The following is a 144,179-nucleotide window of genomic DNA, read 5'->3' as shown; positions in this document are numbered from 1 at the left end:
GCCACTTTACAACCACAGTTTCCCTTCAAAATATATTGTCTGCTTCTCTCTCAAATCCCCCCTGAATTGCGGTGAAAATCGCTATTTAATAGACAATTACGTTAAGAAGACTGTAAATCAGCTTCAGCGGGATAAAGAGGACATTAGGCTTTATTTACAGAAATCTCTACTTCGTGGTGGTAATAAGGAGCACACGTGAGGGAGCAAGGTCCGTCAGAGCAGGTCGAAGAGCTACACTCTCTCTACTAGAATCCATCATGACAAGAGCTGTAGATTTGTATAGAGTATATTTCCATAGAGCATATTTCTATGTTGTCAGTGACAAATGTAGGTTTCGCCTGTCATAATGATGGCTATGGAGCCATACTTGAGCTTGCCAACACTGCATTGGTCTAGGATGAAATAACTGTAAAAAAATGGGTGCATGATCCAAAATGGTATTGTGAGGAATAGGTAGGAACAACTCTGGACCTTGGCCTAAAAAGGTGATGATTGTTGAGGAATGGGATTGTGGTAGTATTGGAAGAGACGTAGACTATCATGGCTTACATGGTTTATGAGGTCTCCACTCATTCTGAATTACAAGGACTCTTCTTTCTCCTCCACTTCAGCTCTTCTTGTGGGAGCACTACTAGTTGACCACGGCAGAGAGAAGGGATATGGCATTGATCTTTAATAAGAACTCTGCTCTCTTTCACTCCCTCCTCCCTTCTTCTGTCCTTTTTATCTCTAATCCCTATATCTTCCACTCATCACCGTTTTCTTTCCTTTACATCCGGGTTCTGGTTCTGTTTTTCCACGTCTGTATTCCTATTCGTCCCCCTCTGCTGCATCCTCCACTTCTCCTTTCACATATTGACCTCTATCACTCTTGCCCTAATCTCTCCTCTTTCCCCCACTATCTGTTTGTCCTCGATCCACAATTGTTTTTTTATTTACCTCTTTCTATGCTCTCTTCGTCACTTCTCCTCCCTCTCTCTCGGTTCTTCTTCCCCTTGTTTTTTCTTACCTCTCCCACATTTCTCTTTCTATTTCCCCATTACCAAACCTTTTCTATTCCCTATTTTTCCCTCCACTCCTTCATTTCAATCCCCACCTCGAGTCCTCATCCTCTCATCCTTTTTGTTTCCCCGTCTATTTCTACTTCCTTCTCTCTATGCCCCTGGTATCCCTCACACCCTCACTCTATCCATCTCTCCACTTCATTCTCTATTTCTACTTCCTTCTCTCTATGCCCCTGGCATCCCTCACACCCTCACTCTATCCATCTCTCCACTTCATTCTCTATTTCTACTTCCTTCTCTCTATGCCCCTGGCATCCCTCACTCCCTCACTCTATCCATCTCTCCACTTCATTCTCTATTTCTACTTCCTTCTCTCTATGCCCCTGGCATCCCTCACTCCCTCACTCTATCCATCTCTCCTGTTCGTTCTCTATTTCTACTTCCTTATCTCTATGCCCCTGGTATCCCTCACTCTATCCATCTCTCCACTTCATTCTCTATTTCTACGTCCTTCTCTCTATGCCCCTGGTATCCCTCACTCCATCACTCTATCCATCTCTCCACTTCATTCTCCATTTCTACTTCCTTCTCTCTATGCCCCTGGTATCCCTCACTCCTTCACTCTATCCATCTCTCCTGTTCGTTCTCTATTTCTACTTCCTTCTCTCCATGCCCCTGGCATCCCTCAGTCCCTCACTCTATCCATCTCTCCTGTTTGTTCTCTATTTCTACTTCCTTCTCTCCATGCCCCTGGTATCCCTCACTCCCTCACTCTATCTATCTCTCCACTTGGTTCTCTATTTCTACTTCTTTCTCTCTATGCCCCTGGCATCCCTCACTCCATCACTCTATCCATCTCTCCTGTTCGTTCTCTATTTCTACTTCCTTCTCTCTATGCCCCTAGCATCCCTCACTCCCTCACTCTATCCATCTCTCCACTTCATTCTCTATTTCTACTTCCTTCTCTCCATGCCCCTGGTATCCCTCACTCCTCTATCCATCTCTCCACTTCATTCTCTATTTCTACTTCCTTCTCTCCATGCCCCTGGTATCCCTCACTCCCTCACTCTATCCATCTCTCCACTTCGTTCTCCATTTCTACTTCCTTCTCTCCATGCCCCTGGTATCCCTCACTCCCTCACTCTATCCATCTCTCCACTTCGTTCTCTATTTCTACTTCCTTCTCTCTATGCCCCTGGCATCCCTCACTCCCTCACTCTATCCATCTCTCCACTTCGTTCTCCATTTCTACTTCCTTCTCTCTATGCCCCTGGCATCCCTCACTCCTTCACTCTATCCATCTCTCCTGTTCGTTCTCTATTTCTACTTCCTTCTCTCTATAACCCTGGCATCCCTCACTCCCTCACTCTATCCATCTCTCCTGTTCGTTCTCTATTTCTACGTCCTTCTCTCTATGCCCCTGGCATCCCTCACTCCCTCACTCTATCCATCTCTCCTGTTCGTTCTCTATTTCTACTTCCTTCTCTCTATGACCCTGGCATCCCTCACTCCCTCTCTCCTCGTCTATTTACCACGTCTTTTTCCATTCTCTCCCTCTCCTTCTTTAGCTCTCCTGTTCTCTCCTTGCCTTCCCTCACTCCCTCTCTCCTCGTCTATTTACCACGTCTTTTTCCATTCTCTCCCTCTCCTTCTTTAGCTCTCCTGTTCTCTCCTTGCATCCCTCACTCCCTCTCTCCTCGTCTATTTACCACGTCTTTTTCCATTCTCTCCCTCTCCTTCTTTAGCTCTCCTGTTCTCTCCTTGCATCCCTCACTCCCTCTCTCCTCGTCTATTTACCACGTCTTTTTCCATTCTCTCCCTCTACTTCTTTAGCTCTCCTGTTCTCTCCTTGCATCCCTCACTCCCTCTCTCCTCATGTTTATTTACCCCCATTTTCCCATCTTTTTATTTCTCCTTTCTTTCACTCATTCTACCCTCGTATCCCTCCCTCCCTCTCTCTATTTGCCGTCTTTTCTCCATCTCTCTATCTCCCTCTGCTATTATTCGCCTGTTCTCTCCTTCATCTCCTGAAGAAAGCACACAGCACTGCAGCACTACTGCAGATCTCAGCACAAATGAGATTCTATTTTCTGCCTCTGCTTCCTGTTCCTCCTTTCGCCCCGTCGCCATGGTTACCATCTCGTGTCCACAGAGGTCTAGCTTCCTCCCATCTCAGTCACAGCGCCAGAGCTAGGCCGGGGTTATCGCTCTCTCCCTCTCTCTGTCTCTCCTGCTCCATTTGTGTCTTTCCGCTGCTATTCCTCCATCTCTCTCTGTTTTCATCTCTCTATCGCTCCTTCTTCGTTCACCATCTACTGTATGTGGAGTGTTTGCAAATATTGCATCCCTTTTGCCACTTCTTCTTCTTGATGGCTCTGCATTGTCTCTCGGAAGGGCTGTGTTATTGCCGACCCCTTCAGAGATAAGTTCTCTCCAGAATTCTCTGGAGGAGTCAAGGAAGCCTTTGGCACAGCCTATTCCGCTATTGATGTGCTATAAAGGACAGTTGTTTATCATTGGATGCTAAAGAGGGAGCCAATGGGGACTGCATGCGGCTATGACACATTGTAATCGACAGTATTCAATCCCAAGAACAGGTGGCGAAGTGACAGAGAGTTAGTCAGGCAGTTCAGCAATGATGTCATTGCTTTAAAAGTAGTGAGGGAAAGATAGCTATTACTGAGGATGAGACAGAAGTTGAGGCTGTGTGTAAAAAACCATCTATAGTAGCCTAACTTACGCCAAACAAGATCCAAAATGCTAAAGTATTGGAGAATTTTTACCCAAAGACTCCTAACATCTAAAGATATAATGAAATAATCAGTATACTATAGACTATAGTCAGAATTTTGACCTAAGTACCACATCCATTATATTTTTTAAAAACAGTCAGAAATGGTTTAACATTCCAGGTTGAGACCTTGTTTGGGGTTCAATTTAATGGATCCATTTCAGTTTGAGAGACCCATGCAGACACCACCTAACCACGCTAAAATACAGCTCAATGTTTACTAATAAATTCAGGTTAGTATACAGCCGTAAACACTATAACTGAGATCTGAACAATAAGTGCAATTAGTCTCATTCTCCAACTCCTCTTTAACTTCTTCAATATAGGTGGCGCTCTTTTCATTTTTGGATAAAAAAACGTTCCCGTTTTAAACAAGATATTTTGTCACAAAAAGATGCTCGACTATGCATATAATTGACAGCTTTGGAAAGAAAACACTCAAATCTGCAAAGATATTATCTGTGAGTGCCACAGAACTGATGCTACAGGCGAAACCAAGATGAAATTTACAAACAGGAAATGCCCCAGATTTTGAATGCGCTTTGTTCCAATGTCTCCTTATATGGCTGTGCATGCGCAAGGAATGAGCCTACACTTTCTGTCGTTTCCACAAGGTGTCTGCAGCATTGTGACGTATTTGTAGGCATATCATTGGAAGATTGACCATAAGAGACTACATTTACCAGGTGTTCCGCTTGGTGTCCTTCGTTGCAATTATTGCGTAATCTCCAGCTGCGTGTATTTTACCATTTGCTTCAGAGGAGAAACCAAACTGCCACGAATGACTTATCATCGAATAGATATGTGAAAAACACCTTGAGGATTGATTCTAAACAACGTTTGCCATGTTTCTGTCGATATTATGGAGTTCATTTGGAAAAAAGTTTGGCGTTGTAATGACTGAATTTTCGGGGTTTTTCTTAGCCAAACGTGATGAACAAAACGGAGCGATTTCTCCTACACAAATAATATTTTTGGAAAAACTGAACATTTGCTATCTAACTGAGAGTCTCCTCATTGAAAACATCCGAAGTTCTTCAAAGGTAAATGATTTTATTTGAATGCTTTTCTTGTTTTTGTGAAAATGTTGCCTGCTGAATGCTAGGCTTAATGCTATGCTAGCTATCAATACTCTTACACAAATGCTTGTGTAGTAATGGTTGAAAAGCATATTTTGAAAATCTGAGCTGACAGTGTTGTTAACAAAAGGCTAAGCTTGTGAGCCAATATATTTATTTCATTTCATTTGCGATTTTCATGAATAGTTAACGTTGCGTTAACGTTGTTTAGAATCAATCCTCAAGGTGTTTTTCACATATCTATTCGATAATATATCAGTCGTGACAGTTGGTTTCTCATCAGAAGCGAACGGAAAAATACTGCAGCTGGAGATCACGCAATAATTGCAACGGATGTAATGGTACCGTCAATGGATTAATAGATTACAGTACCAGTAATGGTACTGTCAATGGATTAATAGATTACATTACCAGTAATGGTACCGTCAATGGATTAATAGATTACATTACCAGTAATGGTACCGTCAATGGATTAATAGATTACATTACCAGTAATGGTACCGTCAATGGATTAATAGATTACAGTACCAGTAATGGTACTGTCAATGGATTAATAGATTACATTACCAGTAATGGTACTGTCAATGGATTAATAGATTACATTACCAGTAATGGTACCGTCAATGGATTAATAGATTACATTACCAGTAATGGTACCGTCAATGGATTAATAGATTACATTACCAGTAATGGTACCGTCAATGGATTAATAGATTACAGTACCAGTAATGGTACCGTCAATGGATTAATAGATTACATTACCAGTAATGGTACCGTCAATGGATTAATAGATTACATTAGCAGTAATGGTACCGTCAATGGATTAATAGATTACAGTACCAGTAATGGTACCGTCAATGGATTAATAGATTACATTACCAGTAATGGTACTGTCAATGGATTAATAGATTACATTACCAGTAATGGTACCGTCAATGGATTAATAGATTACATTACCAGTAATGGTACCGTCAATGGATTAATAGATTACATTACCAGTAATGGTACCGTCAATGGATTTAGATTACAGTACCAGTAATGGTACCGTCAATGGATTACAGTACCAGTAATGGTACCGTCAATAGAAAAGTCCTCAACTGGCAGCTGAGGACTGTCAATAGAATACAGTTGAGGACAGTCTGTTTCTCAAACTAGACACTCTAATGTACTTGTCCTCTTGCTCAGTTGTACACCCGGGCCTCCCACTCCTCTTTCTGTTCTGGTTAGAACCAGTTTGCGCTGTTCTGTGAAGCGAGTAGTACACAACGTTGTACGAGATCTTCAGTTTCTTGGCAATTTCTCACATGGAATAACCTTCATTTCTCAGAACAAGAATTGACTAACGAGATTCAGAAGGAAAGTCTTTGTTTCTGGCCATTTAGAGCCTGTAATCAAACCCACAAATGCTGATGCTCCAGATACTCAACTAGTCTAATGAAGGACAGTTTTATTGCTTCTTTAATCAGATCAACAGTTTTCAGCTGTGCTAACATAATTGCAAAAGGGTTTTCTAATGATAAATTAGCCTTTTAAAATGATAAACTTGGATTAGCTAACTCAACGTGCCATTGGAACACAGGAGTCATGGTTGCTGATAATGAGCATCTGTACGCCTATGTAGATATTCCATAAAAAAAATCTGCCGTTTCCACCTACAATAGTCATTTACAACATTAACAATGTCTACACTGTATTTCTGATCAATTTTGTTATTTTAATGGACAACATTTTAAATGTTCTTTCAAAAACAAGGACATATCTAAGTGACCCCAAACTTTTGAACGGTAGTGTACGTCGATTGATTAATCTTACGCTACACAAAGATATATAACGTAGGCCTACATGTTATAACGTAGGCCTACATGTTATAACGTAGGCCTACATGTTATAACGTAGGCCTACATGTTTCTAAAGTAGTCTGATCAGTTAGTTAGATTTTTGCACCTGTTACTGGAATGGTTATTCCAGTTTAAATGGTAGTCACCTCATCTTACGTCCGTCGTCGGAGTGATACCAAAGCGCAGCGTGGAAAGTGTACATTTTAATTTTTTTAGATGAACACCAAAAAACACCAAAATACAAAGTAACGTAAAGTTCTGCAGGCTCCACAGCAACTATGCAAAAACAAGATCCCACAAACTCAGATGTAAAACAGGCTGCTATGATAGACAGCTGCCTCTGATTGGGAACCATACCCGGCCAACAAAGAAATAGAAAACCTGAATTACACCCTGACCTAACCAAATAGAGAAATAAACAACTCTCTAAGGTCAGGGCGTGACACCTCACAATGTTTCAAAACATGAGAGTCATTCTGAATGCAGGTTGAGGGTGAATAAATTCCAACTGTTGGATATTCTCACTCTGGCTGGATTCCAATTGGAATTAGACATCACTTTACAACCATCATAATGTGACTTGCTAGTAGGGTTGCAAAATTCAGAAAACTTTTTCAAAATTCCCAGGTTTTCCAGAAATCTCGGTTGGAAGATTCTTGGAAATGGGAGGGAATAAGCAGGACATCTGGAATCCTTCAACAAGGATTTCTAGAAAATCTGGGAATTTGGGGAATGTTATCAGAATTGTGCAAACCCTTCAGGACTGATGTGGCCTGCAAACCACGAGTTTCAGGCCACTGTATTAGGGTAAAACCTTAAAATAAGGCTTATGAAATACTTATTGAATTGTGTAATATAATTTTAATGATACCATATTTGCTTAGGATCTCACTTATGATATCCCAACTAGAAAGATAGGGTCGTGAAAAGAAAATCTTGTGAAATGGGGAGGTACTTCCAAAAATGATCCAAAAAGAAGCACTTATTTTCATTTTCGGTTGCAAACATTTTACTACAGTGGGCTCTACTGAACATGGCCCAGGGCCCTGGGACAGCCATTCATCCAATGACAGTGTCTTTCTACTGTGACGGACATATTGTTCTGAGTACTCTGTTGACAGTTAAACAAGAACATGTGGTAGCTATCTAACTTGTTAATTGTTTGAAAACAAATGAGTGAATGTTCTAGAAAGCTTAACAGCTACCTAGCATTACCTAGTTCTAATCAAATTCAAATAAAATAAAATGTTATTTGTCACCTGCTTTGTAATCAACAGGTGTAGACTAACAGTGAAATGCTTACTTACGGGGGGCCCTTCCCAACAATGCAGAGAGAAAGAAAATAGAGAAATAATACAAATATAATACCTAATAAAAGTAACAATAAATAAACCATGAGTAACGATAACGTATAGCTATATACACGGGGTACCAGTACTGAGTCGATGTACAGGGGTACGAGATAATTGAGGTAGAAATGTAAATAGAACTAAGAATAAAGCGACATGTCTGGTTGCAGACTCTTTAGCCGTGTTCACATTGGCACTTGACTGCTGAGGCCAAAAAGGACTCGTCATCTTATCCTTTGAGGCTTTAAAAGTGTTCTTACACTATGATTTTGAACATTCAAAGCAACTGGGAAACGTCCAGGGCATTATTGTTGTCACCTTAGCTTCCTACATGAATTCTGAGTGATAAGAAGCATGAGCACCACCACCAATCAGCTTACGCCACTGCACACAACCATTGTTAGTATGACAACTAGCGTAGCCATTTCAGCAAATGACTGCTACCTGAACACACACCAATCTGATTTAGTCACTTGTAACTTGCTGTTTGAACAGTGAGCATTCCAAAACGGATTTGAAAAACAAAACTGATTTGACCATTAAGGCCTGCAGTGTGAACAAGGCTGTATAATCAGGTTCCAATTATCCTGAACAAAAATATCAACCCAACATGCAACAGTTTCAAAGATTTACTGAGTTAAATTTCAAATGCGGAAATCAGGCAATTGACATAATTTCATTAGGCCCTAATCTATGGATTTCACGTGACTGGGCAGGGGCACAGCCATGGGTGGTCCTGGGAGGGCACAGGCCCACCCACTGGGGAGAATCAACATTATTTTTTCCCCACAAAATACTTTATTACAGGCATAAATAGTCCTTAGTTTCATCAGCTGTCCTGGTGCTGGTCTCAGACGATCCCGCAGGTGAAGAAGCCGGATGTGGAGGTCCTGGGCTGGTGTGGTTACATGTGGTCTGCGGTTGTGAGGCCGGTTGGACGTACTGCCAAATTCTCTAAAACAACATAGGAGGTGGCTTATGGCAGAGAAATTAACATTCAATTCTCTAGCTACAGCGCTGGTGGACATTCCTGCAATCAGCATGCCAATTGCACTCTCCCTCAAAACTTGAGACATCTGTGGCATTGTGTTGTCTGAATTGTTTGTGTGTCCTTTAATTGTCCCCAGCACAAGGTGCACCTGTGTAATAATCATGCTGTTTAATCAGCTTCTTGATATGCCACACATGTCAGGTGGATGGATTATCTTGGCAAAGGAGAAACGCTTGCTAACAGGGATGTAAACATATTAGTGCACAACATTTGAGATAAATATTGTATTTGCGTGTATGGAACATTTCTGGGATCTTTTATTTCAGCTCATGAAACATGGGACCAACACTTTACATGTTGCGTTTATAGTTTTGTTCAGTGTACAGTAGCTGGGAGTGTTGCATTCAACTCCATAAGTGGCTATTGTAGGTGTGAGGATTTGGGGGGGTGGATGGCTTTGTATGTGTGGCCAAATCAAATCGCATTAGTCTCATAGACTTATTTAACTTGGGTCAAATGTTTCAAATATTAAGAATGACACAAATATTATTTTTCACAAAGTCTGCTGCCTCAATTTGTAGAGATGGTAATTTGCATATACTCCAGAATGTCATGAAGAGTGATCAGATGAATTTAAATTAATTGCAAAAAATGAACTGAATCCCCAAAAAATTTCCAATGCATTTCAGCCATGCCACAAAAGGACCAGCTGACATGTCAGTGATTCTCTCGTGAACACAGGTGTGAGTGTTGACAAGAACAAGGCTGGAGTTCACTCTGTCATGCTGATTGAGTTCGAATAACAGACTGGAAGCTTCAAAAGGAGGATGGTGCTTGGAATCATTGTTCTTCCTCTGTCAAACATGGTTACCTGCAAGGAAACACGTGCCATCATTGCTTTGCACAAAAAAGGGCTTCACAGGAAAGGATATTGCTGCAAGTAAGATTGCATCCTGTCACGTTCTGACCATCGTTCTTGTGTGTTTTCCTTGTTTTAGTGTTGGTCAGGACGTGAGCTGGGTGGGCATTCTATGTTGTGTGTTTGGTTTGTCTATTTTTGATATGAATCTCAATCAGAGGCAGGTGTTAGTCATTGTCTCTGATTGGGAACCATATTTAGGTAGCCTGTTTTGTGTTGGATTGTGTGGGTGATTGTTCCTGTCTTTGTGGCACCAGATAGGACTGTTTCGGTTTTTCACGTTTCTTGTTTTGTAGATTGTTGTATTTTCATCTTTATTAAAGATGTACAAAACTAACCACGCTGCATTTTGGTCCGCCTCTCTTTCACCAGAAGAAAACCGTTACACATCCTGAGATCATTCATGTGTGGGATTGCTTCTCAGCCAAGGGAGTGGTCTCACTCACAATTTTGCCTAAGAACACAGCCATGAATAAAGAATGATACCAACACATCCCGAGAGCAACTTCTCCCAACCATCCAGGAACAGTTTGGTGACAAACAATGTATTTTCCAGCATGATGGAGCATCTTGCCATAAGGCAAACATGATAACTAAGTGGCTCAGGGAACAAAACATCAATATTTTGGGTCCATGGCCAGGAAACTCCCCAGACCTTAATCCCATTGAGAACTTGTGGTCAATCCTCAAGAGGCGGGTGGACAAACAAAAACCCACAAATTCTGACAAACCCCAAGCATTGATTTTGCAAGAATGGGCTGCCATCAGACAGGATGTGGCCCAGAAGTTAATTGACAACATGCTAGGGCGGATTGCAGAGGTCCTGAAAAAGAACAGTCAACACTGCAAATATTGACTCTTTGCATCAACTTCATGTAATTGTCAATAAAAGCCTTTGACACTTATGAAATGGTTGTAATTATACTTCAGTATTCCATAGTAACATCTGACAAAAATATCTAAAGACACTGAAGCAGCAAACTTTGTGAAAATCAATATTTGTGTCATTCTCAAAACTTTTAGCCACGATTGTAATGCTGCCACCCCTGTGCTTCACGGTTTGGATGATGTTCTTTGGCTAGCAAGCCCCCCTCTTTTTCCTCCAAACATAATGATGGTCATTATGGCCAAACAGTTCTATTTTCGTTTCATCAGACCAGAGGACATTTCTCCAAAAAGTACGATCTTTGTCCCCATGTGCAGTTGCAAATCGTAGTCTGGCTTTTTATGGAGGTTTTATAGCAGTGGCTTCTTCCTTGCTGAGCGGCCTTTCAGGTTATGTCGATATAGGACTCATTTTACTGTGGGTATAGATACATTGTACCTGTTTCCTCCAGAATCTTCACAAGGTCCTTTGCTGTTGTTCTGGGATTGATTTGCACTTTTCGAACCAAAGTACGTTCATCTCTAAGAGACAGAACGCGTCTCCTTACTGAGCGATATGACGGCTGCATGGTCCCATGGTGTTAATACTTGCGTACTATTGTTTGTACAGATGAATGTGGTACCTTCATGCGTTTGGAAATTGCTCCCAAGGACGAACAAGACTTGTGACTCGACAATTGTTTTTCTGAGGTCTTGGCTGATTTCTTTTGATTTTCCCATGAAGCCAAGAAAAGAGACACTGAGTTTGAAGGTAGGCCTTGAAATACAACAACATTTACAAGTCCAATTGACTAAAATTATGTCAATTAGCCTATCAGAAGCTTCTAAAGCAATGACATATTTTCTGGAATTTTCCAAGCTGTTTAAAGGGACAGTCAATTGTAAACAATTGTTGGAAAAATGACTTGTGTCATGCACAAAGTAGATGTCCTAACTGACTTTCCAAAACATTAGGTTGTCAAGACATTTTTGGAGTGGTTGAAAACAGGTTTTAATGACTCCAACCTAAGTGTATCCAATCTTCTGACTTCAACTGTACATATGAAATGTGTACAACTGCATGTAAACATTATTAAAGTGACCAGTGTTCTATTTTTAAAGTGACCAGTGATTCCATGTCTATGTACATAGGGCAGCAGCCTCTAAGGTGCAGGGTTGAGTAACCAGAATTGCCAGCTAGTGACAGTGACTAAGTTCAGGGCAGGGTACTGGGTGGAGGCCATGGCTATTTGACAGTCTGATGGGCTTGAGATAGAAGCTGCTTTTCAGTCTCTCGGTGCCAGCTTTGATGCATCTGTACTGACCTCGCCTTCTGGATGATTCCAGTGTTTAATTGCTATATTGTAATTACTTCGCCACCATGGCCTATTTATTTCCTTAACTCCCTTATCTTACCTCATTTGCACTCACTGTTATATACTTCTTGTCTTGTTTTGTTCTACTGTATTATTGACTATGTTTTGTTTATTCCATGTTTAACTCTGTGTTGTTGTATGTATCGAATTGCTATGCTTTATCTTGGCCAGGTCGCAGTTGCAAATGAGAACTTGTTCTCTACTGGCCTACCTGGGTAAATAACGGTGAAATAAAATGAAACATTTTAAAAATGATAGCACGTTGAGCAGGCTGTGGCTCAGGTGGTTGGTGTCCTTGATGATCCTGTTGGCCTTCCTGTCACATTGTGTGCTGTGTGTGTGTGTGTCTCTGTGTGCATGCGTGTGTTTTGGGAAAACAGCTACCAATGCACCTGATGAAGTTAACGCTGCGAAGGCTCTAGGAAGCCAGGCCCATGTAAGAGGAAGCCATTGTGGTCAGTTCAAATGAAATTCCTAAAAATAAAGAGCGAGATGTTTTATAAGGTCGTCCAGAATTTCAAGAATCAACAGTAAGGACAAACAGAACAGACTCTTGTGCAACTCCAAAACAAGGAATCATGGCGGCTATCCCACGAAGCTTTGGGGAAAGGTTTATGGGGCATGTGTAGGGCGTATTTTCTCTGCTGCAGGGAGGTTTGGACTGCGTGTTCCTATTTGCATAAGGTGTGTGCCTCCATTCCTCTCCCTCCTTCTCCCTCTACTTTTCTCTTTTACTCTCTTCCTCCTTCTCGCTCGTTCTCATCTCTCCATCTAAATCTTTCTCTCTCTCTCTCTCTTTCTCCTTCTCTCATCTCGCTCTCTCTCCGTCTCACACCCCCTCTCTCTCTGTTCACTGTCCAGGGCCGGGTGGGAAAGTCTCCTTTAACTCAGCCACAGAAACCCACTCTGAGTAAATATTGAACTCTGAACCCTGTGACATTAGCGAAGTGCTGAATGAGACTGTGACGACCATAGACCCATGGAAAAGGAATGGTTTGCCAAAGCCTTCAGAAGAATCCGAAAAAAAGACAAACGTATCTTGCGCTTCATTTTCTGTTATATTTGAAGAACGTCTTTGTCGGTGATACATCGAGATAGTATCGTAGTACAGCAAACAACTCACAATAGCTGACATGCAGATATTCAGCCAGAGCAACTCTCTCTCTACAAGGCTTCTATGACACCTCCAGCAATAATTCCCTTTCAAACGTCTAAATGAAAGCATCACCCAGCCCCACCCATCTCCTACTCCTCTCCCTGACAGATGGTGTGTATGGTCAGTGTCTGTGTGAGTGTGTGTGGAGCAGCACACTTGTGTTTCACTGGGGCTGAGCAAGGCCTTTTGTCTGGGAAGGGTGGATGGTGTGTGTGCATGTCTCTCTCTAAATTCAATTAAATTTAAGGGCTTTATTGGTATGGGAAACATATGTTAACATTGCCAAAGCAAGTGAACTAGATTAAAAAAAAGTGAAATTAAACAATAAAATAAAAACAGTAAACATTACACTCACAAAAGTTCCAAAATAATAAAGACATTACAAGTGTCATATTATGTGCAAAAGTTAAAGTACAAAGGTGAAACTAAATAAACATAAATATGGCGTCGGAAGAAATGGCAGCCATTTAATGGGCAACTAACCAATTGTGCTATGATGTGTTTTTTTTCCGTGTTACTTGTAATTTATTTTGTACGTAATGTTTCTGCCACCATATCTTATGGCAAAAAAGAGCTTCTGGATATCAGGACAGCGATCACTCACCTCGGATTAGACAAAGAGCTTCTGGATATCAGGACAGCGATCACTCACCTTGGATTAGACAAAGAGCTTCTGGATATCAGGACAGCGATCACTCACCTCAGATTAGACAAAGAGTTTCTGGATATCAGGACAGCGATCACTGACCTTGGGTTAGACAAAGAGCTTCTGGATATCAGGACAGCGATCACTGATCTTGGATTAGACAAAGAGCTTCTGGATATCAGGACAGCGATCACTGATCTTGGATTAGACAAAGAGCTTCTGGATATCAGGACAGCGATCACTGACCTTGGATTAGACAACGAGCTTCTGGATATCAGGACAGCGATCACTGATCTTGGATTAGACAAAGAGCTTCTGGATATCAGGACAGCGATCACTCACCTTGGATTAGACAAAGAGCTTCTGGATATCAGGACAGCGATCACTCACCTTGGATTAGACAAAGAGCTTCTGGATATCAGGACAGCGATCACTGATCTTGGATTAGACAAAGAGCTTCTGGATATCAGGACAGCGATCACTCACCTTGGATTAAACTAAGAGCTTCTGGATATCAGGACAGCGATCACTCACCTTGGAATAGACCCCCAAAAAATTCAACAAGCAGGACGCACAGGATGTACTTCAGATACCCAACAAGGCCTGAAATCCCAGTCATTGGCAAGAAAAGCAGACACAGATATAGAGGGCACACAGCAGGGTGCCTCGTAAGGATCCTCCAATGGCAAGGGTGAAATCAGCCCTCACCATCAATATTACTTACCATTTACAATCATTGGACAATAAATTAGACGAGGTATGATCACGAATATCCTACCAAAGGGACATCAAAAACTTCAACATGTTTCACCGATTCGTGGCTGAATGACGACATGGAAAACATTCAGCTAGTGGGATATACTAGACAGACCAGCATGAGGGGGGGCTGTCTGTGTATATTTGTAAATAACACCTGGTGAACTAAATCTAAGGAAGACTAGATTTTGCTCACCAGCGGTAGAATATCTAATGATATGCTGTAGACAACACTATTTGCCAAGAGAGTTTATTTTTTTTCGTGGCTGTATATTTACCACCACAGACGGACGCTGGCACTAAGACCACACTGAGTCAGCTGTATGAAATAAGCAAACAGGAAACTGCTCACCCAGAGGCGGCACTCCTAATGGCCAGGGACTTTAATGCAGAGAAACTGAAATCAGTTTTATCTCATTTCTATCAGCATGTTAAATGCGCAACCAGAGGGAAAACAATTATAGATCACCTTTACTCCACACACAGAGACGCGTACAAAGCTCTCCCTCGCCCTCCATCAGACCATAATTCTATCTTCCTGATTCCTGCTTACAACAAAAATTAAAGCTGGAAGCACCAGTGACTTGGTCTATAAAAAAGTGGTCAGATACCACAGCATACCACCCTGCATCCCACTGCTGGCTTGCTTCTGAAGCTAAACAGGGTTGGTCCTGGTTAGACCCTGGATGGGAGACCAGATGCTGCTGGAAGTGGTGTTGGAGGGCCAGTAGGAGGCACTCTTTCCTCTGGTCAAAAAAAATAAATCCCCAGCTTACAATTGGCTCATTCATCCCTCTCGTCTCCCCTGTACCTATTCCCCATGTTGTTGCTGTAAATGAGAATGTGTTCTTACCTGGTTAACCTCTTAAGTCGACCCTCTACTTTTTTGAACATTCTGTTAAAAATCGCGCAACATTTCAGCGCCCTGCTACTCATGCCAGGAATATAGTATATGCATTTGCTTAGTCTGTGTGGATAGAAAACACTCAGACGTTTAAAAAACTGGTTAAATCACTGCTGTGGCTTTACCAGAACGGCATTTACATCGAAAAGCACAGGAAAAACTGATCACTGAAAATGGGAAAATATATCCATGCGCTACTTGAACCCATTGATAAAGGTGAACCACAATTAATTGACTGAGGTTGCAGTACCTACAGCTTCCACACGGTGTCTAGAGTCTTGTCATTTCCCTTCGAGTTTTTTCTTGGTCAGACACATGCAGGGCACCGTATCTCCTCTCGTCTAGGACCGGATATTTTCGTTGAGTTTCTAGCCGGACATTTTTCCAGACGGACAGCTAATGATCTTTACATCGCCTCCTGATGAATTTTATCGCTTATTAACGTTTACTAATACCTAAAGTTGCATTACAAACGTATTTCGAAGTGTTTTGTGAAAGTTTATCGTCGACTTTTTGAATTTTAAAAAATGACGTTACGTTTTGAAACTATGTTTTTTTCGTTTATCACACAGTCTACATATAACGATATCTAGGCTTTATATGGACCGATTTAATCGAAATAAAGACCCAAATAGTGTTTATGGGACATCTAGGAGTGCCAACAAAGAAGATGGTGAAAGGTAATGAATGTTTTCTATTTTATTGTGCGGTTTGTGTAACGCCGAAATGCTAATTATTTTGTTTACGTCCCCTGTGGGTCTTTTGGGGTGTTGCATGCTATCAGATAATAGCTTCTCATGCTTTCGCCGAAAAGCATTTAAAAAATCTGACTTGTTGCCTGGATTCACATCGAGTGTAGCTTTAATTCGATACCCTGCATGTGTATTTTAATGAACTTTTGAGTTTTAACTAATACTATTAGCATTTAGCGTAGTGCATTTGCATTTCCAGAGCTCTAGTTGGGTCGCAAGCGTCCCGAGTAGAAGCAACAGGTTAAATAAATAAAAGGAGGAAAAGCGTGCCCAAATTAAACTGCCTTCTACTCTGGCCCAGGAGATAGGATATGCATACAATTTGTCGATTTGGATAGAAAACACTTTTAATTTTCTAAAACTGTTAAAATATTGTCTGTGAGTATAACATAACTGATTTGGCAGGTGAAAACCTGAGAAAAATCCATTCAGGTAGTAGGATTTTTTGTTGTTGTTGTAGTTTTCTATTCAATGCCATGACAGTATTCATTGACTTAGGACTCAAATTGTAGTTCCTATGCCTTCCACTAGATGTCAACAGAATTTAGAAATTGCTTCAGGCTTGTATTCTGAGAAATGAGGGAGTAAGAGCAGTCTGAATGAGCTTTTTCATGCGGACGACCGAGAGAGTGCTTTCTTGTTTACCTTTCATATTGACAACGTTATTGTCCGATTGAAATATTATCGATTATTTAGGCTAAAAACAACCTAAGGATTGAATATAAACATCGTTTGACATGTTTCTATGAACTTTACGGATACAATTAGGATTTTTTTGGACTGCGTTTGAGCCTGTGGATTACTGAAGAAAACGTGCGAACAAAACAGAGGTTTTCGGATATAAAGAGAGACTTTATAGAACAAAAGGAACATTTATGGAATAAATGAATGTCTTCTGAGTGCAACCATATGAAGATCATCAAAGGTAAGTGATTAATTTTATCTCTATTTCTGACTTGTGTAACTCTTCTACTTGGCTGGTTACTGTTGTAATGATTTGTCTGCTGGGCGATGTTCTCAAATAATCGTAAGGTGTGCTTTCGCCGTAAAGCATTTTTGAAATCTGACACCTTGGTTGGATTCACAAGAAGTTAATATTTAAACCTATGTAAAATAGTTTTTTCAGAATTTTTATAATGACTATTTCTCTCTTTGAATTTGGTGCTCTGCAATCTCACTGGATGTTGGCCAGGTGGGCAGCTTGGAAAATACCAGAAAATGATGTCGTGGCTTTCGAAGCTTCTGATAGGCTAATTGACATAACTTGAGTCAAATGAAGGTGTGGATGTATTTCAAGGCCAACCTTCGAACTCAGTGCCTCTTTGCTTGACATCAAAGGAAAATCAAAATAAATCAGCCAAGAACCTTTGTAGACCTCCACAAGTCTGGTTGATCTGGTTCAATTTCCAAACTCCTGAAGGTACCATGTTCATCTGTACAAACAATGGTATGCAAGTATAAACACCATGCATACCACTCAGGAAGGAGACGTGTTCTATCTCCTAGAGAGGAATATACCTTGGTGCGAAAAGTGAAAATCAATCCCAGAACAACAGCAAAGAACCTTGTGAAGATGCTGGAGGAAACAGGTACAAAAATATCTATATCCAGAGTAAAACAGTAAAACCGCCATAAAACCGCCAGACAACGGTTTGCAACTGCACATGGGGACAAAGAGTGTACTTTTTGGAGAAATGTCCTCTGGTCTGATGAAACAAAAATAGAACTGTTTGGCCATAATGACCATTGTTATATTTGGAGGAAAAGGGGGGAGGCCTGCAAGTTGAAGAACACCATCCCAACCGTGAAGCACAGGGGTGGCAGCGTCATGTTGTGGGGGCGCTTCGCTGTAGGCGGGACTGGTGCACTTCACAAAATAGATGGCATCATGAGGTAGGGAAATTATGTAGATATATTGAAGCAACATTAAGATATCAGTCAGGAAGTTCAAACTTGGTCACAAATGGGTCTTCCAAATGGACAATTACCCCAAGAATACTTCCAGAGTTGTGGCAAAATGGCTTAAGGACAACAAAGTCAAGGTATTGGAGTGGCCATCACAAAGCCCTGACCTCAGTCCCTTAGAAAATTTGTGGGCAGAACTGAAAAAGTGTGCGCGAGCAAGGAGGCCTACAAACCTGATTCAGTTACACCAGCTCTGTCAGGAGTAATGGGCCAAAATTCACCCAACTTATTGCGGGAAGCTTGTGGAAGACTCCCCAAAACGCTTGACCCAAGTTAAACAATGTAAAGGCAATGTTACCAAATACTAATTGAGTGTATGTAAACTTCTGCCCCACTGGGAAATTCACTCTACTATTATTTTGACATTTTACATTCTTAAAATAAAGTGGTGACCCTTAACTGACCTAAGACAGGGAATTTTTACTCGGATTAAATGTCAGGAATTGTGAAAAAATGAATGATTTTTGGCTAAGGTTTATGTAAACTTCCAACTTCAACTGTATATGTTGACGAGGATGGGTCTTAAGCTGCATCCCTGTCTCATCCCACAGCCCTGTGTAAAGAAATGTGTCTTTTTTTCCCCAATTTTAACTGCACATTTGTTGTTTGTGTACATGGATTTTTTTAATGTTGTATGTTTTTCCCCAACACCACTTTCCATCAATTGGTATAGCAGACCCTCATGCCAAATGGAGTTTTTTTAAATCAACAAAGCATGAGAAGACTTTGCCTTTGTTTTGGTGTTTGTCAATTAGGGTGTGCAGTGTGAATGTGGTCTGTCATACAATAATTTGATAAAAAGCCAATTTAACATTTTGCTCGGTACATAGTTTTCACTGAGGAAATGTACGAGTCTGCTGTTAATGATAATGCAGAGGATTTTCCCAAGGTTGCTGTTGACGTATATCCAACGGTAGTTATTGGGGTAAAATTTGTCTCCACTTTTGTGGATTGGGTGAGCAGTCCTTGGTTCCGAATATTGGGAAAGATGCCAGAGCCAAGGATGATGTTAAAGAGTTTAAGTATAGCCAATTGGAATTTGTGGTCTGTATATTTTATCATTTCATTGAGGATACCATCAACATCACAGGTCTTTTGGGGTTGGAGGGTTTGTATTTTGTCCTGTAGGGTCAGTCTGTTATATCTGGAGTATTTATCCTGTCTTATCCAGTGTCCTGTGTGAATTTAAGTATGCTCTCTTGAATTCTCTCTTTCTCTCTTTCTCTCTCTCGGAGGACCTGAGCCCTAGGTCAATGCCTCGGGAATACCTGGCATGATGACTCCTTGCTTTCCCCAGTCCACCTGGCAGTGCTGCTGCTCCAGTTTCAACTGTTCTGCCTACAGCTATGGAACCCTGCCCTGTTCACAGGACGTGCTACCTGTCCCAGACATGCTGTTTTCATCTCTCTAAAGACAGCAGGAGCGGTAGAGATACTCTCAATGGTCAACTATGAAAAGCCAACTGACATTTACTTCTGAGGTGCTGATTTGTTGCACCCTCGACAACTACTGTGATTATTGTTATTTGACCATGCTGGTCATTTAGGAACATTTGAACATCTTGGCCATGTTCTGTTATAATCTCCACCCGGCCACCCCACATAGCCTGGTTCCTCTCTAGGTTTCTTCCTAGGTTTTGGCCTTTCTAGGGAGTTTTTCCTAGCCACCGTGCTTCTACACCTGCATTGCTTGCTGTTTGGGGTTTTAGGCTGGGTTTCTGTACAGTACTTTGATATATCAGCTGATGTAAGAAGGGCTATATAAATACATTTGAATTGTTTCAATATAATTGGAGAATCCAGTGGGTTCTGGTTGTCTTTAATAGGTGATTCTCAGATTTGTATTTGATCATGTTTATGTTTTTGCTGTGTATTCTTTGTTATATGGCCCAACAGGTTGGAGAAGTGGTTAACCCATAAATCTCTATTTTGTATAGATCACACTTCATGTCGCTCTCTCTCTCCCTCTCGCTGTATGTGGGGGTGGGTTATGGGGACCCTGGGCCAGGAGGCAATAAGGAAGAGGTATGGTCCTTTAAATCAGGGCTGTGCTGCCCTTCTTCCACCTCAGGGAGGGCTCCACCAGTAAACAACCTTCTCTTGGAGCCATTACTCCCAGAAAGCACTGCAGCAGGCACCATAATCACCACCACCTCCCACCCCACTCTACCTTTCATTGGCCCACAGAGGGAGGGGGGGGGGGGTGCGTGCAGTCCGATAAAAAAGGTTTGCAAGTAATCAAATAATATGTAACAGTTTTTGGCCAGTGTCGATAAGTCAATTTCCATGCAAACATTCCCAAACACTCTGTGAATTGAACACAGCCCTGGATCTCTGGAGGTTTTCCATTGAGTCTATATAAGATTGGGCCCGACACTGGGTCCAGGAGTTAAAGGTTAATAAGGCCTCCTCCCTAACCTCCCACCACGCCCGCCCACCCGCTTCCCTCAGCTGGCCGGAGGTCCAGGGCTGATGGTGGGTAGGTGTCAGGTGTGTCTCCCCCCTGGTCTGTGTTTGCACAGCTGGGTCTCAACAGGCCATCTGGTGCTTGGTGAAGGGGAGAGATGAGAGGAGGGAGGCAGACAGGAGACTGGACAGGGGGGCTACAAAAGTTGGCGGTGCTGCCGGAGAGAGAGCCCCTGTGTGGACATAAAAAGCCACTCTTGGGTAAAGGGGTAGGAGGGAGGAGAGGAAAGATGGTTTTGTCTGTCTTTGGCCCATAGGGGGAGCTCAGGATGTGTTTGTGTGTTTATGTTATGCAACCTGGACTCTAGTCTAGTAAATCTGTCTCCCTCCATTAGTATATGTTACGTTTCATATGTTATATATTAATTTGTGATTGTCTATCATCCATGTTACAAATGACAATTTATGATATGCTACTAATTTGCAATACATATGATTGTTTTGACTGATGTTAGCTAGTAAATTAATGCTAACATTAGCTATCGATTTGAGTAATCCACTAGTTCAACATGCAAAGAAAGGAATCTGTCACGATGGTCGTATGGAGTAGACCAAAGCGCAGCGTGGTTAGAGTACGTTCTTCTTATTTTAATGAAGAACACGAAGAACACTTAAAAAAAAAAAAAAAAACGAATAAGACGGCTATATAATCAATGTGCTAAGTGCAACATAACATAGACAATAAACTACGAAATACCCAAAGAAGATGGCTGCCTAAATATGGTTCCCAATCAGAGACAACGATAAACACCTGCCTCTAATTGAGAACCAATCTAGGCAAACATAGACCAACATAAACACCTAGATGAAAACAACCCATAAATCTACAAAAAACCCTAGACAGTACAAACACCCTAGAATAAGACAGAAACACACATATCACCCATGTCACACCCTAACCTAACCAAAATAATAAAGAAAACAAAGAATACTAAGGTCAGGGCGTGACAGTATCTGAAAATCTACCCTTAAACTTTCTTTCAACTAGATGGGACGCATGCGTGTCGGGTCGACTTAAGAGGTTAAACTTTCTTTCAACTAGATGGGACTCATGCGTGTCGGGTCGACTTAAGAGGTTAAACTTTCTTTCAACTAGATGGGACTCATGCGTGTCGGGTCGACTTAAGAGGTTAAACTTTCTTTCAACTAGATGGGACTCATGCGTGTCGGGTCGACTTAAGAGGTTAAACTTTCTTTCAACTAGATGGGATGCATTAAACTTTCTTTCAACTAGATGGGACTCATGTGAGGTTAAACTTTCTTTCAACTAGATGGGACTCGACTTAAGAGGTTAAACTTTCTTTCAACTAGATGGGACTCATGCGTGTCGGGTCGACTTAAGAGGTTAAACTTCCTTTCATATATACAAGCTACAGTATCTGAAAACCCTTAAACTTTCTTTCAACAAGTCAAAATACATATTACATATTTATATTTACTTCTCAGATACCCTAAAATGTAATCAAACTATAATATTTCTTACTGAAAGAAGTATGTTCAATAGGAAACCGATTTTAGCAGGTGCGTCCTGTCTTCATGGCACACAAAAACGAATTTCCAAGACTGTGTCCCTGTACTTAAACTGATATTTCTTATTTGTTTTTGAAGGTACAAGCCTGAAACCTTGAACATAGACTGCTGGCACCCTGTGGAAGCCATGGGATCCAGGGATTAAATTTTCAAACAGCGCCCCTCTGTCTCTGTATGTTCAGGCCATCTATCTGATGCTGGACAAAAATATGACATTTTTGCCGCCTGTAGCATTGAATGCAAGGGAAGCCAGCAAGCATTTGGCCTCCCTTGATAAGAAAAAGTATAAAACATTTGCCAATCAGCGTTGAGCTAAACTGAGCTAGCTCTGTGAATGGTCCTGGCGCACCAAATGTGTCAATGGAAGCCAGCTTGGATTTGGCATCACTCCTATCAAATTCCATTGAGAGCAAAGGTCATTGACAGAAACAAATTGAATTGTTGCATCTCGTTATGTTGTCCTCCGGTGACTAGCTAGCCAGCTAAAATTGTCCCTTTCCTAAATTAGCAATTGATAGAAGTAGGGATTTGGACATGTGGTTTTACTTACTTCTCTGTACTGGCCAATGATTATAACGGTGATTCTGATCCAACCATAATTTCATACATTGTTGTTCCCCTGGCCTGAGAGGATGTAAGTTCAATATGTAGCTAGATGTAGAAGGCTAATGTTAACTAGCTGGCTCACAGTTGCCCATTAATAAAGCAAATTAGGCTAGCGAGCAAGCATTTTTCTACTTGCATGAATGCACACACACATGAACACACACACACAGAGAAATCAGAACCATAGACAGCCAAATTATATTTAGCTTACTTTGATTGGACAACATTTTTTGGTATCTTTTAGTTGTGTTAGGCTAAGCAGAGGTGATTTAATGATGTTGAAATGTTGATGTTGAAATGGTGCTGGAATAGTGGAGGCAGCTCCTGTTTTCTGTGTGAAAAGATTTGATGTAATTGGTCAAAAGACCAAGATCAGAATTGTGCTGCCTGTCTAAATGCAGCCATAAAGGTACACACACGCTATCATCACGCGCACACGTACACACACACGCACGCAGGCTGTGTTCACACAGACAGCTCAATTCTGATATTTTGTCTTTGACTGATCAGATCAGCTCTGAAAATGATTGGATGTGAAAACATCTGATGTTATTGGTCAAAAGACCAATTAGTGGAAAAAGTATCAGAATTGCGATGCCTGTGTAAACGCAGCCTTAGAGGCGCGAGCACACAATCATGCACACATACACCCACGCACACTGGTGAGTAGCCTAATTCCAGCAGCCAGCATCCAGACACAGGTATACACCTCCAGTAGCCCCATCCATCCCCAGCCCAGCTCCCTCTAGCCAGGGACCTGTGTCTGACTCCATCTGGCTGGATGGAAAAACAGGGCTGAAATAGGGGAGGATAGTAGAGGAGGAGGAGTCTGGAGAGAGACAGAAGGGTGGATGGGAGATGAGAGAGGGTGCGTAGGGGTGGGGGAGAGAGACGGGGATGGAGAGGGGGAGAAGGGTGGATGGGAGATGAGAGAGGGTGCGTAGGGGTGGGGGAGAGAGACGGGGATGGAGAGGGGAGAAGGGTGGATGGGAGATGAGAGAGGGTGCGTAGGGGTGGGGGAGAGAGACGGGGATGGAGAGGGGGAGAAGGAGTAGATACAAGAGAGGGGTAAAAAAGGGGAGAGAAACAAAACGAGGGTGAGATAGAGAAAGCAGGAGAGATACAGAGGGGATGATGAGTAGAGGAGAGATGGAAGGAGACAGGGGAAGGTCATAGGAGTATAAAGAGGGACAGAAGAGGACGATGGAGGGAGAAGAGTTTTGTATTGGCCTGCAGCATATTCTGAAGCTCTGAAGGCAAAAGCAAAACCACACTGAAAGCATCACATTGCGTCAGCAAAACTTCTCAACCACTTCAGAGACATGCGTTTCTCCACAGGATCTAGACTTGTAACATACTATGTGTGTTCTAGGCACACTACTTTCCTACTCAACCTGGAGCACATGAATGCAGCATGTACCACAGGACTGCGCACATGCCTGAGAAGTACATATACGGACACTTATGGTCATTCATAAATAAATGATGTTCATACTACTGATTCTCAGTGTACAACTTCTTAAGGGCTTGCTGTAGTGCTCTCACTCATGCATCAAGGGTCATATGTTGACCTTGTAAGAAAGTTGTGCCGCAGAAAACAGCAACCAATCACTTACTTGTCAAAGCATTTAATTCATAAACAAGTTCGCAATAGTTACGTGACTGAATCACACAATATATACATGACTAACTATTGGTAGGTGCATTATAGTCTCGCTTGACACTAACAGTATTTATATACATACTCTACCAGTCAAAAGTTTGGACAGACCTACTCTTTCAAGGGTTTTTCTATATTTTTACTATTTTCTACATTGTAGAATAATAGTGAAGACATAAAAAACGATGAAATAACAGATATGGAATCGTGTGTCAAAAATAAAATGCTTAAATGTAATAACCAAAAAAGTGTTAAACAAATCCAAATATAATTTATATTTGAGATTCTTCAAAGTAGCCAAAGGGTGACTACTTTGAAGAATCTCAAGTATAAAATATATTTGGATTTATTTAACACTTTTTGGATACTACATTTATTAGTATTTTATTTTTTTGACACAAGATTCCATGTGTTATTTCATAGTTTTGATGTCTTCACTATTATTCTGGTGCATTATGGTGCATTATGGGTAGGTCATGTCGAGGTCAGTGCTCAAAATTCAATACCCAGTTGGAACAGGTATGAATGCCTGGCTGTGCCTCCACATCGAGTGAGATGGAAAGACCTCTTCATAACCATAAACCAACCAGACCCTACCCTGAATCCCACATCGAGTGAGATGGAAAGACCTCTTCATAACCATAAACCAACCAGACCCTACCCTGAATCCCACATCGAGTGAGATGGAAAGACCTCTTCATAACCATAAACCAACCAGACCCTACCCTGAATCCCACATCGAGTGAGATGGAAAGACCTCTTCATAACCATAAACCAACCAGACCCTACCCTGAATCCCGCACTGCGCTATCATCATGCCTATTCTTAGGTTTTAGGATGTCCTTATCTAGAGCAATGCACATGGGCTCGTAACTCCGTAGTATTAATGGGATACAGTGCATCACTAATTGTACACATCCACTGACATATCACTGTGACGGAGGTGAAGGAATTAATGGGTTCCCCCCAGCGACAGATACGTAAGGCATACATACACATGGAGAGACATACAGGCACGATTGGGAAGAAACACTTGTACACATGCATGCACTTATGCTATGCACATGTAAATACACTCTTCTATGTAACCCCCAGCTCCTCACTAAAACAATATGGCCTAGAGCCTTCATTTGTATGGATTAACATGCGATGCTGTATCGGGTAATAATTATTTAAAAATATATATATATATATATATATATATATTAACATGTTTATTTATTATTCCAAATTCAATATTTAAAAATGTATTTAATTTATTTAAAAAAATATATTTTCTATTTTTAGGGGGATATTTCTTTCCTTGTTTACATTTTTTTTTAATCCAAACATATGACTTATTCATGAGCCTTTTGCAAGATTCAGATTTTGAGCAAAGCAAGGAGATCTGGGCTTCACCTTCCATCACACAGACAGGGCCGGAATGCAGGAACGAGACAGGTGTCTCATACTTCAACATTGCGTGTGTTTTGAATCGGTACATGAATAAAAAGGAGAATGTCTTCCATATGAGACTGCTGACAGTTAACCCTTTAACAAATCAAAAACATACATTGGCAATGAAGTAAAAAAATAAAAAGAGGAAAAGAGTGATAGATGGAGGGCAGGGCAGGGCAAAGAGAATGGGTATAAACAGTTTGAGACCCCCTCCATGGCATCCCCAAAACATGGACACAGGGTAATGGAGCGATTGATGGCTACAAAAGAGAAGGAGAAGAGGGGACATGTTTTATGTTTTCTCTCCCATTGACCCAGGACACAGAAGAGTGGGGGCTCTATCTAATGGACAGTGTACCTGTCTGAGTGGTCACTGACTGTGAAAGTATGCCTTGAAATAAAATCCAAACAATCCAGAATTCAAAATGGCTGCCTTCTAAACTAGAGTTCTAACTCAAATTAAGTTAAACTCAGAAGCGCATTTCACCCGTATGTGTTCCACAACTTTCAGTGACATCTGATTAGTTTTGTCTTCTTAAAGTGTTCATATTTCTAGCATGAAGCTGCTTTCAATTGTCGTAAGCTCTGATGTCATTTTATTCTGATGACTTTCCAAGGTCATGGCACATGTCACTTTTTTGACAATCGCAGTGAACCTAAAATGGCTGCTAGCTAAGGACTTCCCAGTGCCTTTGGTGCTGGATCCAAACTGCCAAGGATATGGCTGTTAATACTGCACCCTGGGTTGCAGTCTTGGGCCTTTCCTCATATGGGCAGTTTTGTGTAGTCAGAATGACTGCAAACACAAAGAGGGCTGAGCAGAGGCCTTAACAGCACAGATGATGTACACACTGGATAAGGTCACAGTGGAAATATAAAGGGGAACACTGGGGTTGAAATGGTCCCTTTCCCCCATTCCCTGTTCCCAGAAGTGCTCAAATGACCCCGGATAGAGCTTTGGAACATCAAAGAAAATCAAGGTTAACTGTTAATATTGTCACACACACAGTACGACTGCTCTTTCATCTTCATTGAAACCAAATCTGTTATGACTGGTTGCACTGGTGGAGGGTGCTAGACTCAGATATATGGAAATTGCAATGTTCCCCTTGCGTCAGTACACTCTTCCTGATTTGGATGGGCCTTCAGAACCAAAGCTGTCTGTGTAGCTCTGTTGTAACCTGCATCCAAGTTTGACACTAAGCAAGAGATGATACAACATATTTCCGTCACAAGGTAAATCAATGGCCTTAGACATGTTCACTAGTTTAAAACCACTTGAGGTACACATCAAACGACTCCTCAGTCTTCACAGAGCCATATGGAACAACAACTTCCAAGCGGTGATTCATTTCACTCATGACACCTGCTTACAAGCGTTTCAGTTCCCTGGAAGTTACAGTGGGGAGCAGCAATGAGTGGGAGTCATACAGATGATAGCACTTTCCCATTAATAAAACAGGATAAGAGGGAGATTGGAAGGATCTTGGTTAGGAGAACAAAGAGGAATGAATTACTGGATGGGAAGCGATGGAGGGAATACGATGTCCAGGTAGTGATAGATAGACGGATGGATACGGAAAAGGGATTCCATGGCTCCTCAGAGAAGAGATGTCAAGGAACATGAGATGAGGGACGTAATCCAACAATCACAGCGAAACGGGTAGAGGGAAAGAGATGAGGAGAGGCAAGTAGAGAGGGTGAGGAGGGATGGAGAGAGGGTGAGGAGGGATGGAGAGAGGGTGAGGCGGGATGGTAGAGGGAAAGAGATGAGGAGAGGCAAGTAGAGAGGGTGAGGAGGGATGGAGAGAGGGTGAGGAGGGATGGAGAGAGGGTGAGGCGGGATGGAGAGAGGGTGAGGAGGGATGGTAGAGAGGGTGAGGCGGGATGGTAGAGAGGGTGAGGAGGGATGGAGAGAGGGTGAGGAGGGATGGTAGAGAGGGTGAGGCGGGATGGTAGAGGGAAAGAGATGAGGAGAGGCAAGGGATGAGAGAGGGTGAGGAGGGATGGAGGGATGAGGGTGAGGAGGGATGGAGAGAGGGTGAGGAGGGATGGAGAGAGGGTGAGGAGGGATGGAGAGAGGGTGAGGAGGGATGGAGAGGGAAAGAGAGGCGGGATGGAGAGAGGGTGAGGCGGGATGGAGAGAGGGTGAGGAGGGATGGTAGAGGGAAAGAGATGAGGAGAGGCAAGTAGAGAGGGTGAGGAGGGATGGAGAGAGGGTGAGGAGGGATGGTAGAGGGAAAGAGATGAGGAGAGGCAAGTAGAGAGGGTGAGGCGGGATGGAGAGAGGGTGAGGAGGGATGGAGAGAGGGAAAGAGATGAGGAGAGGCAGGTAGAGAGGGTGAGGTGGGATGGAGAGAGGGTGAGGAGGGATGGAGAGAGGGTGAGGAGGGATAGAGAGAGGGTGAGGAGGGATGGAGAGAGGGTGAGGAGGGATGGTAGAGGGAAAGAGATGAGGAGAGGCAAGTAGAGAGGGTGAGGAGGGATGGAGAGAGGGTGAGGAGGGATGGAGAGAGGGTGAGGAGGGATGGAGAGAGGGTGAGGCGGGATGGAGAGAGGGTGAGGCGGGATGGAGAGAGGGTGAGGCGGGATGGAGAGAGGAAGCGAGGGATGGTAGAGGGAAAGAGATGAGGAGAGGCAAGTAGAGAGAGTGAGGAGAGAGAGAAAGTGAGGCGGGATGGAGAGAAAGTGAGGTGGGATGGAGAGAGGAGGGTGAGGCGGGATGGGATGGGATGGTAGAGGGAAAGAGATGAGGAGAGGCAAGTAGAGGGAAAGAGATGAGGAGAGGCACGTAGAGAGGGTGAGGCAGGATGGTAGAGGGAAAGAGATGAGGAGAGGCAAGTAGAGAGGGTGAAGCAGGATGGTAGAGGGAAAGAGATGAGGAGAGGCAAGTAGAGAGGGTGAGGCAGGATGGGAGAGGGAAAGAGATGAGGAGAGGCAAGTAGAGAGAGTGAGGCGGGATGGAGAGAGGGTGAGGCGGGATGGAGAGAGGAAGCGAGGGATGGTAGAGGGAAAGAGATGAGGAGAGGCAAGTAGAGAGGGTGAGGCGGGATGGAGAGAGGGTGAGGTGGGATGGAGAGAGGAAGCGAGGGATGGTAGAGGGAAAGAGATGAGGAGAGGCAAGTAGAGAGGGTGAGGCGGGATGGAGAGAGGGTGAGGCGGGATGGAGAGAGGAAGCGAGGGATGGTAGAGGGAAAGAGATGAGGAGAGGCAAGGGATGGAGAGAGGGTGAGGCGGGATGGAAAGAGGATGCGAGGGATGGAGAGAGGGTGAGGCGGGATGGAGAGAGGGGATGGAGAGGGATGGTAGAGGGAAAGAGATGAGGAGAGGCAAGTAGAGAGGGTGAGGCGGGATGGAGAGAGGGTGAGGAGGGATGGAGAGAGGAATCGAGGGATGGTAGAGGGAACGAGATGAGGAGAGGCAAGTAGAGAGGGTGAGGAGGGATGGAGAGAGGAAGCGAGGGATGGTAGAGGGAAAGAGATGAGGAGAGGCAAGTAGAGAGGGTGAGGCGGGATGGAGAGAGGGTGAGGCGGGATGGAGAGAGGAAGCGAGGGATGGTAGAGGGAAAGAGATGAGGAGAGGCAAGTAGAGGGGTGAATGGAGAGATGAGGAGGAGGCAGGTAGAGAGGGATGAGGCAGGATGGTAGAGGGAAAGAGATGAGGAGAGGCAAGATGGAGAGGGTGAGGCAGGATGGTAGAGGGAAAGAGATGAGGAGAGGCAAGTAGAGAGGGTGAGGCAGGATGGAGAGAGGGTGAGGCGGGATGGAGAGAGGGTGAGGCGGGATGGTAGAGGGAAAGAGATGAGGAGAGGCAAGTAGAGAGGGTGAGGAGGGATGGAGAGAGGAAGCGAGGGATGGTAGAGGGAAAGAGATGAGGAGAGGCAAGTAGAGAGGGTGAGGCGGGATGGAGAGAGGGTGAGGCGGGATGGAGAGAGGAAGCGAGGGATGGTAGAGGGAAAGAGATGAGGAGAGGTAAGTAGAGGGAAAGAGATGAGGAGAGGCACGTAGAGAGGGTGAGGCAGGATGGTAGAGGGAAAGAGATGAGGAGAGGCAAGTAGAGAGGGTGAGGCAGGATGGTAGAGGGAAAGAGATGAGGAGAGGCAAGTAGAGAGGGTGAGGCAGGATGGAGAGAGGGTGAGGCGGGATGGAGAGAGGGTGAGGCGGGATGGTAGAGGGAAAGAGATGAGGAGAGGCAAGTAGAGAGGGTGAGGAGGGATGGAGAGAGGGTGAGGAGGGATGGAGAGAGGGTGAGGCGGGATGGAGAGAGGGTGAGGAGGGATGGAGAGAGGGTGAGGAGGGATGGAGAGAGGAATCGAGGGATGGAGAGAGGGTGAGGGGATGAGGAGGGATGGTAGAGAGGGTGAGGCGGGATGGTAGAGGGAAAGAGATGAGGAGAGGCAAGTAGAGAGGGTGAGGCGGGATGGAAAGAGGAAGCGAGGGATGGAGAGAGGGTGAGGCGGGATGGAGAGAGGAAGCGAGGGATGGTAGAGGGAAAGAGATGAGGAGAGGCAAGTACAGAGAGTGAGGCGGGATGGAGAGAGGGTGAGGCGGGATGGAGAGAGGAAGCGAGGGATGGAGGAGAGGAGAAGTTTAAAAATGGGAAAGGGCTATGGTAACAAGGAGATAATGGACAGTAAAAGAGAGACAGAAAGAAAACATGAGCATAGGGAGGAAGGTGTGTAACAGTGTTGCCTGTCCTTTCATTGATATTCCGATATTGCATTGAGTTGACTTTCCTTATCTTCATGAAGGGTACCACATGCAGCCCTGGCATGGGCAAGTTGGACTTGTGCTTAGCCAAACTGCCAGTGGCTGACTGGTGATAGTAGTGATGGTGGTGCCAGGGGGATGAGGGGTGGGCATCAGATTGCGAGGAATCAGGTGTCAGTGTGGGTTCCCAGCTGTGCTGAGCCCTGGGTCCAGTGAAGAGCTGCATTGGTTGGGAAGTGGGACTCATACAATGCCCCAGTACCTGGGAAGACAACAACATGAAAAGAGCTGCCAGTCTTCCAGGCTCCGAGGGTACTGGGGAATTGTGCAATGTGATTCGCTCTCCAGTACTGATTTCAGAGCACAACGACTATGCAAATGAACTCAGATACACACAAACACATACACATGTGAGGCTACACACACTCACACAGGTGCACATGCATTTGCACTTGCACGCCGTGCACACACATACACGCAATCATACACGTAAATACGAACACACACACAAGACCCGAACTGCACTACTTTTTAATAATTTTTTACTGATTTCAATAGACCGTAGCCCATCACCTTGCCCAATCAAAAGGGAAAGAGAAAGAAACCCAACCTACTCAACCTACTCTTCAGTGTCTGTCTATACATTTTAAATATCAGATTTGTTAGATAGAGCTCCCCACTAGCCCCTGCATCCACCACCACCCCCATTCCTTTCAGCACCCCCTCCCTTTCCTCTCTCGCTCTACCTTCTCTGCATTTCTCTCTCGCCCTCTCTCTCTTTCCTGCATTTGCATAATTTCCTCTGCCGTATTCTGATGTATGCTTGTGAATAATAAAGCTCATGGGCGCGCCGTGCGAGCCTGCCACTGTTCATTACTGCCGTGCCGCCCAAACCCAGGCTCCGCAGGGCTCTCATTAGACATTCCACGCAGAAGAAAGGCCTCTCCCTCTCTCTTGCTCTGTCTCTATCATTCTCTCTCTCCGTTAGTCCCTTACTCTGTTTCTCTCGCTTTATCTCTCCCCTCTGTCTCTCTCTTACTCACTGTTTCTCACACTCCCTCACTCTCTATTCCTCTCACTCTCTCTCCCTAACATTCTGTTTCTCTCACTCCATCTCTCCTTTCTCTCTTTGCTGTCCCTCTCTTACGTTCTGTTTCTCTCTCTCACTCTGTCTCTCTCCCTAACATTCCGATTCTCTTACTTTCTCACTGTCTCTCCTTTCCCACTTTCCTTCTCTTTAACTCTGTCTCTCTCGCTCTGCCTCTGTCGCTGTCTCTCTCCCTTACATTTGTTTCTTTCAATTGCTCTCTTTTCTGTCTCCCTCCTTTCTCGTTCTGTCTTTTCCCTTTAATTATGTTTCTCTCACATCTCCCCTTTCTCATTCTCTGTATTTTCCGTACTCTCTGTTTCTCTCACTCTCTCACTCTATCCCTCACCCTCGCGATCTGTCTCTCTCCCTTACATTTGATTTCTCTCGCTCCTCTTACTTTATCTCCCCCGTCTCTTATTTCATCTATGGTTCTCTCTCTCACTCAATGTTTCTCCCCTCTCTGTCTTATCTTTTATTAGCACTTTCCCTAATTCTCTTATTTTATCTGCATCTTCCCCACTGCCCTATCCCTTCATTATTGGCTCTATAGCATCCTTTATTTCATCCTCCCTTTCTTTCAGTCTATTTTCTTCTCTCCCACTCCTCGTTCTCTCTCTCTCCAACAGAACACAGTGGCCTGCGTCATCCTCTCAGTGTCAGGCAGAGGGAGACAGGGAGACAAGCAGGTAGGAAGGAAACACACACACATTGTTTTTGTGACAACACTCACCACACATGAACTGATTGTTGATAGTTCATTCCTTCGGACTAATTCCAATCGAATAATTTGCTCCTTTCCCTCTGCTTGACACCCCCCTTTTAAAAGACTACATTTGTCATTAGCAATTTGGTATTTAGCTTCCCCTGCAGTACTCACACCCATCCGATCTCTTCAGACGTCTAACGGAGAGTTGACAGTAACCCAGGGCTCCAGACTAACATTTTCCCCTGCTGGCACTGCTGCCACAAACCTTTTCAGTTGGTGGCACCAGCCCATGATTTGGTGGCACCCCCTCCAAAAAATGTGCGTCACACAATAGATTACATTTGGCTCATCATCTTATTAACACAATGCTTTATTAATAACAGACTACTTAGATGGTATGCAATATATACGTTTTTACATCTGACTAACATATCCAAGAAGGAATGCGTGATTTAAAATATTTTGGTATGCAACATAATCCAGAGAATGTCATGAATTATGCTATTTTTATTTGATTTTACTGTCAAAATAGGGCTCCAGATCTTTTTATTCAATAGAGATGAATTTGCCTTCATCTTTATGTGCACTAAAATTATATATTAGCCTAATTCAATTGGTTCTAATTCACCCCCTGAGGAAGTGGAAACTCAAAACACATTAGCTAGATTAACTCTAAATATAATACCTACTGCTAGTAGCCATGTATTAATCTAACAGTAAATATAATGTCCTAAGAATATTTTTTGCAATGAGGCTTGGTGCACTAGCGATGGTCGATGCGTAATTTTGCGTGGTTCGTATTTCAGTGCCATATCAGATAATTATACCAACAGAAAGCTGATACCCTCCTCTCTTTATTTAGACAGCTAGTTGCTTCCAAAGTTGTGTTTTTTCCCACAATTGCATTTTGAAGTGTCATGAGGGGCACAAGAGGGAGCGGGGGGTGAAAGGCTCGCTTATTACAGCAACTTTCCCCGGTGAAACAGGCAGGCATAGCAACAGGGCAGACTCTTTTATTACAGGAATCATAAGGATAATAAACTTTACTGTTTAAAAACTTATTTGGGACTGGGGGGCAGTATTGAGTAGCTTGGATGAATAAGGTGTCCAGAGTAAACTGCCTGCTACTCAGTTTCTAAAACTGTTTGAATGTTTGAACTGTTTGAATGATGTCTGTGAGTATAACATAACTCATATGGCAGGCAAAAACCTGAGAAAAATCCAACCAGGAAGTGGGAAATCTCAGGTTTGTAGATTTTCAACTCATTGCCTATCGAATACACATATTGCACTTCCTAATGCTTCCACTAGATGTCAACCGTCTTTAGAACCTTGTTTGAGGCTTCTACTGTGAAGTGGGGACGAATGAGAGGGGATTGAGTCAGAGGTCTGGCAGAGTGCCATTAGCTGACCACGCGCATTCACGTGATTGCATTCCATTGCATTTCTACAGACAAAGGAATTCTCCAGTTGGAACATTATTGAAGATTTATGATAAAAACATCCTGAAGATTGATTCTATATCTCTTTTGACATGTTTCTACGAACTGTAATATAACTTCTCGTCTGAACTTTCGCTTGGACTTGCCTGCGCATCGTGAGTTTGGATTGTGTACTAAACGCGCAAACAAAAAGGAAGTAATTTGGACATAAATTATTGACTTTGTGGAACAAATCAAACATTTATTGTGGAACTTGGATTCCTGGGAGTGCATTCTGATGAAGATCATCAAAGGTATGTGAATATTTATAATGCTATTTCTGACATTGTTGATAGAACAACATGGCAGGTATCTGTTTGGCTGTTTTGTTGTCTGAGCGCTGTACTCAGGTTATTGAATTGTGTGCTTTTTCGGTAAAGCTTTTTTTAAATCTGACACAGTTGTTGCATTAACCTCGCTTGCGTCCCAACTAGAGGGACGCTTGCGTCCCAACTAGAGCTCTGGAAATGCAAATGCGCTACGCTAAATGCTAATAGTATTAGTTAAAACTCAAAAGTTCATTAAAATACACATGCAGGGTATCGAATTAAAGCTACACTCGTTGTGAATCCAGGCAACAAGTCAGATTTTTAAATGCTTTTCGGCGAAAGCATGAGAAGCTATTATCTGATAGCATGTAACACCCCAAAAGACCCACAGGGGACGTAAACAAAATAATTAGCATTTCGGCGTTACACAAACCGCACAATAAAATAGAAAACATTCATTACCTTTCACCATCTTCTTTGTTGGCACTCCTAGATGTCCCATAAACACTATTTGGGTCTGTATTTCGATTAAATCGGTCCATATAAAGCCTAGATATCGTTATATGTAGACTATGTGATAAACGAAAAAAACGTTGTTTCAAAACGTAACGTCATTTTTTTTAATTCAAAAAGTCGACGATAAACTTTCACAAAACACTTCGAAATACGTTTGTAATGCAACTTTAGGTATTAGTAAACGTTAATAAGCGATAAAATTCATCAGGAGGCAATGTAAAGATCATTAGCTGTCCGTCTGGAAAAATGTCCGGCTAGAAACTCAACGAAAATATCCGGTCCTAGACCTGAGGAGATACGGTGCCCTGTATGTGTTTGACCAAGAAAAAACTCGAAGGGAAATGACAAGACTCTAGACACCGTGTGGAAGCTGTAGGTACTGCAACCTCAGTCAATTAATTGTGGTTCACCTTTATCAATGGGTTCAAGTAGCGCATGGATATATTTTCCCATTTTCAGTGATCAGTTTTTCCTGTGCTTTTCGATGTAAATGCCGTTCTGGTAAAGCCACAGCAGTGATTTAACCAGTTTTATAAACGTCTGAGTGTTTTCTATCCACACAGACTAAGCAAATGCATATACTATATTCCTGGCATGAGTAGCAGGGCGCTGAAATGTTGCACGATTTTTAACAGAATGTTCAAAAAAGTAGAGGGTCGACTTAAGAGGTTAAGGAGAAGTTTATCTAAAGTTCCATGTATAACACTTGTATTTTCATCAACATTTATGATGAGTATTTCTGTAAATTGATGTGGCTCTCACAAAATCACCGGATGTTTTGGAACTACTGAACATAACACGCCAATGTAAACTCAGATTTTTGGATATAAATATGAACTTTATCAAACAAAACACACATGTATTATGTAACATGAAGTCCTATGAGTGTTATCTGGTGAAGATCATCAAAGGTAAGTGATTCATTTTATCTCTATTTCTGCTTTTTGTGACTCCACTCTTTGGCTGGAAAAAGGACTGTGTTTTTCCGTGACTAGGTGCTTAACTAACATAATCGTTTGGTGTGCTTTCGCTTTAAAGCCTTTTTGAAATCGGACACTGTGGCTGGATTAACGAGAAGTTTATCTTTAAAATGGTGTAAAATACTTGTATACTTGAGGAATTTTAATTATGAGATTTCTGTTGTTTGAATTTGGCGCCCTGCACTTTCACTGGCTGTTGTTGAGGTGGGACGCTACCGTCCAGAATATCCCAGAGAGGTTAACAAATTCATGGTTTTATCCACCCAAACAATAGGACTTTGAGGTGACCAGGTAGAATGTGTAACTCGCACCAGTGCGACCACATACTGTATCTGTAAATGGAGTCTACTCGAAAATGCAATGCAATTATGATCACCCATGTCAACCTTCTAAACAGCCAAATACGAACCCCATCTTGAACCAATAACGACCTCTCAACACAGGATGTCAGCTATCATTCAGTCACTATTCACTCGTGAACATTATTTATGTTTGACTTTTTAGTCATATAGCAGACGCTCTTATCCAGAGCGACTTACAGGAGCAATGGAGGTTAAGTGCCTTGTTCAAGGGCACATCAACAGATATTTCCACTTGTCGGCTGAGGAATTCGTATCAGCCACCTTTCGGTTACTGGCCTAATGCTCTAAACTGCTAGGCTACCTGCCACCGTGACATTAACTCCTCAAAAGTTTTACTTCTAGGGTGCAATAAACTTTAGGGATAAGTTTAGGCATGAATTATGAGTGGTTAAGGTTAGGGTTTGGGTGTTAAAACAGAACAACTAAAATCAATTGAATCTGTGATGTCCGGAGCTACAGCTCACGTTTTCACCTGTTCTCAACCCCATCCACAACACTCTTGCTCATCGCGAGCCCATTAGATGTTAACAGGCGTGTAAAATGTGAAACGTGTTGTTAGCACATAACCCTTTGGGAGCTTGGGCTGCAATTTTTTGTTGTTGTAATGCAGGTTAGAATTCTGCAATGTTATTTGACCACGTGAAAAATGGTATGCTACGGTATGAATACTGTAGTGGAGGTTTGTTTTAATTGAGCCAACTGATGATTATTATAAAGTCTCACTGTAGAAGACACACATACGACACGTGCACACACACACACCATGGAAAACTACAACTGAGTGACAGGAAGCAGTGGAGGACTACAACAGAATGACATGAAGACTCTGAACAACTGACAATCCCAAACACCCACTTCCTCACACACACTTCCTCACACACACTTCCTCACACACACTTGACTGCTCTACCAGTTGCTCACGCCACACACCTAGACACGCATCCCCCCCTCTACCCTTTTGTGTACTGGCACCCTCTCTATTGACAGATGGCATTGGAGGATCATGGCACCCCCATTGTCCTATGACAATAACACTGTTGGAGCACAACACAGCCCAGAGGGAGAAAGAGGGAGACACACACACACAGACTAAAGTAGGCAAACATACACACAGAAACAGACAGACAGACACATATGCAGGGCCGTGCACAGGGCTTTCAGGGGGGTAGGTGCTGAAAATGAAAAAGTAGCCTCCGTCATTCTTGAAGGAAAGATGTTTGAAACCACCAAGACTCTTCCTAGAACTAGACGCACGGCCAAACTGAGCAATTGGGGGAGAAGGGCCTTGGTCAGGGAGGTGAGCAAGAACCCGATGGTCACTCTGACATGGCTCCAGAGCCCCTCTGTGGAGATGGCGGAACTGAGCTAGGCCTCACAGTCATGTTCCAAAATCTTGTGGAAAGCCTTCCCCCGAAGAGTGGAGGCTGTTATAGCAGCAAAGGGGGAACAACTCCATTAATGCCCATGCCTTTGGAATGAGATGTTCTACCTCTACCGCTCCAGTATCCCAGGACGTTTTAGTGTTGTTCTTATTTCTTATACTTTATTTTATAGTACAACACAATATATTGATATTGATTACTGCATTGTTGGGAAAAGAGCTCGCGAGAAAGTCATTTCACTGTACTTGTGCACGTGACAATAAAACTTGAAATCACCATTAGAAAATGCTTTGTGTGGTAATACTTTATTTACTGTTTTATTCAATTTTTCAAGTACTATTGACAAATCCTACATTCCGATTCTTGCATAGATTGTAATGGACACATATGACGTGTGTAAAAAACGTTTTTATAGTTCCTCGGTGTCCACATCACTAAGGGCCTATCATGGTCCAAACACACCAGCACAGTCGTGAAGAGGGCACGACAAAGCCTCTTCCCCCTCTGGAGGCTGAAAGGTTTTGGCATCCTCAAAACGTTCTACAGCTGCACCATTGAGAGCATCTTGGCTGCATCACTGCTTAGTATGGCAACTGCATGTATTCTGACCTCAAGGCACTACAGAGGGTAGAGTGTGTGGCCCAATACATCACTGAGACCGAGCTCCCTGCCATGAAGGCCCTCTATACCAGAGGAAGGCCCTAAAAATTGTCAAAGACTCCAGCCATCCAAGTCATAGACTAATCTCTCTGCTACCGCACGGCAAGTGGTACTGGAGTCTCGGACAAAAAGGCTCCTTAACAGCTTCTACCCCAAAGCCATAAGACTGATGAACAGTTAATCAAATCGCTACCAGGACTATTTGCATTGACCACCTTTTTTTTGGAACTGACGTTCTTGCACTGGCTCTATGCACACACAGACACATCTTACACTGACACTCAAAAATAAACACACACACACACACACACACACACACACACACACACACACACACACACACACACACACACACACACACACAGACACATCACACACTGACACTCAAACATAAACACACACACACACAGACACTCAAAAATAAACACACACACACACACACACACAGACACACACACACAGACACACAGACACATCTTACACTGACACTCAAAAATAAACACACACACACACACACTGACACACTACAATGACACAATACATCATAGAAGGTTGGTGGCACCTTAATTGGGGAGGACAGGTGCGGAATAAGTAGAATGGTATCAATATAGCCTTATTCTAAAATGTATTAAATTGTTGTTATCACCAGAGGGTTGCACATTTTTGGGGAATATTCAGAGGTGGAAACTTCTGTGAAACTTCTATGAATTAACAGAAATATATGAAAATTAATATTAATACCATTTAAATGTAGATGTTTTTTGCATTGGATATATTTACCATATCATGTGGAGACAGAAACATAAACCTTTTACCTCATCAGAAGTAGACAGAATTGCAAATGATTAAATCCTTCCAATAGAAAAAAAAAAGATTTAGTTACGAATTGAACTTTAATTAAATGAGTTTACTCTTCACAAGGGATGATTTCACTGAACATCAAAAGAAAGGAAAAATTGAATGATCCCCAATGATCCATCGCATCTCACAAAAACATTTTCAACATACATCTGTAAAATGATAGTCTAGAAACTAAAGCTTTGGTTGTCTTCCTATCAGGCTTCCATGTCTTCTCCCTGGACCTCCTCAATGTCCACCTCTACTTCAGACTCTGAGGCCTCATCTTCACTGTCACTGTCCAACCTTGTTGAGGATGGCTCATTGTCCGGATGGCCACCAATTTTTCAACCCTTGTATTGGTCAGCCTGTTGAGTGATTCGGTATTCCCAAACAAGGACCAGTTGAGCTCTGAGGCGGCTGATGTTGGTGGAATTTGGATGATGATGGAGGCAACAGGGGAAAGAGCCTCAGATCCACAAAGTCCCTTCCACCAGGTGGCTGATGAGATATGTTGGCACAACTTCCATATTGCATCTCCATCCCAAAGCCCTTGCTTGGAAGTGTACTTCGCCACACTGCCAATAACCTTGCCCTCATCCAGGCCAAGGTGGTGAGACACGGTAGTGATGACACCATAAGCCTGGTTTATCTCTGCACCAGGCAGGATGCTCTTGCCAGCATACTTGGGGTCCAACATGTACGCTGCGGCATGTATGGGCTTCAGGCAAGAAGTATTCACGCTTTTTGATGTATTTCAGAACAGAAGTTTCCTCTGCTTGGAGCAACAGTGAAGTGGGCTGGGCAGTACAGATTTATTATCTTACATCTGCAAGATGTCTGGACATCAGAGAGGATGGCATTGTCTCCCTCAATCCGTGCAATGGCTACTGCTATAGGTTTCAGGAGTTTCAGGCTGCTTACCACTCTCTCCCAAAATACATCATCCAGGAGGATCCACTTGATGGGGCTATCCATTTCATCGGACCATTTCTTGGAGATACTTTTTTGGAGAGACTCCTTCCCCTCCAGGAGACTGTCAAACACGATGACAACATCACCCCAACGGGTGTTGCTGAGCAGCTTCAATGTGGGGCTCTTATTCTTCTCACTTTGCTTGGTGAGGTAGATTGATGCCATAACTTGATGATCCTTCACATACCTAACCATTTCAATGGCTCTCTTGTAATGTGTTTCCATTGTTTTCAGTACCATGATGTCATTGAGGAGCAGATTCAATGCATGATCAGCACAGCCAATGGGTGTGATGAGAGAGTAGGACTCCTCCACTTTGACCAAGCAGCCTACATGTTCGCAGCATTGTCTGTCACCAGTGCAAATACCTTCTGTGGTCCAAGGTCATTGACGACTGCCTTCAGCTCATCAGCAATGTAGAGACTGTTGTGTCTGTTGTCCCTTGTGTCTGTGTTCTTGTAGAATACTGGTTGAGGGGTGGAGATGATGTCGTTAATTATTCCTTGCCCGCGAACATTCGACCTCAGAGATGATTGCAATACAGTCAATACAGGCTTTCTCTATGATTTCCTTGACCTTCACCAGCAAATGAGTAGAAAAAGCTGGTTGGAGGGGTGTATGCTGGGCGAAGAACATTCAGAAATACAGTGCCTTGCGAAAGTATTCGGCCCCCTTGAACTTTGCGACCTTTTGCCACATTTCAGGCTTCAAACATAAAGATATAAAACTGTATTTTTTTGTGAAGAATCAACAACAAGTGGGACACAATCATGAAGTGGAACGACATTTATTGGATATTTCAAACTTTTTTAACAAATCAAAAACTTAAAAATTGGGTGTGCAAAATTATTCAGCCCCTTTACTTTCAGTGCAGCAAACTCTCTCCAGAAGTTCAGTGAGGATCTCTGAATGATCCAATGTTGACCTAAATGACTAATGATTATAAATACAATCCACCTGTGTGTAATCAAGTCTCCGTATAAATGCACCTGCACTGTGATAGTCTCAGAGGTTCGTTAAAAGCGCAGAGAGCATCATGAAGAACAAGGAACACACCAGGTAGGTCCGAGATACTGTTGTGAAGAAGTTTAAAGCCAGATTTGGATACAACAAGATTTCCCAAGCTTTAAACATCCCAAGGAGCACTGTGCAAGCGATAATATTGAAATGGAAGGAGTATCAGACCACTGCAAATCTACCAAGACCTGGCCGTCCCTCTAAACTTTCAGCTCATACAAGGAGAAGATTGATCAGAGATGCAGCCAAGAGGCCCATGATCACTCTGGATGAACTGCAGAGATCTACAGCTGAGGTGGGAGACTCTGTCCATAGGACAACAATCAGTCATATATTGCACAAATCTGGCCTTTATGGAAGACTGGCAAGAAGAAAGCCATTTCTTAAAGATATCCATAAAAAGTGTTGTTTAAAGTTTGCCACAAGCCACCTGGGAGACACACCAAACATGTGGAAGAAGGTGCTCTGGTCAGATGAAACCAAAATTGAACTTTTTGGCAACAATGCAAAACGTTATGTTTGGTTTAAAAGCAACACAGCTCATCACCCTGAACACACCATCCCCACTGTCAAACATGGTGGTGGCAGCATCATGGTTTGGGCCTGCTTTTCTTCAGCAGGGACAGGGAAGATGGTTAAAATTGATGGGAAGATGGATGGAGCCAAATACAGGACCATTCTGGAAGAAAACCTGATGGAGTCTGCAAAAGACCTGAGACTGGGACGGAGATTTGTCTTCCAACAAGAGAATGATCCAAAACATAAAGCAAAATCTACAATGGAATGGTTCAAAAATAAACATATCCAGGTGTTAGAATGGCCAAGTCAAAGTCCAGACCTGAATCCAATCGAGAATCTGTGGAAAGAACTGAAAACTGCTGTTCACAAATGCTCTCCATCCAACCTCACTGAGCTCGAGCTGTTTTGCAAGGAGGAATGGGAAAAAATGTAAGTCTCTCGATGTGCAAAACTGATAGAGACATACCCCAAGCGACTTACAGCTGTAATCGCAGCAAAAGGTGGCGCTACAAAGTATTAACTTAAGGGGGCTGAATCATTTTGCACGCCCAATTTTTCAGTTTTTGATTTGTTAAAAAAGTTTGAAATATCCAATAAATGTTGTTCCACTTCATGATTGTGTCCCACTTGTTGTTGATTCTTCACAAAAAAATACAGTTTTATATCTTCATGTTTGAAGCCTGAAATGTGGCAAAAGGTCGCAAAGTTCAAGGGGGCCGAATACTTTCGCAAGGCACTGTATCTTCCAATACACATTGCCTGTGAGCATCAGAGGTGAACCAGTTGCATACACAGCTTGAGCAAGACATTCATCAGTATTTATCTGACTACGTTCCTCCATAGAGTAAAAAAAAACTTTTGATTCCAAGAGGACCATGAGCTGTTGCTATTTGATAAGGTGTCTGATTCATAATTTTCACATTGAAAAGAAGTATAGGGACTTCTGTCAGAGGTTGCTTGTTGAGAGCGCTGAGGGAACTTTATTCACTTGGCATCGTTGTTGCCTTCTTCAAATATGATTTGGCACAGTATTTGCAAATGTACACAGCTTTTCCTTCTACATTAGCTGCAGTGAAATGTCTCCACACATCAGATAGTGCCTGTGGCATTTTCCTGTAAAGAATCAATTTATTTTTTGTAAAAACAAAACTAATACAATTCCATGTACAGATAAATAGTTAAGCAGTTAGATTAAACAGCTCCTTTGTGATGTAAATGTTTTTAAATTAAACAAGTATGGAGACAGGTGAAATAACACTCCTCAGTTAGCAGGATCAAGCAAGCTAAAACCCACATGGTAGCACAAACTAACAGGCAGAAATGGTTAACACGATATAGATTATTTCAACACACTTTGCTGTAGGCTACTATTTACTAGTTAACAAAAAATAATGTATGTCATATAAAATATATTCACCTCACCCAGTACTGTAATTAAAACGTACAAGAAAGCATGTAGTCCTTGGCTCAGACAGTATAGTAGTGTGGGCTCAATAGCATCTCATTAGTGTGCAAGATCTTGAGAATCAGCTGTACATATGATGGAAGAGTGCACTGCACATGTGATGGAAGAATGCACTGTGCATGTGATGGAGGAATGCACTGTGCATGCAGAGGGTTGCAATTCCATTTAATTGGTGACAGTTTAACCAAAACAAGACCTAGAGTTACCTTATGTGTATCCCACAAAAAAAGTTCACTCTTATAAGCTAACTTTTTTGATGAATTGAAACAAAATTCCCCAAATCTCTTCCCACGGAAATTGACCAGGACGTTTCAGACCCTATGTCACGTTCTGACCTTTATTTCCTTTGTTTTGTTTTTATTTAGTATTGTCAGGGCGTGAGTTGCAGTGGGCAGTCTATGTTTGTGTTTCTATGTTTTTTCTATTTCTGTGTTTTGGCCTGATATGGTTCTCAATCAGAGGCAGCTGTTTATCGTTGTCCCTGATTGAGAACCATGCTTAGGTAGCCTGGGTTTCACTGTTGGTTTGTGGGTGTTTGTTTCCGTGTCTGTCGCCACACGGTACTGTTTCGGTTTGGTTATTTCACCTATTCGTTTATTGTTTTTGTATTTCATAGTGTTCAGTGCTTTTCTTATTAAAATCATCTTGAACACTTACAACGCCGCATCTTTGTCCGATCCTTACTCTTCTTCAGACGAAGAGGAGGAAATCTGCCGTTACACCCTATTTATCACTCATCAATATAGACACAATTCCCCATAATGACAAAGCATTTAGACATTTTTACACAAGTATTCAGACCCTTTACTCAGTACTTTGTTGAAGCACCTTTAGCAGTGAACACAGCATCAAATCTTATTGGGTATGAAGCTACAAGCTTGGCACACTTTTATTTGGGGAGTTTATCCCATTCTTCTCTGCAGATCCTCTCAAGCTCTGTCAGGTTGGATGGGGAGCATCGCTGCACAGCTATTTTCAGGTCTCTCCAGAGATGTTCGATCTAGGTTCAAGTCCGGGCTCTGGCTGGGCCACTCAAGGACATTCAGAGACTTGTCCTAAAGCCACACCTGTGTTTTCTTGGCTGTGTGCTTAGGGTTGTTGTCCTGTTGGAAGGTGAACCTTCGCCCCAGTCTGAGGTCCTGAGCACTCTGGAGCATGTTTTCATCAAGGATCTCACTGTACTTTGCTCCGTTCATCTTTCCGTTGATCCTGATTAGTCTCCCAGTCCTTGCAGCTGAAAAACATCCCCACAGCATTTTACTGCAACCACCATACTTCACCGTAGGGATGGTGCCAGGTATCTTCCTGACGTGACGCTTCACATTCAGGCCAAGCAGGCTGTTATGTGCCTTTTACTGATGAGTGGCTTCCATCTGCCATAAAGGTCTGATTGGTGGAGTGCTGCAGAGATGGTTATCCTTCTGAAACGTTCACCCGTCTCCACAGAGGAACTCTGGAGCTCTGTCCAAGTGAACATCGGGTTCTTGGTCACCTCCCTGACCAAGGCCCTTCACCCCTGACTGCTCAGTTTGGCTGGGCGGCCAGCTCTAGTAAGAGTCTTGGTGGTTCCACAATTCTTCCAATTAAGAATGATGAAGGCCACTTTGTTCTTGGGGACCTACAATGCTGCAGAAATGTTTTGGTACCTTGTCCAGATCTGTGCCTTGACACCGTTCTGTTAAGTTATATTTAATCCATTTTAGAATAAGCCTGTAACGTAACAAAATGTGGAGAAAGTCAGAGGGTCTGATTTCTTTCCGAATGCACTGTTTATTAAACATGGTTTCCATGTGTTTGTTGCCATTCCATTTGCTCCGTTCCAGCCATTATGATAAGCAGTCTTCCCCTCAGCATCCTTACTTACACAAACAAAACACACTCACACACATGCATATTGACGCCACACACTCACACATATACATTCAGAAAGTATTCAGACCCCTTCACTTTTTCCACATTTTGTTACATAAAATTGTTTTTCCCCTCATCAAACTACACTCAATATAACATAATGGCAAACATTTTTTTTTTTATACTTAAATATAACATTTACATAAGTATTCAGAGCCTTCACTTGGTTGAAGCTCTTTCAGCAGCGATTATAGCCATGAGTCTTCTTGGGCATGATGCTACAGGCTTGACACACCTGTATTTGGGGAGTTTATCCCATTCTTCTCTGCAGATCCTCTCAAGCTCTGTCAGGTTGGATGGGGAGCGTCGCTGCACAGCTACTTTCAGGTCTCACCAGAGATGTTTGATCAGGTTCATTCCGGGCTCCTGCTGGGCCACTCAAGGACATTCAGAGACTTGTCACGAAGCCACTCCTGCATTGCCTTGGCTGTGTGCTTAGGTTCATCCCAGTCTGAGTTCCTGAGCACTCTGGAGCAGGTTTTCATCAAGAATCTCTCTGTACTTTGCTCCGTTCATCTTTCCGTTGATCCTGATTAGTCTCCCAGTTTAAGGAATGACACCGGACAGGATAAGAAGATACGTGGAGTCAAACATTTAATCAGGAAAGGACATAGAACACGGCAGGATTAGCGTCAGCACAAGGGTACACAAGGACATAGGACAAACATCAATCCTGAAGCAGGGAACAGAGCTAGGGAACGGACAGATATAGGGAATGCAGTAACACAAGTAATAGATTTCAGCTGAGTCCAATGAGCGCAGATGTGAGTGACGGGGCAAAGCTGATGGTGGCTTAATTGCGTAATCCAGGAGAGCCTGGCGCCCTCGAGCACCAGGGGGAGGAAGAGCGGGAACAGGCATGACACCCAGTCCCTGCAGCTGAAAAACATCCCCACAGCATTATGCTGCCACCACCATACTTTACCGTAGGTATGACGCCAGGTATCATCCTGATGTGACGCTTTGCATTCAGGCCAAGCGGGCTGTTATGTGCCTTTTACTGAGGAGTGGCTTCCATCTGGTCAATCTACCATAAAGGGCTGACTGGTGGAGTGCTGCAGAGTGATTCATCCTTCTGAAAGATTCACTTGAGACTCGTGTTTGCGGGTACTATTTAATGAAGCTGCTAGTTGAGGACTTGTGAGGCGTTCGTTACTCAAACGAGACACTCTAATGTACTTGTCCTCTTGCTCAGTTGTGCGGGTCCTCCCACTCCTCTTTCTATTCTGGTAAGTGCCAGTTTGTGCTGTTCTGTGAAGGGAGTAGTACACCGCATTGTATGAGATCTTCAGTTTCTTGGCAATTTCTCGCATGGAATAGCCTTTCTCAGAACAAGAATTGACTGACGAGTTTCAGAAGAAAGGTCTTTGTTTCAGGCCATTTTGAGCCTGTAATCGAACTCACAAATGCTGATGCTCCAGATTACTCAACTAGTCTAAAGATGGCCAGTTTTATTGCTTATTCAATTAGGACAACAGTTTTCAGCTGTGCTAACATAATTACAAAAGGGTTTGTAATGATCAATTAGCCTTTTAAAATTATAAACTTGGATTAGCTAACACAACGTGTCATTGGAACATAGGAGTGATGGTTGCTGATAATTGGCCTCTGTACGCCTATGTAGATATTCCATAAAAAATCTGACGTTTCCAGCTCCAAAAGTAATTTACAACATTAACATGTCTACACTGTATTTCTGATGAATTTGACATTACTTTAATGGACAAAAACATTTAATTTTCTTTCAAAATAAGTACATTCCTAATGACCACAAACTTTTGAACGGTATTGATGGGAAAGGGCTCATTAGTAAGCAAATACCTGGTATGGACCATTACCATTACCATTACCATTAGTAAGCATTTCACTGTAAAGTCTACAATCGGGGCATGTAACAAATACAGTTAGATTTCTCCATTCTAATAAGGAGCAAATCCACAAAGTTTACAACCAGAGGAGTTTTGCTGCTCATTTTCTGTCCCTTAAAAAGTAGCCAATCATATTTCATATCAGCATATATATTGCATCGTACACAAGTTTATGTATGTTGTGTCCAGTTGTGATTTTAGCATGTAAATCTTGGTGGGACAAAATCACCCTATTTTTTGGAATGCATGCCAGCAAAGAATCTGCCAAATTAAATGCACTATGAAGGTGACAAACGGTGCCCACAAACTGTTCGGGCCTACATAAAGCTGTCCCAACAGCACAGCATTCTTTCAGCACCGTGCCTAGTTAAAAACTTCTTATGGCTTAGATCCCGCTAACGGGATCGATATGACAACAGCCAGTGAAAGTGCAGGGCGCCAAATTCAAACAACAGAAATCTCATATTTAAAATTCCTCAAACATACAAGAATTATACACCATTTTAAAGATAAATGTGTTGTTAATCCCACCACAGCGTCCGATTTCAAAAAGGCTTTACGACTAAAGCACACCAAACGAGTATGTTAGGTCAGTACCTAGTCACAGAAAAACAGCCATTTTTCCAGCCAAAGAGAGGAGTCACAAAAAGCAGAAATAGAGATAAAATGAATCACTAACCTTTGATGATCTTCATCAGATGACACTCATAGGACTTCATGTTAAAAAAATACATGTATGTTTTGTTCGATAAAGTTCATATTTATATCCAAAAATCTCAGTTTACATTGGCGTGTTACGTTCAGTAATGTTTTGCTTCCAAAACATCCGGTGATTTGGCAGAGTGCCACATCAATTTACAGTAATACTCATCATAAATGTTGATGAAAATACAAGTGTTATGCATGGAACTTTAGATAAACTTCTTGCGACTAGAAATCCCGTATCCGAGAGCGTAATCATAGCCTCAAGCGCATTACCATCACGCAACTTTTCCTATTCATGAAAATCTCAAATGAAATGAAATAAATATATTCATACACAAGCTTAGCCTTTTGTTAACAACACTGTCATCTCAGATTTTCTAAATATGCGTTACAGCCAACACTAGACAAGCTTTTGTGTAAGTTTATCATGGCATAATGCTAATCTAGGCTCTGCTGGCAGCAGGCAACATTTTCACAAAAATAAGAAAAGCAACCAAATTAAATAATTTACCTTTGAAGAACTTCAGATGCTTTCACTCAGGAGACTCCCAGTTAGATAGCAAATGTTTCTTTTTTCCAAAAATATTATTTTTGTAGGCGAAATAGCTCCCGTTTGTTCATCCTGCTTGGCTGAGAAATCAACCGAAAAAATACTTCAACTATAACGCCAAACTTTTTTCAAAATTTGCTCCATAATATCGACAGAAACACCTTGAGGATCCATCCTCAAGGTGTTTTTAACATATGTATTCGATAATATATCCGTCGAGGCAGTTGGTTTCTCATAAGAAGCGATTGGAAAAATGGCTACCTCTGTATTTTAGGCAAGGTTTTCTGCGAGAGACACCATGTGACCACATGCCATATATGTGGTCTTACAGTCATTCTTCAAGGGAAATGCCTAAAAGACGTCACAATGCTGTAGACACCTTGGGGAAAACGTGGAAAACGTAAGCTCATTCGTAGCTCATTCACAGCCATATAAGGAGTCATTGGCATGAGGCGGTTTCAAAAAATGCGGCACTTCCTGATTGGATTTTTATCTGGGTTTCGCCTGTAACATCAGTTCTGTGGCACTCACAGACAATATCTTTGCAGTTTTGGAAACGTCAGTGTTTTCTTTCCAAAGCTGTCAATTATATGCACAGTCGAGCATCTTTTCCTGACAAAATATCTTGTTTAAAACGGGAACGTTTTTCATCCAAAAATTTAAATAGCGCCCCATATATCGAAGAGGTTAATGCAACCACTTTGTCAGATTTCAAAAAACCTTTACCGAAAAAGCACACCATTCAATAATCTGAGTTCGGCGCTCAGACACAAAAACAAGCCATACAGATATCCGCCATGTTTTGGAGTCAACAGAAGTCAGAAATAGCATTATAAATATTCACTTACCTTTGATGATCTTCATCAGAATGCACTCCCAGGAATCCAAGTTCCACAATAAATGTTTGTTTTGTTCGATAAAGTCCATCATTTATGTCCAAATACCTACTTTTTGTTCGCTCCTTGAGTTCACAAATCCAAATTCACAACGCTCAGGCCAGATGAAAAGTCAAACAATGCCATTGCAGTTCGTAGAAACATGTCAAACGATGTATAGAATCAATCTTTAGGGTGTTAACATAAATCTCCAATAATGTTCCAACTGAGAATTCCTTTGTCTTTAGAAATGCGATGGAACGCAACTACCTCTTACGGCAGCGCACCTGAATGAGCTCATGGCACTCTACCAGACCTCTTACTTGATCAGCTCTCATTCTCTACTCCTTCACAGTAGAAGGCTCACACAAGGTTCTATTGACTGTTGACATCTAGTGGAAGCCTTAGGAAGTGCACCCGGACCAAATTTACACTGTATCTTGGATAGGCAAAGAGTTGAAAAACTACAAACCTCAGATTTCCCACTTCCTGGTTGGATTTTGTTATACACAGACATCATTCAAACAGTTTTAGAAACTTCAGAGTGTTTTCTATCCAAATAATAATATGCATATCTTAGCTTCTGGTTATGAGTAGCAGGCAGTTTACTTATCGTTGAACCTTATTCATTCAAGGTACTCATTACTGCCACCCAGCCATAAGGAGTTAAGCCAGGGAAAATGCAGCTTTGGAAATTCAAATAAAATGATATAAAAATCTAACTTTCATTAAATCACACATGTAAGATACTAAATTAAAGCTACACTCGTTGTGAATCCAGCCAACATGTCAGATTTTAAAAAAGCATTTCGGCGAAAGCATAAGAAGCTATTATCTGATGATAGCACAACAGTAAACAACGAGAGTAGCATATTTCAACCCTGCAGGCGCTTCACAAAACGCAGAAATAAAATATAAAACATGCCTTATCTTTGACGAGCTTCTTTTGTTGGCACTCCAATATGTTCCAAAACATCACAATTGGTCCTTTTGTTCGATTAATTCCGTCCATATATAAAGAGTCCATTTATTTGGTGCGTTTGATCCAAAAAAAACAGCTTCCGATTTGCGCAGCGTCACTACAAAATAACGGGAAGTTGTCCCGTTAGCGGAACACCTAGCCCTAAGAAATTTTAAGAACAACTTCTTATTTACAATGACAGCCTAACGGGGAACAGTGGGTAAACTTCCTTGTTCAGGGACAGAATGACGTATTTTTACCTTGTCAGCTCAGGGATTCAATCCAGCAACCTTTCAGTTACTGGCCTAATGCTCTAACCACCTACCTACCTTCCGCTTACTATACAACATACACTTATTATTCAACCTCATTTACTGCCTTTTTAAAAAAGATAGCTGATACGTTTGACTTGCTAAAACAAATGTGGTTCCTACTGACAATTGAGATGTACAAACTATGGCATAAAGTGACGACGAGCAGATTAGAGGCAGTCCGTAATTTTAACTAAGAGGTTAATGAGCGAGCAAAGATTGACCTAGTCAATTTAACTATTTGTTCAGTACTTTTGAAATGTACAGCTACAGAATTCCGGACATGGGCCTTTCTTACAGTATTCTCCCTGTAAACCAAGCCAGAACAGTAGGATAAATAAAGGGCACATATAAGCAAGCAGATAATGAAAGCTCTTAAAATATTTGATGATGACATTTCTCTAAAACAGTCTATAGGCTACATGTGCACCACCAAGTCAGAACAGTAGGTGAAATTAAGAGGGGTAAATAGACCAAATTATTAGGGTGAGGCACATGGGCTACTAACAGCTTACTACACAACATACACTTTGTATTACTTTCTCAGCTACAGTATACTGTAGGTATGGTGCCATGTTTGTTGACAGCATACCATGCATTCTGGTTGTTATGTAAACTGCTGTCAGACCAAAGATGTTATAACAAAATGAGGTGAAGGGATGGTTCACTCATCTTTCGAGTAAACTTCCAGAAGTGAATGATGGTAGACAACACACCCCCTCCGACATACTGCAAGCAGACCCAACTCATCTTGTAAACTTTTATCTTTGTTTGACGCAAAACCAAACATAGTGGGATGCACAAACTACCCAGAGTTTGATTACTTTTGATTTTTAGAAAGTATTTTAGTCAATTATTTAGTTCACTGGTGAGCTCACCCGTGATGTGATGTTGTAAATAGTCATTGCTATTAGCTAATTAATATTATGGTTTCTGTCAGCCGAGAGTTAGCTAAATATGACTTTATGACTACGTGTGTTAGGTCACTCTTTTCTCAGGTAGCGCTAGGACTAATGTAGCCTACATTTTCCAGTTTGGATAATTGTGTTATGGTGTCACTACTTCTGTGAATGTCTGTACATTGCATCCAAAAATAAACTGCTCACATTGAGGTCATAACATTGTAAAGTGTGCAAAATGTTTCTGTGAATAAACTGTGAGGCTCAAATGCTGACAGTTGCATCAATCATAACTGGACATTCTAAATAAGTATTCTAATCACACCGTTTTGAGCGTAAACTGCAGGGACCACTGTAGAATGATCACACTCCTGTGTTTATATGTGTCAAAGGGTTAACTTGTGAATTGTATTTGAGCTTTACTCAGAAACACAGACTACCATAGACCTACTGTTTATTTATTTTTTTCTCAAACTTTTATAGCCTACTGGACTCATAGAGAGCTACTCTCTCAGGTTATTTTGTTTTGGGCGAGTGATTCTTTGAACTTGGCTCTCCAAACCATGAAACCTTTTTCTTGTGTTTTGTGCTACTAGCTCCTTGACTCCTGTGTCCTTTTTGACTATGAACTTGCTGTTTACACGACAGTGGGACAGACATTGTTTGTTCCCACACTCGTGACTCTGACTCTCTATTGGTTACACAGACTCGTGGCCTCACTTCTTATACTAACCTCTCACCGACTTTGTATTCATGTTACTTGATTAAATTACTGTACAATATGATCTTGTTGCAATCTGATGCACATTCAAATGTCGTACAAAATATGGTCCGTCTACTGTTGCTAGCCCCAATTCTGACTTGTACTCTGATGATTCTGCTTTACTGATTTCTGCTCTCGTAAAAGCCTGGGTTTTCTCCATGTTAACTCCAAAGCTTATTACAAAAAAAAAGATTAATTATAAGTGTGGTTTCATATCTCTAATCCAGATGTGTTGGCCATTACCTTATTCAGCAAGACAGATCTTCCAAAGGTGTGGAGTGGCAATCTTTACCAAGGAACACCTTCAGTGCTCGGTTGTCTCCACCAAGTCTGTCCCCAGACAATTTGATTTGCTGGTTTTAAGCATTAAGCTTTCAAATAGCTCTTTGTAGACAGTTGCTGGGTGTTCTCGTCCACAATCAGCACAGGCTTGTACTCTACATGCCCCTAAGCTCTCTCCTGGCCCCTTACACTAAGTCTAAATATGTCCTGCTAGTTGACCTGAACTGGGACATGCTTAAACCATCTGACCAAATCTTAAAACAATGGGACTCCCTAAATTTACCTCAGATCTTTACCAGTCCCACAAGGATTGACTCCAAACACCCAGAAAAGCCTACTCTCCTTAATGTTATCTTAAAAAATAATCCTGATTAGGTATCAGTCTGGTGTTTTCTGTTATGACCTTAGTGATCAGCCTGTGTTTGTAATGGCTGCTCAAAACACACCTGTCCTGATTTGTCATAGACGTTTACAGAAACACTTCCTTTATGACCTGGCCTCTGTAAATTGGCATAGAATCAGCTTGATTGCCTCTGATTGAGTGGACGTTCTTTATTGATATTTTCTGTGGTATTGTTAAGAACCAACTCCTCATAAAGAAAAAGGGAATTAAAAACAGGTTCAGCCCCTGGTCGACCGGGATCTGGCAGAGTTACTCCAGAGTTACTCTTGTCGCAGGAGGTCCGTGGGGCAATGCACAATTGGCCTAGCGTCGCCCGGGTTAGGCAGGGTTTGGCCAATAGGGATATCCTTGTCTCCTCGCGCACTAGCGACTCCTGTGGCGGCCTGGTGTAGTGCGCGCTAACCTTGGTTGGCTGCGACAGAGCCTGCTTACGAACCCAGAGTCTCTGGTGGCACAGCTAGCACTGCGATGCAGTGCCCTAGACCACTGCGCCACCTGGGAGGCCTCCAACAACTTTCTCAGTAAATAACCACATTACCCTATTATATAAAACCCTCTTAGGGCTGAGTGAGGCCTATCTGAGATACCTACTGCAACCGTCAACCTCCACATACAACACCCATTCTGCCAGTCACATTCAGTTAAAGGTCCCCAAAGCACACATGTCCCTGAGTCGATCCTCTTTTCAGTTTTCTGCAGCTAGCGACTGGAACGAGCAGCAAAACATTCATACTGGACAGTTTTATCTCCATCTCTACATTCAAACTCAATCATGTACACTCACGGTTACTTGTGGCTGCTTCGCGTGATGCATTGTTATCTCTATCTTTTTGCTCTTTGTGCTGTTGTCTGTGCCTAACAATGTGCTGCTGACATGTTGTAATGCTACCGTGTTGTTGCCATGTTGTGTCACTACCATGTATTGTTGTCATGTTGTGTTACTACCATGTAGTGTTGTCATGTTGTGTTGCTGCCATGTCACATCAACACCATCATCCCAGAAACCCTAGAACCACTACAACACGTATACCTCGTCAATAGATCCACAGATTATGGAATCTCCATTGCATTCCACACTGCCTTTCCCACATGGTCAAAAGGAACACCTACGTCAGAATGCTATTTGTTGACTACAGCTCAGCGTTCAACACCATAGTGCCTTCAAATCTCATCACTAAGTAAAGGACCCTGGGACTAAACACCTCCCTCTGTAACTGGATCATGGACTTCCTGACGGGCCCCCCAGGTGGTGAGGGTAGACAACAAATGTGGGATCCCCTTAGTGGTGCGTGCTTAGCCCCCTCCTGTACTCCCTATTCACCCACGACTGCGTGGCCAGGCACGACTCCAACACCGTCAAGTTTGTTGACGACACAACGGTGGTAGGCCTGATCCCTGACAACGATGAGACAGTCTATGGGAGGAGGTCAGAGACCTGACAGTGTGGTGCCATGACAACAACCTCTCCCTCAACGATGAGACAGTCTATAGGGAGGAGGTCAGAGACATGGTGGTGCCAGGACAACAACCTCTCACTCAACGATGAGACAGTCTATGGGGAGGAGGTCAGAGACCTGGCAGTGTGGTGCCATGACAACAACCTCTCCCTCAATGATGAGACAGCCTATAGGGAAGGAGGTCAGAGACCTGACAGTGTGGTGCCAGGACAACAACCTCTCACTCAACGATGAGACAGCCTATAGGGAGGAGGTCAGAGACCTGGTAGTGTGGTGCCAGGACAACAACCTCTCCCTCAACGATGAGACAGCCTATAGGGAAGGAGGTCAGAGACCTGACAGTGTGGTGCCAGGACAACAACCTCTCCCTCAACGATGAGACAGTCTATGGGGAGGAGGTCAGAGACCTGACAGTGTGGTGCCAGGACAACAACCTCTCCCTCAACGATGAGACAGTCTATGGGGAGGAGGTCAGAGACCTGACAGTGTGGTGCCAGGACAACAACCTCTCCCTCAACGATGAGACAGTCTATAGGGAGGAGGTCAGAGACCTGACAGTGTGGTGCCAGGACAACAGCCTCTCCCTAAACGTGAGGAAGACAAAAGAGCTGATTGTGGACTACAGGAAAAGGGTGGCCATTCACATTGACGTGGCTGTAGAGGTTCGAGTTTCTTGGAGTCCACATCACTAACAAACTATCATGGTCCAAAAACACCAAGACAGTCATGAAGAGGGCACGACAACACCTACTCCCACTCAGGAAACTGAAACGATTTGGCATGGGTCCTCCAATTCTCAAAGTTGTACAGCTACGCCATCAAGACAATCTTGTCTGGTTGCATCCCCGTTTGGTATGGCAACTTCTCGGCATCCGACCACAAGGGGCTACAGAGGGTAGTGCCAACAGCCCAGTGCATCACAGGGGCAAAGCTTTCTGCCATCCAGGACCTCTATGCAAGCCGGTGTCAGCGACACACCTACTCATTCAAGGGTTTTTCTGTTTAAAAAAATGTTCTACATTGTAGAATAATAGTTAAGACATCAAAAATAATATCACATATGGACTCATTTAGTAACCAAAAAAGTGTTAAACAAATCAAAATATATTTTAGATTTTAGATTCTTTCAGGTAGATTCTTTCAAGTAGACACCCTTTGCCTTGATGACAGCTTTGCACACTCTTGGCATTCTCTCAACCAGCTTCATGAAGAATGCTTTTCCAACAGTCTTGAAGGATTTCCCACATATGCTGAGACTTTTTGGCTGCCTTTCCTTCACTCTGTGGACCAACTCATCCCAAACCATCTCAATTGGGCTCCTGAATGGTGCAGCAGTCTAAGGCATTGCATCTCAGTGCAAGAGGCGTCACTAAAGTCCCTGTTTCGAATCCAGGCTGTATCATATCTACCCGTGATTTGGAGTCCTTTAGGGCGGCGCATAATTGGCCCAGCGTGGTCCCGGTTTGGTGGGGGTAGGCTGTCATTGTAATTAAGAATTTGTTCTTAACTGAATTGTCTAGTTTAATAAAGGTAAATACAAATATGGACTATTATTATTATTATTATTAAATACAAATAATAATAATAAGTAAAAAATAGAATAATAATTGGGTTGAGGTCAGGTGATTGTGGAGGCCAGGTCATCAAATGCAGCAGTCCATCACTCTCCTTCTTGGTCAAATAGCCCTTACACAGCCTGGAGGTGTGTTATTGTCCTGTTGAAAAACAAATGATAGTCCCACTAAGTGCAAATCAGAATTATGTGGTAGCCATGCTGGTTAAAAGTGTGCCATGAATTCTAAATAAATCATAGATAGTGTCACCAGCAAATTTGTACTCATCAGACCAAAGGAGAGATTTCCACTGGTCTAATGTCCATTGCTTGTGTTTCTTGGACCAAGCAAGTCTCTTCTTATTATTGGTGTCCTTTAGTAGTGGTTTCTTTGCAGCAATACGACCATGAAGGCCTGATTCACGTAGTCTCCTCTGAACAGTTGATGTTGAGATTTGTCTGTTACTTGAACTCTGTAAAGCATTTATTTGCCTGAAATTTGAGGCAGGTAAGTCTAATGAACTTATCCTCTGCAGCAGATGTAACTCAGGGTCTTCCTTGCCTGTGGCAGTCCTGATGAGAGCCAGTTTCATCATAGCGCTTGATGATTTTTGCTACTGCATATGAAGAAACTTTCAAAGTTCTTGAAATTTTCCACATTGACTGACCATGTCTTAAAGTAATGATGGACTGTCGTTTCAAAAACATTCATTAAATCACACATGTAAGATACTAAATTAAAGCTCAATTGAATCGTCGTTTCGTTTCTCTTTGCTTATTTGAGCTGTTCTTGCCATAATAGGCTATCTTCTGTATACATTTGGATTTGATTAACACGTTTTTGGTTACTACATGATTCCATATGTGTTATTTCATAGTTTTGATGTCTTCACTATTATTATACAATCAACTATCGAAAATAGGTAAAATAAAGAAAAACCCTTGTATGAGTCGGTGGCCAAACTTTTGACTGTACTGTATGTGACCGACCGGCTCAATTCGGGCTTATGTAACAACATTTGAAATTGTGTTTTTTTAGATTGAATAAAAGTAGAGACTCAGAGTTAGAAAATTATATATCATACACTACAGTTGAGGAACTATGGGAAAGTTGTTTCCACGTCCGGGTTGGAGCGAGCCGGTCGCATCCGCGCTTCGGTCTGCAGGTTGTATAACTTTTTCATTACATTTCATTACATTTCATTATAGTACAACGGTCTGATTTGTCCAATCTTAGCAATTTCTTCTTAGCTAGCTACATAGTCGTCGTTGTATCAAAGATAATTGCGTAATTATCGTATTTCGTCGTCTCCTATCTGCCTAACACGTTCACCGTCTACCGTAGCACTGTAGTAACTATCACACTCAACTGAACGACTCGATTAGGGTAGTGTTAGCTAGCTACATAGTTGTCTTTGCTGTCTTCGTATCCAAGATAATTGTGTAGTTTAGAGTGTGGAGTCTTAGAGTGATAATTGCGTTATTATCGTATTTCGTCGTCCTCCTATCTGCCTAGCAGCTAGCCAGCTAGCATACGTTCACCGGCTACCGTAGCACTGTAGTAACTATCACACTCAACTGAACGACTTGATTAGTGTAGTATTAGCTAGCTACATAGTTGTCTTTGCTGTCTTCGTATCCAAGATAATTGTGTAGTTAGAGTGTGTAGTCTTAGAGTGATTATCTTAATTTACCGAGGTTAGCTAGCCAGCTATTTTGTCATCCTTAACGTAGGAGACACTCCTAGCTAGCCAATAGCCAGCCAACGTCTACTGAATAGAACTTTCGCATTCGGTCGCATTCCGCTTCGCTCCACAGGTAGTATCACATTTTCATTTCATTTCATTACAGTCCCAACGGTGTGATTTGTTTGATCGTAGCTAGCTACATAGCTAGCTACATAGCCGTCTTTGTTTCAAAGATAATTGTGTAGTCTAGAGCGATTTTCTAGGTTAGCTAGCCAGCTATTGTCGTTCTCCTAACGCAACGTAACGTAACCAACACTGCTAGCTAGCCAGCTAGCCCCAAAAGCAGCATTGTAGAAACTTCACACTCAACGGAACGACTTGATTAGGTAGTGTCAACAACGCAGCTAGCCTACCTCAGCAGTACTGTATCATTTTAAACATTTTAGTCAATTAGATTCTTGCTACGTAAGCTTAACTTTCTGAACATTCGAGACGTGTAGTCCACTTGTCATTCCAATCTCCTCTGCATTAGCGTAGCCTCTTCTCTAGCCTGTCAACTATGTGTCTGTCTATCCCTGTTCTCTCCTCTCTGCACAGACCATACAAACGCTCCACACCGCATGGCCGCGGCCACCCTAATCTGGTGGTCCCAGCGCGCACGACCCACGTGGAGTTCCAGGTCTCCGGTAGCCTCTGGAACTGCCGATCTGCGGCCAACAAGGCAGAGTTCATCTCAGCCTATGCCTCCCTCCAGTCCCTCGACTTCTTGGCACTGACGGAAACATGGATCACCACAGACAACACCGCTACTCCTACTGCTCTCTCTTCGTCCGCCCACGTGCTCTCGCACACCCCGAGAGCTTCTGGTCAGCGGGGTGGTGGCACCGGGATCCTCATCTCTCCCAAGTGGTCATTCTCTCTTTCTCCCCTTACCCATCTGTCTATCGCCTCCTTTGAATTCCATGCTGTCACAGTTTCCAGCCCTTTCAAGCTTAACATCCTCATCATTTATCGCCCTCCAGGTTCCCTCGGAGAGTTCATCAATGAGCTTGACGCCTTGATAAGCTCCTTTCCTGAGGACGGCTCACCTCTCACAGTTCTGGGCGACTTTAACCTCCCCACGTCTACCTTTGACTCATTCCTCTCTGCCTCCTTCATTCCACTCCTCTCCTCTTTTGACCTCACCCTCTCACCTTCCCCCCCTACTCACAAGGCAGGCAATACGCTCGACCTCATCTTTACTAGATGCTGTTCCTCCACTAACCTCATTGCAACTCCCCTCCAAGTCTCCGACCACTACCTTGTATCCTTTTCCCTCTCGCTCTCATCCAACACTTCCCACACTGCCCCTACTCGGATGGTATCGCGCCGTCCCAACCTTCGCTCTCTCTCCCCCGCTACTCTCTCCTCTTCCATCCTATCATCTCTTCCCTCTGCTCAAACCTTCTCCAACCTATCTCCTGATTCTGCCTCCTCAACCCTCCTCTCCTCCCTTTCTGCATCCTTTGACTCTCTATGTCCCCTATCCTCCAGGCCGGCTCGGTCCTCCCCTCCCGCTCCGTGGCTCGACGACTCATTGCGAGCTCACAGAACAGGGCTCCGGGCAGCCGAGCGGAAATGGAGGAAAACTCGCCTCCCTGCGGACCTGGCATCCTTTCACTCCCTCCTCTCTACATTTTCCTCCTCTGTCTCTGCTGCTAAAGCCACTTTCTACCACTCTAAATTCCAAGCATCTGCCTCTAACCCTAGGAAGCTCTTTGCCACCTTCTCCTCCCTCTTGAATCCTCCTCCCCTCCCCCTCCTCCCTCTCTGCAGATGACTTCGTCAACCATTTTGAAAAGAAGGTCGACGACATCCGATCCTCGTTTGCTAAGTCAAACGACACCGCTGATTCTGCTCACACTGCCCTACCCTGTGCTCTGACCTCTTTCTCCCCTCTCTCTCCAGATGACATCTCGCGTCTTGTGACGGCCGGCCGCCCAACAACCTGCCCGCTTGACCCTATCCCCTCCTCTCTTCTCCAGACCATCTCCGGTGACCTTCTCCCCTACCTCACCTCGCTCATCAACTCATCCCTGACCGCTGGCTACGTCCCTCCCGTCTTCAAGAGAGCGAGAGTTGCACCCCTTCTGAAAAACCTACACTCGATCCCTCCGATGTCAACAACTACAGACCAGTATCCCTTCTTTCTTTTCTCTCCAAAACTCTTGAACGTGCCGTCCTTGGCCAGCTCTCCCGCTATCTCTCTCAGAATGACCTTCTTGATCCAAATCAGTCAGGTTTCAAGACTAGTCATTCAACTGAGACTGCTCTTCTCTGTATCACGGAGGCGCGCCGCACTGCTAAAGCTAACTCTCTCTCCTCTGCTCTCATCCTTCTAGACCTATCGGCTGCCTTCGATACTGTGAACCATCAGATCCTCCTCTCCACCCTCTCCGAGTTGGGCATCTCCGGCGCGGCCCACGCTTGGATTGCGTCCTACCTGACAGGTCGCTCCTACCAGGTGGCGTGGCGAGAATCCGTCTCCACACCACGTGCTCTCACCACTGGTGTCCCCCAGGGCTCTGTTCTAGGCCCTCTCCTATTCTCGCTATACACCAAGTCACTTGGCTCTGTCATAACCTCACATGGTCTCTCCTATCATTGCTATGCAGACGACACACAATGAATCTTCTCCTTTCCCCCTTCTGACGACCAGGTGGCGAATCGCATCTCTGCATGTCTGGCAGACATATCAGTGTGGATGACGGATCATCACCTCAAGCTGAACCTCGGCAAGACGGAGCTGCTCTTCCTCCCGGGGAAGGACTGCCCGTTCCATGATCTCGCCATCACGGTTGACAACTCCATTGTGTCCTCGTCCCAGAGCGCTAAGAACCTTGAACTGAGGAAGTACAGTTCCCGCTCAGCCCAGTCAAAACTGTTCGCTGCTCTGGCCCCCCAATGGTGGAACAAACTCCCTCACGACGCCAGGACAGCGGAGTCAATCACCACCTTCCGGAGACACCTGAAACCCCACCTCTTTAAGGAATACCTAGGATAGGATAAAGTAATCCTTCTCACCCCCCCCCCCTTAAAAGACCTAGATGCACTATTGTAAAGTGGCTGTTCCACTGGATGTCATAAGGTGAAAGCACCAATTTGTAAGTCGCTCTGGATAAGAGCATCTGCTAAATGACTTAAATGTAAATGTAAATGTAATTCTGCTTTGAAAATTGATAAACTTGTAATCTCACTTTTGAGAAAATGGCCCTTGAATCTTCTGTTACCTACTGGAGAGCTCTTCTTTGTCTACACCCATTCAGCATTGTTCACACCCTCTTTAAGATTTAGCCCCACCCATCTGTTTAAGGATTCACATGTGTTGCTATGTACTAAACAACCAAATATTTCAAGATTAAAGGCTGGCTTCTACTACGGGTGTGTTCGTAAATTTAATCTGGAGTGCCAGAGTGAGTTCTGGGCATTTGTAAATTCAGAGTGTGAATGCTCCGAGAGCACACTGGACGCTTTGGCCGAAGAGTATGGTTGATCCAAGCGTTCTGACCTCACAAAGGCAGTCAAGCACCCAAGCTAATTGGCTAATGTTAGCTGGCTTACTAGCTACTTCCAGACATAAATGAAAGAACAGCTCACTCTGACCATTTTACTCACCCTAGCAGAGCTGGTTAGGCTGTTTTTATGTTACCCAAAGCGTTGGTGACTGCAACTGTGCTATTCATTTGTAAATGTGTCAGTTATTCTGCAATCTGACACACTCCAGACAACAGTGCTCTGAAATTGGAGTCGATTTACCAGCTACGTCTATCGACAGTTGTTGCAGTGACATCATAAACATTCTATTGAAATAATTACTTGCATAGTGGAGTCTTTTGCTTAGACATGTAACTATCCAGCTAAACAAGGACCAATAATCCCAACTCATAACGTTACTACCCTGCATGAATCTGTAGGTATCTAACCAACCAGGTTCAATGTTAGCTAGTTAAAATTAGGCTATAACTAGCAATACAAATGGCTCTGAGATACGAATAATATTACTAAACAAATCTTACACGTAATGTTAGCTAGCTAGCTAGCTAACAGTACACTTTAACTTGAAATGAAAATTACTTTCTGACAAAACTAGAAATGTGTAATTTCTGAAAATGTAGCTAACTAGACTCTCTTACCTGTATACATGGATGGACGCTTCTCCCTCTCTGTCACGGATGCCATGTTGCCCTTAGTTTGAAGATGTAATCCGGAGAAGGGTGTTTTATACAACTCTTTTCATATTTGCTATCAAACTGCAGAATTTTCTCCATCTCCTTAGCTATCATACTCTAATTCCACTGATTTCAAAACTCAGTCCTCCAGAAAGTGGAGAGCAACACTTATGAAGATCTACTACGAGATATATTTCAAAAAAGCAGTGTTGGAATGGATTACCTACACATACTGACCAACTCAAATTATAGACAGAAGCATGCTACATGGCAGACTAATCTGGACTCATCTATCGGCATGTCCAGACCACTCATTATCTTAGCCAATCATGGCTAGCGGGAAGGTTGCCTTTTTCCATGGCTAAACCAACTAGCCTTGTATTTTAACAATTGTATTCATATTTACAGGTTGTATACACGTTTATTATTAAAGCATATGATAGTTCACATGTTCCAGAAGGCATTTCTGAAGAAAAAAAAACATTTATATTTTTTGGTATATTTGGTTTCTATGTGGTATGACAATTGAAATGAGCAAATTAGGCATGCATATATTATATTTTTCAAAAATCTATGTGTGTCGGACCTACATTTACAATTTACAAAAAGTGGAGAATGAAGATTTCAGCTTCATAAGGGTTAAGTCAAATATTAGACTTTAAATAATTCAATGACATTTCATTTGTGTACTAAAACAATCACAAAATCTTCACTCACCACCCAGTCACTCAATTTCTGATGCAAAATGTCTGCCTGTATTGGGAATTTTTTTGTGAATTGACAAAAAAACGTATATATTAAGTATTCAGACCATTTACTCAGTACTTTGTTGAAGCACCCTTGGCAGTGATTACAGCCTCGAGTCTTCTTGGGTATGAGCTTGGCACACCTGTATTTGGGAAGTATGTCCCATTCTTCTCTGCAGATCCTTTCAAGCTCTGTCAGGTTGAATGGGGATTGTCGGTGCACAGCTATTTTCAGGTCTCTCCAAAGATGTTTGATCTGGGTTCAAGCTCTGGCTGAGCCACTCAAGGACATTCATTGACTTGTCCCGAAGCCACTCCTGCATTGTATTGGCTGTGTGCTTAGGGTCGTTGCACTGTTGGAAGGTGAACCTCCGCCCCAGTCTGAGGTCCTGAGCGTTCTGAAGCAGGCTTTCATCAAGGTTTCTCTCTGTACTTTGCTCCATTCACCTTTCCCTCAATCATGACTAGTCTCCCAGTCCCTGACATTGAAAAACATCCCCACAGCATGACGCCACCACTACCACGCTTCACCGTAGGGATGGTGCCAGGTTTCCTCCAGACGTGTCGCTTGGGATTCCGGCCAAAGAGTTCAATCTTGGTTTTATCAGACCGGAGAATCTTGTTTTTCATGGTCTGATAGTCCTTTAGTAGCATTTTGGCAAACTCCAAGCGGGCTGTCATGTGCCTTTTACTGAGGAGTGGCTTTCGTCTGGCCACTCTAACATAAATGTCTGATTGGTGGAGTGCTTCAGTGATGGTTGTCCTTCTGGAAGGTTCTCCAATCTCCACAGAGGAACTCTGGAGCTCTGTTCTTGGTCACCTCCCTGACCAAGGCCCTTCTCCCCCGATTGCTCAGTTTGGCTGGGCGTCCAGCTCTAGGAAGAGTCTTCCATTTAGGATTGATGGAAGCCACTATGCTCTTGGGGACCTTCAATGCTGCAGACATGTTTTGGTACCGTTCCCTAGTACTGTGCCTCGACACAATCCTGTCTCGGAGCACTGCGGATAATTCCTTCAACCTCATGGCTTGGTTTTTAATCTGACATGCACTGTCAACTGTGGGACCTTATATAGACAGGTGTGTGCATTTCCAAATCATGTTCAAATGAATTTACCAATGGTGGGCTCCAATGAAGTTGTAGAAACAGGATACGCCTGAGCTCAATGTTGTGTCTCATAGCAAAGTGTGTGAATAAGGTATTTCTGTTTATTATTTTTAATACATTTCCAAAAACCTGTTTTCACTTTATCATTATGGGGTATTGTGTGTAGATTGATGAGGAACATTTTACATTTATTCAATTTTAGAATAAGGCTGTAACGTAACAAAATGTGAAAAACGTGAAGGGGTCTCAATACTTTCCGAATGCACTATATGATGATAGAGTCTTATGAGTGTGTATAGAGTCATTCCAGGTAGAGTCAGTGAGATTTACTAGGTCGTGGGTGTAGGTGGTTAGCCACTGAATAGCTCTTCACCAGTGTAATTGCTTGGAGGTAGAAGCTATCTTGGAGCATGTTGTTAATGCCTGATGCTCAGGTTTAGCTTGCCATAGGGTATCAATCAATCAATCAATCAAATGTATTTATAAACCCTTCTTACATCAGCTGATGTCAAAAAAGTGTTGTACAGAAACCCAGCCTAAAACCCCAAACAGCAAGCAATGCAGGTGCTGAAGTACGGTGAAAAAACTCCCTAGAAAGGCCAGAACCTGGGAAGATACCTAGATCAGCCAGAACAGTCCATTTGGGAAGAGGGAGAAAAGGTGCTGATGGGCCTTCTTTACAACTGTCGCAGTGTGATGGGTCCTTGCTTAGTGCTTGGTGATGTGTAGACTAAGGAACTTCGAAGTTCATGACCCTATCCACTGCAGCCATGTTGATGTGGATGGGGAATTGCTCCCCCCTTTGCTTCCTGTAGTAAACAATCACCTCTTTGGTTAGATCTTAAAGCCCGCCCATCACCCTGCACACATCACGAAATACTTGGTGGAAAACAGATTATGAATAGCAGAAGGGCTGGATTGCCAGACAAAATAGCCGATAAGGTTTAGGTAAATGATACTGGCATCGTAACCTTTAACATACAGATGGTTGAAAATGTTGTCTTCTGATCCCTGCTCCACTGTGCCACTGTGTCTGGGTGCAGCCATCTGGGTCAAGATTAGGCAGACAGAAGGTCACACTCTTTCTGGGCGGAACTGCTATCTCTCAGTGCTGGTTTGCCCTGTGTGGTGCACACAGTGCCCGCTATTTCCATCACATGGCACTACGCAGCACCACCCTCTGGAGACGACGTGAACTCTGTAGAGTACAGACACAAGGTTACACACAGAAACAGACAAGACAGATACAAGGACAGGAAGATAAACAGACACAGACAAACATATTGATAGACATACACACAGAGACAATACAGAGATGCACACATACTCAAAATCTCAATCAGAAAAAGGAAACACTGCATGCACACACACACACCTGCTCCTTGTTAGCCTGGCTTCTGAAGCTGCCCTCAATAGCTGATGCCTGCTGAACTGGGTAGCCATGTGCACCCTCTACTGCTTCCCATGATGCTCTACAAACCTCCAGCACCTGGAATAGAACACACCGGGTTTTTACATTTTAGTAATTGAACAGACACACTTATCCAGAGTGACTTAAAGTAGTGAGTGAATAGATGTTCATATTTTTTGTAATGATCACCAGTGGGAATTGAACCCACAACCCTGGCATTTAAAGCAGCATTCTCTACTAACTGAACCACATGTGACCAAACTACTCCTTCATTCTGTTTAGCTATCTACCAACTAGCTCCACTCAATTAATCAGGAAACATCTTATTTTATCGTATGAGTGTTATGTATGTACTGTATGTACAGTATTAACTATTCAATCAATTTCAGCTGTGGAATAGATATAATCAATGAGGAAAATAATGTGTCTGACTGTACATCCTCCAGCCCGGCTGCTGATCTATATATTAGTATTGTATTAGTGAATCCTAAAGTCAGGACTTGACAAGACAGCACAAAACCATCTGGGACCAGGATATAAATGGGCGGCAGGGTAGCCTAGTGTTTCGAGCGTTGGACTAGTAACCGGTAGGTTGCAAGTTCAAACCCCCGAGCTGACAAGGTACAAATCTGTCGTTCTGCCCCTGAACAGGACGTTATTAACCCACAGTTCCTAGGCCGTCATTGAAAATAAGAATTTGTTCTTAATTAACTGACTTGCCTAGTTAAATAAAGGTAAAATAAAATAAATAAAACATCTACATGGTCAACTGCAGAAAGCACTACAGACCAAGAGACTGATAATATCTAATGGCTGCCAGCTGCTATTGAAACATATGTGTCCAGATATTACATTTGCCTGTAGACTGAGGGTCTGGGACAAACATCTGACAGGAACTAACCCCAACAGTCAGAGGCTCCCAGAATTACCATGTACAAAGTCTAATAACGTTGACTTTCAGAAAAGACACATTAGGAAATACTATTTTTCTATTGTAGATGTTCATCATGGTAAAGTTTAATGAACAAATGTCCAAATCTTGTAGTTGACATGTTATATTTGAAATACATTTACATTTAAGTCATTTAGCAGACGCTCTTATCCAGAGTGACTTACAAATTGGTGCATTCACCTTATGACATCCAGTGGAACAGCCACTTTACAATAGTGCATCTAAATCTTTTAAGGGGGGTGAGAAGGATTACTTTATCCTATCCTAGGTATTCCTTAAAGAGGTGGGGTTTCAGGTGTCTCCGGAAGGTGGTGATTGACTCCGCTGTCCTGGCGTCGTGAGGGAGTTTGTTCCACCATTGGGGGGCCAGAGCAGCGAACAGTTTTGACTGGGCTGAGCGGGAACTGTACTTCCTCAGTGGTAGGGGGCGAGCAGGCCAGAGGTGGATGAACGCAGTGCCCTTGTTTGGGTGTAGGGCCTGATCAGAGCCTGGAGGTACTGAGGTGCCGTTCCCCTCACAGCTCCGTAGGCAAGCACCATGGTCTTGTAGCGGATGCGAGCTTCAACTGGAAGCCAGTGGAGAGAGCGGAGGAGCGGGGTGACGTGAGAGAACTTGGGAAGTTTGAACACCAGACGGGCTGCGGCGTTCTGGATGAGTTGTAGGGGTTTAATGGCACAGGCAGGGAGCCCAGCCAACAGCGAGTTGCAGTAATCCAGACGGGAGATGACAAGTGCCTGGATTAGGACCTGCGCCGCTTCCTGTGTGAGGCAGGGTCGTACTCTGCGGATGTTGTAGAGCATGAACCTACAGGAACGGGCCACCGCCTTGATGTTATTTGAGAACGACAGGGTGTTGTCCAGGATCACGCCAAGGTTCTTAGCGCTCTGGGAGGAGGACACAATGGAGTTGTCAACCGTGATGGCGAGATCATGGAACGGGCAGTCCTTCCCCGGGAGGAAGAGCAGCTCCGTCTTGCCGAGGTTCAGCTTGAGGTGGTGATCCGTCATCCACACTGATATGTCTGCCAGACATGCAGAGATGCGATTCGCCACCTGGTCATCAGAAGGAGAAGGAGAAGATTAATTGTGTGTCGTCTGCATAGCAATGATAGGAGAGACCATGTGAGGTTATGACAGAGCCAAGTGACTTGGTGTATAGCGAGAATAGGAGAGGGCCTAGAACAGAGCCCTGGGGGACGCCAGTGGTGAGAGCACGTGGTGAGGAGACAGATTCTCGCCACGCCACCTGGTAGGAGCGACCTGTCAGGTAGGACGCAATCCAAGCGTGGGCCGTGCCGGAGATGCCCAACTCGGAGAGGGTGGAGAGGAGGATCTGATGGTTCACAGTATCGAAGGCAGCCGATAGGTCTAGAAGGATGAGAGCAGAGGAGAGAGAGTTAGCTTTAGCAGTGCGGAGCGCCTCCGTGATACAGAGAAGAGCAGTCTCAGTTGAATGACTAGTCTTGAAACCTGACTGATTTGGATCAAGAAGGTCATTCTGAGAGAGATAGCGGGAGAGCTGGCCAAGGACGGCACGTTCAAGAGTTTTGGAGAGAAAAGAAAGAAGGGATACTGGTCTGTAGTTGTTGACATCGGAGGGATCGAGTGTAGGTTTTTTCAGAAGGGGTGCAACTCTCGCTCTCTTGAAGACGGAAGGGACGTAGCCAGCGGTCAGGGATGAGTTGATGAGCGAGGTGAGGTAAGGGAGAAGGTCTCCGGAAATGGTCTGGAGAAGAGAGGAGGGGATAGGGTCAAGCGGGCAGGTTGTTGGGCGGCCGGCCGTCACAAGACGCGAGATTTCATCTGGAGAGAGAGAGGGAGAAAGAGGTCAGAGCACAGGGTAGGGCAGTGTGAGCAGAACCAGCGGTGTCGTTTGACTTAGCAAACGAGGATCGGATGTCGTCGACCTTCTTTTCAAAATGGTTGACGAAGTCATCTGCAGAGAGGGAGGAGGGGGAGGGGAGGAGGATTCAGGAGGGAGGAGAAGGTGGCAAAGAGCTTCCTAGGGTTAGAGGCAGATGCTTGGAATTTAGAGTGGTAGAAAGTGGCTTTAGCAGCAGAGACAGAAGAGGAAAATGTAGAGAGGAGGGAGTGGAAGGATGCCAGGTCCGCAGGGAGGCGAGTTTTCCTCCATTTCCGCTCGGCTGCCCGGAGCCCTGTTCTGTGAGCTCGCAATGAGTCGTCGAGCCACGGAGCGGGAGGGGAGGACCGAGCCGGCCTGGAGGATAGGGGACATAGAGAGTCAAAGGATGCAGAAAGGGAGGAGAGGAGGGTTGAGGAGGCAGAATCAGGAGATAGGTTGGAGAAGGTTTGAGCAGAGGGAAGAGATGATAGGATGGAAGAGGAGAGAGTAGCGGGGAGAGAGAGCGAAGGTTGGGACGGCGCGATACCATCCGAGTAGGGGCAGTGTGGGAAGTGTTGGATGAGAGCGAGAGGGAAAAGGATACAAGGTAGTGGTCGGAGACTTGGAGGGGAGTTGCAATGAGGTTAGTGGAAGAACAGCATCTAGTAAAGATGAGGTCGAGCGTATTGCCTGCCTTGTGAGTAGGGGGGGAAGGTGAGAGGGTGAGGTCAAAAGAGGAGAGGAGTGGAAAGAAGGAGGCAGAGAGGAATGAGTCAAAGGTAGACGTGGGGAGGTTAAAGTCGCCCAGAACTGTGAGAGGTGAGCCGTCCTCAGGAAAGGAGCTTATCAAGGCATCAAGCTCATTGATGAACTCTCCGAGGGAACCTGGAGGGCGATAAATGATAAGGATGTTAAGCTTGAAAGGGCTGGTAACTGTGACAGCATGGAATTCAAAGGAGGCGATAGACAGATGAATATGCATGAATATGCTAACAGCAATTTTAAAGCAAGCAAATAAATGCTTTGAATGTCTTCTCTCACCAGCAAGTGATCACCTAAACCACATGAAAAACACATGAACACTTCCTATCGTATGATGAGAATGTCCAGTAGCACAGAGCGGACTCAAAGGCATTGCAGGATCTATCCATCACCTCATAGCTCTGCTACTGCAGAAAGTAGCCCACGTTTTATTTGTCACATGCACCAAATACAACAGGTGTATGGTAGACCTTAATGTGTAATGCTTAGTTACAAGCCCTATACCAACAATGCAGTTCAAGAAATAGAGTTAAGAAAATATTTACTAAATAAACTAAAGTTTTTAAAAAGTTTTTAAAAAGTACCAAGGTACCAGTTGTACCGAGCACTTGCCATACCAGGCAACCGGTCAGAACGCTCTCTATGTTGCAGCTGTAGAACTTTTTGAGGATCTGGGGACCCATACCAAATCTTTTGAATCTCCTGAGGGGGAAAAGGTGTTGTCGTGCCCTCTTCACGACTGTCTTGGTATGTTTGGACCATGATAGTTCTTTGGTGATGTGGACACCAAGGAACTTGAAACTCTCGACCTGCTCCACTACAGCCCCATCGATGTTGATGGGGGCCTGTTCGGCCCGCCTTTTCCTGTAGTCCACGATCAGCTTCTTTGTCTTGCTCACATTGAGGGAAAGGTTGTTGTCCTGGCACCACACTGCCAGGTCTCTGACCTCCTCCCTATATGCTGTCTCATGGTTGTCGGTGATCAGGCCTACCACTGTTGTGTTGTCAGCAAACTTAATGATGGTATTGGAGTCGTGCTTGGCCACACAGTCATGGACGAACAGGGAGGACAGGAGGGGACTAAGCACGCACCCCTGAGGGGCCCCAGTGTTGAGGATTAGCATGTTAGATGTGTTGTTGCCTACTCTTACCACCTGGGGGCGGACCGTCAGTAAGTACAGGATCCATTTGCAGAGGGAGGTGTTTAGTCTCAGGGTCCTTAGCTAAGTGATGAGCTTTGTGGGCATTATGGTGTTGAATGCTGAGCTGTAGTCAATGAACAGCATTCTCACATCGATGTTCCTTTTGTCCAGGTCGGGGAGGGCTGTGTGGAGTGTGATGTTCCATGCTCTTAATCAATCAATCAATCACATTTATTTATAAAGCCCTATTTACATCAGCCGATGTAACAAAGTGCTGTACAGAAACCCAGCCTAAAACCCCAAACAGCAAGCAATGCAGGTGTAGAAGCACGGTGGCTTGGAAAAACTCCCTACAAAGGCCAGAACCTTGGAAGAAACCTAGAGAGGAACCAGGCTCTGAGGGGTGGCCAGTGCTCTTCTTAATGTTGTGCATATAAAAGAGTGTTGTAGTGATGGTGCCTTCTGGTTGTTTCCATGTATGTCCTCTTCCAGAGTCTATGTGCATCACTCCCTTCATCTCCTGATAGATGCCTGCTGTCGCACTGAGAGACATTTGACAACAATGGCTTCAGGATTAACATTGGAGGCTTCATTCAGTGTTTTATAAATCAAGCTAAAAAGGTCCCCTAGTCAAAACTTTGTCTTTCTCCATCTGATTTAATAAGAATTGCAGCGTAAAAAAACCTGAGCAGTAGTAACTACAGTGTTAAGAGGACTGATAAAAAAATATAATTAGAGAAATTATTAATAGCAGCTCAGTATCAGTGGGGCTACAATACCTTACACTGAAAACCGTGTTGGAAGTGGCTATCTGTCTTTCTCTATTAGCCTCTCCTGCTGCGAACAAGGTTGTGGCAATCCCACACGCACAATATCCTCATGGGAAGGCATAATAAAGTGTCAAGTAGAAGGAATTAATTGTAGTGGAAATTCAGGGGTCTCAAAATGGTATGTCATCTTTAATTGTCGGTAAGAGACCTGGCAACACACAAACAATCCTTTTCTTTCTGTCCTGCATGCACAATTCGGCTTAGCATAGGCTCTTTTCAATATAGTCCATTATACACTGCCAAATTGATGAGCCAACATTGCGTTGCAATTTTACAGGCTACAGGGTATGAGACACTGGAGCAATGCTGTGCAACAAGCAACATGGAGATGACATTGAATAAGAAGCTGAGATCTCCTCCACCAAGACAACAGCTGAACCCGTGTGTTTCATGCGCTTGTGTTTGTTCACTTGTGTTTTTTGTTATAATCATTCCAAGACTATGCAATTGTGTGTTTACGTCTAAATTCTGTCTATGTCTGTAAGTTACGTCTGAAACAATTTGTCTGAAACAATGTCCCAACCCTGTTGGGGATATCTGTAGGGACCACCTCTGTTTCAATGTGACACTTAGTCTGACCAACCCTGTTGCTGTCATTGTTGGATAATAATAAATTATCTCAGTGAGACTAACCTGGATAAATAAAGGTGAAATAAAAATATACATTTCAAACTAAGTTTGCACGTGTATTTATCACATCTAAAAACAGGACTCTGTTAAATTCTGCAAGTACACTTTTTTTATGCCAGGCAAACTGGCAATGCAGACACAACATTACAAATACATTTAGCAAACTTTCAATATCATTATTATCTGGTACCTAGATGAAAAATGACATTCAAATAGACAGCCAGATAGTTAAACATGCAAAAAAAACACAAGAAGAAATTGCAATCAAATGCAACAGTAGCTAGCGATAGCTAATTAGAAGCTCATCTCAAACAATGCAAATCACCATGGTTTTCGTATCATCATAAATATCTCACCCACCTGTCCTGAAAGATTTTTCAGAGTTTAGCAATCAGATCGTCTAGCCTGAATACGTAATCAATAAACCATCTACAGTGCCTTCATACTCATACCCCTTGACTTAGTGCATATGTTGTTGCATTACAACCTGAATTTTAATATATATAATATATTTTTTTTAAATCCTCGCCCATAACGACAAAGTGAAAACATGTTTTTTGAAAATGTATTGAAATGTACTGAAAATTAAATACAGAAAAATCGAAATTACAATAGTATTCACACCTTTGGCAGAGATTCCAGTTGTGAGTTTTTAAGAGCTTTGCACACCTGGATTGTACAATATTTGCACATGTTTCTTTTTACAATTATTCAAGCTCTATCAAGTTGGTTGTTGATAGATAGTCTTGCAATATATTTTACAAGCCGATTTATGTCAAACTGTAACTAGGCCAATCAGGAACATTCAATGTCGTCTTTGTGTTTTAGGTTATTGTCCTGCTGAAAGGTGAATTCGTCTCCAGTGTCTGTTGGAAAGCAGACTGAACCAGGATCCATCTAGGTTTTTGCCTGCGCTTAGCTCTATTCCATTTATTTTATCATGAAAAAACTCCCTAGTCCTTGCCGATGACAAGCATACCCATAACATGATGCAGCCGCCACCATGTTTGAAAATATGAAGAGTGGTATTCAGTGATGTGTTGTGTTGGATTTACCCCAAACATAACACTTTGTACTCAGGACATAAAGTACATTTCTTTGCCACATTTTATGCAGTTTTACTTTAGTGCCTTATTGCAAACATGATGCATGTTTAGGAATATTTTTATTCTGCACAGGCTTCCTTCTGTTCACTCTGTCAATTAGGTTTGTATTATGGAGTAACTACAATGTTGTTGATCCATCTACAATTTTCTCCTATCACAGCCATTAAACTCTGTAACTGTTTCAAATTCATCATTGGCATGGTGAAATCCGTGAGCGGTTTCCTTTCTTTCCAGCAACTAAGTTAGGAAGGATGCATCTATCTTTGTATTGACTGGGTGTATTGATACACCATCCAAAGTTTAATTAATAACTTCACCATGCTCAAAGGGATATTCAATGTCTGCTTATTTTTTTACCCATCTACCAATAGGTGCCCTTCTTTACAAGGCATTGGAAAGGCTCCCTGGTATTTGTGGTTAAATATGTGTTTGAAATGAACTGCTCGACTTACAGAGATTAGGTACTTAAAATTCAGTTGAAGGAAAATGTCAATTATTTTCAACTTCATATTCAATAATGCAAAAACAAAGTGTTCGAGAGGAAAGTAAAAGTGCAATATGTGCCATGTAAGAAAGCTAACGTTTAAGTTCCTTGGTCAGAACATGAAAACATATGAAAGCTGGTGGTTCCTTTTAACATGAGTCTTCAATATTCCCAGGTAAGAAGTTTTAGGTTGTAGTTATTATAGGAATTATAGGACTATTTCTCTCTATACAATTTGTATTTCATTAACCTTTGACTATTGAATGTTCTTATAGGCACTTTAGTATTGCCAGTGTAACAGTATAGCTTCCGTACCTCTCCTCGCTCCTGGGCTTGAACCAGGAACACAACGACAACAGCCACCCTCGAAGCAGCGTTACCCATGCAGAGCAAGGGGAACAACCACTCCAAGTCTCAGAGCGAGTGACGTTTGAAAAGCTATTAGCGCGCACTCCGCTAACTAGCTAGCTATTTCACATCGGTTACACCAGCCTAATCTCGGGAGTTGATAGGCTTGAAGTCATAAACAGCTGCTGGCAAACGCACAAAAGTGCTGTTTGAATGAATGCTTATGAGCCTGCTGGTGCCTACCATCGCTCAGTCAGACTACTCTATCAAATCACACACTTAATTATAACATAATAACACACAGAAATACGAGCCTTAGGTCATTAATATGGTCGAATCCGTAAACTATCATCTCGAAAACAAGACGTTTATTCTTTCAGTGAAATACGGAACCGTTCCGTATTTTATCTAACGGGTGACATCCATAAGTCTAAATATTCCTGTTACATTGCACAACCTTCAATGTTATATCATAATTACGTAAAATTCGGGCAAATTAGGCGGCCCAAACTGTTGCATATACACTGACTCTGCGTGCAATGAACGCAAGAGAAGTGAGACAATTTCACCTGGTTAATATTGCCTGCTAACCTGGATTTCTTTTAGCTAAATATGCAGGTTTAAAAATATATAATACTGTGTATTGATTTTAAGAAATGCATTGATGTTTATAGTTAGGTACACATTGGAGCAATTATTACGCACCGCATCGATTATATGCAACGCAGGACACGCTAGATAAACTAGTAATATCATCAACCATGTGTAGTTTTAACTAGTGATTATGATTGATTGTTTTTATAAGATAAGTTTAATGCTAGCTAGCAACTTACCTTGGCTTACTGCATTCGCGTAACATGCAGGCTACTCGTGGAGTGCAACGAGAGGCAGGTCGTTATTGCGTTCCAAGGCCGTCATTGAAAATAAGAATGTGTTCTTAACTGACTTGCCTAATTAAATAAAGATTAATTAATGGTGTAAAAAACACACACAAAAACAGACAAATCAGTGTCCAAAAATACAGATTTCAGGTTGTATTGAAAACTTGGTATCAGCCCTAATTAATCGGCTATTCTGATTAATCGGTCGACCTCTAATCTAGATACAATAGCATTGCTAACTAGCTAGCTAGATAGCTATCTTGTAGCTGCCGTTCATGCATACAGATTTTCATGCATTACTTTGGACATTTATATTACATACCATTTTCTACAGATAATTCACGCTAACCTGTCACTTACATGTATTGACATCAAATTAAATGACTACCTTGGCTTTAAATAAAACATATCTATTTTTGCCCTGTCTCTTCCATTGAGCTCTAAAACAACGATCCAGAGCAAAAACACAATTTTCTATGGCTTCTTCTTCTTCCTCTTGTTTTTCGTTTCTTCCATGGTATAAGTACGTGCTCAAAAGCAACTGGCTACTCAAGGGTGCCACCCTGTCAACTGACAGCAAGGTAGCCAGCTCTCTAGCGACCCTCTGACAGAAAAAATGTCAGGAAGAATAACACGTCAACCTGGTAGCCAGCACACTAGGCAGTAGGAATGGAATGATCTCATCCAAACGGCATTTAATAGTACTTAAGTGCTCTGTTGGCCTTAGTCAGAGAGAGCAGGTTAGGTGGAGCATTTGGATTGGGCTTCCAGAAGCCTTAAAATGAGGGCCAGGTTGTAAGGATGGGTAATGTACTATATAAATACACATGAATTACAAGTAAGTACCCCTCAAAATCAACTTTATTTTAACTAGCTAAATCTTGTGTAACACATAGTAATTACATTGTACTTATGCCGATATTACTCTGGGTTTATCCTCTCACTTGGATAGAGGTTCAGGTTGTCATAATGGGCAACGTACACATTTTTGTACATTTCTTTAAAAAAATTATAATCTGGGATGACACTCGTATGGTAGATCTCAGTTAGTGAGGTTGGCCTATAACTGATCTGTTAACACAGAAGGTATTCTTTAGTGTGGCAAGAGCGACCAACAACATTAAGTGGAGATTTCACAGGTGGTAATTAGAGCCCATTCAGCCTCCAACCTTTGTAATCTCGGACACACAGTGAATGTCCACAAGAGATTACAACCTTGTGACAGTTATTACTGAATCGGTTGCAGCTGAGAAGAAACTAACATTTTAATGTGTGAATTTATTTACGACTGATGACACTGATGAGGATGGCTGTGACGATGTTGATTTTGATGATGACAGACAAACACAGAGGAGGAATGACCCACCATTGGTGTGATCAGGCCACAGCACCGCTTCGGACAAAATTAACATTTTGCAATGGCCATCGCCGTCACTTTCAAACCCTTCATTCTGAATTGTACAATCCAACATCGAATCCACAAATAAATGGGTACTTGATCACAAAATATACATTTAGCAACGGCCATCTCAGTCTCCAGACTTGAAACCCATTGTGAAAACCTGTCGTCTGAAATGAAGAGGGCAGTCCACAAGTGCAGACGAAGGATATCAAGGATCTGTAATTACACAAAGTGTTACCTATGACTCTGATGACACTGATGATGATGGCTGTGTTGATAATGATGATGACAGGCACGCACATTCACACATGCATGCACGTCAAATACACACCACAACCCTACACACACATACACACACAAACAAACACACAGAGTGTATATATATGGTAAGGCACGAAGGCTGTGGTCTGTATGCTGCTTCCTACTCTGAGTCCTCAGCTCTGTGTAATTGTCCATTATTAAGTCACTCCTACAGCGCCAGTCCTGTGATGCATGATGATAAAAAATTGAAGGCATCGCAGTGCACTGCTTCTCTTTTTGTGTTTCTGTCTCTTCATCTCCTACCCTCTCTCTCTCTCCCTCTCCCTCTTTTTTTGTGTTTCTGTCTCTTCATCTCCTACCCTCTCTCTCTCTCCCTCTCCCTCTTTTTTTGCATGTGCATGTACGCACTCGCACACACACATTATTGTACAACTAACTTTGTGGAGACACAATTCAGTCCCATTCAAAATCACATTTTCCCTAACACCTAAACCTAACCTGTACCCTAACTTTAACCTTGTACCGAAAAACAAACCTTAACCCTAACCATAGACCTAACTCTAGCTCCTAACCCTAACCTAAACCTTATTCTAACCCAAACACTAATTCTAACCTTAACCCTAAACCCCCTAGAAATAGCATTTGACGTTGTGGGGACTATTTTTTTGTTTGTTTACTATTCTTGTGGGGATTTCTGGTCCCCACAAGTATAGTTAAACACGTCCACACACACACACACACACACACACACACACACACACACACACACACACACACACACACACACACACACACACACACACACACACACACACACACACACACACACACACACACACACACACACACACACACACACACACACACACACACACACACACACACACACACACACACACACACTATCTCATTCTGTCTCCTCTCTGTGTTTCTCTCTATCTCCCTCGATCCCTCTTTTCTTCATCCATCTCCCTTCCTGTCTCCCTTACAACCTCCACCCTCCCTAGCTCCTTATTTCCTTCACTATATCGCTTGCTCTCTCCGATGCTGTCAGCAAGTGCAGAGTGCTTGGAGACCTGTGGGAATGTCTCCATGGCAACGCCTGCCAGTCAATCCCAATTCCCCCTACACTTTATTTTTCTTCCTCTCTCTCTCTCTCTCTCTCTCTCTCTCTCTCTCTCTCTCTCTCTCTCTCTCTCTGTCTCTCTGTCTCTCTCTCTCTCTCTCTCTACTTTCTGTCTTTCTCTCCTCTTCATAATATCCACCATTATGATTATGTTCCTATATGGAGATGTGGAATTTATTTTCAAATAAGTGCAATATCACACAATCTACATGTTTTTACATATTCATTTATTTTCTTGATCGGAAAAGAGCTGCATGGTGATCTGAGTCATATTGATGACGTATGACTTTTGCATATAAAAAGGTTAATGATTGTGAGTATGTGTAAACGTATACAGTGGGGTCTGGAAACTCTGGTGTGTAGGGGTGACCCTCCATTGGTGTGAGCTCTATTTTCATGTAATCAGGCCACAGCACCGCCTGGACTTTAATAAACGGCATTGGCACTTGGATTAGAACCAGTGCTATGGTCATAGGACATGAAAATAGAGGTCTTTGAGCACGCACACCAACAGTGGGTTTGGCCTTCGAAAGAACAATGCATATGCATAAAATACCTCATCTCTATCTACTTTTAAATATGGTGGTGGAACTTTGATGTTATGGGGCTATGTTGCTTCCTCTGGTCCTAGGGCCCTTGTTAAGGTCAACGACATCATGAACGTTACCATGTACGTGGAAATTCACCACCAGGGACTCAAAGTCAAACTTAAATGAATAATTCTTTGTTATTAGCAAGTTGGAGAGGTTACAACAAACTTAATGCACCATAGTGCACATCGGTCAGGAGCTCTGCCGTGACTGTCCCCATTTGTTCTCATATACAGCTATACAAAAAAGCTTCATAGGGTTGGTTCCTGCATGTGACTGGCACCATCTCCTATCTTAACTTATAGAACATATTCTGGGTGTTCTGCCAAGGTCTGAGGAGGGGTCAATACTGTCTCTCCATCATATCTCTACTCAGCTGTACAATTCAAGGCTATCTCTTCAGACAACATTTCCGGTATACTCCCTCCTCTTATCACTCTGTGATAATTATTATTACAATTGATTCATTTGGTTATTGCTTAAACAATCAAAGGAGGTTCTATCAAAATACATCATTATAAATAACCAAAGTCAATGCATAAAACCACAGACATGTTCAAACCCTTTATTCTGAAATGTACAATCCAACATCGAATCCACAAATAAATGGGTACTTGACCACAAAATGTAGCAATGGCCATCTCAGTCTCCAGACTTGAAAACCATTGTGAAAACTTGTGGTTTGAAATTAAGAGGGCTGTTCACAAGCGCAGGCAAAGGATATCAAGGATCTGGAAAGATCCTGTATGAAGGAATGGTCTAAGAACCCTCCCAATGTGTTCTCCAACCCCTTAAAACATAAAAAATGTGCTGGAGGGTGCTGCAGTATTCAAAATAGGGGAAACAATCATTTTCATCCTTATCTTATTTCAACGTTTTTTTTGTTACTTACTAAACAAAACGTCTTCCTCTGAGAAATGTTATCAGTAGTTTCAAATAATATATATATATGTATATATTTATATATACAAACCGGTCAAAGGTTTAGAACACTACTCATTCAAGGGTTTTCTTAATGTTTTACTATTGAAGAATAGTAGTAACCAAAACAAATCAAAATATATTTTACATTTGAGATTCTTCAAATAGCCACCCTTTGCCTTGATAACAGCTTCATACCCTATTGGCATTCTCTCAACCAGATTCATGGGGTAGTCACCTGGAATGCATTTCAATTCACAGGTGTGCCTTCTTAAAAGTTCATTTCTGTCATTTCTTTCCTTTTTAATGCATTTGAGCCAATCAGTTGTGTTGTGACAAGGTAAGGGGGTATACAGAAGATAGCCCTATTAGGTAAAAGACCAAGTCCATATTATGGCAAGAACAGCTCACATAAGCAAAGAGAAAAGAATGTCCATCATTACTTTAACACATGATCAGTCAATATGGAACATTTGAAGAACTTTGAAAGTTTCTTCAAGTGCAGTCACAAAAACCATCAAGCGCTATAATGAAACTGGCTCTCATATGAGGACCGCCACAGGAATGGAAGACCCAGAGTTACCTCTGCTGCAGAGGAAAAGTTCATTAGATGTACCAGCCTCAGAAATTGCAGCCAAAATAAATGCTTCACAGAGTTCAAATAACATACACATCTCAACATCAACTGTTCAGAGGAGACTGTGTGAATCAGGCCTTCATGGTCGTATTGCTGCAAAGAGTCCACGACTAAAGGAGACTAATAAGAAGAAGGGACTTGCTTGGGCCAAGAAACATGAGCAATGGACATTAGACAGGTAGAAATGTGTCCTTTGATCTGGAGTCCAAATTGGAGATCTTTGGTTCCAACGGAGGATTTCTGCATGTGTATTTCCCAACGTGAAGCATGGAGGAGGAGGTGTTATGGTGTGGGGATGCCTGGCTGGTGACACTGTTTATTTAGAATTCAAGACACGGTTAACCAGCATGGCTACCACAGCATTCTGCAGCGATAAGCCATCCCATCTGGTTTGTGTTTAGTGGGACAATCATTTGTTTTTCAACAGGACAATGACCCAACACACCTCCAGGCTGTGAAGGGCTATTTGATCAAGAAGGAGAGTGATGGAGTGCTGCGTCAGATGACCTGGCCTCCACAATCACCCGACCTCAACCAAATTGAGATGGTTTGTGATGAATCTGACCGCAGAGTGAAGGAAAAGCAGCCAACAAGTGCTCAGCATATGTGGGAACTCCTTCAAAACGGTTGGAAAAGCAATCCTGGTGAAGCTGGTTGAGAGAGTGCCAAGAGTGTGCAAAGCTGTCATCAAGGCAAAGGGTGGCTACTTTAAAGCATCTCAAATCTAAAATATATTTCGATTTATTTAACACTTTGTTGGTTACTACATGATTCCATATGTGTTATTTCATAGCTTTGATGTCTTCACTATTATCCTACAACGTAAAAAAAATATAAAAATAAATTAAAACCCTTGAATGAGTCCAAACTTTTGACTGGTACTGTGTATATAGTGTATTTATTCGGAAAGGACTCGGACCCCTTGACTTTTTCCACATTTTGTTACATTACAACATTCTAAAATGGATTTTAAAAAATGGCATCATCAATCTACACACAATAGCCCATAATGACAATTTGGGATTGCATAAATATTCAGACCCTCAGTACATTATTGAAGCACTTTTGGCAGCAACTAAAGTCTTGATTCTTCTTGGGTATGACGCTACATGCTTGAGAGTTCAATCTTGGTTTCATCAGACCAAAGAACCTTGTTTCTCATGGTCAGAGTTCTTTAGGTGCCTCTTGGCAAACTCCAAGTGGGCTTTTACTGAGGAGTGGCTTCCGTCTTGCCACTCTATCATAAAAGCTTTATTGGTGGAGTGTGAAGAAATGGGGAAACCTTCCAGAAGGACAATCATCTCCACAGAGGAACTGCAGCTTTGTCAGAGTGACCATCGGGTTCTTAGTTAACTGACCAAGGCCCTTCTCAGTGTGGTTGGACAGTTCTCTCCCGATTAATCAGTTTGTTGGTTCCAAACTTCTTCCATTTAAAAATTATGGAGGCCACTGTGATCTTGGGGACCTTCAGTGATGGAGAGATTTTTTGGTACCCTTCCCCAGATCTGTGCCTCTACACAATCCTTTCTCGGAGCTCTACGGACAATTCCTTTCTGTGTGCCTTTCCAAATCATGTCCAATCAATTGAATTTACTACAGGTGGACTCTATCAAGTTGTAGGACCACCTTAAGTATGATCAATGGAGACAGGATGCACCTGAGCTCAATTTTGAGTCTCATAGAAAAGGTATGAATACTTATGTAAATAAGGTATTTCTGTTTTAAATGTTTAATACATTTATATATGTACTATTTATATTTTTAAATTGTATTATTTATATTACACATTATTTGTTGCTCATCTTTATCCAATAATTCTGGACCTAAATTCTGTCAAGAAAAAGTATGTTACACTTTTGGAATTACCTGGATTTCTGCATAAATTGGTCATAAAGTTTTATCTGATCTAAGTCACAACAATAGACAAACATAGTGTGCTTAAACTAATAACAGACACATTATTGTATTTTTCTTGTCTATATTGAATATATAATTAAACATTCACAGTGTAGGTTGGAAAAGAAAAAGTATGTGAACCCCTAGGCTAATGACTCCTCCTGGAGTCAGGAATCAGCTAACCTGGAGTCCAATCAATGAGATGAGATTGGAGATGTTGGTTAGAGCTGCCTTGCCCTATAAAAAAACACTCACAAAATTTGAGTTTGCTATTCACAAGAAGCATTGCCTGATGTGAACCATGCCTCGTACAAAAGAGATCTCAGAAGACCTAAGATAAAAAATGGTTGACTTGCATAAAGCTGGAAAGGGTTACAAAAGTATCTCTAAAAGCCTTGATGTTCATCAGTCCGTGGTAAGACAAATTTTCTATAAATGGAGAAAGGTCAGCACTGTTGCTACTCTCCCTAGGTGTGGCCATTCTGCAAAGATGACTGCAAGAGCACAGGGCAGAATGCTCAATGAGGTAAAGAAGAGTCCTAGAGTGTCAGCTAAAGACTTACAGAAATCTCTGGAACATGCTAACATCTCTGTTGACGAGTCTACGACACGTAAAACACTAAACAAGAATGGTGTTCATGGGAAGACACCACGGAAGAAGCCACTGCTGTCCATCAAGAACATTGCTGCACATCTGATGTTTGCAAAAGTGCACCTGGATGTACCACAGTTCTACTGGCAAAATATTCTGTGGACATATTGAACTACAGTTGAGTTGTTTGGAAGGAACACAACACCGGTGTCGCTCATTCAGCCGACAGAAACTTTCAACCGGTTTTCCCCATTAAGCAGCGGGTCGGTGTCAGAGGCCGAGTCTTCTCTGGTCTCTACTCCTCACGTTACGGGGTCTGAGACGCCGAAGCTTCCCACCATTAGCTCTGACAAATTGAAAACTCTAGTCATTGGCGACTCCATTACCCGCAGTATTAGACTTAAAGCGAATCATCCAGCGATCATACACTGTTTACCCGGGGGCAGGGCTACCGACGTTAAGGCTAATCTGAAGATGGTGCTGGCTAAAGCTAAAACTGGCGAGTGTAGAGAGTATAGAGATATTGTTATCCACGTCGGCACCAACGATGTTAGGATGAAACAGTCAGAGATCACCAAGCGCAACATAGCTTCTGCGTGCATATCAGCTAGAAAGATGTGTCGGCATCGAGTAATTGTCTCTGGCCCCCTCCCAGTTAGGGGGAGTGATGAGCTCTACAGCAGAGTCTCACAACTCAATCGCTGGTTGAAAACTGTTTTCTGCCCCTCCCAAAAGATAGAATTTGTAGATAATTGGCCCTCTTTCTGGGACTCACCCACAAACAGGACCAAGCCTGACCTGCTGAGGAGTGACGGACTCCATCCTAGCTGGAGGGGTGCTCTCATCTTATCTACCAACATAGACAGGGCTCTAACTCCTCTAGCTCCACAATGAAATAGGGTGCAGGCCAGGCAGCAGGCTATTAGCCAGCCTGCCAGCATAGTGGAGTCTGCCACTAGCATAGTCAGTGTAGTCAGCTCAGCTATCACCATTGAGACCGTGTCTGTGCCTCGACCTAGGTTGGGCAAAACTAAACATGGCGGTGTTCGCCTTAGCAATCTCACTAGGATAAAGACCACCTCCATTCCTGTCATTACTGAAAGAGATCATGATACCTCACTTCTCAAAATAAGGCTACTTAATGTTAGATCCCTTACTTCAAAGGCAATTATAGTCAATGAACTAATCACTGATCATAATCTTGATGTGATTGGCCTGACTGAAACATGGCTTAAGCCTGATGAATTTACTGTGTTAAATGAGGCCTCACCTCCTGGCTACACTAGTGACCATATCCCCGTGCATCCCGCAAAGGCGGAGGTGTTGCTAACATTTACGATAGCAAATTTCAATTTACAAAAAAAAAAAAATGACGTTTTCGTCTTTTGAGCTTCTAGTCATGAAATCTATGCAGCCTACTCAATCACTTTTTATAGCTACTGTTTACAGGCCTCCTGGGCCATATACAGCGTTTCTCACTGAGTTCCCTGAATTCCTATCGGACCTTGTAGTCATTGCAGATAATATTCTAATCTTTGGTGACTTTAATATTCACATGGAAAAGTCCACAGACCCACTCCAAAAGGCTTTCGGAGCCATCATCGACTCAGTGGGTTTTGTCCAACATGTCTCTGGACCCACTCACTGTCACAGTCATACGCTGGACCTAGTTTTGTCCCATGGAATAAATGTTGTGGATCTTAATGTTTTCCTCATAATCCTGGACTATCGGACCACCATTTTATTACGTTTGCAATTGCAACAAATAATCTGCTCAGACCCCAACCAAGGAACATCAAAAGTCGTGCTATAAATTCACAGACAACACAAAGATTCCTTGATGCCCTTCCAGACTCCCTCTGCCTACCCAAGGACGCCAGAGGACAAAAATCCGTTAACCACCTAACTGAGTATCTCAATTTAACCTTGCGCAATACCCTAGATGCAGTTGCACCCCTAAAAACTAAAAAATGTCTCATAAGAAACTAGCTCCCTGGTACACAGAAAATACCCGAGCTCTGAAGCAAGCTTCAGAAAATTGGAACGGAAATGGCGCCACACCAAACTGGAAGTCTTCCGACTAGCTTGGAAGGACGGTACCGTGCAGTACCGAAGAGCCCTTACTGCTGCTCGATCATCCTATTTTTCTAACTTAATTGAGGAAAATAAGAACAATCCGAAATTCCTTTTTGATACTGTCGCAAAGCTAACTAAAAAGCAGCATTCCCCAAGAGAGGATGACTTTCACTTTAGCAGTGATAAATTCATGAACTTCTTTGAGGAAAAGATTATGATTATTAGAAAGCAAATTACGGACTCCTCTTTAAACCTGCGTATTCCTCCAAACCTCAGTTGTCCTGAGTCTGCACAACTCTGCCAGGACCTAGGATCAAGAGAGACGCTCAAGTCTTTTAGTACTATATCTCTTGACACAATGATGAAAATAATCATGGCCTCTAAACCTTCAAGCTGCATACTGGACCCTATTCCAACTAAACTACTGAAAGAGCTGCTTCCTGTGCTTGGCCCTCCTATGTTGAACATAATAAACGGCTCTCTATCCACTGGATGTGTACCAAACTCACTAAAAGTGGCAGTAATAAAGCCTCTCTTGAAAAAGCCAAACCTTGACCCAGAAAATATAAAAAACTATCGGCCTATATCGAATCTTCCATTCCTCTCAAAAATTTTAGAAAGGCTGTTGCGCAGCAACTCACTGCCTTCCTGAAGACAAACAATGTATACGAAATGCTTCAGTCTGGTTTTAGACCCCATCATAGCACTGAGACGGCACTTGTGAAGGTGGTAAATGACATTTTAATGGCAACGGACCGAGGCTCTGCATCTGTCCTTGTGCTCCTAGACCTTAGTGCTGCTTTTGATACCATCGATCACCACATTCTTTTGGAGAGATTGGAAACCCAAATTGGTCTACACGGACATGTTCTGGCCTGGTTTAGATCTTATCTGTCGGAAAGATATCAGTTTGTCTCTGTGAATGGTTTGTCCTCTGACAAATCAACTGTAAATTTCGGTGTTCCTCAAGGTTCTGTTTTAGGACCACTATTGTTTTCACTATATATTTTACCTCTTGGGGATGTTATTCGAAAACATAATGTAAACTTTCACTGCTATGCGGATGACACACAGCTGTACATTTCAATGAAACATGGTGAAGCCCCAAAATTGCCCTCGCTAGAAGCATGTGTTTCAGACATAAGGAAGTGGATGGCTGCAAACTTTCTACTATTAAACTCGGACAAAACAGAGATGCTTGTTCTAGGTCCCAAGAAACAAAGAGATCTTCTGTTGAATCTGACAATTAATCTTAATGGTTGTACAGTCGTCTCAAATAAAACTGTGAAGGACCTCGGCGTTACTCTGGACCCTGATCTCTCTTTTTGAAGAACATATCAAGACCATTTAGAGGACAGCTTTTTTCCATCTACGTAACATTGCAAAAATCAGAAACTTTCTGTCCAAAAATGATGCAGAAAAATTAATCCATGCTTTTGTCACTTCTAGGTTAGACTACTGCAATGCTCTATTTTCCGGCTACCCGGATAAAGCACTAAATAAACTTCAGTTAGTGCTGAATACGGCTGCTAGAATCCTGACTAGAACCAAAAAATTTGATCATATTACTCCAGTGCTAGCCTCTCTACACTGGCTTCCTGTCAAAGCAAGGGCTGATTTCAAGGTTTTACTGCTAACCTACAAAGCATTACATGGGCTTGCTCCTACCTATCTCTCTGATTTGGTCCTGCCGTACATACCTACACGTACGCTACGGTCACAAGACGCAGGCCTCCTAATTGTCCCTAGAATTTCTAAGCAAACAGCTGGAGGCAGGGCTTTCTCCTATAGAGCTCCATTTTTATGGAACGGTCTGCCTACCCATGTCAGAGACGCAAACTCGGTCTCAACCTTTAAGTCTTTACTGAAGACTCATCTCTTCAGTGGGTCATATGATTGAGTGTAGTCTGGTCCAGGAGTGGGAAGGTGAACGGAAAGGCTCTGGAGCAACGAACCGCCCTTGCTGTCTCTGCCTGGCCGATTCCCCTCTTTCCACTGGGATTCTCTGCCTCTACCCTGTTACGGGGCTGAGTCACTGGCTTACTGGGGCTCTCTCATGCCGTCCCTGGGGGGGGTGCGTCACCTGGGTGGGTTGATTCACTGTTGTGGTCGGCCTGTCTGGGTTGGCGCCCCCCTTGGGTTGTGCCGTGGCGGAGATCTTTGTGGGCTATACTCGGCCTTGTCTCAGGATGGTAAGTTGGTGGTTGAAGATATCCCTCTAGTGGTGTGGGGGCTGTGCTTTGGCAAAGTGGGTGGGGTTATATCCTTCCTGTTTGGCCCTGTCCGGGGTGTCCTCGGATGGGGCCACAGTGTCTCCTGACCCCTCCTGTCTCAGCCTCCAGTATTTATGCTGCATTAGTTTATGTGTCGGGGGGCTAGGGTCAGTTTGTTATATCTGGAGTACTTCTCCTGTCCTATTCGGTGTCCTGTGTGAATCTAAGTGTGCGTTCTCTAATTCTCTCCTTCTCTCTTTCTTTCTCTCTCTCGGAGGACCTGAGCCCTAGGACCATGCCCCAGGACTACCTGACATGATGACTCCTTGCTGTCCCCAGTCCACCTGGCCATGCTGCTGCTCCAGTTTCAACTGGCCTGGGCCCTAGGACCATGTCCCAGGACTACCTGACATGATGACTCCTTGCTGTCCCCAGTCCACCTGGCCATGCTGCTGCTCCAGTTTCAACTGTTCTGCCTTACTATTATTCAACCATGCTGGTCATTTATGAACATTTGAACATCTTGGCCACGTTCTGTTATAATCTCCACCCGGCACAGCCAGAAGAGGACTGGCCACCCCACATATGCTCTCTCTAATTCTCTCTTTCTTTCTCTCTCTCGGAGGACCTGAGCCCTAGGACCGTGTCCCAGGACTACCTGACATGATGACTCCTTGCTGTCCCCAGTCCACCTGACTGTGCTGCTGCTCCAGTTTCAACTGTTCTGCCTTATTATTATTCGACCATGCTGGTCATTTATGAACATTTGAACATCTTGGTCATGTTCTGTTATAATCTCTACCCGGCACAGCCAGAAGAGGACTGGCCACCCCACATAGCCTGGTTCCTCTCTAGGTTTCTTCCTAGGTTTTGGCCTTTCTAGGGAGTTTTTCCTAGCCACCGTGCTTTTACACCTGCATTGTTTGCTGTTTGGGGTTTTAGGCTGGGTTTCTGTACAGCACTTTGAGATATCAGCTGATGTACGAAGGGCTATATAAATAAATTTCATTTGATTTGATTTGACTATATGTGGAGAAAAAAAGGTACAGCACACATCAAAACCTCATCCTAACTCTAAAGTATGGTGGAGGGAGCATCTTGTTTTGGGGCTGCTTTGCTGCCTGGACAGCTTGCTATCATCGACGGAAAAATGAATTTCCAAGGTTATCAATACATTGTGCAGGAGAATGTAAGGCTATCTGTCTGCCAATTGTAGCTCAACAGAAGTTGGTAGATGCAACAGGACAACGACCCAAAACACAGAAGTAATTTAACAACAGAATGGCTTCAACAGTAAAAAAAAATACACCTTCTGGAGTGGCCCAGTCAGAGTCCTGACCTTCTGGAGTGGCCCAGTCAGAGTCCTGACCTTCTGGAGTGGCCCAGTCAGAGTCCTGACCTTCTGGAATGGCCCAGTCAGAGTCCTGACCTTCTGGAGTGGCCCAGTCAGAGTCCTGACCTTCTGGAGTGGCCCAGGCAGAGTCCTGACCTTCTGGAGTGGCCCAGTCAGAGTCCTGACCTTCTGGAGTGGCCCAGTCAGAGCCCTGACCTTCTGGAGTGGCCCAGTCAGAATCCTGACCTTCTGGAGTGGCCCAGTCAGAATCCTGACCTTCTGGAGTGGCCCAGTCAGAGTCCTGACCTTCTGGAGTGGCCCAGTCAGAGTCCTGACCTTCTGGAGTGGCCCAGTCAGAGTCCTGACCTTCTGGAATGGCCCAGTCAGAGTCCTGACCTTCTGGAGTGGCCCAGTCAGAATCCTGACCTTCTGGAGTGGCCCAGTCAGAATCCTGACCTTCTGGAATGGCCCAGTCAGAGTCCTGACCTTCTGGAGTGGCCCAGTCAGAGTCCTGACCTCAACCCGAATGAGATGCTGTGGCATGACCAAGAGAACAGTTCACACCAGACATCCCAAATAATATTGCTGAACTGAAATTGTTTTGTAGAGAGAAATGGTTAACAATTCCTACTGACAGTTGTGCATCTGATGGTGGTGTTCTGATCCGCAACTACAGAAAACATTTGAATGAGGTTATTGCTGCCAAAGGAAGGTCAACCAGTTATTAAATCTAAGGATTCACGTACTTTTCCCACCCTGCACTGTGATTGTTTACACGGTGTGTTCAATAAAGACATGAAAACGTATAATTGTTTGTGTGTTCTTAGTTTAAGCAGACTGTGTTTGTCTATTGTTGTGACCTAGATGAAGATCAGATCAAATTTTATGACCCAATTTATGCAGAAATCCAGGCATTTCCAAAGGGTTCACATACTTTTTCTAGCCACTGTACAGTACATTTGAAATCTTCCACTTCAATACTGAATGAGGTTAGCGGTGATAGGGTGCATCCAAAACCACATCATAGACAACGCCTACTGCTGTGCCCTTGTATTGATGCATTGACATGTGTCCCTGACATATTCGATGGTGCCCAAACGTAAGTGGACAATTATTGTTGTGAGTGTAGAGGCTGATTGGGTCCTTGAATTCCCACTCTGGTCAAGTCACAGATGATGAGGAACAGAAAGCAAGGTTCTTTACCACAGCTATGTGCATCGACATGTCAGCGTAGTAAGTCATAGCAACTGAGGCTATGTGACTTTTGGGGGGAATTACAGTATGTGCCCAGATTTGCTATTTCACGAAATATAGCCAATAATATGTATATCAACAATATTTTTTAAATTAGAGATATTGTAACGTATATTAGAAAAATATGTTTGTGATAATGTTTTCCATTTTCTTAGCGTCTTAAAATAAACAAATGGTATGTTGTCCATAGTAGGACATCGTTAAGTGAGGTGTGCTCGTAATGCATTATAAACTGGCTCACACCCATTCTCTCTGTACTGGCTAAAATCAGTAACTGAAGTCTCCTACTGTAGCCTAAAATGTACATTTCCACAGTTCCCAGTCCTAACATGCACCCTTACTCCCCACACTATGCACCACAGATGACTCTGCTGTCTAACCTGGTTACAGAATGTTTTTTCCTCTGTTTTCTTTAGTGTGGAGATCAGTGACACTCACGGCAATGTACAGTTTCCATCGAGATTGAGACGTCCACCTTTTCCACTCACAGGACTGTGTGGATATCTTGTCCAAATGGACAATTAAATGGTCCTGTGTGTGTGTGTGTGTGTGTGTGTATGTGTGGTGGTGGAGGGAGGGTCTTGTCAGTAACCAATGAGTAAACATTTCCTGGAAGTTTAGGAGTGATAGTAGCACACAGGAATGCCACCACAGTGGGTGACACACACACACACACACACACACACACACACACACACACACACACACACACACACACACACTCACACACACACACACACACACACACACACACACACACACACACACACACACACACACACACACACACACACACACAATGCCTCGTACAGGATTGTGCAACAGTCACATGGTACAGGCCTTAGTCACATCCACTTCATCCACATCCTCATTGTGACTCCACCTTCTTGCCTTGTGCTCAACTTCACTGGAAATCTCATGACAATCAAGTTTACATAGAGGGCATATGGTGCTCTGTGTACATGAACACAAAGCATGACCAATGTTGGAGACATTATACCCACCCAGGAAAACCATAACATATTTATTCTGCTCTGTGAATTGATGCCAAATCTAGTGCAAAATTGTGATATGAATCACTGGGTAGCCTATAGACTGATTAGTTATGCATTATCCTTACTAATGGTTATGGTTAGGACTGGGGTAGGGGAAGCTGATCCTAAATCTGTACTTAGGGGAAACTTTACCCCAGAGCATACTGTAGATAGACCATCCGTGAACAGATATACAAATTGGCTGCATTCACGCTTCATATTCAAAGCAGCCGAGAAGAAGCAATAGTGTACTCATGAATAAATTATGAGTGAGATATTTACTTGTTTTTTCAACCCTCCGACAGTTAAGGGAAAAAAAGGCTTATTCCACATCATAAATTATTAAACTAACTTCACTCCTACTGATCTTATTTCTGTTCATGACTGATAACACATCCTGTCTGGGTCCCAAATGGCACCCTATTCCCAGGGTCCATAGGGCTCTGGTCAAAAGTAGGGCACTATGTACAGATGTAGTATCGTAATTTGATCACTCTGTTACAGGAAAATGTTCCTGCAATACAGGAAATGTAACACTTGTAGTGTATTTGAGGTTTAACTTAAGATTCATCCGTGCGTCAATCTAATTAACACAATTCAAACATCTCCATAAAAATCTGTCTGTTTAATCAATCCACCGCATCCGTCTATGTCGACCTTCCGCACCTGCGGTGGAAAGTGGCAGAGCTACAGCGTTGTTTATCAGACCAGGAGACATCCCCAAAATCGGTCTTCTCGACCTCCACTAGTGTCACAGGACTCGTCTGATGTGCCAACTTCTGTCTGTAGCGTCTGAACAAATTAACAGGACGAATACAAAAACTAATATGAAACGGGGAGACTCTCACGAACACAATGGTGTTCTCTGTTTTGTTCTAGGACCCCCACAAGAGTCACAGCCTCATAACCGGTAACCCGGTACCGGATCCAAAAATGAAAGGAAGTATGGAAGTAGTTTTGTGCCCGCAAAAAAAGAGGTAAATATGTGTATTACAAAACATATATTTCCTGAGCTTTCTTATATCTCCTAGATATAGAACAGACACTTCAAAACTTTATTCCTTATGATTTATTGCTTGAATGTTTGTTTTGTTCTGCTGCTCTCCCAGACCATTAGGGAATGTGCTATGCTGACAGTCTAGCCGGGCGTAGCGCAGTTTCTCTGGACCCCCTGCAAAGTTGGAGTTTTCACCCCCCACCAATATTTTTTTAAATGTGTCAGCTACTCATGGTTCTGAAATTGCAACGTTTACGCGGCTGTGTCACGCCCTGACCTTAGAGAGACGTTTTATTTCTCTATTTGGTTAGGTCAGGGTGTGATGTGGGGTGGGCATTCTATTTTTTGTTTTCTAGGTTTCTTTATTTCTATGTTTTGGCCGGGTATTGTTCTCAATCAGGGACAGCTGTCTATCGTTGTCTCTGATTGGGAATCATACTTAGGTAGCCCTTTTTTCCCCCCTCCATTCAGTGTGGGTAGTTATCTTTGTTAGTGGCACAATCGCCCTGTAAGCTTCACGGTTGTTTCTGTCGTTTGTTGGCGACATTTTAAAATAAAGGAAAATGTACGCTCCCCTTTGGTCTACTTCCAACGACACCCGTGCCAGATTACGTGGTGCTAGTGCTTGTAGTAGCTTATAGCTTCAATTTAATGGATAGATGTATATTTTTATTTGGTCATAATTTTCTCGTGTTTTATTTTTATTTTTTAACTTTTTTATTTCACCTTTATTTAACCAGGTAGGCTAGTTGAGAACAAGTTCTCATTTGCAACTGCGACCTGGCCAAGATAAAGCATAGCAGTGTGAACAGACAACACAGAGTTACACATGGAGTAAACAATTAACAAGTCAATAACACAATATAAAAAAAGGGGAGTCTATATACAATGTGTGCAAAAGGCATGAGGAGGTAGGCGAATAATTACAATTTTGCAGATTAACACTGGAGTGATACATGATCAGATGGACATGTACAGGTAGAGATATTGGTGTGCAAAAGAGCAGAAAAGTAAATAAATAAAAACAGTATGGGGATGAGGTAGGTAAAAATGGGTGGGCTATTTACCAATAGACTATGTACAGCTGCAGCGATCGGTTAGCTGCTCAGATAGCAGATGTTTGAAGTTGGTGAGGGAGATAAAAGTCTCCAACTTCAGCGATTTTTGCAATTCGTTCCAGTCACCCGTATCACATTGGGTGTACAAATTAAGCCTAATGTTTATGTTTCACGAAGCTATCGGCCTATGGTGCCTCAATGCTGCTGTTTAGAATGCTGTCTCATGGCAATAATGTATACAATCTGACATTTTTTATTTCCACTTTAATTCATTACTGAACAAGTAAATATACATATATTTTTTTAAATTGCAACATGTAAAGTTTTGGTCCCATGTTTCATGAGCTGAATTATTTCTCAAATTTTGTGCAGTAATTTGTTTACATCCCTGTTAGCGAGCATTTCTCCTTTGCCAAGATTATCCATCCACCTGACCGGTGTGGCATATCAAGAAGCTGATTAAACAGCATGATCATTACATAGGTGGACCAGGAACAATAAAAGGCCATTCTAAAATGTGCAGTTTTGTCACACAACACAATGCCATAGATTTCTCAAGTTTTGAGAGAGCGTGCAATTGGCATGCTGACTGCAAGAATGTCCACCAGAGCTGTTGCCAGGTAAATTTAATGTTAATTTTCTTACCATAAGCCGCCTCCAACGTCGTTTTGGGGAATTTGTCGGTACGTCCATCCGGCCTAACAACCTCTGACCACATGTAAACACGCTAGCCAAGGACCTCCACATCCAGCTTCTTCACCTGCAGGTTAGTCTGAGACCAGCCACTCGGACAGCTGATGAAACTCTGGGTTTGCACAACCAAAGAATTTCTGCACAAACTGTCAGAAACCATTTGAGGAAAGCTCATCTGCGTGCACGTCGTCCTCACCAGTGACCTGACTTAAATTCGCCTTCGAAGGCCACTGGCACGCTGGAGTGTGCCCTTCATGGATAAATCCCGGTTTCATCTGTACCGGGTAGATGGCAGTTCTTCCATGACCTGCATACTCACAAGACATGCCACCCATTGAGCTTGTTTGGTATGCTCTGGACTGACATGTACGACAGCGTGATCCAGGTCCTGCCAATATCCAGCAACTTCGCACAGCCATTCAAGAGGAGTGGGAAAACATTCCACAAGCCACAATCAACAGCCTGATACACTCTATGTGAAGAAGATGTGTCACGCTTATTGATGCAAATGGTGGTCACACCAGATGCTGACTGGTTTTCTTATCCATGCCATTTTTTGAAAGGTATCTGTGACCAACATATGTATATCTGTATTCCCAGTCACGTGAAATCCATCGATGGGGCCTAATGAATTTATTTAAATTGACTATTGTACTTCCGACGCCGACAGAGGAAACTAGGAAACTATGCAGTATTTAGTTTTTTATGTGTTATTTCTTACATTGTTACCCCAGGAAATCTTAGGTTTTATTACATACAGTCGGGAGGAATTATTGGATATAAGAGCAACTCACCAACATTACGACCAGGAATATGACTTTCCCGAAGCGGATCCTCTGTCTGGTCCACCGTCCAGGACAATGGATCGGATCCCAGCCGGCGACCCAAAACAACGGCGCCGCAGAAGGGGCAGACGGAGAGGTCGTCTGGTCAGGCTCCGTAGACGGGCACATCGAGCACCGCTCCCGAGCATACTACTCGCCAATGTCCAGTCTCTTGACAACAAGGTAGACGAAATCTGAGCAAGGGTTGCCTTGCAGAGAGACATCAGAGATTGTAACTTTCTTTGTTTCATGGAAACATGGCTCGGGATACGTCATCAGAGTCGGCTCAGCCACCTGGTTTCTTCACGCATCGCGCCGACAGAAACAAGCATCTCTCTGGTAAGAAGAAGGGCGGGGGTGTATGCCTTATGATTAACGAGACGTGGTGTGATCATAACAACATACAGGAACTCAAGTCCTTTTGTTCACCTCACCTATAATTCCTTACAATCAAATGCCGATAGCATTATCTACCAGGAGAATTCTCTTCGATCACTATCACAGTCGTGTATACCCCAAGCAGACACATTGACGGCTCTGAAAGAACTTCATTTGACTCTATGTATACTGGAAACCACATATCCTGAGGCTGCATTTATTGTAGCTGGGGTTTTTAACGAGGCTAATTTGAAAACAAGGCACACTAAATTTTATCAGCATATCGAATGCGCGACCTGGGCTGGCAAAACCCTGGATCATTGTTATTCTAACTTCCGTGAAGCATATAAAGCCATCCCCTGCCCTCCTTTCGGAAAATCTGACCTACGACTCCATTTTGTTGCTCCCAGCCTATAGACAGAAACTAAAACAGGAAGCGCCCGTGCCCACGCTGGTCCGACCAATCGGAATCCACAGTTCAAGATTGCTTCGATCACGTGGACTGGAATATGTTTATCATAGTGTCGGAGAATAACATTGATGAATACGCTGATTCGGTGAGTGAGTTTATTAGCAAGTGCATTGGTGATGTTGTACCCACAGCATCTATTAAAACATTCCCCAACCAGAAACCGTGGATTGATGGCAGCATTTGTGCAAAACTGAAAACGTGAACCACTGCTTTTAATCAGGGCAAGGTGACTGGAAACATGACCGAATACAAACAGTGTAGCTATTCCCTCCGCAAGGCAATCAAACAAGCTAAGCATCTGTATAGAGACAAAGTAGAGTCACAATTCAATGGCAGAGACATGAGAGGTGTGTGGCAGGGTCTACAGTCAATCACAAACTACAAAAGGAAAACCAGCCCCGTCGCGGACCACGATGCCTTACTCCCAGACAAACTAAACAACTTCTTTGCTCACTTTGAGGACAATACATTGCCACTGACACGGCCCGCTACCAAAACCTGCAGGCTCTGCGGGCTCTCCTTCACTGCCTCCCCAGCCGCGTCCTCAGAGCATGTGCAGACCAGCAGGCTGGTGTGTTTACAGACATATTCAATCAATCCTTATCCCAGTCTGCTGTTCCCACATGCTTCAAGAGGGCCACCATTGTTCCTGTTCCCAAGAAAGCTAAGGTAACTGAGCTAAACGACTACCGCCCCGTAGCACTCACTTCCGTCATAATGAAGTGCTTTGAGAGACAAGTCAGGACCATATCACCTCCATCCTACCTGACACCCTAGACCCACCCCAATTTGCCTACCGCCCCAATAGGTCCACAGACGATGCAATCGCAATCACACTGCACACTGCACACTGCTCTAACCCATCTGGGAAAAAGGAATACCTATGTAAGAATGTTGTTCATCAACTACATTTCAGCATTTAACACCATAGAACCCTCCAAACTCGTCGTTAAGCTCGAGACCCTGGGTCTCGACCACGCCCTGTGCAACTGGGTCCTGGACTTCCTGACGGGCCGCCCCCAGGTGGTGAAGGTAGGTAACAACATCTCCACCCCGCTGATTCTCAACACTGGGGCCCCACACAGCCCTCGCCTGTACCTCCTTTTCACCCATGACTGCGTGGCCATGCACGCCTCAAACTCAATCATCAATTTTGCAGACGACACTACTGTCGTAGGCTTGATTACCAGCAATGACGAGACGGCCTACAGGGAGGAAGTGAGGGCCCTCAGAGTGTGGTGTCAGGAAAATAACCTCACACTCAATGTCAACAAAACAAAGAGATGGTTGTGGACTTCAGGAAACATCCCCCTATCCATATTGTCGGGACAGTAGTGGAGTAGGTGGAATGTTTTAATAAGTTCTTCGGCGTACACATCACGGACAAACTGAAATGGTCCACCCACACAGACAGCATCGTGAAGAAGGCACAGCTGCGCCTTTTCAACCTCAGGAGGCTGAAGAAATTCGGCTTGTCACCAAAAACACTCACAAACTTTTACAGATGCACAATCGAGAGCATCCTGTCGGGCTGTATCACCGCCTGGTACAGCAACTGCTCTGCCCACAACCATAAGACTCTCCAGAGGGTAGTGAGGTCTGCACAACGCATCACCGGGGGTAAACTACTACCTGCCCTCCAGGACACCTACACCACCCGATGTCACAGGAATGCCAAAAAGATAATTAAGGACAACAACCACCCGAGCCACAGCCTGTTCACCCCGCTATCATCCAGAAGTTGAGGTCAGTACAGGTGCATTAAAGCTGGGACCGAGAGACTGAAAAACAGCTTCTATCTCAAGGCCATCAGACTGTTAAACAGCAATCACTAACATTGAGTGGCTGCTGCCAACATACTGACTCAACTCCAGCCACTTTAATAATGAAAAACATTGATGCAATAAATGTATCACGAGTCACTTTAAACAATGCCACTTAATATAATGTTTACATACCCTACATTACTAATCTCATATGTATATACTGTATTCTATACCAATTACTGCATCTTGCCTATGCCGTTCGACCATCGCTCATTCATTTATTTTTATGTACATATTCTTATTCATTCCTTTACATTTCTGTATAAGGTAGTTGTTGTGAAATTGTTAGGTTAGATTACTTGTTAGATATTACTGCATGGTCGGAACTAGAAGCACAAGCATTTCACTACACTCGCATTATCATCTGCTAACCATGTGTATGTGACAAACAAAATTGTATTTTATTTTTTTGATATTATATGAACTGTAACTTTGTAAAATCTTTTATTTCCTTCTCAGTTCTCTCAATTTGTTTCCACTAAAGGAAGAATCTATTAGTCAAAATTAATTATATAATGTTATAGTGTTAAAAGTTTTCAACATATCATTCATTATCACTGCAATAGGACATCTTTTGCAATCTACAGTGGCTAGAAAAAATATGTAAACCCTTTGGAAATACCTGGATTCCTGCATAAATTGGTCATAAAATTTGATCTGATCTTCATCTAGGTCACAACAATAGGCAAACACAGTCTGCTTAATCTAATAACACACAAACAATTATATGTTTTCAGGTGTTTATTGAACAAACCATGTAAACATTCACAGCGCAGGATGGAAAAAGTATGCGAACCCTTGGAATTAATAACTGGTTGACCCTACTTTCAAATCAAATGTATTTATATAGCCCTTATTACATCAGCTGATATATCAAAGTGCTGTACAGAAACCCAGCCTAAACCCCAAACAGCAAGCACTGCAGGTGTAGATGTAGCGGCTGTCGTGGTTTGAAGAAGGTGAGGACCAAGGTGCAGCGTGGTAAGTATTAAACTTTTTAATAAACTGAACTGAACACTATATACAAAGTAACAAAAGAGAACAACCAAAACAGCTCCATTAGGTGCAACACACACTAAACAGAAAATAACCACCCACAAACAAAAGTGGGAAAACAGGCTACCTAAGTATGGTTCTCAATCAGAGACAACAATTGACAGCTGCCTCTGATTGGGAACCATACCAGGCCAAACACATAGATATATAACACACAGAACAAAACATAGAATGCCCACCCCAACTCACACCCTGACCAAACTAAAATAGAGACATAAAAAAGGAACTAAGGTCAGGACGTGAAAGTAGAAGCACGGTGGTTAGGAAAACCTCCCTAGAAAGGCCAAAATCTAGGAAGAAACATAGAGAGGAACCAGGCTATGAGGGGTGGCCAGTCCTCTTCTGGCTGTGCCGGGTGGAGATTATAACAGAACATGGCCAAGATGTTCAAATGTTCATAAAAGACCAGCATGGTCAAATAATAATAATCACAGTAGTTGTCGAGGGAGCAACAAGTCAGCACCTCAGGAATAAATGTCAGTTGGCTTTTCATAGCTGACCATTGAGAGTATCTCTACCACTCCTGCTGTCTCTAGAGAGTTTAAAACAGCAGGTCTGGGACAGGTAGCACGTCTGGTGAACAGGTCAGGGTTCCATAGCCGCAGGCAGAACAGCTAAAACTGGAGCAGCAGCACGGCCAGGTGGACTGGGGACAACAAGGGGTAATCATGCCAGGTAGTCCTGAGGCATGGTCCTATGGCTCAGGTCCTCAGAGAGAGAGAAAAAACCTACCTCATCCCCATACTGAAAGATTTTATTTATTTATTTACCTTTCTGAATGAGAGAGAGCATACTTAAATTCACACAGGACACCGGATAAGACAGGAGAAATACTCCAGATATAACAAACTGACCCTAGCCCCCCGACACATAAACTACTGCAGCATACTGGAGGCTGAGACAGGAGGGATCAGGAGACACTGTGGCCCCATCCGATGATACCCCGGAGAGGGCCAAACAGTCCGGATATAACCCCACCCAGTTTGCCAGAGCACAGCCCCCACACCACTAGAGGGATATCTTCAACCACCAACTTACCATCCTGAGAAAATATTATAGCCCACAAAGATCTCCGCCACGGCACAATCCAAGGGGGGCGCCAATCCAGACAGGAAGACCAAGTCAGCGACTCAAACCACTCAAGTGACGCACCCCTCCTAGGGACAGCATGGAAGAGCACCAGTAAGCCCGTGACTCAGACCCTGTAATAGGGTTAGAGGCAGAGAATCCCAGTGGAGAGAGAGGAACCGGCCAGGAACCGGCCAGGCAGAGACATCAAGGGTGGTTCGTTGCTCCAGAGCCTTTCCGTTCACCTTCACACTCCTGGGCCAGACTACACTCAATCATATAACCTACTGAAGAGATGAGTCTTCAATAAAGACTTAAAGGTTGAGACCAAGTCTGCGTCTCTCACATGGGTAGGCAGATCATTCCATAAAAATTTAGCTCTATAGGAGAAAGCCATGCCTCCAGCTGTTTGCTTAGCAATTCTAGGGACAATTAGGAGGCCTGTGTCGTGTGACCGTAGCGTACATGTAGGTATGTACGGCAGGACCAATTGGAAAAATAGGTAGGAGCAAGCCCATGTAATTCTTTGAAGGTTAGCAGTAAAATCTTGAAATCAGCCTTTGCCTTAACAGGAAGCCAGTGTAGGGAGGCTAGAACTGGACTTTGACAACAATAACCTCAACCAAAGGTTTTCTGTAGTTGTGGATCTGATAATTTGTGTGTTATTAGTTTAAGCACACCATGTTTGTCTATTGTTCTGACTTGGATGAAGATCAGATCAAATTTGATTACCAATTTATGCAGAAATCCAGGTAATTCCACAGGGGTCACATACTTTTTCTTGCCACTGTATATTGCAAAAAATGTCCTATTGCAGTGATAATGAATGATATTTTGAAAACTTTTAACACTATAAGGCATTATGAATTACTGTGTAATGCCCCATTGTCTCATAGTCCATCTTAAGACATTGTAAAGTATTCACAACCAATCATGAATAAAGGCTACAAATGCTTTCATAATGGTTAAAAGATGCAGTAAAAAATATGTCTTCTTTAATTTCATATTGTTTTCTTACCTTGACAGGAGTTTATAGGAAATGTGTCACAGGAATCCACAGTCTCTGTATCCTTGTTCCCTAATGTTCGACTTGGGGCTAATCTTAGCAGTCCACAGGTGTGTTGACATTCCATACAGTACTCCAAAACATCTTTAGAAAGCATTGCTTGATATCATTGGCTACATTTAACCTTTATTTAACTAGTCAAGTCAGTTTAAGAACAAATTCTTATACATGACGACCTACACCGGCCAAACCCGGACGACGCTGGGCCAATTGTGCGCCGCCCTATGGGATGATGTTTCTTACTAAATCATTGAAGATAATTGTTCATCATTTATAAATCATTATACATGCATAAATGTTAGTAAGCTAATTAGTTGCTATGGTATTTATGAACAGGTTTTAAATGCACTGTCTTTTGCAACCCCTCATCTAAAGCGAGGACATGACTCATCTGGGCACTTCAACAACCACAGATGTGAGGTAAAGGGACTCGCTTCTCAATGTGTTAGTGGCAAATGTATTTCAAGCATTTGCTTGTGTTATGATCGGATTGTTACTCCCGTCATTTAACGCTCGTTCTTTTCAAGTCATTGTCACCAGTCAACTGTGTTGAACTCAAAAGGGATTCCAACTTCAACCACTGAAAGCTAGATGAAGGGAAAGGGGGATACAATGCATTCAACTGAAATGTGTCTTCCACATTTAACCCAACCCCTCTGAATCAGAGAGGTGCGGGGGGCTGTCTTTACCGACATCCAAGTCTTCGTTAGCCGTGGAACAGCGGGTTAACTGCCTTGTTCAGGGGCAGATTACATATTTTTACATTATCAGCTCAGGGATTCAATCCAGCAACCTTTCGGTTACTGACCCAAAGCTCTAACCACTATGCTACCTGATACTTGGCTAGCAGTGCTACTAGCTGTCTATTTGAATGACCTTAAGCATGTAGTAGTAGGTTGATAACGATATCAGCCAAATATGCTGTATGTCTGACATTTCAAACAACATTGCCAGCTGATTAAAACACAGTAACAGTCAGGGTTGGGTAGGTTACTTTCTAAATGTAATCCGTTACAGTTACTAGTTACCTGTCCACAATTATAATCGCTAATGTAACTTTTGGATTAACGAAACTCAGTAACATAATCTGATTACATTCCGTTACTTTTAGATTACCTCCCCTTTAAGAGGCATTAGAAAAAGATTACCTCCCCTTTAAGAGGCATTAGAAAAAGATTACCTCCCCTTTAAGAGGCATTAGAAAAAGATTACCTCCCCTTTAAGAGGCATTAGAAAAAGACAAAAAAACATCTTACCAATTGAACAACATTTATTGCAGAATAAATCCATGTTAAAGTTTACATAGCTGGCCATATGTTAATGTTACATTTTACTTTATGGGTTGGTTATGTTGGCTTCTTCTAACCAATCACTTTCTACTAAATATAATATGATTAAATTATATATTTACGTTAAAAACCAAAGTCTATCAGAATTACAGTCACTCCAATAAATGTTATACCCCTTGATCTTCAAGAATAGGAAATATGGAAGTATAGATTAGCCAAATTGTTTTACCTGAGCATAACCCCAAAACGAAGGAATATTTGCCAGCCCTACTGTTGATTATGATTTTGTTGTCATGGATGACTGATTGGGCTCATTGGTTCGAGTTGGAAAATAAATGCCGCGCTCATGGAATGGCTTGCTTTGAGCACTACTGAAAAGTTCTATTTACATGTGAAAAATGAACGTAATGAACTGCATTTGCTATAAGCCTATTGTTTACCTTTTTGGTGGTGACACTTTGATATATTGATAATATGCAGCTGTTTAAAGGGCAAATCCACAGATGAAACAATAACATAACAGCTTATCACTTAGAAATGTCATTGTTTTCCATGAAGACATGCATTAAATTAGTTGCAAAATGAATAGAAAATATAGTCAATACATTGACAAGGTTATAAATAATGATTTTTGATTGAAATAATAATTGTGTCCTTCAAACTTTGCTTTCGTCAAAGAATCCTCATTTGCAGCAATTACAGCCTTGCAGACCTTTGTCATTGTAGTTGTCAATTTGTTGAGGTAATCTGAAGAGATTTCACCCCATGCTTCCTGAAGCACCTTCCACAAGTTGGATTGGCTTGATGGGTACTTCTTACGTGCTGTAAAGCTGCTCCCACAACAGCTCAGTAGGGTTGATATCTGTTGACTGTGCTGGCCACTCCATCATAGACGGAATATCAGCAGGCTGCTTCTTCCCTAAATAGTTCTTGTATAGTTTGGAGCTGTGCTTTGGGTTATTGTCCTGTTGTAGGAGGAAATTGGCTCCATTTAACTTCTTCGATATAGGGGGCGCTCTTTTAATTTTTGGATAAAAAAACGTTCCCGTTTTAAACAAGATATTTTGTCACGAAAAGATGCTCGAGTATGCATATAATTGACAGCTTTGGAAAGAAAACACTCTGACGTTTCCAAAACTGCAAAGATATTATCTGTGAGTGCCACAGAACTGATGCTACAGGCGAAACCAAGATGAAATTTCAAATAGGAAATGCCCCAGATTTTGAAGGCGCTGTGTTCCAATGTCTCCTTATATGGCTGTGAATGCGCCAGGGAATGAGCTAACACTTTCTGTCGTTTCCCCAAGGTGTCTGCAGCATTGTGAAGTATTTGTAGGCATATCATTGGAAGATTGAATCTAAAAAGAATCTAAAAAAGAATATTGTAAATCGACAGTAAATATATAATGACACCCGGTATTAGGCTAATACATAGGTGGTAGTGATACAAACGCTTACTTATTCTAATGTAACTATCCTCTTAGTATGTTGTGAGGACGTTAGTGGGGTACGGAGCTAAATCTGAGTCTGTATGTTTATGTGTCAGTAGTCCCCTGTAGGTTGTGAGTCAATTGTATGAATAGGTATGTAGCTGTGTTCATGTCCCCTTTGGAGCTAAACTAGTAACTGACCATGAAAAGGGTGTGGGAATCTTGAACGTAGGAAAGTGTAGCCTGTAAAATTGAACACTTTGTTGTTTTATTCATTGTCTTGAATGTATGGCCATGACACAACTATCTATGACATTATGATGACTACTACAATCCATGGATTGATGTGGTTGATGACTGTCCCTTCATACCAAGCCACTTTCAGGGTAACTACTGTATGAGAGATGGAAGGTGTTTGGTACAGGCACCCCTATTTTACCACCCTCAGCAACATGAACCTGTCACGTCAGTTCCCCTTTTAAGGAAGGCAACAAATCTTCGTTTCCCAGGAGACGCTGGCGGCTAGATCAATACTCACAGCAATTTTTTTTTACACGGGCCAGTCACCAAGGAGACCAATCCAGACATCGCAGCCCCGCACAACACACCCACACACAAACTCTCTCTCTCTCTCCCTCACACAGACACACACAGACACAGACACAACCCTTCATCCATAGCCCTTGAGGGTGGACGTTTCAACCAAACCGATCAATGTGCTTTTTTCTTAGTCTTTCTTCTTGGCACTCTTTGGTCACACGGTGACAGGTCAACAACCTCTAACAGTCTCACTGCAGAAGTTGCAAAAACTAGTGCCTATCACTGGGATTAAACATGCGACCCTCAGAGAACGAACTCGCAGATTACGCTCATCTCCCACCCTAGCAAAACCCAAGCCTACTTGGTAGTAATAGCGCTCATCATTGCCCCTAGTGGCGACATCCTGTATGTAGGCCCACAGCTCCCTTGATGAGTTTTAGGCACACAAAAACCACTACAGTTAAGTTAAGGCATTCATTCTGACTGGGTTAAATTAAGGGTTAAGGTTCGGGATACAGAAACAACTCAGGCATTTAACTTCAGGCATTCATTCCGATTGGTCAAGTTAAGGATTACATTTTGGGATAAGGTTTGATAAGAAAAACTCCACATCTCAACTTGTTAACTCATTGTGGAAGGATGGTGCAGTGATCTAAGCAATGAGTTACTGCTTGTGGGTTCAATCCCAGCTCTGGGCATTGAGTTTTCTATTTTTGCCCATACTGGGCGGTTTTGACGGTGTCTCCCGACGTCCTGGTGACCTGCAAAAATGTCAAATCGTCAAATTTCGCCTTGAATCTAGAGTGGACAGGTTGCCTATGGGACTTCACTGATAGTGTTGTGCACCAAGAAATGTCCCCCTAAGAGACTTTAGTTGGCTTTGTTTTAGAAACGGTCGTCTTCTCCAAGACAATGTGAAAGGCAGAGATATGAGAAGCATTGGGTCGCTTTCAACACTATTTATATATGTCATAAAGAATATGTACGCATGTCAGTATGTCTTTGGTGCACATGTTAGTAAGTTGAGCCAAAGGGGTAAATTGAGCCACCCTTATTGCTAGAAAACATACACAAAATTAATCATTTGACCAAATATTTAGGAAGAGGTTATCATTTCATGAGGTCAGTGAAGGAAGAAACAACATGGAAAAAGTGGTAAGCAAGTTAGGTCCAAAAAACAGATTTTCACCAAATCAACTGAATGTTTCGTGTTAGAGGTTTCGTGGTGCTTGCATCAAAATCAAAAGTAGATCATTTTTTTGATTGTTCTATATATCAGTTGGGGTCACTTTTAAGCTTCAATATGAGGTCCTAAGTGCATCCTTGTAGCTGTGTGGGAAAACATGGTCAAAATGTTTGACTTGGGTTAAGTTGAGTCAATGGCCATGGGGTAAGTTGAGCCAATGGTTGAGCTATTGGCAAGTTAAGCTAATTGAAGTGTTTTCTTTCCAGGCATAATGCAAGGCATTATCGCTAGGATATCAAATAAAATTGTATTGGTCACATACACATAACTAGCAGATGTTTGTTATTGCGGGTGTAGCAAAATGCTTGTGTTCCTACCTCCAACAGTGCAGTAGTATCTAACAATTTACAACAATATCTAAAAGTAACATCTAAAAGTAAAAGAATGGAATTAAGAAATATATAAATACTAGGACGAGCAATTGACTAAAATACAGTAGAATAGAATACAGTATATACATATGAGATGAGTAAAGTGGTGTGTAAACATTATATATGAGGTAACAACAGGGCCTGGTCTATGTTAAAAGTATTTTTAAAAAGTGTTAGGGCTAGAAGGCAGTGTTCAGAAGTTCGGATGACTGACGTGCCCAAAGTAAACTGCCTGTTACTCAGGCCCAGAAACTAGGATATGCATATAATTGGTAGCATTGGATAGAAAACATTCTGAAGTTTTACAAACTGCTAACATAATATCTGTGAGTATAACATAACTGATATGGCAGGCAAAAACCAGAGGAAAATTTGAGGTCCCCAAAACAATTTGAGGTCACAGGCCATTTTAACCTCTTGAAGCTAAGGGGCACTATTTTTATTTTTGGAAAAATAACGTCCCCAAAGTAAACTGCCTATTTGTCAGGACCAGATGCTAGAATATGCATATAATTTACAGCTTAGGATAGACAACACTCTAAAGTTTCCAAAACTGTAAAAATATTGTCTGTGAGTATAACAGAACTGATATTGCAGGCGAAATCCTGAGAAAAATGACTCTTATTTTGAAATCCCTGTTTTTCTATGCATCCCTATTGCCCAGTGAAAATGGATATCAACCAGATTCCTTTTTCTGTGGCTTCTCTAAGGTGTCTACAGCGTTTAGACGTAGTTTCAGGCCTTTATTTTGAAGAATGAGCGTGAACGTCCACATTGCGTAAGTGGTCTGTTGTTGGCTCTTTAGCGCAAAACAGAGAAGTAGCCATTTTTCCCCCGGTCCAGGTGAAAAGTCCCGGTTGATATATTATCGAATAGATATTTGAAAAACACCTTGAGGATTGATTATAAAAAACGTTTGCCATGTTTCTGTCGATATTATGGATATAATTTGGAATTTTTGTCTGCGTTGTGCCCCCTAGTTTCAAGAGGTTAATAACTTTTCATGTTAAAAACTGTGCACTCTCCTCAAACAATAGCATGGTATTATTTCACTGTAATAGCTACTGTAAATTGGACAGTGCAGTTAGATTAAATGGGAGGATGGACCGGGAAAGCTTCTGTGTGTGTCAGAGCATGATAAGGAGTAGTCCAATCTGAGACCACCACACAAGGTACATTATTCCTCTTCTGTTCCCATGCTGGAGGCCAGGGCTTGATTACAACCTGTTATAATGGTGCCAACATTTTGGGGCTGATCTTTCAGCGGGGGAGTGGTTGAATGTGTCAAAGACCTGTATGCTCCCAGCACGGTATGGCTTGTTGATGTGTGTGTGTGTTTTTGTGTACTGAGGAACATGTAACTTGGTTCCAGAAGTAAAACACTTTCAATTTCTTTAGGTTGGGGGCTTTCATCAAGGTTAGTGTTTGGTGTAACGTCGTCCCCAGGCTATTGCACACACAACACATATAAGCCTGGCATATTTAACTGATAATGCCCAAGAAAAAGTAGTTTGGAGGATATTGGCACGGGTGTCGCAAACTGTTTCAATATATCCTCCAAACAATAGCTTCGAGAACATTATCATGAACATTATCATGAAAAAATGTCAGTCTCTCGATGTGCAAAACTGATAGAGACATACCCCAAGCGACATACAGCTGTAATCGCAGCAAAAGGTGGCGCTACAAAGTATTAACTTAAGGGGGCTGAATAATTTTGCATGCCCAATTTTTCAGTTTTTGATTTGTTAAAAAAGTTTGAAATATCCAATAAATGTCGTTCCACTTCATGATTGTGTCCCACTTATTGTTGATTCTTCACAAAAAATACAGTTTTATATCTTTATGTTTGAAGCCTGAAATGTGGCAAAAGGTCGCAAAGTTCAAGGGGGCCGAATACTTTCGCAAGGCACTATATTTCAATGAAACATGGTGAAGCCCCAAAATTGCCCTCACTGGAACCCTGTGTTTCAGACATAAGGAAGTGGATGGTGGCAAATGTTCTACTTTTAAACTCAGACAAAACAGAGTTGCTAGATCTAGGTCCCAAGAAACAAAGAGATCTTCTGTTAAATCTGACAATTAATCTTTATGGTTGTACAGTCGTCTCAAAAAAAACTGAAAGACCTCAGCGTTACTCTGGACCCTGATCTCTCTTTTGACAAACACATCAAGACTGTTTCAAGGACAGTTTTTTCCATGTATGTAACATTGCAAAAATCCCAAATTTTCTGTCCAAAAATTATGCAGAAAAATTAATCCATGCTTTTGTTACTTCTAGGTTAGACTACTGCAATGTTCTACTTTCTGGCTACCCGGATAAAGCACTAAAACTTCAGTTAGTGCTAAATACGGCTGCTAGAATCCTGATTAGAACCCAAAAATGTGATCATATTACTCCAGTGCTAGCCTCCCTACACTGGCTTCCTGTTAAGGCAAGGGCTGATTTCAAGGTTTTACTGCTAACCTACAAAGCATTACATGGGCTTGCTCCTAACTATCTTTCCTATTTGGTCCTGTCGTACATACCTATACATACGCTACGGTCACAAGATGCAGGCCTCCGAATTATCCCTAGAATTTCTAAACAAACAGCTTTCTCCTGTAGAGCTCCATTTTTATGGAATGGTCTGCCTACCCATGTGAGAGACGCAGACTCGGTCTCAACCTTTAAGTCTTTATTGAAGACTCATCTCTTCAGTGGGTCATATGATTGAGTGTAGTCTGGCCCAGGAATGTGAAGGTGAACAGAAAGGCACTGGAGCAACGAACTGCCCTTGCTGTCTCTGCCTGGACGGTTCTCCTCTCTCCACTGGGATTCTCTGCCTCTAACCTTATTACAGGGGCTGAGTCACTGGCTTACTGGTGCTCTTCCATGCTGTCCCTAGGAGGGGTGCGACACTTAAGTTGGTTGAGTCACTGACGTGGTCTTCCGGTCTGGGTTGGCGCTCCCCTTTGGGTTGTGCCGTGGTGGAGATCTTTGTGGCCTATACATGGCCTTGTCTCAGGATGGTAAGTTGGTGGTTGAAGATATCCCTCTAGTGTTGTGGTGGCTGTGCTTTGGCATTTGGGTGGGGTTATATCCTGCCTGTTTGGCCCTGTCCGGGGGTATCATCGGATGGGGCCACAGTATCTCCTGACCCCTCCTGTCTCAGCCTCCCATATTTATGCTGCAGTAGTTTATGCGTCAGGGGCTAGGGTCAGTTTATCTGGAGTATTTCTCCACTCTTATCCAGTGTCCTGTGTGAATTTAAGTATGCTCTCTCTAATTCTCTCTCTCTCTCTCTCTCTCTCTCTCTCTCTCTCAGAGGACCTGAGGCCTAGGACCATGCCTCAGGACTACCTGGCATGATGACTCCTTGTCCCCAGTCCACCTGGCCGTGCTGCTGCTCCAGTTTCAACTGTTCTGCCTGCGGCTATGGAACCCTGACCTGTTCACTGTGATTACTATTATTTGACCATGCTGATCATTTGAACATCTTGGCCATGTTCTGTTATAATCTCCACCCGGCACAGCCAGAAGAGGACTGGCCACCCCTCATTGCCTGGTTCCTCTCTAGGATTCTTCCTAGGTTTTGGCCTTTCTAGGGTGCTTTTCCTAGACACCGTGATTCTACACCTGCAATGTTTGCTGTTTGGGATTTTAGGCTGGGCTTCTGTACATCACTTTGATATATCAGCTGATATAAATTAATTTGATTTGATTTGTTAGCTTAAACCCCATTTGGGCGGAAGTGTCTGGGAAAGAGATTAGCTGTAATGTGACTAACATGACTTCACTTTCCAATCCTTCGACCAAACATGTCACCTTTTATAAAGCACATGTTTATATCGTATTCGACATTATGTCACATTTGAAATGGGTGATTATGCTACACAGTTATGCCACATTTAACACTTTATAAAGCATGGTTACAGATACTTTGTAACTCATTTGTGTAGTCTTGTGGAGCCATTATGAAGGCTTTATGAAGCCTTTATAAGCTGAACCTAATTTAAAGCGGGCCCAAAAACTCTGTCATGCTTCATAAGAGGCCTATGGTTACCATGGACTTATCCATAATGACAGGTAGTATATCGCACTTATGTCATCATCTAAGGCTATATTGTATATCGGTGATGTAATTTTAATGTATATTGATATACATTATAAACAGTCACCTGTGGCATTATTATATAACCTTTATAATAATGCCATAATAACATAAAATATAGACTTCATATTCTACGTGGTTGTCATTTAAATGTGAGTGTACTGTATGAAGACAGAGATGCCGTTCCCATTCAGTCTGAGGTCTGGCAATGTCCCCCTCTTCCGACACTGAGTTCCTCTCCCGCCCTTTTCCTCTAAATTGCCAAATTAAAGTATGTCTAATGGGCTCAACTTAATCTGCGGCCGTGGTCGCGCCAGCTTCGGGCCAAGCTTGCTCAGTTAAATAATTAGGATGGTGCTTTGCATTTATGCAATGCACTTCAATTGGTTTCATTTCGTTCAACGTTATCTGTTTTTCCACCACTGGTTCAAATGTGTTGCTTTTCTGTTGGCTCAACCTACTGCACTGGCCACATTTTTTCTCTCTCTGACAAAGTTTGGGCTTAATATCTACAATTCCATTTGAGGTTTTAGGCATTCCCTGATACATACAACCATCTATGGTCTGTACTCAGGACAGGCCAGGTTCTATAACACTCATGGAGAATCTCATCACTCACTTTCAGAGCCTGCCCCTCTAGTAGGCTTGCGTGTATAGTAGGTACGCCTTCACCTACATACATATGCATGTACACACACACACACACACACACACACACACACACACACACACACACACACACACACACACACACACACACACACACACACACACACACACACACACACACACACACACACACACACACACACACACACACACACACAACACAGCCGAAGGGGCTTCAGTTTCATGTATGTGTTTGTGGGTGGTTGTGTGTGTGTGTGTGTGTGTGTTTGTGAGTTGGTGGGTGTGTCTGTGTGAGTGCATTCCTGTGTGTGTACGTGTGCGTGCGTGCATGCATGTGTGTGTGTGTGTGTGTTGGTATGTCTATGGTATTGTTTGTGTGTTCATGTTTGTTTATGTGCTATTTTGTGATAGTATTATACAGTATATGCCTGTTTTTTGTACTCCTACATTCTGAGACAGATTACTTGGGTCTCCATATCGTCTTCTGTCTGTATTTATGTATACTGTATACTGTCTCTGTATGTCTATGTGTGCATGTTTGTTCGTGTGTGTCTCTCTCTCTCTCTCTCTCTGTGTCTATGCATCTGTCTCTGTGTGTCTGTGTGTGATGTAGTAACTCAGTCTCTTGCACTGGCTGTGTCTCTATTTTTACAGTGTTTACACTCTTAGTCATTGCATATTTACATCAGGACTTCATTCCTGCTGACGGAGAATATACACAAATCATAAATGCTTCACATTTTTGGGGGTCCTATTGTGTAATGTACACACACACACACACACACACACACACACACACACACACACACACACACACACACACACACACACACACACACACACACACATGCGTTCCGCTTTCTTCCCTCGTCCCCTGTAAATCTTGCTCTTTCTCCTTCTCTCGCCTCACACTTTTCTGTCTCTCACACACCTTCCCTCCCTCTCTTTTCCCCCTCCCTCTCCTTCTCTCCATGCCTTTCTGAGGTTAGACAGGAATGTGTGCAATGCACGAGCAGGGCAGTTAAAGGTAGTGGCAGCAGTTGCAGAGTGGCTTGATCCTGACAGAGTGGAGTTGGGCCTCTCTTATTACAATCAAAACCTCCTTTCCTCTGCATTCACTTCATTTCCTCTCTCTCCTCTCATTTTTTCACTCTCGGTCTCTTGTCATCTCATGCACACAGCAGTCAAGATCATTTTTTTGTGTCTATGTCTGCCTCTTCTTTATTTACATTATCTAGAGTTGATTTTCATCTTTTAAAATAAATACTGTTTCTTCTCTCCTATGGTTTTATCTTCTTCTTTGTCAACTCTCCACACCTCAGTGTTGAATTCGGTGTTTCTATAATTTAGTACTGACTGTCCACTGGGTACTGTAAGTCAAGCATACTGTACCTCATTATAAGGTTATCCAACTCTGGTCCTGAATAGAAACTGGGAGTGCAAGCTTTTGTTCCAGCCCAACACCAGCATACCTTCAATTTATCATGGTCATCAGTCTTGACCACCATTAGTTGAATCGGCACAACCACAAGCTCCCCAGGACTGGAGTTGGAGATGATGTCAGGTTTAATATATGACACTGTTGCAAGGACTACAGTCACTGCTGGCGTCTAGAGTCAGCAGAGGTATTCTTTGAGTTCAGAAGAGGCCTCGGTTACAGTAAGTTGAAATCCCCATTGAGCCAAGGACTACTGTCACTGCTGGCGTCTCGAGTCAGCAGTGATATGATGTCAGGTTTAATATATGACACTGTGAGTTCAGAAGAGGCCTCAGTTACAGGAAGTTGAAATCCCCATTGAGCCAAGGACTACTGTCACTGCTGGCGTCTAGAGTCAGCAGAGGTATTCTTTGAGTTCAGAAGAGGCCTCAGTTACAGGAAGTTGAAATCCCCATTGAGCCAAGGGATGGGCAACATTGCTTTGGTTCAAACCTCATTATACTAATTGTGATTTAAATTGAAAACCATAACAAAGTGATTAGTTATCAGCTACTGCTGGGCTGTAGACAAAAGCCTGACAACATTGCAGTTCTCCAGGACAGGAGTTGTAAATACCTGACCATTTGGGTATTCAAATACTATTAGGTTTTTGACCATTGGAGACTGGCTTTGCAAAAGAGTACTGCTTGTAGCCTGTCCCTTGAGAGGACTGACTGGTTTACCATAGCTATACAGAGGTGCTCGTCAGTGCACCGAAATGGGTGTGTCTCTCACCAGCTTCCTGTTTCCCACTGGTGCCCATGCACGGTTGTGCATCTCCCTAAAAATATGCAAATCTATGCGTGAGCAAAGGCGGCCCTGTATTTTTTGATGAAAGAGTTCTATGAGAATCTCACTCATATACGCTCGTTTTACTCTCTGTTGGTCTCTCTCTCTTCCCCATTCTCTCTTTCTCCCTCCCTGCCGCTCTCTCTCTCACTCTCTCATTTTTTTTTATAACGGGCCTCACTTTAATATGTATGCAAATTCACCATCTTCCATTGCCTTAATTGGATGGCTTTCAGCAGCCCAGCCTGTGTGAAGGGTGTTTGTGTTTGTGTGGAGCTCTGGCTCCCGCTGGCTAATCGCCACAACCCCCCAGAGAACCTCCCCACGCTACCTTGCCAGAGGCACTGGGGGCCACAATTCAGCGGGCCACGATAGCCACAGCTGACTGGAGCCGAAAATCAATTGTGTGCTGATGCTATGTATCTTTCGGTAGACCTTTCCCATTTCGCTCTTCAGAATCTGGCTAGTGGGCTACACACAGGCACACTCTCCATCACTCTCCCCTGCTGCTAAAACTTTCCTTGAAACAATAAACATGTGGTGGTTTTGTTTTTAAATACTTAAATTTAGTATTTTATCATGCTTTTGTGTGCCAGTGTCACAATATTGTGTACATGGAATTGCTCAATGAATTCCTAAACATAGAACATGTTACGAACCTTAATAAACCATAAAATCCTATTACATGTTTTAAAACTATAAATTGATGCTTTTTTATTAATACTTTTCACTGATATGTTACATTTGATGTTTCCATATTTATCCTTGTCTTGTAAATACATTTGTATCGTGGTTTTAGCTAGGTTTTTATTGAAAACGATATAGAAATGTCATTGGACTAAACATTCTCCTGTAACGGCTTTCTTCCTGGGAAAGAGAGGACCAAAGCGCAGCGTGGTAAGTGTCCATGGTTCTTTAATGACAGAAATTCAACATGAACACATTACAAAACAATAAACGTGGCAAACCACGAAACAGTCCTACCTGGTGCCGAGAACACAAAGACAGGAAACAACCACCCACAAAACCCAACACAAAACAGGCTACCTAAATATGGTTCCCAATCAGAGACAATGACTAACACCTGCCTCTGATTGAGAACCATATCAGGCCAAACATAGAAATAGACAAACCAGACACACAACATAGAAGGCCCACCCAGCTCACGTCCTGACCAACACTAAAACAAGGAAAACACACAAGAACTATGGTCAGAACGTGACATCTCCATTTTAAACATCTCTACCATACAAGGTTGTCTCACTATTGACTTTGACCTTCATGCCACGTGTTATTTTCATATCAAAAGGATAGGCCTAGAGGAGATATCCTGATGCAGAGATAGAAACAAATGATAGTAGTGAAAGAGTGAGTGAAATCACAGTACTATCCATTATTCAGAGTATATTTACCACAGATATACAGTATATTTGGTCCGACGTTAAACAAAGCATACTTTTTAAGGCCTAATGAAGCCTTCATAAACCGTTATAAACAAAAGCCATGCTATACTGTATAAAGCGTAATGCCATATTTGGCAAAGCCCCAGATGTCATGACCTTTAACATCAACCTTTATTTGGTATGACTTTACTTATACATGATTGATTTTCAGATTTTAATTGATTGTCATTTTGGGTTCATTTGATGAGCATTTATGGATGCTGTAAGAATGCTATACTGTATGAAACATCTCCGTATAATTTACTGATAAAACGACCTCCGAAACGATCTCCGTAAAACGACCTCCGTAAAACGACCTCCGATAAAATAAAGTGATCATTATGACCTCCGTAAAACGACCTCCGATAAAATAAAGTGATCATTATGACCTCCGTAAAACGACCTCCGATAAAATAAAGTGATCATTATGACCTCCGTAAAACGACCTCCGATAAAATAAAGTGATCGCTATGACCTCCGATAAAACGACCTCCGATAAAATAAAGTGATCATTATGACCTCCGTAAAACGACCTCCGATAAAATAAAGTGATCATTATGACCTCCGTAAAACGACCTCCGATAAAATAAAGTGATCGCTATGACCTCCGATAAAACGACCTCCGATAAAATAAAGTGATCATTATGACCTCCGTAAAACGACCTCCGATAAAATAAAGTGATCGCTATGCACTCCGTAAAGCGACCTCCGATAAAATAAAGTGATCGCTATGACCTCCGTAAAGCGACCTCCGATAAAATAAAGTGATCGCTATGCACTCCATAAAACGACCTCCGATAAAATAAAGTGATCGCTATGCACTCCGTAAAGCGACCTCCGTTCAATAAAGTGATCGCTATGCACTTCATAAAACGACCTCCGATAAAATAAAGTGATCGCTATGCACTCCATAAAACGACCTCCGATAAAATAAAGTGATCGCTATGCACTCCATAAAACGACCTCCGATAAAATAAAGTGATCGCTATGCACTCCATAAAACGACCTCCGATAAAATAAAGTGATCATTATGACCTCCGATAAAATAAAGTGATCGCTATGCACTCCATAAAACGACCTCCGTTCAATAAAGTGATCGCTATGCACTCCATAAAACGACCTCCGACAAAATAAAGTGATCGCTATGCACTCCATAAAACGACCTCCGATAAAATAAAGTGATCGCTATGCACTCCATAAAACGACCTCCGATAAAATAAAGTGATCGCTATGCACTCCATAAAACGACCTCCGATAAAATAAAGTGATCGCTATGCACTCCATAAAACGACCTCCGATAAAATAAAGTGATCGCTATGCACTCCATAAAACGACCTCCGATAAAATAAAGTGATCGCTATGCACTCCATAAAACGACCTCCGATAAAATAAAGTGATCATTATGACCTCCGATAAAATAAAGTGATCGCTATGCACTCCATAAAACGACCTCCGTTCAATAAAGTGATCGCTATGCACTCCATAAAACGACCTCCGACAAAATAAAGTGATCGCTATGCACTCCATAAAACGACCTCCGATAAAATAAAGTGATCGCTATGCACTCCATAAAACGACCTCCGATAAAATAAAGTGATCGCTATGCACTCCATAAAACGACCTCCGATAAAATAAAGTGATCGCTATGCACTCCATAAAACGACCTCCGATAAAATAAAGTGATCGCTATGCACTCCATAAAACGACTTCTGATCAAATAAAGTGATCATTATGACCTCCGATAAAATAAAGTGATCATTATGACCTCCGTAAAGCGACCGCCGATAAAATAAAGTGATCGCTATGCACTCCATAAAACGACCTCCGATAAAATAAAGTGATCGCTATGCACTCCATAAAACGACCTCCGATAAAATAAAGTGATCGCTATGCACTCCATAAAACGACCTCCGTTCAATAAAGTGATCGCTATGCACTCCATAAAACGACCTCCGACAAAATAAAGTGATCGCTATGCACTCCATAAAACGACCTCCGATAAAATAAAGTGATCGCTATGCACTCCGTAAAGCGACCTCCGTTCAATAAAGTGATCGCTATGCACTCCGTAAAGCGACCTCCGTTCAATAAAGTGATCGCTATGCACTTCATAAAACGACCTCCGATAAAATAAAGTGATCGCTATGCACTCCATAAAACGACCTCCGATAAAATAAAGTGATCGCTATGCACTCCATAAAACGACCTCCGATAAAATAAAGTGATCGCTATGCACTCCATAAAACGACCTCCGATAAAATAAAGTGATCATTATGACCTCCGATAAAATAAAGTGATCGCTATGCACTCCATAAAACGACCTCCGTTCAATAAAGTGATCGCTATGCACTCCATAAAACGACCTCCGACAAAATAAAGTGATCGCTATGCACTCCATAAAACGACCTCCGATAAAATAAAGTGATCGCTATGCACTCCATAAAACGACCTCCGATAAAATAAAGTGATCGCTATGCACTCCATAAAACGACCTCCGATAAAATAAAGTGATCGCTATGCACTCCATAAAACGACCTCCGATAAAATAAAGTGATCGCTATGCACTCCATAAAACGACCTCCGATAAAATAAAGTGATCGCTATGCACTCCATAAAACGACCTCCGATAAAATAAAGTGATCATTATGACCTCCGATAAAATAAAGTGATCGCTATGCACTCCATAAACGACCTCCGTTCAATAAAGTGATCGCTATGCACTCCATAAAACGACCTCCGACAAAATAAAGTGATCGCTATGCACTCCATAAAACGACCTCCGATAAAATAAAGTGATCGCTATGCACTCCATAAAACGACCTCCGATAAAATAAAGTGATCGCTATGCACTCCATAAAACGACCTCCGATAAAATAAAGTGATCGCTATGCACTCCATAAAACGACCTCCGATAAAATAAAGTGATCGCTATGCACTCCATAAAACGACTTCTGATCAAATAAAGTGATCATTATGACCTCCGATAAAATAAAGTGATCATTATGACCTCCGTAAAGCGACCGCCGATAAAATAAAGTGATCGCTATGCACTCCATAAAACGACCTCCGATAAAATAAAGTGATCGCTATGCACTCCATAAAACGACCTCCGATAAAATAAAGTGATCGCTATGCACTCCATAAAACGACCTCCGTTCAATAAAGTGATCGCTATGCACTCCATAAAACGACCTCCGACAAAATAAAGTGATCGCTATGCACTCCATAAAACGACCTCCGTTAAAATAAAGTGATCGCTATGCACTTCATAAAACGACCTCCGATAAAATAAAGTGATCGCTATGCACTCCATAAAACGACCTCCGTTCAATAAAGTGATCGCTATGCACTCCATAAAACGACCTCCGATAAAATAAAATGATCATTATGACCTCCGATAAAATAAAGTGATCATTATGACCTCCGTAAAACGACCTCCGATAAAATAAAGTGATCGCTATGCACTCCATAAAACGACCTCCGATAAAATAAAGTGATCGCTATGCACTCCATAAAACGACCTCCGATAAAATAAAGTGATCGCTATGCACTCCATAAAACGACCTCCGATAAAATAAAGTGATCGCTATGCACTCCATAAAACGACTTCTGATCAAATAAAGTGATCATTATGACCTCCGATAAAATAAAGTGATCATTATGACCTCCGTAAAGCGACCGCCGATAAAATAAAGTGATCGCTATGACCTTCGTAAGGCATCATAGAGGCGAAATGACAGTGCAGGAACAAAGTGGAGTCGCAATTCAACGGCTCAGACACAAGACGTATGTGGCAGAAACTCCAGACAATCACAGATTATAAAGGGAAAGCCAGCCATGTTGTGGACACTCCCGGATAAGCTAAACACCTTCTTCACCCACTTCAAGGAAAACATTGTGTGCTCTCGTACTCCGTGGCCGATTAAAGTAATTGAAGTGTGTTAATCCTCTCAAGGCTGCTGGCCCAGATGGCATCCCAAGCCATGTCCTTAGAGCATGTGTAGACAGACCAGCTGGCTGGAGTGTTTACGGACATATTCTATCTCTCGATATCCCAATCTGAGGTCGCCACTTGCTTCAAGATGTCCACCATCGTTCCTGTACCTAAGAAAGCGAAGATAACGGAACTAAATGACAATAGCCCCGTAGCACTCACGTCTATCATCATGAAATGGGTTGACAGGCTAAGGGCACAATACCTCTCCCCTATTTGACCTAGATAGTTTGTGTGTATGTATTGATATATGGGCTACGTGTGCCTTTTTTTTATTGATGAAGTTCTGTCCTTGAGCTGTTCTTCCCTATTAACGTTCTGTATTATGTCATGTTTTAAGTGGACTCTAGGAAGAGTAGCTGCTGCTTTTGCAACAGCTAATGGGGATCCTAATAAAATACCAAAAATATACCCCCCAAAAAGTACCATATCACCTCAATCTGAAACGACAACCTAGACCCACTACAATTCACGTACCGCCCTAACAGATCCAGGGACAACGCAATCGCTATTGCACTACCCACTGCTCTATTCCACCTGGACAAGAGACATAACTACAGTGCCTTCAGAATGTATTCACACCCCTTGACTTTTTACAGCCTGATATTAAAATCGATGACCTTAATATTTTGTGTCACTGATCTACACATGATGTCAAAGTGGAATTTTGTTTTAGGAATATTTTACAAATGAATAAAAAATGAAAAGCTGAGATGTCTTGAGTCAATAAGTTTTCAACCCCTTTGTTATGGCAAGCCTAAATAACTACAGGAGTAAAACTTGCTACGGGTATGGTGGTCCATGTTGACTCCAATACTTCCCACAGTTGTGTCAAGTTGGCTGGATGTCCTGTGGGTGGTGGAACATTCTTGATACACACGGGAAACTGTTGAGCTTGAAAAACCCAGCAGCATTGCAGTTCTTAACACAAACTGGTGGAAAAACAATTACCTTTTTATCCTGAATACAAAGTGTTATGTTTGGGGCAAATCCAATACAACATATTACTGAGTACGACTCTCTATATTTTCAAGCATAGTGGTGGTTCCATCAGGTTATGGTTATCCTTGTTATCATTAAGGACTGGGGAGTTTTTCAGGATAAAAAAAGAAACGTAATGGACATAATAACAGCAAAAGTCCTCTTTCCACCAGACACTGTGAGATGAATCCACCTTTCAGCAGGACAATAACCTAAAACACAATGTCACATCTACACTGTGAGATTAATTCACCTTTCAGCAGGACAATAACCTAAAACACAATGTCACATCTACACTGGGAGATTAATTCACCTTTCAGCAGGACAATAACCTAAAACACAATGTCACATCTACACTGGGAGATTAATTCACCTTTCAGCAGGACAATAACCTAAAACACAATGTCAAATATACACTGTAGTTGCTTTAACAAGAAGACAGTGCATTTTCCTGAGTTGCAGAGTTACAGTTTTGACTTCTTTTTGAAAATCTATGGCAAGACTGGAAAATGGTTGCCTAGCAATAATCAACAACCATTTTGAAGGTGCTTGAAGAATTTAGAAAATAATAACGTGCAAATTTTGTACAGTCCAGCTGTGTAACACTCTTAAAGAATCACAGTTATAATCGCTGCCCAACGTGATTCGAATATGCATCTGAGGTTAGAATACCTATGCATATTAGATATTTCTGTATGTTATTATGACAAATGACAAAAATGTTACTTTGTCATTATGGGGTAAAGTGTGTAGATGGGTGAGAGAAAAACGCCGTTTAATCCCTTTTGAATTCACACTGTTCCACAACAACATGTATGAATACTTTCTGAAGGCACTGTGTATGTAAGGGATGTTGTACATTACCTTGGAACTAGCGAACGACGCAACGGGACGAGGCGGAGATATTTGTACGTCTATATCGTTCTCACTCATCATTATTCACGATTCCTTCAGGATTATCCGTCATCATGGTGGCATCCACATTCATGTAGAAGTGTTTAGAAACATATTCTATTCTTATTTACAATAAAAGTGACCCCAAAATGACACAATACATTACTTACCATTCATTTCTATTGGGCACAAACTAATCTGAAACACAACCAAAACAAACAGCGAATGCATCCATCAAATGAGTTACAAGCTTGATGTAGTAATTTCATACTACGAATATGGGACCAAATACCTTACTTTTTATTACTTTAATACACATAGAAATTGAAAAAGGATGGAGAGAAAGAGAGACAGAGAGAGATTATCTGAGTATGATGGGTTTAAGGATAGAGGTGTGGACAGAGAAAAAGAGGGTTGAGGGGGAAATTCCTGCACTGTTGTAGTTTGAAATCTGCTTTCCTCACTATCAGAGTGGGGTAGTTCTGTTAGACCCCCCCCCCATCCAACCTAGGAAATAAGTGTTAACACATTCTCCAATTTCTTCTTTTTGGTCCTGTCCTGTAAAGGTTTTCCTCTGGTGATTATGGGGATTCCCCGCACACCCAATACACACACATACTTAGAAGTGATCAATTTGAAAATAAAAAAAATCTTAGCTTTGTAATCAAAAGGGGACTTTTATTTTGACACGCAGTCAGAAGCGACATTAACGTTGAATCAAAGGTTGATACTTCAGCACTCTTAAATGTGTCATAAACCATTCACATCGGGTGTTTCGAATACCCTTTCAAATAAAGTGCTACCACATTTTGTCAGGTTTACAAGGACATTTCAGAAACTGCGGAGAAAAAAAAGGTAAAGGTGGGCTTACTGAATAGATCCAGACAGCCTTGAGTTTGTCCAGCTCCCCAGATGAGCGCTTTCCAAATTGTTTGGGAGGATAATTATTCAACGGTATAAAACTTGTATTGAACCATTGGCCACCGCAGCGATGATTTGCAGCTCTTGATTTTAATGCGAAGAGCCTGCACTTTTTTTTGTAAACGTTTGGATCAAAATCCACTTGAAACTTCCTTAGACCCAAAGTTAACAGTGATGCACAACATTACCAGATTGTGAATCTCCCAAAGCAACACAACCTTACCTATAAATTTATAGGATTTAATAACAACTAAATTGCTGGAATACAAAGTAAATAAAAAATGTAATATATATATTTGAAGGTGTTCAAGGTCAGTCAACTGTGTGTTTCAATGTCAAGTTGACACAAACTCACCCCATGAGTTCATAGAAGGTCAGTTTCATCCTAAATCAGTCAAAAAGTCTGAATCCACTTTGTTTGGACAGTTGTATTGACTGACTGTGTGGAGCAACAAGAGCACCTTTTTTTTGACACAAATTAACATATTTTACTGTTTAATTAAAAAGAAGATGATTCACAAACTTAAATGTTGTGATAAAGTGACTAGAAATATATGATTCCTTATAATGTTCTTATTATTTCCTTTATCATTATTAAAGATAAAGAATTGTCTGCCATATGTGGGCCTAATTGTCGCATTGCATCATTTTGATAGCCTTTGCATGGACTAAAGTGCAAAAATATTTGAAATACTTGAACCAATTTTGATTGTCATTGTGCCACACTCATAGGTTCCTCTTGAACTGCACTAACCTGACCACGCTCTACCTGATCTCCTACCACATAGAAGAAAAGAAAGTACTTGCAGAATTCTCCGAGATCGGAGCCAACTGTCCAGTATAAACGCAGGAACAGATTGAAACATTCAACCATTGCTACTGCCATCAGACTTTTTAATAGGCAAATGTGACTTTTTAAACTGTAACCTCTCGTAAGATAGGATATTTTTAACTGAATGTAATATCTTGTGGGTTTTTAAGTATTGTCTAAATGAAAAATTCAGTCTTGTCAACTGTGAGAATGAACGAAATACATCAAACTACAACATAAAAGACTACAGCCCAGTTTGTTTATGACACACTGGCCACATCTAGTTGTTCCCTTCATAGCCATCGGAGATATAGCCTATCAATGGTCGCTAGTTAGCCTACAATGTAGGCAACTGTATAGCTACTATATATGCAAAAAAAAACACTGAACATCCAAATTCACAACAGAACGTACATCATAGAAATTAATTATGTATCCGGCTCTTCCTCGAACTGGTTTGTGTTTCTCTAGTTCTAATGTTTCTCACTCTGCACTTCTTCTCCTCGGCTATGCGCTCTCTCCCTCTGTCAGACGACTGCCAAATGATTCTGGGAACGAAGGGAACATCAACCAAAAAGGAAAATCCATGAAAAAACCTCTCTAGGGTGGAGGTTGTTTCCTTGGCAACACGTTGATGATTGGCTGCGGTGGGAAAGGGGCTTTCATTTCTGTGTATGTACGTGGTGATTAATGAACCATTGATGTTGGTGGAGCACTGTGCTGTGCCGAAAAAGCACTGAGAGAGAGTCAGCAGGCTGCCGCATTCGGTATCCTGTCCCGAAATGCTCTTGCTTTGCATCCTTTCAGATTAAACTATTCCCCTATTAGAAATTTAGCCATGAAACTGATGTATATTTAGCCATGAAACGGATGTATAATTCATTTCTCTTTCAATCTAGACACACAGTGTACGCTATATGTGCTATAATGTCTGTGGAGAATGCAATATCTTAAAAGTGATTATTTATATGTAACCTCAGTTTGTTTTAGAACTGTCAGTGAGTGTTTAAGCAATAAGGCATGAGAACCTAGGAATTATCTTGTGAATAACTTCCGACTAAGGGCTGTTCTTAGGCCTGAGGCAAAACGAAAGGCCGGAGAAACAGCCTTCAGGAGGATGTAATTCACAATAATTCCTTGGTTCGGGGACCAAATTGTTTTTATAAAACGGTTGCCAACAATGACAGAAAACTATGTGCAATTTAATTTGTTTTACACTCGTTTCTATTGCAATTTCTTTGGATATATCCATTATAATTATCCTGATAAATGAATTTTCCTGTCTCAGAGAAGCTGTCAGTCTTGTCTTGTTCAAATCCATGGCATGGTGGAGATTGCAAAATAGAACTACATAATTGGACTCTGGGACTAAACACCTTCCTCTCCAACTGGATTCTGGACTTCCTGATGGGCCGTCCCCAGGTGGTAAGGGTAGGTAACAACACATCTGCCATGCTGATCCTCAACACAGGAGCCCCTCAGGGGTGCATGTTCAGTCCCCTCCTGTACTCCCTGTTCACCCATGACTGTACGGCCAGGCACTACTCCAACACCATCATTAAGTTTGCAGATCACACAACATTGGTAGGCCTGATCACAGACAATGACGAGACAACCTATAGGGAGAAGGTCAGAGACCTGGCTGCTTGGTGCAAGGACAACAACCAAATTCTAATCAACAGGGCTGTAGTGGAGCAGGTTGAGAGCTTCAATTCACGTTCCTTGGTGTCCACATCACCAAAAAACTAACATGGTCCAAGCACACCAAGACAGTTGTGAAGAGGTCACGACAAAACCTATTCCACCTCAGGAGACTGAAAATATTTGGGTCCTCAGATCCTCAAAAGTTTCTACAGCTGTACCATCGAGAGCATGGTTGCATCAACTCCTGGTATGGCATATGCTAGGCATCAGATTGCAAGCCACGACAGAGGTTAGTGTGTACTGCCCAGTATATCACTGAGGGCAAGCTTCCTGTCATCCAGAACCTCTATACCAGGTGGTGTCAGAGGAAGGCCCTAAAAATTGTCAAAGACTCCAGCCACCCTAGTCATAGACTGTTCTCTCTGCTACCGCAACAACTGGTGCATGACATCTAATTTTAAGGAAGTCTTGAGGTTTTGCTGACCTGAGGTAGAGTATCTCATGATAAGCTTTAGACCACACTATTTACCAAGAGAGATTTCATCTATATTTTGTATAGCTGTCTATTTACCACTACAAACTGATGCTGTTACTAAGATGGCACTCAACGAGCTGTAAAAGGCCATAAGCAAACACGAAAATGCTCATCGAGGCAGCACTCCTTGTGGCTGCGGACTTTAATGCAGGGAAACCTAAATCCATTTGACCTAATTGCTATCAGCATGTTAATTGTGCAACCAGAGGGAAAAAAACTCTAGACCATCTTTACTCCACACACAGAGACGCGTACAAAGCTCTCCCTCGCCCTCCATTTGGCAAATCTGACCATAACTCTATCCTCCTGATTCCTACTTACAAGCAAAAACTAAAGCAGGAAGTACCAGTGACTCACTCAGTAAGGAGGTGGTCAGATAACGCCGATGCTAAGATTCAGGACTGTTTTGTAGCACAGACTGGAATATGTTCTGGGATTCTTCCGATGGAATTGAGCAGTACACTATCAGTCACTGGCTTCATCAATAAGTGCATCGAGCATGTCATCCCCACAGTGACCGGACGTACATACCAAAACCAGAAGCCATGGATTACAGGAAATATCCGCACTGAGCTAAAGGGTAGAGCTGATGCTTTCAAGGAGTAGGACTCTAACCTGGACACTATAAGAAATGCCGCTATGCCCTGTTACGTACCATCAAACAGGCAAAGTGTCAATACAGGACTAAGATTGAGTCGTACTACACCGGCTCTGACACTCGCAGGATATGGCATTGCTTGCAAACTATTACAGAATACAAAGGGAAAGGCAGCCGCGAGCTGCCCAGTGACACAAGCCTACCAGACAAGTTAAATAACTTCTATGCTCTCTTTGAGGCAATCAACACTGAAGCATGAATGAGACCATCAGCTGCTCTGGACAACTGTGTGATCACTCTCTCCACAGCCGATGTGAGTAAGACCTTTAAACAGGTCAACATTCACAAGGCAACAGGACAAGACGGATTACCAGGACGTGTACTCCGAGCATGCGTTGACCAACTGGCAAGTGTCTTCTTCACTGACATTTTCAACCAATTCCTGACTGAGTCTGTAATACCAACATGTTGAAAGCAGACCACCAGAGTCCCTCTACCCAAGAACCACAAGGTAACCTTCCTAAATGACTTCTGACCTGTAGAACTCATGTCTGTAGCCATGAAGTCCTTTGAATAGCTGGTCATGGCTCACATCAGCACCGTTATCCCAGAAACCCTAGACCCACTCCAATTTGCATACCTCCCAAATAGATCCACAGATGATGATCTCTATTGCACCCCACATTGCCCTTTCCCACTTGGACAAAAGGAACACCTATGTGAGAATGCTATTAATTGACTACAGCTCAGCATTCAACACCATTGTTCCCTCAATGCTCATCACTAAGCTAAGGACGCTGGGACTAAAGACCTCCCTCTGCATCTGGATCCTGGACTTCCTGACGGGCCACCCCAGCTGGTAAGGGTAGGTAACAACACATCTGCCACGCTGATCCTCAATATAGGGGGCCCCTCAGGGGTGCGTGCTCTTCTCCTCCTGAATTTCCTGTTCACCCATGACTGCATGGCCAAGCACGACTCCAACACCATCATTAAGTTTGCCGATGACACAACAATGGTAGGCCTGATCACAGACAACAATGAGACAGCCTATAGGGAGGAGGTCAGAGACCTGGCTGTGTCGTGCCAGGACAACAACCTCTCCCTCAACTTGATCACGACAAAGGAGATGATTGTGGACTACAGGAAAAGGAGGACCGAGCACACCCCCATTCTCATCGACAGGGCTGTAGTGGAGCAGGTCACCAACAAACTATCATGGTCCAATCACACAAAGACAATCGTGAAGAGTGCACAACAAAGCCTATTACCCCTCAGGAGACTGAATAGATTTGGCATTGGTCCTCAGATCCTTAAAAAGTTATCCAGCTGCACCATCGAGATTATCCTGACTGGTTTCGTCAATGCTTGGTATGGCAACTGCTCAGCTGCTGACCACAAGGCACTACAGTGCGCACGGCCCTGTACATCACTGGGGCTAAGCTTCCTGTCATCCAGGACCTCTATACCAGGCGGTGTCATAGGAAGGCCCAAAATTTTGCAGTCTCCAGCCACCCTGGTCATAGCAAGTGGTACCAGAGTGCCAAGTCCAGGTCCAAAAGGCTTCTTCACAGCTGCTACCCCAAAGCCATAAGACTGATGAACAGTTAATCAAATCGCTACCTGGACTATTTGCATTGCCCCCCTCCCCCCACCCCCATTTTTACACTGCTGCTACTCTCTGTTTATTATCCATGCATGGTCACTTTACCTCTACCTCTACCTACATGTACATATTACCTCAATTGCCTCGACTGGCCTGTGCTCCTGAACATTGTCTCTGTGCTGGTACTCACTGTATATAGCCTCGCCACTGTTATTATATTGTTGCTCCTTAATTATTGGTCATTTTTCTATTTACTTTCACATTTTTTCTTCTTAAAACTGCATTGTTGGTTAAGGGCTTGTAAGTAAGCATTTCACTGCAAGGTCTACACCTGTTGTAGTCAGCTAATATGACAAATAAAATTTGATTTGATTTATTCAATACATTTCAGATTAGTTTTTTTCTCTCGATTGTGCAATTAGAAGTGTGTTTGATTTGCACAGCCAGGTAAGCCTTCAGAACTGAATTGGCCACGCCAGACAAGAAGAAGCGAAACGAGAGGGTTGACTTCATCCAAAATCTGTCAGCGCAAAAATAAGCATTAAGCAGACCAAGGGAAGAGGTTTTGTATGGAGGGCAATGAGAGAGTGTCGTATTTGGTCAGTATTAAAGTGAATTTCTCTTTGGATATTTGAGGCTTATTTGATTAAATAGAAGTTTCATAATTCTTAGGTTGTAATGAGTGTAGTGATATACAGTGCCTTCAGAATGTATTCATACCTCTTCACTTTTTCCACTTTTTACAAATTGCTGTGTTACAAGGAGGGATTCAAATGGATTTATCATATTCTTTTGTCAAGAATCTTCACAAAATACTCTGCAAAGAAGAAAATGTCCAACATTTGTATAAACATATATATAGAAAATAATTGATTACATAAGTATCCAACCCTCTGAGATAGCGATTACAGCTGTGAGTCATTCTAGGTATGTCTCTAAGAGATTTGCACACCTCGATTGTATAATAGTTGCAAATTGTTATTTTAAAAATTCTGCAAGCACTGTTGAGTTGGTTATTGACCATTGTTAGATTGCCATTTTTCAAGTCTTGCCATAGGCTAGATGATTTAAGTCAAAACTGTAACTAGGTCACTCAGGAACATTCACTGTCGTATTGGTAAACATCTGCAGTGTAGATTTAGCATTGTGTTTTAGGTTGTTGTTCTGCTGACAGGTGAATTTGTCTCACAGTGTCTGTTGGAAAGCAGACTGAACCAGTTTTTTTGTCTGTGATTAGCCCCGTTTCCTTTTATATAAAAAAAAACTCCCTAGCCCTTGCCGATGATAAGCATACCCATAACATGATGCAGCCACCACCATGCTTGAAATATATAGAGTGGTATTCCGTGATGTGTTCCGTTGGATTTGGCCCAAACATAACGCATTCAGGTTGGTAGGTTAGTATTGTAGATTAACTGCAATGTTGTTGATCCATCCTCAGTTTTCTCCTTTCACAGCCATTAATCTCTGTCTCCAAGCATAATGCATTGCATTCAGGAAATAAAGTTACTTTTTTTGCCACATTTTTTGCAGTTTTACTTTAATGCCTTATAGCAAACAATTTTGCTGAATATTTTTATTCTGTATTATTCTTCCTTCTGTCCACTCTGTCATTTAGGTTAGTATTGTAGATTAACTGCAATGTTGTTGATCCATCCTCAGATTTCTCCTATCACAGCCATTCATCTCTGTAACTGTTTTAAAGTCACCATTGGCCTCATGGTGAAATCCCTGAACGCTTGCCTTCTTCTCAGGCAGCTGAGGACGCCTGTAACTTTTTTGTGACTGGGTGTATTGATACATCCAAAGTGTAATTAATAACTTCACCATCGTCAAAAGGGATTTCAATACTGTAGGTGCCCTGCTTTGCGAGGCATTGGAAAACCTCCCTGGTCTTTGTGGTTGAATCTGTGTTCAGACTCACTAAGCAATTTTTTACTGCTGAACTGAATTAGGCTTGCCATGGCAAAGGGGTTGAATACTTATTGACTCAAGATGTTTCAGCTTTTAATTAATTTGTAAAAATGTATAAAAACATAATTCAACTTTGACATAGGTTATTGTGTGTAGGCCTGTGGAACAAAACGTGCTTAACATTTAGGCTGTAGCAACAACATTTTGAAAAAGTCAAGGGGTATTAATACTTTCTGAAGACACTGTAAGTGTAATGCTTGTGACATTCCAACATCTTTGAGGAAAAATATTTTATATCTGAGTTGTCTCTGTTCATACACATATCTGCTCTCATTGGTAGAATGTTCCCATCTGATCTCGCTTCCTCTCGCCTGCCTTTCGCCTTTGCAGATATGTATTTTCAGTTGATAATCTTGTCAGTATAATAGATGGTCTTTGTTTTGTGTATGTGAAGGTATATGTATTGTACATGTGTGTGTGGGGAGACTGTTTGAAAGTGTGTGTATTTTGTATGTATGCATTATATATGTGTCAATGGGCTTTCAGAATAATATTTACATGTTAGCAGCATTCTTACAGCTCCCACTGTTATGACTCTATCTGCAATTCCTTGAATACTGGCAATATTGTTATTGACAATAGGGTCCATGTACTTCAACACTTTCCTAGTGACCATCTGTTTAAAGGTCAAGCCACTTTAACCTTGGACCTTGAAATCACTGAGCTAGAGTCATCACAGTGGGAGCTGTAAGCATGCTGCTACCATGTAAAGAACATTCTGAAAGCCCTTTCACATATACAGTATATAATGCACACATACTATGTACACACACTTTCAAACAGTCTCCCCAAACACACTCGTGTATAATACTACATATACTTTCACATACAGTACACTACACACGCACACACATGCACATACACACACCAGAGTGAAATATGCAAGGCCCAACAATACCAGCAGGCTATTAGGCCCCCCCCTTTGCACACTCAAAGTCACCACTTTAATTATGACTAATTCAACTCATCGCCCGCTCAGAGAGAGAGCAAGTGAGAGAGAGAGAGAGAGAGCAAGAGAGAGACTTTAGTGGGTGCCCCTGCAATCATAGGGACGAGGGAGATAGCACGTTTCCCGTCGCTTTGTGAAGGACGAGCTTGTTTGTGGCTGAGGGTAGAGACATGTAACTCAACATTCCTATGAATTAAAGGAGGAAGGAATGAATCTGAGAAAGAGAAAGACAGAATGACATAGGAGGAGGACATGATGAAACCACCTAAGACACTCTCTTTTTTTAACTAGGACCAAGTCAGTGATTATTTTTGTAATTTATTTGAGAGTTTTTGTCCATGCATGAAGAACACTCCGAGGAATGAGTGTAATCAAAATGAATATAAACATTACATTTTTGAAAACATGCTGCGGGACAGGGTTACTTAAGCCATCTACACATTTCTGTAGTGAATTAAGTATTACCTCTACCTTTTTAAAACAATGTCTATCTTTATTCCCCCAAAACAATTCAACACAATCACAATTACTTTTTTGTGACAACTGAGGTAGCTACAGTATGTAATCTAAGTCAACACTTAACTACTACAAACTAATTTAATTTACAATAAGTAAAGGTTAACTTACATTACATTTACATTACATTACATTTACATTTAAGTCATTTAGCAGACGCTCTTATCCAGAGCGACTTACAAATTGGTGCTTTCACCTTATGACATCCAGTGGAACAGCCACTTTACAATAGTGCATCTAGGTCTTTTAAGGGGGGAGGGGGGTGAGAAGGATTACTTTATCCTATCCTAGGTATTCCTTAAAGAGGTGGGGTTTCAGGTGTCTCCGGAAGGTGGTGATTGACTCCGCTGTCCTGGCGTCGTGAGGGAGTTTGTTCCACCATTGGGGGGCCAGAGCAGCGAACAGTTTTGACTGGGCTGAGCGGGAACTGTACTTCCTCAGTGGTAGGGAGGCGAGCAGGCCAGAGGTGGATGAACGCAGTGCCCTTGTTTGGGTGTAGGGCCTGATCAGAGCCTGGAGGTACTGAGGTGCCGTTCCCCTCACAGCTCCGTAGGCAAGCACCATGGTCTTGTAGCGGATGCGAGCTTCAACTGGAAGCCAGTGGAGAGAGCGGAGGAGCGGGGTGACGTGAGAGAACTTGGGAAGGTTGAACACCAGACGGGCTGCGGCGTTCTGGATGAGTTGTAGGGGTTTAATGGCACAGGCAGGGAGCCCAGCCAACAGCGAGTTGCAGTAATCCAGACGGGAGATGACAAGTGCCTGGATTAGGACCTGCGCCGCTTCCTGTGTGAGGCAGGGTCGTACTCTGCGGATGTTGTAGAGCATGAACCTACAGGAACGGGCCACCGCCTTGATGTTATTTGAGAACGACAGGGTGTTGTCCAGGATCACGCCAAGGTTCTTAGCGCTCTGGGACGAGGACACAATGGAGTTGTCAACCGTGATGGCGAGATCATGGAACGGGCAGTCCTTCCCGGGAGGAAGAGCAGCTCCGTCTTGCCGAGGTTCAGCTTGAGGTGATGATCCGTCATCCACACTGATATGTCTGCCAGACATGCAGAGATGCGATTCGCCACCTGGTCGTCAGAAGGGGGAAAGGAGAAGATTAATTGTGTGTCGTCTGCATAGCAATGATAGGAGAGACCATGTGAGGTTATGACAGAGCCAAGTGACTTGGTGTATAGCGAGAATAGGAGAGGGCCTAGAACAGAGCCCTGGGGGACACCAGTGGTGAGAGCACGTGGTGAGGAGACGGATTCTCGCCACGCCACCTGGTAGGAGCGACCTGTCAGGTAGGACGCAATCCAAGCGTGGGCCGCGCCGGAGATGCCCAACTCGGAGAGGGTGGAGAGGAGGATCTGATGGTTCACAGTATCGAAGGCAGCCGATAGGTCTAGAAGGATGAGAGCAGAGGAGAGAGAGTTAGCTTTAGCAGTGCGGAGCGCCTCCGTGATACAGAGAAGAGCAGTCTCAGTTGAATGACTAGTCTTGAAACCTGACTGATTTGGATCAAGAAGGTCATTCTGAGAGAGATAGCGGGAGAGCTGGCCAAGGACGGCACGTTCAAGAGTTTTGGAGAGAAAAGAAAGAAGGGATACTGGTCTGTAGTTGTTGAAATCGGAGGGATCGAGTGTAGGTTTTTTCAGAAGGGGTGCAACTCTCGCTCTCTTGAAGACGGGAGGGACGTAGCCAGCGGTCAGGGATGAGTTGATGAGCGAGGTGAGGTAAGGGAGAAGGTCACCGGAGATGGTCTGGAGAAGAGAGGAGGGGATAGGGTCAAGCGGGCAGGTTGTTGGGCGGCCGGCCGTCACAAGACGCGAGATGTCATCTGGAGAGAGAGGGAGAAAGAGGTCAGAGCACAGGGTAGGGCAGTGTGAGCAGAACCAGCGGTGTCGTTTGACTTAGCAAACGAGGATCGGATGTCGTCGACCTTCTTTTCAAAATGGTTGACGAAGTCATCTGCAGAGAGGAGGAGGGGGAGGGGGGGAGGAGGATTCAAGAGGGAGGAGAAGGTGGCAAAGAGCTTCCTAGGGTTAGAGGCAGATGCTTGGAATTTAGAGTGGTAGAAAGTGGCTTTAGCAGCAGAGACAGAGGAGGAAAATGTAGAGAGGAGTGAGTGAAAGGATGCCAGGTCCGCAGGGAGGCGAGTTTTCCTCCATTTCCGCTCGGCTGCCCGGAGCCCTGTTCTGTGAGCTCGCAATGAGTCGTCGAGCCACGGAGCGGGAGGGGAGGACCGAGCCGGCCTGGAGGATAGGGGACATAGAGAGTCAAAGGATGCAGAAAGGGAGGAGAGGAGGGTTGAGGAGGCAGAATCAGGAGATAGGTTGGAGAAGGTTTGAGCAGAGGGAAGAGATGATAGGATGGAAGAGGAGAGAGTAGCGGGGAGAGAGAGCGAAGGTTGGGACGGCGCGATACCATCCGAGTAGGGGCAGTGTGGGAAGTGTTGGATGAGAGCGAGAGGGAAAAGGATACAAGGTAGTGGTCGGAGACTTGGAGGGGAGTTGCAATGAGGTTAGTGGAGGAACAGCATCTAGTAAAGATGAGGTCGAGCGTATTGCCTGCCTTGTGAGTAGGAGGGGAAGGTGAGAGGGTGAGGTCAAAAGAGGAGAGGAGGGAAAGAAGGAGGCAGAGAGGAATGAGTCAAAGGTAGACGTGGGGAGGTTAAAGTCGCCCAGAACTGTGAGAGGTGAGCCGTCCTCAGGAAAGGAGCTTATCAAGGCATCAAGCTCATTGATGAACTCTCCGAGGGAACCTGGAGGGCGATAAATGATAAGGATGTTAAGCTTGAAAGGGCTGGTAACTGTGACAGCATGGAATTCAAAGGAGGCGATAGACAGATGGGTAAGGGGAGAAAGAGAGAATGACCACTTGGGAGAGATGAGGATCCCGGTGCCACCACCCCGCTGACCAGAAGCTCTCGGGTGTGCGAGAGCACGTGGGCGGACGAAGAGAGAGCAGTAGGAGTAGCGGTGTTGTCTGTGGTGATCCATGTTTCCGTCAGAGCCAAGAAGTCGAGGGACTGGAGGGAGGCATAGGCTGAGATGAACTCTGCCTTGTTGGCCGCAGATCGGCAGTTCCAGAGGCTACCGGAGACCTGGAACTCCACGTGGGTCGTGCGCGCTGGGACCACCAGATTAGGGTGGCCGCGGCCATGCGGTGTGGAGCGTTTGTATGGTCTGTGCAGAGAGGAGAGAACAGGGATAGACAGACACATAGTTGACAGGCTAGAGAAGAGGCTACGCTAATGCAGAGGAGATTGGAATGACAAGTGGACTACACGTCTCGAATGTTCAGAAAGTTAAGCTTACGTAGCAAGAATCTAATTGACTAAAATGATTAAAATGATACAGTACTGCTGAGGTAGGCTAGCTGCGTTGTTGACACTACCCTAATCAAGTCGTTCCGTTGAGTGTGAAGTTTCTACAATGCTGCTTTTCGGGGCAAGCTAGCTAGCTAGCAGTGTTGGTTACGTTACGTTGCGTTAGGAGAACGACAATAGCTGGCTAGCTAACCTAGAAAATCGCTCTAGACTACACAATTATCTTTGAAACAAAGACGGCTATGTAGCTAGCTATGTAGCTAGCTACGATCAAACAAATCACACCGTTGGGACTGTAATGAAATGAAATGAAAATATGATACTACCTGTGGAGCGAAGCGGAATGCGACCGGAATGCGAAAGTTCTATTCAGTAGACGTTGGCTGGCTATTGGCTAGCTAGGAGTGTCTCCTACGTTAAGGACGACAAAATAGCTGGCTAGCTAACCTCGGTAAATTAAGATAATCACTCTAAGACTACACACTCTAACTACACAATTATCTTGGATACGAAGACAGCAAAGACAACTATGTAGCTAGCTAACACTACACTAATCAAGTCGTTCAGTTGAGTGTGATAGTTACTACAGTGCTACGGTAGACGGTGAACGTGTTGGGCAGATAGGAGACGACGAAATACGATAATTACTCAATTATCTTTGATACAACGACGACTATGTAGCTAGCTAAGAAGAAACTGCTAAGATTAGACAAATCAGACCGTTGTACTATAATGAAATGTAATGAAAAAGTTATACAACCTGCAGACCGAAGCGCGGATGCGACCGGCTCGCTCCAACCCGGAAGTTGACATGTTTTTTGCTGTCCTGTGGCACAATAATTGGGCATTTGATTTGCGAACTCATTCCATGATCAGCAACACTAACAAAGTACTACCGGGTCACAGAATTTTTTTTTTTTTCCAAATAAAAGTCCCCACGTAACAGCATGAAAGTGTCAATAACCTGTATTTATTAATGATATATGAAAAATAATTTTCTAAACTTGATCAATTATTCATATTTGTTTATATTTAAGTGACATTTGTATTAAATGTGGGTTTTAAAACATGTTTTAAAAGTCATATGCCCCCAATGCGAATCACTGTATATGAAAACATATGGGCTTATAGAGCAAAAACTATTGTAGGGAGTACTCAGTAGAGTCTAGAATGTATACATGGTGTCATTTCATGGGGCTCTGAATAATACAGTGTGGCTGGTCTTTTACTCCATCCATTCCATTGGCAGCCACAGAAAACCCTCTAACCAAACAACAGCGTGGGCAGTGCACTGAATTAAAGGACAACTACACTCAAAAATCTAAATTTCTTAGATTTTTCACAGACCTCAAAAGTCACCCAATGATGTGGTTTAAGCATTGCTGTGAAAACAGAAATCTAACTTTGTTGGCCCCCCCCAAAAAACGGAGAATATTGAATAAAAAATATAAAAAAATAAACTGATTTAAAAGGCCCTGCTAAAGTTGTTTTGCTGTGCATGACTGCACTTTAGAGTGTGTAATCCTAAAGAACAACATTTTGGGGAACGCTGAGGTCAGGTCCAATATTGACTATGTCACCCAAGAGGTAAAGAAGCCGGGCCATCCTAGAAATGTTTTGGAGTAATATAATACGTACAATTTTGCAAATCCATTATAAACTGCACATCATTTAAAGCGGGACCGAGTTGGTCACTGTTTCATAGTTCATTAACACTTGATATGAGATATGAGAGGTTGATTGTGCTAAATAGTAAGATAAAACCAGAAATGGTTACAGAGCATTATGGGTACTGTAGACAGTATATCATGCTTCAGTCATGACCTATAATGTGAGGTGCCATGTTATGCTATTCTTTTCATTGCTATGTTAGCTGTTGTTGTACAAAGTTGTTTCCAATTCCTCTATTCCACCTACAAATCCTGAACGCAAATGTGCTCCCCAACCACGACAACTAGCAAGGATTTTTATTCTAAAGTCTAACGAGAATTCTATCTACCCCCAAAACAAATAATATTGTGCACATAGCATATTAGTTTTATTGACACTGCCAATAAAGAAAACCTCACAATTGCAAATGACAAGATACAATTCAGAAAACAAAAAGACAACACAACTGAAGACTTGACCCTCCCTATCAGCCGTCCATATGTGTAACCACTGGCTAACCAGTTAAGTTTTGTTTTATTCTATCTTAAGAAGGAGATGGGGTGTAAAGCAGGGCGGGTGTCGGTGGTTAGGTTGCCGAGGAGTCAGGAAAACATTGAGCTTCATGAGCAGGGGATTGTGGGGTGGCTGGAGAAAGGAGAGAAGGGAGAGGAGGGAAACAGAGAGGCCATTGATCCAGCCAGGCTCCTCTTGTAGCCACATGTCTGGAGACACTTTAAGGCCCCGGACTCACCTTCCTCACTGAAACCAATTCCTTTGCAGACAAAGACACAGACACATACACACTCTCTGAAACACGTACACACAATGAAATACGCACACACTCACACACAGAAAATACACTTTTACCCAACAACCTGGACAAAGTCAGTTAATGAAGCTTTCTCAACCATGCACAGAAAGCCCAATTCTATTGCCAGCTCCCCCCGAACACATGTAGTTGATTATCAAGGCACGCAATGACATGCACACATGTGCAGTATGCATACAAAAACCCTCTTACTGACTACAAGTAGCACCCTACTTCGGTCATTCATTCAAGCATTCCAACATGTTAGCATATCATTAACTACAATGTAATTCGATTACAATAGTTTATACAACATAATAAAACTTGCCCCATTTTCTAACTCTCACTCAGGGATAGTGAATGTGACGTTCTTAAAGGGGCCTTGCTACATTACAGACATATTTGGAGAATAACAGTGTGTGTGTCCTACCAACTCCAGATAATAAATAATGGAGAAATATCATTGTGCATATTTTGAAGGATTACCTATAATTCTATCAGGTCTTCCCATTGGGGGATTCACCATATCTAAATAGATCGTTATCAGCAGTGGTCTTTGGCAAAGTCATAAGTCAGCTCTATCTGTCAACGTTCCAGTGATGCTATCTATGGCGTTCCGGTCTAAGTTAGCTGTAATTACAGTAGAACCCACTTCATATTAGTCACACTGCTGATATATCACTATCTATAACTTGTAGGAATAAGTTAAAGGCAATCTTGAGGGCATGATGTTCACCGTGACCTACTCTTTGCACTGTTCTGTAGTGGGAATTTGAATTAGCCAACCTCAATACTTATGACCAGAGCCATGTGGGATTTACTTCATCATGATGTCTCCAGACCTAAGCCATATGACTTAGTAGTCATACTGTACCATGCCCTTGTCCATCTGTTTAACCATTAACAGCTACTAGTATTCGCTACAGTGACTCAGAGTTAGCTTGTGTGTTAAGGCTAATTTATACCCAATACAAATGCAGTTTTTTGGGGGCAGTAACATCACCACTTTGTAGCATTTTCAAAATAGGGCCCCCTGATGTGATCATTAATATTCAGGTATACAGTTGTTAGATATTGCACATACAGTATCAACAAAGCTAGCTTCACTTCGTGGCCTGTGGCAGAAATAAGGTCAAATAAGAACCCTTCAGACAAAACATGTTTGTGTGGAGTGGTTATACAACGCACAATCATGGGAGTCATGTGTGGCCCTACTCTAGCTAATCTACTGTGTAACTCAACTAGGCCAATGACATGCCCCATGACTGTCATGGTCACAGCCGCATGGGTCATAGAAGTTCCAAAGGCGCCGCAGCATGTCTCCATGCAGAGACAGAACACAGGAGTGCATTATGGGTGAGTTGGAGGGAAGTCTGGGACTTGGACCGCAGTTGAGTTTACCCAGTTTACTGACGGTGAGAGGCAAAGAGCGAAGGAAAGGAAAGGAAAGGAAGAGATGTGGAGAAAAAGAGAAAGGAGAAACAGAGAGAGGTAAAGAGAGATGGATGGGAAATTAAAGAAAGAGAGGCAAAGAGAGAAAGAAAGGAAGGAAAAATAAGCAGAGGTTGAGAGGTTGAGAAAGTGGAAAGAAAGGAAGGAAAAATAAGCAGAGGCTGAGAGGTTGAGAAAGTGGAAAGAAAGGAAGGAAAAATAAGCAGAGGTTGGGAAAGTGGAAAGAAAGGAAGGAAAAATAAGCAGAGGTTGGGAAAGTGGAAAGAAAGGAAGGAAAAATAAGCAGAGGTTGGGAGGTTGAGAAAGTGGAAAGAAAGGAAGGAAAAATAAGCAGAGGTTGGGAAAGTGGAAAGAAAGGAAGGAAAAATAAGCAGAGGTTGGGAAAGTGGAAAGAAAGGAAGGAAAAATAAGCAGAGGTTGGGAGGTTGAGAAAGTGGAAAGAAAGGAAGGAAAAATAAGCAGAGGTTGAGAGGTTGAGAAAGTGGAAAGAAAGGAAGGAAAAATAAGCAGAGGTTGGGAGGTTGAGAAAGTGGAAAGAAAGGAAGGAAAAATAAGCAGAGGTTGGGAAAGTGGAAAGAAAGGAAGGAAAAATAAGCAGAGGTTGGGAAAGTGGAAAGAAAGGAAGGAAAAATAAGCAGAGGTTGGGAGGTTGAGAAAGTGGAAAGAAAGGAAGGAAAAATAAGCAGAGGTTGAGAGGTTGAGAAAGTGGAAAGAAAGGAAGGAAAAATAAGCAGAGGTTGAGAGGTTGAGAAAGTGGAAGGGAGAGACAGAGGCAAATATGTGACCCACCTCCTCGATTCGGTCTTATGTAGCAAAATTTGAAATTGTGAGCTAGAAAATGGTACATCATACACGCTGAATGATAGAACAGCTATTTCCATGTTAAAATGTTATGGGATGCATTTCCTCCATTGTTTTTGATGGGAGGCCATTCTGGTAGACCTACATTATGATCAAATGGTCACAGTAGTCTACTTGGCCACTGTTAAAACTGTAACTTAACGCGGGTACAGCCTCGGTGTTCATCGTAATCTTCCGCTGGAAGTTGCACAGAATTTTGACAGCATTCAAGTTTGTGCTCTGCAAATCTGAAAGGGAACATTGGTTGCAAGTTTATCAACCTTCAAAGCAGAATTACTTTCCCATTGTTGCTCAACTGCAGAGTAGCAGCCAATGTGAGGTGTTCAATGTAGGCCTACATACCATAAGACTTATGACATTAACTTGTTGATACTACCCCCTACTTTTTCGAACATTCAGTTAAAAATCGCGCAACATTTCAGCGCCCTGCTACTCATGCCAGGAATATAGTATATGCATATGATTAGTATGTGTGGATAGAAAACACTCAGACGTTTCTAAAACTGGTTAAATCACGGCTGTGACTAAAACAGAACGTGCGTTTCATCGAAAAGCGCAGGAAAATCTGATCACTGAAAATGGGAAAATATATCCATGTGCCACTTGAATATATTGTTGAATAGAAACCACATTAAATGGGGCCGAGGTTGCAATACCTACAGCTTCCACACGATGTCAACAGTCTTGTCATTTGCCTGGGCTTTGTTTCTTGGTCAAACGAACAAGAGACAGCCCAATCTCCGACCGGATATTTTGGTTGAGATTTACCCGGACATTATTTCAAGACGTACAGCTATAGAATATACATCGCCTCGTGATCAATTTGATCGATTATTAACGTTTACTAATACCTAAAGTTGCATTACAAAAGTATTTCGAAGTGTTTTGTGAAAGTTTATCGTCGACTTTTTTAATTTTAAAAAATGACGTTGCGTTATAAAACGCTGTTTTTTTCCTTGATCACACAGTCTTCATAGATCGATATCTAGGCTATATATGGAGCGATTTAATCTGAAAAAAAGACCCAATAGTGATGTTTATGGGACATCTAGGAGTGCCAACAAAGAAGATTGTCAAAGGTAATGAATGTTTTATATTTTATTTGTGCGTTTTGTGTAGTGCCGACTATGCTAATTATTTTGTTTACGTCCCCTGCGGGTCTTTTGGTGTGTTGCATGCTATCAGATAATAGCTTCTCATGCTTTCGCCGAAAAGCATTTTAAAAATCTGACTTGTTGGCTGGATTCACAACGAGTGTAGCTTTAATTCAGTACCCTGCATGTGTGAATTTGTGAATTTCAATAAGCATTTTTCTACGGCTGGCCATGCTTTCCACCTGGCAACTCCTACCCCGGTCAACAGCACTGGACCCCCAACAGCAACTCGCCCAAGCCTTCCCCATTTCTCCTTCTCCCAAATCCATTCAGCTGAAGTTCTGAAAGAGCTGAAAAATCTGGACCCCTACAAATCAGCCGGGCTAGACAATCTGGACCCTTTCTTTCTAAAATTATCTGCCGAAATTGTTGCCACCCCTATTACTAGCCTGTTCAACCTCTCTTTCGTGTCATCTGAGATTCCCAAAGATTGGAAAGCAGCTGCGGTCATCCCCCTCTTCAAAGGGGGGGGACACTCTTGACCCAAACTGCTACAGACCTATATCTATCCTACCATGCCTTTCTAAGGTCTTCGAAAGCCAAGTCAACAAACAGATTACCGACCATTTCGAATCTCACCATACCTTCTCTGCTATGCAATCTGGTTTCAGAGCTGGTCATGGGTGCACCTCAGCCACGCTCAAGGTCCTAAACGATATCTTAACCGCCATCGATAAGAAACATTACTGTGCAGCCGTATTCATTGATCTGGCCAAGGCTTTCGACTCTGTCAACCACCACATCCTTATCGGCAGACTCGACAGCCTTGGTTTCTCAAATGATTGCCTCGCCTGGTTCACCAACTACTTCTCTGATAGAGTTCAGTGTGTCAAATCGGAGGGTCTGCTGTCCGGACCTCTGGCAGTCTCTATGGGGGTGCCACAGGGTTCAATTCTTGGACCGACTCTCTTCTCTGTATACATCAATGATGTTGCTCTTGCTGCTGGTGAGTCTCTGATCCACCTCTACGCAGACGACACCATTCTGTATACTTCCGGCCCTTCTTTGGACACTGTGTTAACAACCCTCCAGGCAAGCTTCAATGCCATACAACTCTCCTTCCGTGGCCTCCAATTGCTCTTAAATACAAGTAAAACTAAATGCATGCTCTTCAACCGATCGCTACCTGCACCTACCCGCCTGTCCAACATCACTACTCTGGACGGCTCTGACTTAGAATACGTGGACAACTACAAATACTTAGGTGTCTGGTTAGACTGTAAACTCTCCTTCCAGACCCATATCAAACATCTCCAATCCAAAGTTAAATCTAGAATTGGCTTCCTATTTCGCAACAAAGCATCCTTCACTCATGCTGCCAAACATACCCTTGTAAAATTGACCATCCTACCAATCCTCGACTTTGGCGATGTCATTTACAAAATAGCCTCCAATACCCTACTCAACAAATTGGATGCAGTCTATCACAGTGCTATCCGTTTTGTCACCAAAGCCCCATATACTACCCACCATTGCGACCTGTACGCTCTCGTTGGCTGGCCCTCGCTTCATACTCGTCGCCAAACCCACTGGCTCCATGTCATCTACAAGACCCTGCTAGGTAAAGTCCCCCTTATCTCAGCTCGCTGGTCACCATAGCATCTCCCACCTGTAGCACACGCTCCAGCAGGTATATCTCTCTAGTCACCCCCAAAACCAATTCTTTCTTTGGCCGCCTCTCCTTCCAGTTCTCTGCTGCCAATGACTGGAACGAACTACAAAAATCTCTTAAATTGGAAACACTTATCTCCCTCACTAGCTTTAAACACCAACTGTCAGAGCATCTTACAGATTACTGCACCTGTACATAGCCCACCTATAATTTAGCCCAAACAACTACCTCTTTCCTAACTGTATTTAATTTATTTATTTATTTTGCTCCTTTGCACCCCATTATTTTTATTTCTACTTTGCACATTCTTCCATTGCAATACTACCATTCCAGTGTTTTACTTGCTATATTGTATTTACTTTGCCACCATGGCCTTTTTTGCCTTTACCTCCCTTCTCACCTAATTTGCTCACATTGTATATAGACTTGTTTTTTTTTTTGTTTTTTTTTGTTGTTTTTTTTACTGTATTATTGACTGTATGTTTGTTTTACTCCATGTGTAACTCTGTGTCGTTGTATGTGTCGAACTGCTTTGCTTTATCTTGGCCAGGTCGCAATTGTAAATGAGAACTTGTTCTCAACTTGCTTACCTGGTTAAATAAAGGTGAAATAAAAATAAAAAAAATAAATGTGTGATTTAATGAACGTTTGAGTTTTAACGAGTGCTATTAGCATTTAGCGTGGCGCATTTGCATTTCCAGATGTATAGATGGGACGTCTGCGTGTCGGGGGGACGCAAGAGGTTAACCAGTTGGATTTAGGGGGCGATATTTACATTTTTGGATGAAAAACGTTCCCGTTTTAACAAGATATTTTGTCACGAAAAGATGCTCGACTATGCATATAATTGACAGCTTTGGAAAGAAGACACTCTGACGTTTCCAAAACTGCAAAGATCTTGTCTGTGAGTGCCACAGAACTGATGTTACAGGCGAAACCCAGACAAAAATTCAACCAGGAAGTGCCGCATTTTTTGAAACCGCCTCATGCCAATGACTCCTTATATGGCTGTGAATGAGCTACAAATGAGCTTACGTTTTCCACGTTTTCCTCAAGGTGTCTACAGCATTGTGACGTCTTTTTAGGCATTTCCCTTGAAGAATGGCTGTAAGGGACCATATATGGCATGTGGTCACATGGTGTCTCCCGCAGAAAACCTTGCGTAAAATACTGAGGTAGCCATTTTTCCAATCGCATCTTATGAGAAACCAACTGCCTCCACGGATATATTATCGAATATATTTGTTAAAAACACCTTGAGGATGGATCCTAAACAACGTTTGCCATGTTTCTGTCGATATTATGGAGTTAATTTTGAAAAAAGTTTGGCTGTTATATTTGTAGCATTTTTCAGTCGATTTCTCAGCCAAGCATGGTGAAGAAACGGGAGCTTTTTCGCCTACAAAAATAATATTTTTTGAAAAAAGGAACATTTGCTATCTAACTGGGAGTCTCCTGAGTGAAAGCATCCGAAGTTCTTCAAAGTTAAATGATTTAATTTGGTTGCTTTTCTTATTTATGTTAAAATGTTGCCTGCTGCCAGCAGAGCCTAGCATAGCATTATGCCATGATAAACTTACACAAATGCTTGTCTAGCGTTGGCTGTAACGCATATTTTGAAAATCTGAGATGACAGTGTTGTTAACAAAAGGCTAAGCTTGTGTTTGAATATATTTATTTCATTTCATTTGCAATTTTCATGAATAGGAAAAGTTTCTAGGGCTATTTATGTCCATTGCGTTATGCTAATGCGTTTGAGGCTATGATTACGCTCCCGGATACGGGTTTGCTCGTCGCAACTGGTTAACCTGTTTATCCACTTGTGCTTCAGACAAGTAGGTGACTGAAAATGTTGTTGTGTTTGATGAAAGAAACCACTTTACAAAATAAAATGCATTATTATGAGAGCAGAGGCAGCCGGAGAGAGGAGCCAACGATACGAGGGAACGCGACTGGCAAGGAAGCCCGAGAGGCAGCCCCAAAAATGTATTGGGGGGGGGACAGGGAGTGTAGCTAAGCCAGGTAAGAGACCTGTGCCAACTTACTGTGCTTACCGGAGAGCGAGAGGGCCCGGGCAGGCACTGTGTTATGTTGTGGAGCGCACGTTGATTCCAGTGCGGGTGCATAGCCCGGTGCGGTACATTCCAGCTCCTCGTATCGGCCGGGCTAGAGTGGGCATCGAGCCAGGTAAGGTTGGGCAGGCTCGGTGCTCAAGAGCTCCAGTGCACCTGCACGGTCTGGTCTATCCAGTGCCACCTCCACGCACCAGCCCTCTGGTGGCAGCCCCCCGCACCAGGCTGTCTCTCCATCCATTGTCTACAGATGCTCCCGCCTGTCCAGCGCTGCTAGAGCCTTCCTCCTCTCCAGCGCCGCCAGATTCTCCCGTCTCTCCAGAGCCGCTAGAGTCTCCCGTCTCTCCAGAGCTGCTAGAGTCTCCCGTCTCTCCAGAGCTGCTAGAGTCTCCCGTCTCTCCAGAGCTGCTAGAGTCTCCCGTCTCTCCAGAGCTGCTAGTCTCCTGCCTGTCCAGAGCTGCTAGAGTCTCCCGTCTGTCCTGAGCCGCCAGAGCCGCCAGTCTGTCCTGAGCCGCGAGAGCCGCCAGTCAGCATGGAGCCGCCAGAGCCGCCAGTCAGCATGGAGCCGCCAGAGCCGCCAGTCAGCTTGGAGCCGCCAGAGCCGCCAGACAGCATGGAGCCGCCAGAGCCGCCAGTCAGCCAGGAGCTGCCAGAGCCGCCAGTCAGTCATGATCTGCTAGGGCCGCCAGTCAGCCAGGAGCTGCCAGAGCCGTCAAACAGCCAGGAGCTGCCAGAGCCGCCAACCAGCCTGAGCTACCTCTCAGTCCTGAGCTACCCCTCAGTCCTGAGCTACCACTCAGTCCTGAGCTGCACCTCAGTCCAGAGGAATTTGTTAAGTCCAGAGGTGTCCCTCAGTCCTGTGGGCCTATTTATTAGGGTTCTCAGGTCAGGGTCGGCGGCAAAGGTCGCCGTTCCTAGGAGGCCACAGAGGCGGACTAAGACTATGGTGAAGTGGAGTCCACGTCCAGGGCCAGAGCCGCCACCGCGGAGAGATGCCCACCCAGACCCTCCCCCATAGGTTCAGGTTTTGCGGCCGGAGTCCGCACCTTGGAGGGGGGGGTGGTACTGTCACGTCCAGACCCTAGTTCTTATGTTATTTGTTTGTTTTAGTTGGTCAGGATGTGAGTTGGGTGGGCATTCTATGTTTTGTGTTTCTAGGTTCGTTTTCTGTGTTCGGCCTAGTATGGTTCTCAATCAGAGGCAGGTGTCGTTAGTTGTCTCTGATTGAGAATCATACTTAGGTAGCCTGGTTGTCTCTGATTGAGAATCATACTTAGGTAGCCTGGGTTTCACTGTTGTTTTGTGGGTGATTGTTTCCGTGTCTGTGTTTGTTCGCCACACGGTACTGTTTCGGTCTTGTTCACGTTTATTGTTTTGTATTTGTGTTCATGTTGAGTTTTCTCATATTAAAAACCATGGACACTTACCACGCTGCATCTTGGTCCGATCCTTGCTACACCTCTTCAGAGGAAGAGGAGGAAAACCTTTACACATACATACAGTACATATACCTATATAGACATACATACTTTTAAAAATAATATACCTTTATTATTATTCCCCGCAAACCCTACCACCGATCACCCAAAATGGAGTAAACTAATAAAGACTTTGGCTTTTACCTTCAATTTATACATCTTATACACAGTCTATTTTACAATAGTTATTTCTGGTTTGTTTTTAGTCCTTCCTCTATTTCTGATGTCCATCCAGTTTGATTTCTATTTGAAACTGTGCTATTTCACAAAAGTTCTGAACCTATATACATTTTACAGACCCCGTATGTTTTAAACGTTTTATATTGCTATTAGTTGCCCTTAGTTTGAAGATATAATCCAGAGACAGGTGTTTTATACAACAGCCTTCTGTGTTCTCTTTACAACTCCCTCTCCATTTGCAAACATTCTCTTACCTAGGCAATCGACTGAATTCAAAACTCAGTCGTCTGTTGAGCACTGTTTCTTCCCCATCACTGTCATCAGAAGACTCTACAATGACTGGTTCAACAGAAATGTTTTACCTACATCAGGGATTTCCTCATCATCTAAGTCAGAGAGAGTCAGTTTGCACAATTGTCCTCCAGAAACTATTCCATCACAACTTTTTGTTGATAGCGCCTGCTAAATTCAGGACAGCAATGTTGAGAGCTGTAGCAATACTTTTTCAGTTGTCCATGATATCGTTCAAAAAAGCTTCAGTCACAAGGATCATCTACTCATACTGAGCAACTACATGGCAAACCAATCCAAAGTCATCTCAGCATGTCGAGCCTATCCATTATCTCAGCAAATCATGGGTAGAGGGACGGTTCCCTTCCTTTTCCGGACTAAACCAACTAGGCTCGTAATTTATAGATCGCATACAAGTTTGGTATTAAGGCACGTGAAAAAGTTCACATGTTCCAGAAGGCATATAGATTTGTTTTTAAATATAATAATTCTAATGCCTCTCCTGTGTAGTAATGTCGTGTGGCATAAGCATAGCTTCTTGAAATGGGTCACATATGTCAAGAGTCAAGACAAGGAGCGAGAAGGAAAGAAAATGAAGCTACTCTGTCTCAAAGAAAAGAGAAGGACAGGGAGAGAATTGATTAAAATCCAGCAGCACCAATCATGGTCCCTCCGAGTCGCCGGGGAGATAGTGGAGCTTTGTGAGTGGGTGTTCTACTTGAGCCCAAGCATCTCTCCAGGGACAGAGGGGAAACTTGTGTAGCGTCATCAAGCCACCGGGGTGAGGGCGAGTTCAGGAGAGTCTGCCTTAATATGGAGCACAGCTTGTCGCCATCAAGAGTCAAAAGCAAGGGGGATTTCCCAGTCTTGTTGGAATGTGGCCTTTTGTGTTACGCTAGCTAGTCCCAGCTGACCCTTCAGCGATCTAGAGAGATCCCATTCAGCAAATTCCAAAGTGAAAGAATTTCTGGAGAACGTACAGTTATGACTAACTACTGTTCCCAGGGGGGAAATGAGGTTAGAATCACACCTGATAAGGCCAATGAACACCGTGCCTTACCGGAATCCCCACCTTCTACAGGTCATAAACCTGTAGGTACGGATTAAGTCCTTCAATTTGTACCGATATTCACAAGCCCCGAACTGGGCCGAGCGGGGCCAAACAGTCTTCCTTCAGGGAATAGCAGTTATAGTCATAACTGTATGTTCCTTTTCAGTCTGTCAACTTGGTACAACACAGTCCATGGGGATATGAAATCACGCACCAAGCTGACCCCAGAGGACACCAATCCACAGGAAAACCTGCGCAATCTGTGCACTGCCCAAGAACCCTCTCCTACCCCAGCCATAAGCAAACTGTTGGCTACACTGCGGTTAGTGACATTCAAGCAATAAAACCTCACAAAAGTGTGTGGTGATGCCCAACTTATCCCCCATAGGCAACCCTTTAAAAATGCCCAAGACGCCGCCAGACCACTGGTGGATTGGGCGATAACACCGTTAGGTAATTCCTACCTTTTGCTGTCATATGCCAGAGAAATAGAAGTCGGACTAGCAAAACAGACAAAAAGTTGGTCACACAAACGGACACCCCTGGTCTGCTCAATGTACATGCGTAACCTTCATACCGGCACAGGGCATAAAACCGTTGCTCCTCAGAAGCAAAGGGAGGAGGCAAAAAAGGAAAAATCTAAAAAGCTAGAACAGAGTCATGACTTTAGGGGCACAAAGTTACATTAGAGTTGCCAACTTCACACAGGAGGGGTGAAAAGATAACACGTGTTGAGCCGATGCCAAAGCCAGGAGCAAGGCGGTCTTGTAGGAGAGGATCTTCAGATCCCCAGACTCCACCGGTTCAAAAGGGGGCCTCACACCAGACATGAAAAACCAAAGCCAAGTCCCAAGTAGGCACAATAGAAACAGAAAACAAGCCTGAGATGGTTTTTAAAAACAGCAGTGACAGGGGTTGAGCCCCCGGAGATACACTTTCAGGGTGGAGAATGAACGGCCCTTTTAAAAACAGCAGTGACAGGGGTTGAGCCCCCGGAGATACACTTTCAGGGTGGAG

General features: G+C 42.9%; 2 long non-coding RNA genes across 2 annotated transcripts; one reads left to right on the top strand and one right to left on the bottom strand.

Moving 5' to 3' along the window:
* The first annotated feature begins 31,720 nt into the window (after positions 1 to 31,720).
* On the top strand, positions 31,721 to 70,953 carry LOC115147119 (uncharacterized). Its single transcript, XR_003866275.2, has 2 exons — positions 31,721 to 32,573; positions 70,559 to 70,953. It is a non-coding gene; the product is annotated as an uncharacterized LOC115147119 (long non-coding RNA).
* On the bottom strand, positions 63,509 to 88,545 carry LOC135562376 (uncharacterized). The gene is made up of 3 exons (XR_010459881.1): positions 88,470 to 88,545; positions 64,717 to 64,830; positions 63,509 to 64,539 (listed from the first exon to the last, which is right to left on the bottom strand). It is a non-coding gene; the product is annotated as an uncharacterized LOC135562376 (long non-coding RNA).
* Between the last annotated feature and the right edge of the window lie 55,634 nt (positions 88,546 to 144,179).

The sequence above is a fragment of the Oncorhynchus nerka genome, linkage group LG19, assembly GCF_034236695.1.
Source record: "Oncorhynchus nerka isolate Pitt River linkage group LG19, Oner_Uvic_2.0, whole genome shotgun sequence".
Taxonomy (NCBI): domain Eukaryota; kingdom Metazoa; phylum Chordata; class Actinopteri; order Salmoniformes; family Salmonidae; genus Oncorhynchus; species Oncorhynchus nerka.
This window is presented reverse-complemented; position numbering and strand designations above follow the sequence as displayed.